Genomic DNA, 121,423 nt, shown 5'->3' on the forward strand with positions numbered 1-121,423 from the left:
ATTTGATGTAAGATCAGAGTCGGCCTGACCCGTGCTGACACGAGAATGGATTATTTTAAAATTATCGTCATTATTGTCAAATTTTCGATATTGATACGATCCTCGAAAAAGGGTTACCGGTCAAAATAACATTTTCATTGTCAAATTCACTTGATTCTAGTTGAGCAATCCTAGTGAAATTGATTGTTGATCATAGTGATTCATGGATATTGCCAAATTAATATGATGAACTTTAATAGTCGAATTAGACTATCCTCACCAAATTGACGCGATCCTAGTCAAACTGACAATATTGTAGTCATATATTGACCAGATTCTAGTCAAACAACGTGACGAGGAAACTGAGACCATCGGGACAAACAAGTCACACCGCTTAAAATTGACACAGTTTCAGAGAAATAAAAATCTTCCACATGGTATATGTATGCATAATTTTTATCTTTGATCCGGTATATATTATGCAGTATTAGCTTAATTTCATTTGACTAAAGAATCGAGTCAAGTTAGAATTTCGAATGTATTGGTCAATGACTCGTGACTATATAGGTTTTATATTGTGAGTGAGGGGGCGGTTATTTCAATGTGTATTAATGTAGTAAAGATAGTAGTAGTAGTAGTAGTAGTAGTAGTAGTAGTAGAAGTAGCAGCAGCAGCAGCAGCAGAAGTAGTAGTAGTAGTAGTAGTAGTAGTAATAGTAGTAGTAAAAGTAGTAGTAGTAGTATTAGTAGTAGTAGTAGTAGTATAGAAGTGATAGTATTAGTAGTCGTGGTCGCTCTTCAATCTCTCCAGATTATACGAGCAAGTTTCTTTCGTAAGTAGGACTTATGCAAAGGAACGCGCATGTGACGTCAAATCATCCGGCGACGATTATGTGAATGAAATTATCTAAAAAAGGGTAACTAAAGAGGGAGCCAACAGAAATTTAAGATGCGACACCATAGAGGCTTTTACCCACCTCTATAGGGCCGACACACGAACAGCCCATCCGAAATTCTAATGGAACTCTCTAACAGCAGGGACAGTGCTATACGGGGGGGGGGGGGGGCGCAGGGGAATACCGCCCCATATTATTTTTCAGTAAGTGAAAAGGTAGAAGGAAAAGGAAGGAAATGAAAAAAAAAATAAGAGAAGAGTAAAGGAAAGAGTATATCGAGTTAGAGAGGTATAGGTAGTGTCACTCCAGTAATTAAATTGAGAGAGAGAGAGAGAGAGAAAGAAAAAAACACCTAGGCGGTCACCTGGCCCCATCCACAATAAAGCCCTGAAATATATGTGAAAAAAATCACTATTTTGTAAATTTTTCAACTACTAGGATTTTTTTTACGGTAAACTTTTCATGATACGCACTGTAAGAGATCCTCGAGTACTCTTTCATATCCCAACGATGGATTAATAAAAACCCCACTAATATAATAAACACACATTCAAGAACACACTTGTCGAATCGTCGAGTTTGGGTGGTCCTTTTCAGGACCAACACTTGTCCCAGAAAGATACATGGTGTATCGTGAAACCTACTACACCATGTATACTGTTCTTCTTCGCCATGGAAACCTTCAGAAGTTATAATAAACACATATTAAAAGTTAAATACAACTACGATTCGCTTAAAAAATTGTTTAAGTTTTTATCAACATTTGGTTAATTCACTTTCTTTCAACCCAAACCAGAGGAATACGGTAGTAATGTTCAAGCACGATGAGGGAAGAGGAAGATGAATACATAAATCAAAGACGATATGCCGGGGAAACCAAAACTAATACGCCTATTTTCTGTTCTGTTTCGAATCTGATCGTGGAGTTCCATGAGATAGATGGGCAAACAGAAAACATCTACACGTTCATATCAAGGTAAGAACATAATTTGCAACAAGTCTGTCGCTACCAACGGTTATCTAATCAAGTAAATAGTTAATCTTTGATTGAGGGATTATCTAACATTAATCGACAGAGTACTTGAGATGTTTGACTTTGAACCTTGAGATCACCAAGGAGTTTCTTGATCTAATACGATGGTAAGGTAAAGTATGTTTCAGTCAAGAAACTCAGTGGCTTTCTATCCTTAACGGCTGCTGTAGGAATCCGGAAGATCAGGAATAGCTTCGTGCATGTAAGTGGCATCTCTATTTTACACGGTTCCTCGGATTGGATTAAAAGTCATTGGTTGGTCGCACGTATACGGCGGGCTTGTACTGAAATATTTAATACTGTATACGCGGTGTGATAGATCTCGATTTAGATTTTGATGCAATTCGTGTTAACTAGATCAATCAAAGAGCAAAGTTTTTATGTCAATGTATTTTTCGAGGCGATTTATAAGAAAAATAATTCTTATACGGAAAGATGGTTTATCAGTATTAGTCATAAAGAAAGACACAGGGCCTGAAAGATCATAAACGGGGAGGCTCAGAATTTTGTCAATTTCTTTTAAAGACGTTAAATTGTAACATGTATTGTTTTTCCATTGGATCATATTTTTAACTTATTACTCTCAACGGGATGCTTTCCTGAGCTATTGAAAATAGCCAAAGTAATCCCGATTTATTAAAAAAGATGATCCTACTCAAGTTACAAATTATCGGCCTATTTCCCTCTTACCATGCATATCAAAAATGTTAGAAAGATTTGTTTACAAAAGATTGGATTCCTTTTTGTCATTTAATAAGATTATTACACCAGCCCAGTTTGGATTCAGAAAAAAATTCTCTACCGATTTCGCAATAACCAAATTGCTGGACAAAGTTGTAAACTCACTTTCAAAAAAGAATCACACCATTGCTTTATTTATGGACCTAAGTAAAGCTTTCGATACCATTGACCATGGTATTTTACTTCATAAGTTGTATAATTACGGGATAAGGGGCATTGCTTGGTCATGGATTAAGAGTTATCTTTCCAATAGGCAACAATACGTTTTTATCAATGATGTTAAATCTCCTGTATCGTTTATCAATTGCGGCGTCCCGCCGGGTTCTATTCTGGGACCTTTGTTATTTTTAATATACATTAATGATATAGTAAATACATCTTCCATTCTTTCTTTCATCTTATTCGCCGATGATACTAATATTTTGTTATCTCACAAGAACTTACCAGAATTAATAAATATAATGAATTTAGAATTAAATAAAGTTTCATCATGGTTTAAATGTAATAAGTTATCTCTTAACATAAGTAAAACTCATATAATGCATTTTCAAATCATCTCATAGAAATGAAAATTTTACACAAGATATAAAAATTGATAATGTGCCTTTATAAAAAAGAATACGTAAAATTCCTTGGTATCACAATAGACAAGCATGTATCATGGACTCCGCACATAAGCAACGTGTCTTCCTCTGTAGCTAAAGGAATTGGAATACTATGTAGACAAAAAAAAATCTTACCAGAGAAATCTCTTGTTATGATATATAATATATTGATTTTACCATATATTCACTACTGTAACCTCATTTGGGGGAATAGCTGCAAGACAAGGCTTTATCATATACTTTTATTGCAAAAGAAAGCGGTTAGAATTTGTTCAAAATCTGCATATCTTTCACATACAGACCCTCTTTTTTATCGTCTGAAAATATTTAAGATGATATTAATACTTTACAAATAGCACTGTTTATGTATATATATAATTGCGACATGCTTCCTCCAGTATTCACGGATTTATTTTCATATAATAACAATTTACACTCATATCCAACAAGAACATGCAATAATATTCACTTAAACAATCCCAGGACACTATTTGCACATAAAACACTAAGATATCATGGACCTGATAATTGGAAATGCATTGCCAGATTCACTCTAGCTGACAAGATCATTTTATTCCTTTAAACGAACTATAAAAGAAATGCAATTAAACCAATACCTAACAAATTAAAAAAAGATAATCATTACCATTGTTATCATTATTTTAATTAGACATTGACTTTTATCTAGAACAAGGATAAATTAAAATCAAACAACAAAACGTGTTATTTTCTAAAATTCCATGCTAAGGACCAAGCATCTCCCTCCCCCCCCCAGTCCCTCATGCACCTGCACGTTTAATGACAATAGATATTAATTATTTTGGCTATATTCCAGGGTTGTTACGTTTTCAAGCTTTGCTTTTGTGACGACCCTTGCAACCATCCTATTTATTGTGTAACAGAAAATACCACTTAATGATTTTCATTTATGTAAGATATGTTTGAGGATTTATATACAAAACTATTGTTCATTATCTTGATGTCAAGTTTCAGATATGTATTTTCTTGTCCAGAATTTTGTTATGAAAAATGTTGCAAAAACCAATAAATGAAATGAAATGAAATGAAATGAAAGCACAACAAAGTTTTCACTTGGGAGGGGTCGGGGATATTATCACTTTAAAAGGGAAGTATTTCACACAAAACACGTTAGACACAATGCAAATTTAGGGCAGGGATATAGGCATGTGCCCCCCATGCAACCTTTCAGGTAGTATATATCCACATCTGCAGAGGGTTTACGTGCGTATCGATTAACTTGATATTTTTGCATTTACGCAGTTCTTTAGTAAAATCATAAAAACGTGTTAAACCTCCAATTTATCGCGATGCCTCAACATTTCTTAAACTCTCCCAATATTCAAGCATAGACCTAACTGATACACTGAATTTTTTTCTAATGAGGATGATAACTTAATTCATCAACATCTTCTAATAAATGCAAAAACGGGGACAATCTTGTGAGATATTTTTTGTTAATTCTATGGGCTGTTACAGATATTAATACTTAGTAATAGTAGTGTAAGTAGAAGTAGTTGCTGCAGCAGTAGAAGTAGTATAAGTAGGAGTAGAAGTAGTAGTGGTAGTAGTAGTAGTAGTAGTAGTAGTAGTAGTAGTAGCAGCAGCAGCAGTAGTAGAAGTAGAAGTAGTAGTGGTATTAGTAGAAGTAGTAGTAGTAGTAGTAGTAATAGTAGTAGTAGTAGTAGAAGTAGTAGTAGTAGTAGTAGTAGTAGTAGAAGTAGTACTACTACTACTACTACTACTATTACTACTACTACTACTACTACTACTACTACTACTACTACTACTACTACTACTACTACTACTGCTTACACTACTACTAAGTAGTAATAGTAGTGTAAGTAGAAGTAGTTGCAGCAGCAGTAGAAGTAGTAGCAGCAGCAGCAGTAGTAGTAGTAGAAGAAGAAGAAGTAGTAGTAGTAGTAGTAGTAGTAGTAGTAGTAATAGTAGTAGTAGTAGTAGTAGTAGTAGTAGTAGTAGTAGTAGTAGCAGCAGCAACAGTAGTAGTAGTAGAAGTAGTAGTAGTAGTAGTTGTAGTAGCAGTAGTAGCAGTAGTAGTAGTAGTAGTAGTAGTAGTAGTAGTAGTAGTAGTAGTAGAAGTAGTAGTAGTAGTAGTTGTAGTAGCAGTAGTAGTAGTAGTAGTAGTAGTAGTAGTAGTAGTAGTAGTAGTAGTAGTAGTAGTAGTAGTTAGTACTAGTAGTAGTAGTAGTAGTAGTAGTAGTAGTAGTAGTAGTAGTAGTAGTAGTAGTAGTAGTAGTAGTAGTAGTGTTAGTAGTAGTAGTAGTAAAAGGAGGAGCAGTAGGAGTAGTAGTAGTAGTAGTAGTAGTAGTAGTAGTAGTAGTAGTAGTAGTAGTAGTAGTAGTAGTAGTAGTAGTAGTAATAGAAGTATAAGTTATAAGTAGTAGTATTTTTCAAGTGAGTTGGAAGAATTTGCGTTTTCTTTCTTTGGTTAAAGTTCTCAAACTGATAAGATTACATGTTTTTATCAAACGCAAACATGATTATTAAGTACTTGAATTAATAAATGCTCGTCATCTCCTCGCTTGTGAAAGATTACAGCACAACCTACCTAGACTGGTTATGTCTGGTCGACACTTAGATTGTGAATCCATCTATTAACCTATTTGTCGATTGAAGGTCACTCAAGAAAATTTCGTAAAATCATCGATTGGGTATGTAATGATAGTGGGCTCCCGTTCAGAAATATTCCAACGAAGTATGAATGAACAGATAAGTTACAGTAGTTAATATCTATATATATATATATATATAATTGTGATGAGCAAGGACCTTAACATTGCGTGGGTGCTTCAGTGAGTAATATATTGGCGAAGAAGCTCAAAAAGCATTGAAGCTAGAGACGTAGCCTGGATTTCTTCAAGTTTTATTAGTACAAGCTTTACATTTAGTAGGGCCTTCTTCAGGTACCTGAAGATGTAAAAGACATAATGGCTTTACAATTACCATGCATATATTTGGATTAATTTACTAAATATAGGTATATCTTAAAAGAAAATGTTTTACATCGGTAATGTTTAATTAGGATTATCCATATATATATATATATGTGTGTGTGTGTGTGTGCGAGGGTGTGTATATAAACCTATATATGTATACATATATAGGTTTATATTTACCCCCATATATATATATATATATATATATATATATATGTATACATATAAGAAGAGACTCATGAGGTAAAAAGCCGAAAGAAGGGAAAGGGGGGAGCCGGGGGGGGGGGGGGGGGGGAGAGTGATGGAGAGAAACGAGAGAGAAACTATTTCCTCATGCATTATTAATCAATATAAAAAAGGAATATTCCATGTTTATTTATACTGATTGTGCAGTGTGCAAAGTGAAAGCAAGTGATTTATGTTCGATTTAACCTTTGTTTTGGTTTTGCACTGACAAATATCGGAAACATTAATTATACACCATGCATGTGATATTATGGTACACACAAATACGCAGCCAACAGACATGATTACACATAGTTCGTCATTTGCGCGTGATATGAACACAAGTTTATCTGCACTTCACAAATTAGGAAAATAGTGGATCATATAAGTCATATAAATCGGGTAAAATAAATTATACTGTAAGTTGTAGAGATAGTAGAAGTCATATATGTGGTGTTAAATCATGCTTTAATAAAGTCTGACGAGACCCCCTAAAATGTATTATCATACCACTTCATAAAAGAGCACCCGCGTCTTTTAACTATGCCTTGATTTCGATTGTTCATTAATTTCCAGAGGCAAGCGAATTGAGAGAAAGGAATTAAACTACGCCCAGCTTCACTTTCGGACCAGTATTCATGACAACTCGGCACCATGGATGATATAGGAACCTACGCCATCGAGTGTTACAACCTGAGCAAGCATTATGGGAGAGGAAAGGGCAAATTGCAAGTATTGCAGAACCTGGAGATGAAAGTACCAAAAGGAAAGATGTAAGCATTTCGAAAGTCTTATGATTTTATTGTAGTGTGACATAAAGGTATATACAGTGGCGTACCGTGGGTCACGGCATGGGGGGGGGGGGGGGGAGGGCACCAGCAAAATTTTTGAGTCATTAAGTGGGTGCACGAAGCGCGCTCAAATGCCAGGTATACTGACCTAATAGAAACATTTTCAGGACTGTGCCATTGAACGGATATGTATATCACTGATCAAATAATGCGAGCGCGAAGCGCGAGCTGAAAATTTTTGATATTCAGTCCTAAAAAGGGACATTATAAGCAAAGTTTCGTAATCATGATACGTACCTGTCTCACAAAACAAACAATGCAAGCACGAAGCGCGAGCTGAAATTTTTTGTACAAATTGACCCTAAAAAGGGAAATTTTAAGGACTATCTTTTGGAATTCATGAAGTGCGTACGTATCTCATCATAGTCATCTAATGCGAGCGCCAAGCACTTGCTGATTTTGTTAGAATTACACCTAAACACATGAAGCACTTTTTGTAGTCATTGTAATCATGAACATGATACGTATCTCACCAATGAAATATTGCGGGCGAGAAGCGCGAGCTGACAATTTTTGAAATTCAGACCTGAAGAGGGGCATTCTATGGCTTGTTTGTAGGAATTTACTATTTCACTAACCAAGTGATGCGATCGCGAAGCGCGAGCTGAAAATTTGTTATATTCAGACCAGAAAAGGGGACATTTAACATTGTTTAAAGGACTGTCTTTAGGAATTCGTGCACTGCAAAAACGCCGGTGTTGATTTAATACTAGCCCGGTATCTATATCGGTCCACACCAGAGAAGCGTTGAAACAACGCCAGTTAAGAATCAAACCGATGTTGGTTTAACACTAATTGGTGTTGCTTAAATTCCAAAGTGGTGTTAGCCTAACGCCAAACCGGTGTTGTTCCAACACCTCTCTGGTATGGACCAATATAGATACCAGGCTGTTGTTAAATTAACACCGGCATTTTTGCAGTGTGAAGAGCAGACATATCTCACAGTCTACTAATGCGAACGTAAGCACAGACTGGAAATGTCTTATGTTAGGGCCTTAAAAGAGGGCAATCACTTCAAGTATATAGTCATGAAAAGAGCATATGTCACTATATCAAACAATGATAACTTGAAGTGCGAGGAGATATATTTGGTGCATAATTTATATGGACTTAAAATACAACAGGACTATATATCTCATTAGTCAGACAATGCGAGCACCAGGTATGATGAACACATAAGCCCAATATAGGTCCTGAGCAAATTATGTTTCATTAAGTTACGGAAAAAAATATTTCTTACGTAATATAATATATAATATAACATACAATAATTTCCTCTTCCCCACTACGTTTCTCTTTTTTTTCTCCCTCTTTTTCTCCCTTTCCTCGTTTTTTTAGCCAGCCGATGGGGGGGGGGGGGGGGGGGGGGGCACGTGCCCCTCATGCCCCCCGTAGTTACGCCACTGGGTAAATATCATTATTAAAATAAACCAACATTACTATATAACCATGTTCACAACGACAATACAATTTCCTTATAGTTTCTAATACGGTTTAGATTAGCATTATCGACAACGAAGGAGGAGAAGAAGAAGAAGAAGAAGAAGAAGTAGAAGAAAAGAGGAATTATGATGAGAATGGTAATATTCATGAGGACGACGATGATGACGGTGATGACGATGATGATTCATGATGATGATGACGAAGATGATAATAATGACGACGATGATGATGATGATCCGGTGGTGATAACGATAATGACCAAGTTGACAGTGACGACGACGACAGAAATCATGTTGATAATTATCTTTGGTCTAGTCATAATCACAGCAGCTTTTGAGATTTAATACAATCCTCTCACGCGAAACATTCCAAGTGGCTATCTGACTTCGCTTTTAACATCCTTTTGTTGCCATAGTTACGGTCTCCTCGGACCTAGCGGATGCGGGAAGACCACACTCCTCCGATGTTGCTTGGGCCAATTGAGCAAAGACAGCGGTTTGGTACTGACCCTTGGTCGACCACCACTTACTCGAGGACACGGCATCCCAGGCAGTCGTGTTGGCTACATGCCCCAGGCAGGTCAAAGTTCAAAGTTCAAAGATAGAAGTTCAATTTATTTTGTTTTCAGGTCACTAATTAACATATTAGGTAATGCATGTTAATGAAGGGGCGGGGGGGGGGGGGGCTGAGCCAAATGACGGCTACAGTGAGCATCCACAGGTCCCAGGCGCGGATCCAAGATTTCGTGGGGAGGGGGGCCCAAATTTGACCTGATTTTTGGCGCCCATGTGTACTTTTCGAAAAATGGCGCCCCCTCCCTCCCGGTCAGGCTAACTTAAATGCCTGAAATGTATTTTGAATTATCTTATTACATAATCACATTAAAAAAAAGGCAATTAAAGACCAATTTTTTAATGTGTTCTTGAAAAAAAAAATCCATGAATATATAATGTAATATCAATGGGATCGCGAAGCGCGAGCGATTTTTGGGGGTCTCAATTTGGTTTAACTTCTCACCAGAGTAGGCCCTACTAGAATATTGTGTGAACGGGAGCTGTAGTTTCTTTACTAGTTGTTTAGAATAGCCTTCAATAATATCAATGATAACCTCTTGGGAATAATGCAATCTCGAAGCAATCGACTCAATCTCCTCATCAGTGGCGAAGCTGTGATTTAGTCAGCAGGGTTGCACGGAGGGGGGGGGGGGCTTGTTGAACTTTTGTAGAGGGCACCAAGATAAAAAAAATAAAATAAAATGGGGGGGGGGGGGTTGAAGTTAAAGAAATTCCGAAATTTTATTCTTAAAAACACATTGAGGTATCTCATAAGGCCTAAATAAATAATGATAACGCGAAGCGCGATATATTTGACATAATATTTGGAAAATAATATTATATTTTACCATAATCCCTTTCCTTTTCTCTCTTTTTTTTCTTGGTCGTGATTTTTTTTTTTTTGAGGTGGCAAACCGCCCATGTCCTAACAGTCATTTCCTAGCTTTACTTTATAAACAACATTAATGTTTAATAATCTCATAAGCCCTATGCGAGATAAAAAATAAATTTCATGTATTTTGACCTGAAAATTGAACATTCTGGGCAATGTTTGTGAACCTGAACAAGATGCGTATGTAACTAGATAATTACTACGAGCGCGAAGCGCGAGCAGAAATTTTTAATGTGCGTTCTGGCCTGGTCGAAAATGGACCTGTTAAGGAAGTTTTGCAGTTAGCCATAAAGACGATACATATTTCAACGATTAAATAATGCGAGCGCGAAGCGCGAGCTGAACATTTTGATATTCCAACCTAAGAAATTAGATTTCAAACCCCAACGGGACACTCGATTCATGTTTTGTCACTCATGAAAAATGATGGGTAGTTTTTGGTATCTTCCTACATTAATAATGCGAGCGCAAAGCGCGAGCAGAAAATTTTTGATATTCTGATCTGAAACTGGATAATTTTAGCAAAGTACTGTGTATATAGGGGATTGTGAAGTGGATGTGGAAAGCACATGATGCGAGCGCGAAGCGCGAGCTGATATTTTATTATTATTTTAAACTAGGATAAAAACATTTTAGGCCTAAGGACATTTTGTCATTATATAAAAATGATGCCTATCTTCTATTCCTCTTCCTAAAACTTGTCGATATTTTTTTCTGAAAAAGGGACAATTTAGTAGAATTTATAAACAAATTTATTTCATATTTATTAATCTAATAAGCCTAATGATTGCATGAAATTTGTTGACAGTGCATGAGGCCTGAAAAACTTAATATTTTATATTTTTTGTAATCATGAACAGGATTCATGGGTTGATACATTTATAGCAAATAATGCGAACGCAAATCGCGATCCGAAATTTTTAAATGGAGGGAATTCAAGTAGTTTGTTATAGAATATATAGGTACAGTGGCGTACCATGGGTCACGGCATTGGGGGGGGGGGGCACCACCACAAATTTGGTGTCACTTAGGGAGCGCGCTCAGTAGCCAGGTATACTGACTTAATAGAGACATTTTAAGGACATGCAATGCCATTAAACGGATAAGTATCTCACTGATTAAATAATGCGAGCGCGAAGCGCGAGCTGAAAATTTTTGATATTCAGACCTTAAAGGGACATTATAGGCAATTTTTTTGTAATCGTGATACGTACCTGTCTCGCTAAACAAACAGTGCGAGCGCGAAGCGCGAGCTGAAATTTTTTCTATATATTGACCCCAAACAGGGACATTTTAAGGACTAATTTATTTTGGGTATCCATTAAGAGTATAAATATCTCAGCATAGTCATCTAATGATAGTGCCATCCTTTGCTGATTTTGTTAGAATTACATCTAAACATATGAAGCACTTTTTGTAGTCATTGTAATCATGATTATCATACGCATCTCACTAATCAAATACTGCGAGCGCGAAGCGCGAGCTGAAAATTTATAAAATTCAGACCTGAAGAGGGGCATTCTAAGGCTTGTTTGTAGGAATTCACTAAGTCCTTACGTATTTCACTAACCAAATGATGCGAGCGCGAAGCGCGAGCTGAAAATTTTTGATATTCAGATCAGAAAAATTCAGAAAAATCTCACCAATCAACTAATGCGAACGTTAGCACGGACAGGAAATGTTTTATATTAAGACCTTAAAATTGGGCAATCACTTTAAGTAGTCATGAAAAAGAAGCAAATGTCACTACATAAAACAATAATATCTCGAATTGCGAGGAAATATATTTGGTGTATATTGATTTGAAAACGGGATGTTTTAGTACAACAGGATTATACATCTCGTTAAACAGTCTATGCGAGCACCAGGAACAATGAAGACATAGGCCCTGAGCAAACTGTTTCATAAAGTCATGAAAAAAAATGTTTCTTATGTAACATGATTATGATATAATATAACATTATAATAAACAATCATTTCTTTTTACCCCATTACGTTTCTCTTCCTTTCTCCCTCTTTTTCTCCTTTTCCCCGTTTTTTTTTTTTTTTTTTTTTTTTTTTTGGGGGGGGGGCACGTGCCCCCCATGCCCCCGTAGTTACGCCACTGTATAGGTATACAGAACTCACCAATCAAAATGCGAGCGCACAGCGCTAGCTCATAGGCCTTCATTTTTTACAATCGAGACACCTGAAAAGGAATATTTTGAGAATCTTATATGAATTACACAAAGATAATAGGGTAGGCCTACAACATTTTAAAGTTTCGCTTAATTTCACAAACCAGTTTTATTCACATCCTTGTCGGTATGCAAATGAGGAGACTGATGACATCACTCACTCACTACTTTTGTATTTTAGTATATGAAATATTCAATTTTTCTCCGTTGTCGTGTGAAACAACGATTAATTCCTCCCTGAACATGAGCAATTAGCAATGTTTAATACTAAATGGTTCAATCAAGTTGGTCCATATTGTAAAATCTGTAAAAAATGAAATATTGCATAATTCTAACAAGAAAAAACAAAGGAATTAGTGAGTGAGGGACATCATCGACTGTCTCATTTGCATGTCACTGAGTTGTGCATATCACTGTTTTGTGAAAAATAAGCAAATTTTTAAAATGTCATAATTTGCTTATTTTACATCCGATTTTGATGAAATTTTCAGCATAATGCTTGTTTGACTTTTTCTCTATTTATTCAAATCAACATTTTTGGGGGGTGGACTTGTTTTTTAAGAAATGAATGCGAGCGCGAAGCGCTAGCTGAAAACTTTTTAAATGATGAAATGAAAAGGACATTTTCAGTTGTTAGATTAGAATTTAAAATATTTTCAGATTGTGCTTCTCGTTCGCATAAAAAAAACCTGTGAGGTCGGGATGCGTATATGTATTTATTTATTTCAAATCTTTTTCCAGAGTAGCCTGTTCAGCTTTATACAAACAAATATGTAAAATTACACAATATATACAATTAAAACGTTCATTGAAAAATCGCTGGTCTTCCACAGGGCTCTGCATTAATACCTAAAAACATATCGTATGTAACTATACAGTGATGCGAGCGCGAAGAGCGAGCTCAATTTTTTTTATATACTGACTTAAGAAGGACTCTTTTAAGGTATAATTCCTATTCTAAAAGTTTTTCCTTTTTCTCTTCGTCTTTTTTTTCTTTTTCTTTCCTTTTTTTGCGCCACCATGGGGGGGGGGGGGAGGGGCAAAAACTTTGCCCCCTGGATCGGCCTATGTATATTGACTTGAAAAACACTAACATTTTAAGGACTTATGTACGTGTGATCGATGGAGAGGATACACACCTCACTAATCAAATATTGCGAGCGCGTAGCGCCAACTGAATTTGATATTAACCCCTTTTCTGACCCTGAACAGGATACCTATCTCGCCAAACTAACTTCAAACTCGAGCACATTGATTTTTGTCTTTTATCGTAAAAACGGGATATTTTAATTCAGCCGCATTAATTTAACCTTTTTGGGCAGGAAATAAATTTCACTATGAACAGGCAATACGAGCAATGTTGCGCCCCCGGTTGAACATGAATTTGCATGGAGCCCCCTAAGTTCAAGGTCAATTTGGCGCCCTCGGTTGAACATAAATTTGGCGCCATGTGAAACATCACTTTGCCCTCCCCCTTCTGAAATATGTATTTGTCGCCTTATGGTCAAACATCAAATTAGCGCTCCCCTAGTTCGAACATCAATTCGGCGCCCCGCTAGTTTGAACATCAATTCGGCGCTCCCCTAGTTTGAACATCAATTTGGCGCCCCTCCCAGTTCAAACATCAATTTGGCGCCCCCATCTAGTTCGAAAATTAATTCGCCCCCTCCCCCTTGTTCAAACATCAATTCGGCGCCCCATAGTTCGAACGCCATTTTGGCGCCGCCTAGTTCTAACATCAATTTTGCGCCCCCCTCGTTCGAACATCATTTTGGCACCCCAAGTTCGAATAGCAATTCGGCGCCCCCTAGTTCGAACATCAAATTGGCGCCCCTAGTTCGAACATTCAATCGGCGCCCCCGATGTCGAACATACATTTTGCGCCCCTATGTCGAACATAAATTCGGCGCCCCCCCTAGTTCGAGTATCAATTCGGCGTCCCTACATGTAGGTCAATTTTAATTCGGTCCCCCCCCCCGGTCGAACATCAATTCGACACCCAGTTCGAACATCATTTTGGCATCCCTTCGAACTCAATTTGGCTTCCCTAGTTCGAATATCATTTCGCCCCCCTAGCTCGAGTATCATTTTGGCGCCCCCCTAGTTCGAACATCAATTCGGCGCCCCCCTAGTTTGAGTATCAGTTTGGCGCCCCCTAGCTCGAACATCGATTCACCCTCCCCCCTAGTTCGAGTATCAATTTGGCGCCCCCAGTTCGAACATCATTTTAACATCCCTTCGAACATCATTTTGGCGCCCTCCTAGATCGAATATCAATTCGGCGCCCCTACATGTAGGTCCAACATCAATTTGGCGCCCCATAGTTCGAGTATCAATTTGGCGCCCCCTAGTTCCAACATCAATTCTGAGCCCCCCTAGTTCGAGTATCAATTTGGCACCCCCCTAGTTCGAACATCGATTCGGCCCCCTCCCCCCTAGTTCGAGTATCAATCTGGCGCCCCCAGTTCGAACATCATTTTAACATCCCTTCGAACATCATTTCGGCGCCCACTCTAGTTCGAATATCAATTCGGCGCCCCTACATGTAGGTCCAACATCAATTTGGCGCCCCTAGTTCGAATATCATTTCGCCCCCCCCTAGCTCGAGTATCAATTTGGCGCCCCCTAGTTCCAACATCAATTTGGCGCCCCCTAGTTCCAACATCAATTTGGCGCCCCTACGTCGAACATCAACTCGCCCCCCCCTGTTCGAACATCAATTCGGCCCCCAGTTCGAACATCATTTTCTTTCCTCCTCTTCCTCTTTTTTTCTTCTCGTCCTTCCCCCTCTTCCTCTCCCCTTTTCTTCTTTTCTTCCCCCCGTTCTCTCTTTTTTCTTCTCTTCTTTCTTCCCTCTTCCTCTTTCTCCTTTTCCTTTTCCCCTCTTCCTCTCTCTTTTCCCCCCTCTTCTTTCCCCTCTTCCTCTTTTTTCTCCGCCTCCCTTTTCTTCTCTTCCTTCCCCCTCTTCCTCTTTTTTCTCTTTCTTTCCCCTCTTCTTTTTTCTTCTTTTCTTCCCCTCTTCTTTTTTCTTCTTTTCTTTCCCCTCTTCTTTTCTTTCCCCTCTCTTTTTTCTTCCCTTCTTTCCTCCCTCTTTCTCTCTCTCCTTTTTCTCCTTTTCTTTTCCCTTCTTCCGCTTTTTTTCCCCCTCTCCCTCCCTCTCCCTTTTCTTCTCTTCCTCTTTTTTCTCCTTTTCTTTCCTCTTTTTCCTCTCTCTCTTTTTCTTCTCTTCCTTTCCCCTCTCTCTCTTTTTTTCTCCTTTTCCTTTCCCTCTCTTTTTCCTTCTCTTTCTTTCCCCTTTTCCTCTCCCTTTTCCTTCCCTTCCTTCCCCCTCTTCCCTTTTTCTTCTTTTCTTTCCCCCTTTCCTCTCTCTTTTTTTCCTCTCTCTTTTTTTCCTCCTTTTCCTTTCCCCCTCTCCCTCTCTCCTTTCCTCTTTTCTTTCCCCCTTTTCCTCTTTCTTTTTTCTTCCCTTTTTCCCCTTCTTCCTTTCTTCTTTTTTTTCTTTTCTTTCCCCTCTTCCCCTCTTTTTTCTCTTTCTTTCCCTCTCTTCTTTTTTTTTTTAGCCGAAGGGGGGGGGGGGGGGCCGGGGGGCCAAGGCCCCCTCGGCCCCCCCATGGATCCGCGCCTGACAGGTCCCACCCCCAGAAGATGACGTCACTGTCATCTCGCGAAAGAATAATATCTCGACATGATTTTTTTCAACTTGATATTTCTTCCAAATGCATACAGGCAGGATCTTGTCATGAACACTGAATTCAAACTCAAAATATTTTTGCTCCATTTAGGCAGCTCCTTTGAACTACCAAAATGGATCAAAATTACTTTCAGCGTGAATTCAGTGTTCATGACAAGAACCTTTATGGATGCATTTGGTAAAAAATAATTCGAATTCTAATTAGAATTAACTTTATTCTAAGATTGTTAAAATGCCTTATTTATAATTTACGTAATGTCACAGGTATTTTGCGTAAAGAATAGGCTTTTCTCATTATATGAATTATATTATATTAATTGTATTAATGTAATTTTGCATAACGTGATATTTCTTCCAAATGCGTCGTTACAGGAACGCAACACTTACGGTGAACGCAAAGCCAAAGTAATGATGATGTAAATTTTGAGACTGTTTAAGTAACTTCCTTGACATAATGTAACTGGCATATCCTGATAATCGATATCATTTTCTATCTTGACATTAAAAAAAAATACACTCACACAGGATCTTGCCCTGTATGGTGAATTCACAATCAAAGAAATGTTGATCTACTTCGCCACCTTACACAAGATGAGCCGGAAGGATGCCAATGCCAGGATCGATTTCTTATTGGATCTTCTTAACCTGCCCTTTAGGAACAGAATGGTAGCATATCTCAGGTAAACTATAACATATTTTCTTTCTTTCGCCTGCCAATACACACACATTACTGACATATATGATGGTGGTGGTCGTGGAGGGGGGGGGGGGGGGGGATGGGAGGTGAGCATCGAGGAGCAGCCCCACTGATCTCTGACCTATATACTATAGTATACAGTTCAGTGGGCACCCCCTGGTTTACAACCGAGATCAAATTAAAGATTAAAATGATACGAAATGAAAGGGTGCAATATCAAACATTTTCTGGATGTTGTAATAAAATCTGTCACAAACATAGATTTTAATTATAAACAAAGTCAATATCTACTCGCTTGGATTGATTTCTCGCAACTTTTTAGATTTTTTCCTGTACACCACTGCATGTCTTCCCGTCAAATTCTTTGACCCATAATGCCACTGCCGGACACGTCAGTACGCCAGCAGGGGATCCAGGGGGAGGGGTGGCCCCATCATTTTTGGCGGGTTAGAGTGACGTAATTTCTCTTTCAAAGGCACCCCGTAAAATGTCAAACAAAATAAAAATTGTTATTACTATCGTTATAATAATTATTATGGTAGTTTGATTTTATATCATTATCCTTTTTTTATTACCACTATTTTATTGTCTATGTCAAGAATATCTTTTCCTTTTCCATTTTAGTGGGGGTCAGAAGAGGAGAGTGTCCTTTGCTGTAGCCTTGATCCAGTCGCCTGAACTTCTTATTCTAGATGAACCAACTGTCGGGGTTGACCCACTTCTTCGACAGAAGTAAGTTGATGATAAAGCCAGAATTGAGCGTGTGTGATGGTGTGTGTTTGTGTGTGTATGTGTGTGTTAGAGAGAGAGAGAGGGGGGAGAAAGGGTGTGTGTGTGGGGGGAGGGGTGGGGGAATGCAGTAATATAACTTTTTTTGGGAGGGGGGTGGCAAGGATAAGACAAATTTCGCTTGTACTGTAAACTCGTTATTCAGGAGCCGAAAGCAGACGGGGGGGGGGGGGCAAATGAAAACACAGCAATGATTATAATGATGATGATGTTGAACGATAGTCTACCGATGTTTCCTCCGTGCCCCCTGACTACGCTGTAATAATGGTGATGATTCAACAATTAATGATTACAAGTCTGTTTTGTATGATCAGCCTATATAAGTGTTGTAAACAATTGAACAAAATACATACATTTTGTTTGCAGGATTTGGGAGTATCTACTACAATTTGCACAGACTGGACAAACGACCATCATTCTCACTACACATTACATCGAGGAGGCCAGAAATGCTGACGTGGTATGATAAAATTCTCTTTCCATAGTGATTTTTTTGTTTTTGTTTATAGATTCTAAGTTTCCAGATAATTTGTTTCGAAATAAAAAAAAAAGCATACAAAATATTGAAAGCGTCGAGCATAATGTAAACAGGATATGGCGCCATTGTCAATTATGTCTACGTTCTTGACGGTCTAAATGACATGAATATTTACTTAAAGGCCCTTATTTTGAAGTCAGGTATAACTTGGGCCATGGTTTAGCTTTGTGATGAAATTATGGGAAGCCGAATAAATTAAAAATACATTGTATGTTTCTATTGTTTACCATGTAATTTTTCACGCTTTAATGGCGAAGAAAACTGGTTTAATTATCATTCCCTAACAGCTGTGGATAAATTGGCCGCCAAATGTGCTGAAAATCGATCCTTTACGGTTTAAAGAGACGCATGTCACATAATTGCAATGGTTTTCTATAGTTAAGCCACAATTTTATATTAGGGTTTAAATTGAACCCGAGTCCAAAATATGGACCAGAGACGTAAAAGACAATTTGGATGAATTCAAAGTCGGTATTGACATTATGGTGTTGGTCTTAATTCATTATTTTACTGCAGCATAGCACCAAATTAACTAAAATAAGGAAGTTTGTCTGGGGAAAAATCTCAGTAGGTACGGAGCTGTCAATTCAATGACTTTATAAACCCATATTGGGTTTTAGAGCCAGGAAAGGTTATTTTATCTGTGCTTCCAATTAACGCCAACACCATCACCTCCAACACCAAATTTGAAATCACCCATTGTAAGGTAAATTCCTAGCTATAACAAGCCCATCTCCGCCTTCTATTCCGCCTTATGCTTTTGCTACCAAATTATATCAGTTATGATATTTTGTTATTTGTAGTCTCTTATTTGTGTTTCAATTTTATTTGCTAGGCTTTACTGAAAAACAAATTCATGTAATATAGTAAAAAAAAAAAATGACTGCATTACTGATAAAGTTAAACACTTAAAGTATCTGATGTTTTACTCCTCAACAAACCATACTGAAGTTGAAAACGTCCTTTTTTTTCTGTTTTACCGCAGGTTGGGCTGATGAGGAACGGGAAACTCCTGGCCGAGGAAGATCCCCAAGTCCTGATAAGCACTTACAACTTCCCGGTACTGCTCCGTCATGAATGTACCGTTCAAAATTCTAATAGTACAAACAATGATAAAAGCCCATTTATAGCACAACTACTACATGTAATATTGATACACTCTTCTGCGCTTAATGCTTGGTATTATTTTCAGTCCGGCTGGAGGTGATCGGATCTGTCCATGATCGGATATAGGTACTATAGCATAAAGGCGTCTTCGAAATTTCTAAAAAGGTGTAACAAATTAAAAGAAATAAAGGACGCGATTGCTCCCCGGGTTGCTTCCACCCATTCATAAATGTAAAACAATAATGGTAATACGGTCCTCCTACCCAAGCGGACAAGCCATCCAGCAAAAAATTAAGTATAAGTGTAAGTGTCCGATTCGCCCCCTCCATGACTGCCAATATAGTAAGTTTCACGCAGGAGGACGTCTAGTCGTGTCTGATTTTTTTTAAATAGTTCTTAAATCAGGCAGGCAAAATGTTTAAATAGTCTGCCGAATCTATAGTCATTTTACAATGGAAATTATAATTCTAACAACTTTTGTTTGCCCCCATTCCCTAGACGCTCGAGGAAGTCTTCTTGAAGCTGTGTATGGCGGATATAGAAGGGGATGATGATGAGGTAAGTTAATACAAATATAGTAAGGTATACTTGTGGTATCAATGATTAATGTATTAATAAGAAATTATAAAATTTTAGCAATAACAATGATGGTGATATTGACGGTGATGATGATAATAATACTTAATGAAATGATGAAATATAATAATGATGATAATAATAATAATAATACTAATAATGATAATAACGATAATAATATTAATGACAATGAAAACAATACTAATAAAAATGATAACTATAAAAGTTGCGATAATAATGACCCAAAAATAGAAATTTAGATAAACTTAAACCTTTATATAAACTTGCTTGCAGGTACTGATAATGCAAGACATTTTCAATATTATAGTTTATTGGAAAACAACGAATCCCCTGTCATAAACTCTCTTAATAGCTCCATGCTTTCATCATATTATTTTCATTTTAACTTTGTATGAACTTTACCAAAGCACGACATTCCGAGCAGCGTGCGCGCAGCGAGCATCTCCGAAGTCAACGAGAGGACACGCCTACTTTCAAATGGTCAGGTGACACAATACACCAATCAGGTTTACGAAGACACACCCGCCGTGGTTGAACTGCCCAATGGCAAATCCAATCAACATGGAAGTGGTGACGATGACGTGTTCGTTGATGAGGAGGCAGTCAAGCCACGCCCTAAAGTGGGCGTGGTCCGGTCATTGTCTGTCATGACAACAAAGAGTGAAACTCCAGAATATCACTACGGTTAGTATAATCTTATAACTTAAAGGATATTAGGTGAGAATAGCAAGACAGAGTCCTATAATGTATAATCCTTTAATATAAAAATGAGTAAAGGTGTCCACAGTGTGAGATTCCCTTTATACCGTCAGTCATCAGATTAGATCATTGTAACATTGTGAACAACTTCTTCGCATAGTCCACTATTATAAACACACTTTGAACACACTGTGTAACAGTAGGCCCTATATCTTCCATTTACTGTGGCATGATTACTATCATTCTGTCATTAATCTAGACAAGCCCCCGTTGAAATACACCGATATTTTCCCAAGCCTCCTCAACATGTGGGCGCTACTTGTCAAGGATCTACTGAAGCTGGTGAGAAATCCAGGGTAAGTATTCCCAAATCATTCATTAGGATGTTACGATTTTCTACCGTAGCAGGGAAGACGGTTAATGCTCAGCGACGTTGGATGGATTCAAGAACAGAGTCAATATATTTGAGCGTGGAGCGTTGTGGCCCAGTGGATTAGTCTTCGGACTTTGAAACAGAGGGTCGTGGGTTCGAATCCCAGCCATGGCGTAATTTCCTTCAGCAAGAAATTTATCCGCGTTGTGCTGCACTCAACCCAGGTGAGGTGAATGGGTATCCGGCAGGATTATTTCCTTGAATGCATGAGCGCTGAAAGGCAGCTCGAGCTAAGGCTGGGGTAATAATAATAATAACAACGCGCCCACTGGCGGCGGAAGCCCAAAAATTTAGGGGGGGGGGTCCACCTGAAATTTTGTGATGGACACAGGTAAAAAAAAAATTTGACAAGCAAAAAAAAAAAAAAAAGGTTATCAACCTAAATTTTAGGGGGGGGGGACCAGAAACAAAATTGACAAGCAAAAAAAAAAAAAAAAAAAAAAGGTTATCAACAAAAAATTTAGGGGGGACCGTCCCCCCCGCTTCCGCCGCCTATGAACGCGCCTCGGAATATAATATTTCTAGATAGATGGCGCTATATAAATGCCTATTATTATTATTATTAATATATTGAAGACATCCGTCATATGACAAAGAACAGCAGATTCGTGACCTCAGTTCCAGAGCTGACGAAGACTTGCAAATGTGTCGTATGTCCAGATTAAAGGACTGCACTCTCAAAAAAATATGAGGTAAAATGCTCCATGAGGGTAATTATGTGTCCAACCAACATTGGGCATTTCTTTTTGGCATTTTTATTTATCCAGTGTGATGAAAGTTTTGCCCATTCTAAAGTAATTGCTGCTTTTTTTTTTATAACCTTACTGGACAATATGCTTCCCGCATTGGGTAAACTACTACCCCAAATTGGTTGGACACATAATTACCCTCGTTCTGGTTAAACTTTTACCCAATATTTTTTTACAGTGTAAACCGTTGCTTTGATTCACCATTGTCGACATAGAACTTTTTGTTGTTCATGGTCATGATTGGCATTTGAACAAATATATTTTCTCTGTTCTTGAATTATCCGTACATCGCTGAGCAAAAACCTCCTGATATATGAAAATCCGCTCGAGCATTTTTAAAGGTCAAGTCCACCCCAGAAAAATGTTGATTTAAATCCATATAGAAAAATCAAACAAGCATAACGCTAAAAATTCCATCGAAATTGGTTATAAAATAAGAAAGTTATGACATATTAAAGTTTCGCTTTCAGTTTGTTTTTTTATAATCCTGATCATGTTTCCTTTTTTTCCTATCCAGTCTAACCCTTTTCCAGTTCATCCTCCCCGTGGTTGAAGTATGCCTCTTCTATCTAGCCATCGGCGGTAAACCTCAGAACCTTGATGTAGCCGTCATCAACAACGATCCCGACGGCCCATTCAATCTCAGTCAAAAGTTCCTTGCCCAAATAGACGATTCGATGATCAACCAGGTCAGTTGTACTGTTTCATTATGAATAGCGATGGTGTTGGTGTACTGATGCTGACGAGGACGACAAAGGAAGATTACGACGACGACGACGAAGGCGATGATGATAACGATGATGATGATGATGCTGATAATGTGACGTTGATGAGAATGATGACTTCCCAATGATGACGATTGTGACGATGAAGAAGATGATAGTGATGATGACATTTGTGATGATGATGATGATGATTATGATGACATATGTGATGATGATGAGGATGATGATGAATGACGGAGATGACGACGGTGATGCCAGTGAAGTTGATGCTCCTGCTGCTGCTGATGGTGACGATGATGACGATAATGATAATGATGATAAAGTTCGTCATGATGGTGATGATAGTGATGATGATAATTTCGATGATGATGATGGTGGTATTATGAATACGATGGTTTAAATATTAAATTATTAGTATGACTAAGTTGGCGTTAATTTTCACAAACTTAATCCTATCATATCGAAACTTGATTGCAGAAACCAGTTGACTCCTTGGATGAAGCTATATCAGATCTCCGGAACGGCAAATACTGGGGCGTTATCGATATACCAGAGAATTATTCTTATTACCTTATTCAACGGTATGACATGATTTACCTCGTTTCTTGGTCGTCAATCATTCGTTAATATGTAATTTTTTATCATCATGACCCTGCTACAATCACAGTGTGCCACAAAGTGCGATCACAGAGTTTTCACAGCCATTTACAGTGTGGACTATCTAAAATATCATTCCTATTGTTAAGATGCTCAAATTCAACTGTGTGAAGATATTTTTGTGGACACCTCGACAGTGTGACTGTTCACAGTGTGTTCACATAGTCGACTATGTGAATATGTAATTCACACTGTTGAATTGCTCAAATTTAGCAGTGTCAATGTGATTTCACATCATGTTCCACACTGTGAACACACTGTGGGACATACTGTGAGACAATGTGTTCTTTACAGTAGGGAAGTTACTACATAATAGATGTATGTCGTCACGTCACTGCTTTCGTCTATCGATACTGTTGATTTTGTAATCATCTGGAACATGATAATTAATTCCTTAATAATTTTTAAGAAAGTCTCTTTATAATGTTCGTAAGACCTTTTGCTTACATCCTCAAATGGCAACCATGTAACAGTGTGTACATCAAACGTTTTTATATTTGATAAAAGATCCACATTAAAGTGTAAAGAACTGAATATATATTTTCAGGCAAGTTGAGGGTATTTCAGCTGATAATGCAACTCTATGGGGAAGCACAGTGAGGGTCACATTGGATGCCACAAGTAAGCAATCGTCATTGTGATCATTGTTATTGATATTACTATCATTATTATTCTTTTTATCATTATAATTAATAACAATGTTATTATCATGATCACCATCATCATCAGTACACATGCATGTTGTTGTATTAGGTGCACACTAAAAATATTGGGTAAAAATGCTCCATGAGGGTAATTATGTGCTCAACCAACATTGGGCATTTCTTTTAGGCAGTTTTATTTATCCAGTGTGATGAAAATTTTGCCCATTCTAAGTAATTACTACTTATTTTTTTAACCTTACTGGACAATATGCATTGGGTAAAATACTACCCAAAATTGGTTGGACACATAATTACCCTCGTGGTGGTAAAACATTTTACCCTATATTTTTTACAGTGTGTAAAAAACGAATGATTCCGTTTGTCAATGTGCCTTCTGTTTTGCTTGTGAAATTGAGCGGTTTTAGAAATGTACACTTTTGACATTACTAAAGTAGAATAGGGGGGGGGGGGGGCCTATACTGAAAAGTACTATGAATAACAAAAATAAGAATAGTTTGACGTTTTTTTTTATAAATAATATCTATTGCATATGCATTCTGAATACACGTCATAATATGTGAACCCACGAATTGTTATTTTAAATTTGTTTCAATCTATTATTTTATTTTGATACTATACCTTATTACAGTAGTTCTCTGCGTTTTCTTGTCATCAAAATATCCTTCTCCCATGTCAATCTTCTAAATTTATTCCACTTTAGATCAGCAGATTGCAATATCTATTCAGACTGGTTTATTAGCTGCTTACGAGGTGGGTCATAGAGTTATATCACTGTTAATGTTAACCCCTAACCCCTAGACAATGTTAAAATAATAGTCCCGTACGTACAGTATTTAATCTTTATTAAAATTCTAAGTCATGCTATAATAAACGAACGTTACTCTCGTGTGCAGAGTTCAAGTAATTGCGAGTTCTCGCAATTTGCAACGGGGACGGATTCTACAACACAGTAAATCTGTTAATTCAGATTCAGATTCATTTTGGTATTTTACAAAATAAATTCCTCGTTAAAATAGTCGGGAGACTGATACAAACAAGGGTTACAAAGCAAACAAATTCATAATTTGATAAGTGAAGCGAAATAGTGAAATGATAATAATAATAATAATAATATTTATGTAGTAATAGAAATAGTAATAATGATAATAATAGTAGTAGTAGTAGTAGTAGTAGTAGTAGTGGTAGTAGTGAATTGTTCAATATACATGATATAGGCTTATTGCACATACACAGTATTAGTAAAGTATATATAACATATATATATATTAGGAAACCCGTTACAAAACAGGTAACAACTAAATTAATAGAAAAGTGTTCTATATGGTCATGATAAACGTAAAACAATCATTGCGATTCAATAAACAAATATGTAAGTTGTGGAGAAATTTTAGACAATGATATAAAAATACAAACAAAAATCACAAAGACAAAGGTTCTATTGAAAAATAGAAGAAGTGGTTATACTGCAAGATAAAGTTGTATAGGTAAATTATGATATCAGAAATGCTTTTGACTTTTATCGAAAAGCTAAATTATCAATGATGTATTTTTTTCTGACAGTTCCGGGGAAAGATTTTCTTTTGACCGATTGAGACGGGACTTTTTGAAAAAGCTGCTCACTTGAACCATGCTAGTGATAAAGAAACACATATTAATGTCTGATCGATAATAATCATTAAGACAAATAAACATAACATTTTTAACATTCCAGCATTGCTACGCACATCATGTTATCTTGTTGACCGAGTCGCGAGTATTATAGGCTGGTCATTAACACGCTGAATCATGTTTATCATCATTTGTTCATCAATTTTCAAACAATTCTGTTTCTTAAATGATGTTAATATTTATTTTTCGGTTTTCCTGATTCCTCATTTATTGTCAGCGATTTTGTTTTTGCTTTTGTTGACAGAGAAAATTCAATTTCAAATAAGAGTACAGAGCAGAAGAATAGATCAATTATGATAAAATGATAATGAAATTGGTTGACTAACGAATGATATCATTAAAAAATTACTACTACTACTTAAACTACTTCTATTACTACCACTACTTACTCATACTCATGTCCGAATAATAAAGAATAGGAAAAAAACAACGCTTCCGTTGTTGATAATCTTGTCCTATTTTTTTTTTTTTGCTTTCCATATTTACTTTGAGTGAATTTTTGAATGTTTTTTTTAAGTTTTTCCTTCGGCTTATCAGAGTTTCAAGAGGGCAAATGTTCACCCATTCCACATACACTATCTTCGCGGTCGACCGTTTTAGCCGATGACGGAGAACTAAACATTTTGGCAAAGTCAACACCCTCAGAAATTTGTATGGGCTTGCTACAACCTCTAATGCTGATGGTATTGATGACTATGCTGATGTTTAGACATGTATATATCTGGATTTAATGTTCACATATCTTTATATATTACAGTCATTCATCGAGGTTGTTTTGACCAGCCTAGCATTAAACCCTGCTCTTGGCCAGATACCGCTTGTAGTAAGTCTTTGACAAACACACTCTAAAACAAGAATGTAGTGCTAAATTAGCACTTTTGGGAGTTTGTATCATGACTGCACTTCAAGTGTTGATTTGTCGTACTTGAAGCGATAGAATCGGCACCTGGCGTGTTGCATAAAGCACCCCATGTGCTGCAAATAACCACCTGACGTGTTGTCACCATACGAACTCCGAAAAGTGCTAATTTAGCACTTGATTTTTGTAGAGTGTAGATTCCTTATTATTGAAGTAATGAATTTATTTGGCTTTATCCAAATACCCAGCTGAAATTCGTATCACAATGGCAGTAAACTAGTTTTAACTAGAGAACGTAATTTTTCTGATTGAGACTTTCATAAATACTCTACAAGTATCGGCTCTTGTATTATAAAAGAAAGTTTGTTTTATACCTGGAATAGAAATTTACTGAAAATTCTACATTCATGTTTTCATGAAAAAATAACTATTTCATGATCAAATTTGTATATATTTACTCCATGGAATCAGGCTCAATCAAGATAATCTAACGTTTAAGGGTATTTTTTTCAAAGCAAATCAAAGACTGAATAATGCCAACAAATTCTGTTTCTCTTGCCTGCAATATACATTGATTTGAAATACTGAAATATAGCAACTTGAAATCAAAATCAAAATTTAGGCAAAGAATTATTGTATAACTGAACGTAAAGTAACACGAAAGATTCTGAGTAAAAACTGAAATATACTCTGACTAAAATGTGTTTACCAACAAATATAAACGATATATCAATTTTTTTAAAACAGTTTTTGGACAACTATGCTCTTGAAATTTCTATCATAATTATGTATAGTGTTTGCTTATAATGTATAATCGACACACATTTCAGGAGAGAATTTAATTCTTGATAAAACCTCCTATTTTGAGTTAGTAAAAATTTTGAATTTTTTAAATATTTTTTTTCAGTTTCTTGATCCAGTCTATGGCGAACTTGATGGACCATTCACCTACTTCATGGCGGCTGGAGTTATTATTACGTAAGATTATGAGGATGAGAGTGTGCGTTTTGGGGTACGTAGGTTTGTGTGGGTGTGTGATTTTTGGTGTGTGTGTGGTATGTGGATGTGTAAGTTTAAGGGTAGGTGATGGTATATAGGCCTATGTGTGTGAGCGGGTGAGGGTGTGTATGTTTATTTGGGTGTGTGATGGTTGGTGTGTGCGCGTGATATATGGATGTGTAAGTTTAAGAGTAGGCAAGGTGTGCATGAGGGTGAGCGGATGAGGGTGTGTAGGTTTAGGTGGGTGTGTGATGGTTGGTGTGTGCCGCGGCATGTGGATGTGTAAGTATAAGGATAGGTGATGGTAAGGATGTGTGTGTGTGGGTGTGAGAGGGGCCTGCGTGTTGTGTTTCGTGGGTTATGAGGATGTGTTATGGTTTGTGTATGTTGACTGGGTGCTAAGTGGAAGGTGAAGTGTATAGGTGCGCGGCTAATGGTATTAGGTTTTTGAGAGAGTGAGGGTGTGCGTTTTTGGATTTGTGAGTTTATGTGGGTGCGAATTGATTTGTGGTAATTGGATGTGTAAGTGTAATAGTGGAATATGATGCGTGTGAGGGAGATCGGGATGGAAGGTAGGAAGGGAGGGAGTGATGGAATGGCAGGGGAGAGTGTGTGTCTCTGAATGCAAGTCAGTGCTTAGCTACACATTGCTCATTTATAATTTTTTTATTTTTCATAAATATCTGAAATATTATCTTCTGAAAATTCTTTCATCTCTACTTGATTTTCAATGTAAACTCTCATTGAAAATCAACACTAAAGTAGTCTATATCCCTGCACTAGCGTATCCAGCATCAACTGTGACAAAGAAATGTGTGGGCCTATTCACAAGCATAATAGAGTCACTATTGTCCCCAGACAATTATTATTGGACCCGTGAAACGCTTTGTAGGATCTGATGCTGGATACGCGCCTGGTCTATCTAAAACGAAATATTTAACAATCCGTATTATCATTTCTCGATAGATGTAACAAGGAGAAGAGATGATATCTCCTTGGATATAATAAGAGTCAGGTAATGAGATTGTTTGATAATGTAACATATATATTTATAATGATAAATTCCATCGTTTCGTCCTATGAATAATGAATACATGTTATGTATATATTATTGTTATCAGTATTATTATTATTATTATATTTTACAGAATTATATTCTTCCACGCGGTTGCTTTGACCTCGATGACCTTTGTTGTTGAGCGGAAAGAAGGTCTTCTCGACAGGATCTGGGTCTCAGGTTAGCGATCTATCGTCACAGCCATACCGGTGTAACCGACCCCAAACTGACCGATCGCATGTCATTGAAAAATAACGTAATAGATTTTGTTCTGTCTGGGGTCGGTTTCCTTGGTGTGACGGTAGCCTAAGCTGCTTTATGAAAACACATGGGTCCGTATTCTGAAGTCGGGTTTAATTTAAACTCTGGTTTTAAAGCAGATACGAACCAATAGCGTCATCTCGAGTCCTCAACTACTCATGCCTGGCCAGTGGTCCCACGAGCCTAATTACATCAGGAGGGCTAAAGATATTCGTTCGACCCAACCCATTCGAATTTTTGTCAATTTGATATTGCTGATTGACAAAAATGTATGAATGTGATTCAAAATCTAACACTGATTCTAGAAATGGTAACTACTGAACTTACTTCGCCCAAATTGGGAAGATAAATAAGTGACTTGGAACTATTTTTTGACTGGCGGAATAATTAGGGCTATTTTACTGTTTCAGTTGATGAATTCGATCGATTCATAGTTATCTTCATAAATGGCGATTTATTTTTAAAATGAGCTGGCTACGGTACCCTTTCCTGGTCAGATTTGGAATGTCAGATATATATCCTATCCATTGGTAGTAAACATTCCACCCTCTAATTTCACATTTATTTTTTATGAATTTTTCAAAAGTGCCATTTTAACACACAAGTCTATGGGGAATGTTTTACGCGCGTGACACCTTTAAGTAACATGGGAAATCTCTAGTAGTGGATGGAATACCTGGCCAAACTCTTCAGTATCAAACAATTTCTCACTGATATCAATATGTTTAGTCATCAAGTGGTGCAAAAAAATGGATTTAATGGCTAGCAGGGCTACATCAGGTAAAGTTAGTAAGTAGGTCTGTGTAGCCTAGGAATGTATGTAGATTGGTCAATGTATAGAGTCAAGGCCTCTTTATGTTCTGATTTATCATTGTTTTGTGTTAGTGTACATCACCTACTTAGCATTAGAAAGACCTTTAGAAATTGCTCATGTTGAAATTGTTCTTAGGAAGGGGGTAGGTAGAGAGGAGATAGAACTTTGAGAACTTTACTGAAGAGAACTAGAGTGGTACCTTCAAGAAGGTATATAGAAAAGGGCACAGAGTAAGGTAAGGTATCTAATAGTGCTCAACTAAGGAGGGAGGGGGGGGGGGTGGCTGTGTGCTGCAATCTTAGTATAGCCCCCCCCTTATTAAGCCATGCAATCTATAAAATTATCTCTCTCTCTCTCTCTATCTATTTATGTATCTCTTCCTTCTTACATCTGAGAGGCAACAGCCCTAGCAAGATTTTGAATAGGTCAAATGCAAATATACTAAAGTAGTATCTCATTCTTTTATTGTTTCCTCATCCAATCTCATGTATATTTGGTAATTATGTTTGGGGCAATTCTGTTATCCTGATATCTACACATAATTTACATACACCTTTATATTACAATTAATAGGGACCTATATTGTCATGGCATTCACTGTTGGGCTATATGCAGGTAGGATTTGTATACATCCATATACAGTGAAAATAACATGTATGGGTAACACATTAAAATGGGTGATTGCATAGAAAATAGGCATTTTCAATGCATTTCTTTGTACTAGTGTAAGTGTACAGATATAAAAGAATAGCAAAGTAGCTATTCAAAAAAATAAAATACATAGGTCATATAATATAGGTCCCACGAGCCTAATTACATCAGGAGGGCTAAAGATATTCGTTCGACCCAACCCATTCGAATTTTTGTCAATTTGATATTGCTGATTGACAAAAATGTATGAATGTGATTCAAAATCTAACACTGATTCTAGAAATGGTAACTACTGAACTTACTTCGCCCAAATTGGGAAGATAAATAAGTGACTTGGAACTATTTTTTGACTGGCGGAATAATTAGGGCTATTTTACTGTTTCAGTTGATGAATTCGATCGATTCATAGTTATCTTCATAAATGGCGATTTATTTTTAAAATGAGCTGGCTACGGTACCCTTTCCTGGTCAGATTTGGAATGTCAGATATATATCCTATCCATTGGTAGTAAACATTCCACCCTCTAATTTCACATTTATTTTTTATGAATTTTTCAAAAGTGCCATTTTAACACACAAGTCTATGGGGAATGTTTTACGCGCGTGACACCCAGTATCCTGACCCATAATGCTAGTGTAGTCTATCAATATACACCCTTTTGAATGATAACATGCTAATTAACTACTCACTACATTTATACCGCAGTAATTATGTTACCAAGTAGCAAAAAAATTACCCTTCCTCTCAAAACAAGTTAGTTTCTCTATACAAATACAATTATAGGTCAAATTATTCTCTGTAGTATTAGTAAATATCTGTAAACGTATATTTTAAGACTATGCATCTATAACACACAGTCACCGAGAGACCACACACAGTACACTGCCCCTTTAAGTTGTGGTTTAACAATGGAAAGCCAGTTGTTACATAAATCAGTAAAACAGTAGAGGTTCAATGTGTCAACTCATTTGACTCCCAAAACATTATTAACAGCCTGGGAAGGATAAGTATGACAACTGTCTTCACCATTAAATAATTAGTGAACAGCACAGTTAACATGAGAAGCATTCACTGAAAACAAAATTTTGAAACGTTTGGCTTCCCATAATTTTAGCACAGAATTAGACCATGACTTCAGAATACGGGCCATTATCTTCAACTGGCTTTTTAAGGTTCATTCTTAAAAGGGTGAACATAATCATAGACAACTAAATTTTACCAGGATAAAAATTGAAAAGAAAGTAGGGAGATAAAATTGCATTTTGCTTATATCGGGGATCTTCCCTAGTTTTAACGTGGAAGAATAGTCAAACCATCTGTTTTCGTAAAAAGTGTCGTTCTTTTACAATCCCATTACTTTCACTAGAATTAATATGGACAAAGTGCATGAAAATTACTACAAAAATGAATTTGAATCTTTTACTGAAAAAAAAATTGATTTCCAGATATAACAACAACAGAACATAATTTTATTGATTTAATGTTTTCTAATGTTTTCAATGGGTCAAATTATTGTTATTGGTAATTTGGTTGATGTTTATATACTTAATTGAAATTTATCATCTTAATTCAAAAGAGTTTACGGAACTGTATTGGTTAGTCAGTTTTGGTAGATGTTTTTGGTAGTAGGTGGTTAACAAATAATTGGTAAATGGGATTTCATGACGTTGAATTTTATGATTTTCTATAATTACTATACAGGTGTGGGATCAGGCGAAGTAAGCATAGCTCATGTGATGACTCAGTTCCTCATCATATCTGTCCAGATAGCACTCGTACTTGTCTTCACATTCGCTGTCTTTGAGGTAAGTTCATTGGTTAAGTGGTGAGAAATAAAACTTATACCCTATAAGAAGTATATGTACTTCAATATGTCGTAACATCGTAAGCATATATCAAGTGATGACCTAGTTCTAAGACATTATGTCCAGATATGACATCCGTACTTGTCTTCACAGTCACCGTTCTCGATGCAGTTTATTTATTAAGTGGTGAGAAATAAAACTTATGCCGTATAAGATCTTAGGATCAACAATATAAGTACTCACCATTACGCGTTGATTTGGGTCCAATATCGTGTAGGCCAAAGAACAGTAGGTCCGGTATCGTATAAGAACTAATGGATAGTTATATGAATGAAGAGATCTTGAGGTCACTATTTATGTCCGGAGCACCCTTCCACCTTCACATTGGTGTTCATTGATGCAATGTTAGTAGGCAATGAATTATTAAGTGTATTCTTTATTGTTTCAAATGAATTATCTATTTATCTTTTTTATGTATTTTTCGGAATTTGCAAGAAAATTCTAATTTAAATGAATTGATTGCTGAATAGTAATTAAGATGCATTTATTTTTATTTTTTCTTCAGCTTCCAAACGAGGGCAGTTTATTCCTGGTTATCCTCATGATGATGTTACAAGGGTTATGTGGAATGGCTCTTGGTCTACTCATCTCGGCCTTCTGTGACTCGGAATCCACAGCTATTCAACTCGCCCTCGGATCTTTCTACCCCCTTCTTCTCCTCAGCGGTAAGAGTTTGGGAAATATAGGACCGCATTGAGTTGAATTAGCCATGTTAGCTAAATCAATCAGTTGCCATTTTTAAAAGTAAGACAGTGCCAATTAAACCATGTGTTAACAGTGTGTTCACATAATACACTATATGCGAAGATACGACTCCCGCTGTTAATATTCTCCAATTTAAAACAGTGTGAAGATCATGTCATATTGTGGACACTTCTACAGTGTGGGTTTCTTGCACAGTGTGTTTCCATGATGGAGTATGCGAAGATGTGATTTTCGTTGCTAAGATGCCCATATTATACAGTGAGGAGATAATTTCAAATTGTGTTCCACAATGCGAACACACAGTGAACACACTATAAACACACTTTGGAAACACTGCGAACACATTATGGACACACTGAAGACACTGTGAACACACTCTAAACACACTCTAAGCATACTGTGGACATACTATGAACACACCGTCAACACATTATAGACACACTGTGAACACACTGGGCATACTGTGGACACACCGTGAATACACTATGAACACACTGTCAACACACTATGGACACACTGGGCATACGGTGGACACACTATGAACACATCATCAACACACTATGGACTCACTGTGAAGACACTGTGAACACATTGTGAACATACTATGAACACACCGTCAACACACTATAGACACACTGTAAACACACTGGATATACTGTGGATACACTATGAACACACCGTCAACACACTCTTGACACACTGTGAACACACTGGAGATACTGTGGATACACTATGAACACACCGTCAACACACTCTTGACACACTGTGAACACACTGGACATACTGTGGACACACTGTGAAAACACTATGAACACACTCTCAACAAACTATGATGGACACACTATAGACACATTGTGAACACACTGGGGATACTGTGGATACACTGTGAACACACTATGAACGCACCTTCAAAATCCCATGGACACACTGAGAACACACTGTGAACGTTTTATGAAACAAACTGTTCGTTTCAGCCGGGTCTCTGATGTCTCTGAATTATGACACTCATCTAGTACCTATCGTTTTCATCATCTACTTTTTGATAATAAATACTTTCTCAGACGTTTAATTATTTCCCCATATTCCTGTTCTCTGTACAGGTGTTGTGTGGCCAATTCAAGCAATGCCTGAGCCATTGTATTACATCGCACTGGTATTGCCGCAAACTTTATCAGCAGAGGGAATACGAGCAATACTCGGAAGAGGTATGTTTTTGCCACTCTCCACCCAGGTGTAGTAAACGGGTATTACCGGTCTGACTAATATCCATACTGATTGATAACAAAAGGAACTGGTATAATGATTGGAACACAAGGGGCTAATATAAGGATTGGAACGTAAGGGATTAACATTCATATAAGAATTGAAGACATGAAGAATTATTTTTCATAAGGATTGAAAATAAGGGACTTCTGTTCACAATGATCAAATAAATTAAATAAACACGAATTGAGCAAATTACAGACTAATCCTCTGAAAAGGTGAGAGCATACTGGACAACTATTCAAATGAGGCCCGCTGGCAAAGGTCTTTCTCACATACATTCTGAGTTTTTTTCTGAAATAACATAATTTATAAGTGACTGTCATATTAAGGACAAAAAACATATAGCTGTATGTGGTAATGCTATTCATAAAGATGCCAATCTTTATATTATATAGAAAAATTGCAATTGCATGTATAGCATGTATATCAATAATTCTCTTTTTGCAATTATATTTGATTTGATGTATTTTTAATAAATACTTCATTATTGAAAAAGATATATTCCATAATGGACTATACTCATGTGAAAATTTTCAAAATACTTTCTCACATATTTTTTTAAGGTGCACCCCTTGAATAAAAAAAAGTTCACCATTCATTTCTTTCTTTTCTATCAGGTTGGGACATGAGTTACTTTGAGGTGTGGATCGGGTTTGTAGCCACTACGGCTTGGTGGCTGGTTCTCCTCACGTTAGCTACCATCGTACTCCGAGTCAGAAGATAAATCTATGTCATCTGAAGCACGTTGCAGAGAGAGAGAGAGGGAGAGAGAGAGAGAGAGAGAGAGAGAGAGAGAGAGAGAGAGGGAGAGTTGGTTTACAAGGCAGCTCAGCAGGTTCCCGTTTTACATAGAGTTACGATTGATCCAATCGATCGTAACTCTATGGAAATCCATCAGTGTCATATTTTATTTCTACAGGGAATTCTCCTTAAAGCTAAGAGAATCGCACTGAATCTTCAAGAGAACGATATATGTATGAATGAACATCATATCTAGAAAATATTTTGAGCAAGTTTGCATTTTTAGATGTTGACGTTGCTGGCCGTCCATAAAGTTGTGATTGATCGGATCGATTGTAGCTCTTTGTAAGACGGGGCCCAGAAATCAAGCACAAGTCACTAATATACGCGTATTTCATTGCTTGAAATTCAAGTTGCGTGTGATATTTAGATTTGGATTTGATCACAACTCTTTGTGCAACATGCCCCTGCCCAAACCCTATATTCCATTCGGCATGTTCAACCCCAACATGCCAGAGAATATTGTGTCTCTTCCTTGTAAATAGGTCTGGGTGTAATGTAACCCTGGGGGACTCCAACACGAGGTTACGTGGTTGACCTATGGGACTCACGCTTGTCATTAATTTTATCACTATTATATGGATGCATCTGAATCTGTTAGTCCTAATTGTAGGTCTAATCAAATAGGGTATTTGTATAGCGCACATATCCAACTTTTGGGATGCTCAAGAATATCCTTTATTTTCTTAATGAGATTCTGAAATATATTTGTATTGTTGTCATTTCGAATTTATATAGTCAAGAGTATTTATTGAAATAAACAAAAATTCAATTGCTTATCTGTTTATCTTTAATAAAATGTGCAATCAATCAATAAAATGTGCTAATCACTCAGGTTTTATGACTTTTACGACTGTAAATTGCGACATTGTTTTACCTTTAATTTTGTAAATTTAAATGCGAGCAGATGTGGCATATCTAGGTATGGCTATCAAATCAAATTTCAATTTATCTCTTGTATTTTAATTATTATTTACATTATAGGAACTGCAGTAATTCTCACAAGTGGCATTTCTTATCCATTCCCGTATGCACTCTCTGTAAATAGCTAATTATATTCTAATATTTCTATTTTTAACAATTTAAGTCTATAATGGCGATAGACTTCCTAACATTCCATTTGTACGTTTGTAGAAAATTGTTACGTAATATTAATTCAAATACAGTGCACTGATAAATTGTTCAGTGATAAAATACAAATGTTTTCTGATTATTTGTTGGGTTAAGCCATGTAAATCCTTGTCTTATACAATTTGATCTGATCTTCACACTTTTTTTATTCGCAGATTGTCGTATGGATTGAGAGCTATTTAATGGAGATAACAGAATTGGAAGAAGTATGGTTAGATCAAGTGACAACTCCTCGTATAACGCAGTTCTTAGTGATCGTGGAATTAATTTTTAAAAAATCGTTTGGGCTTAAAAAAAAAAACATTTTTTAATCATTTGCACGTACTATTGCAAGCTAATTGAAATATGCAATCTGGTTAGTCCAGAATATACATACCATGGAATGCATGCATTGGTTATTGGTTTTATGAAACAAGAACTGTCTTTTCGAGGTTTCTGGATTCGAAATCGCCTTGGAAATGTTGGAAACCTTGTCCATGGACTACGCTGTCTGTAAAAGCTTGTCACTATTTTCATATTGATTAATGAACGTGAATAAAGATTAATAAAACATAACGTATCCGGCTGTGTTTTTTTTTATCCAGGCAAGCGCACAAATGTTAACATCTAGATTTTTTTTTCGTTCTGTCCTTTTGAAGATCCTCGATCCATCGAAATATTCTGTCTCGCCACAAATGTGTGTCTATTCCCCCCTTTGTCGAGTTCCCGACATCTTCTTTCTTTGCCCCCACTCCATAAAACGCTTTACCAGTGGGCCGTTTCATAAAGCGGTTCGTAAGTTGAGGAGCGACTTTGAGAACGACAGGTGAGCCTTTCATTACGCGCTAAACCATCGCCAATGAATATACCATTTACAAAAAAAGGATCATCACGTTCTTGATTTATTAACAGCTTTATGAAACATCCACCAGCTCTAACCTATTCCCTCTTTTTGTTATTTTTTTCCTCTTTAGTTTCTCCTTTCTCTGTTTATCTTCTCGTGCTAGGACCCGCCTTTTTCATTCTTTCTCTCTTTCCCTCTCCCTTTCACACACAAACACGGACACCCTTCCACTTTTCTTATTTTTGTCTCCCAACTGCCCTTCCTCTGTTCCTTTATTCTCTCCTACCACTGATCCCTTTTTACCCCCCCCCCCCGCCGCATCTTACTGATCATTTCTCAAACATTTTATCTGTTTACCCCCTATCCATTCCTCCTCTCCTCTCTCCCTTTTTCTTACAATCTTTTTCTCTTTTCACCATCCTCCCAGCTCATTGTCACAATTTCTGCCCTCTCTCTCTTTCATTGTCTCCTCCCCCTCCCTCTCTGTATACACCGTTTCTTCTGCTTCACTCTCCCCTCTTTCTTTCTTCCCTACTTTCTTTCTTCCTTCCTTCCTCTCTACTCCTGGCTAACTATAACACTACCTACCACAGTACTTATTCACTGTCACTTCTCTTCAGTTATCTTTGCCAGTCAGGCAGAAGTACAAACTTTTAAATCTCGCTTCTACAATGTACAACCACCGCCCTACATACATTACACAATCCAGTCACTTGTTCAAATAGTACAAGTCGTCTTTAATATTTTAGGATAGAAAATACATTATATGCAATATAAGCACATCATATAATTTACCATAGAAATGGGTGGAAAGTATGCATATACATATGAAAATGAAACAAGGAACAGCATTGCAAAAATACCATGGGACACAAGGTCTCCTACATGTACAATGTAGATCCATGCACATCTAGATCCCCCCCCCCTTCTTCCAGCTCTGTAGACATGTAAAATTAAGTACATATTATTGTGCAACGATTTATCAGTTTATCTATATTCCTTGCTTATTCCAAAGTATATCAAATAACTTATTAGACTGATAATGGCCAAATCTGGTCACATTCTGTGTTAAAAAAAACACACTCCCATTCAATTATCTACATGTAATGCCAAAATAATAATTGTAATAGCAGCATCACCTAATAGTAACAGGGAAGTAGTGTCAAATAACATGAACCTCATGTATGATTGGAATATGAAATGCCAAAATGTGACTCAATAGGTATGTGAAACTTCTCATAATGTAATTCTAAATTTTAATTGTGTCGAAATATAAACCTTGCACTAGCATAGTGTGCTGAGTAATATTCATGCATATACATTTATATTTTAACTGACATCAGCATTAAATAATTAAATTTGTTGAAATTATTCAAAAACTCACTTAGCTTGCCATACTCCAGTCTCTATGACAAATTTAAAAGCTTAAATTTAAAAGAGATTTGGATGGAGGTTTGAAAAAAAATCTGAGCTGTGGGGCACAACATGTACATGCTCATAGTGCTACAATAATGTTGAAGAGGAAACCCCAAAAATATTATTTTTCATTTGCATAATATACATGTACATGCATTGCAATAAGTAAAAAAAGAGTGATTATTTTTTCCTTTATAGCCTACAGTGTTGATGTAACCATCCATATGGATGCTTATGATTGTGCATGTATTCAACAAAATGGCAAACAGGTGACCGAAAACTCGGGTGATTACTGTCTGGCCTGTTTGATATTAGGATAACAGCATTAGCTCCTGGAAAAAAAAAAGATCCTGAACGACATTAAACCATCCCTTTAAATCACTTGGTCACTCACAGGTCTGAATAATTATAAAGGATCTTGCTGGAAATTCACAAGAATTATCCTATGTACTAGTATTAAACATCTGAAAAGCGACATTCATTTGCAAAAGGAGAGCATACTTAGATTAATTAATATTGCCCAACATAAGGTGCATGTATATTGGAAAGCCTAGCAATAAAGAGAACATGATAAGACAAGATGTGTATGTGCACTCGAAGGTCAAAGATCAGGCTATTTTATCTTTCCATGTCGCGACTAAAGTGGTCTGCTCTTTATAAGTTAGCATGGACCATCGCTATCAACAGGTGGATACAGCTACAATGCGCTCTTTTGAAGCCCAAAAACGTACTCAAAAAGGTCACAAGGTCAAAGTTCCACACTCTTTTCTACTGCATGTGCGCATTGTTTACTACACGTTGGTACAGCCCCATATACTGTTAATTGTGCACAGTACTATTCCTTTGCTTCAACGTCAGGCATGCGCAGCACAGCGAGCTCCATCCAACTTATGGATATCAGTGGCATGGACTTGCCTTGAAAAATATGACATGTAGCCCTTATAGGATTTACACTACCCTCATCTACAGCTCAGGCCCTGAAAAATACAATATCTCAATGATATGTAGCCCTTACCACATACATGTACACATTACCCTCATCTACAGCTCAGGCCCTGAAAATACGAACTTGATGATATGTAGCCCTTATAACATGTACATTACCCTCATCTTCAGCTCAGGCCCTGAAAAATACAATGACTTGATGATATGTCACCCATATAAGGGACCGTATTTTTATTATCGATGGCGTTCTCCTCCATCCGCCTGCAGGATCCTGCGTCGGAACGGTGGACGATTTTAGCCCCACCTCCTTGGCAGAGTCGAAAAGTGGGAGGAGCCAAAAATCGGCGGAACGATGGAGAACTAATTTTGTCCGCTTCGTTCCGGCGATCTGCACGCACAGCATGCACTGAGCAGGTATCAGCGGGAGGCCAGCCCTGCTGCACTAGCGCCGCAGTAGCGATGGATTCCACGCTAGATAGCTAGCTCGTAGTACGCTACTGCACTAATTTTTTCCGCTTCGTTCCGGCCGCCGATCTGCTCTGCATGCACTGCACTGAGCAGATATCAGCGGGAGGCCAGGCCTGCTGCACTAGCTAGCGCTGCAGTACCGATGGATTCGACGCTAGCTAGTTCGTAGTACTGCACTGTTATGTAGTCGCTCCCCAATCCATATCAATTCAAAGGCGATGACAATCGCTTGGCTCGAATACCAATAATAAAGCAATTGTAAGAAACTTGCCTACCATTCCCTGACTTTGTTAGCTCAGGCCAAGATGCAATCACTCCTCTATTAATTTCCGACTCTAAAATACCGGTATATCCTCGTTGGAATTTGGGATTTTATCTTTGAATTTTGAATATTACTCTTTTGCAGTCTACGTATCGTAATCACTAGCGTACCTACGGGGGGTGGGGGGGGGGGCAGGGGGGCACTCTGACGAGCCACAAGTTTCGGCCTGGGACGAATGTCAATTTTACTATTCGATTTATAGTTCCTGAAAAAACAATCGAACCATTCGATTGTTCGTCGGAAATCACGTTTTCTAAGCCAATAGTTAGTTGACCTACTTGTGAAGACCTCCCGAATAGGGTTTTTCAATTATTGAACATCTGATGTAGGGTAGAGTACATCTATTCCTTATAAATTAAAGTAAGCCAAGTATTCCCCTTCTCTTTGATTTCTATTTCAAAAGAAACTATATGGAATTAGATTAAAACTTTCACTTTATTGTTCCAATGAAAATCTATCCCAAATCAATCCTTGTATTATGCATCCCTCCAAGTGCAACACCCCTGCATATGAATGAATCAGCCTATAGTCTTGGGTCCAATTTACATCTCTGTAAACAACTCATTCATGAAGTATTCTTTGAGACAGACACGCATGTGGTGCTTTTTACTTATTGTAAAATTTCATTCATTGCCCATACCTCGCCCCAACCCTCACATGTGGTACTCTGCCCATGATGTTCAAAATATTTTGCAAAATATTTTTCAATTGAAATACCTCTCAGAATTACAATTTCTGATCATTTAAACCTATAACTGGGTCTGTTTTGGGAAACTAGTCGACATCTAAAATTAGGTGATGGCGCGTGTTGGAATGTTATTTTGATTGTGTGAGGGAGAGGCTAAAAGAGATTGCATTGTTTTGAAACGTGAAAGAATTCCCACCGCTATCCTTTCTCTCTCTCACTCACACCATGCTCACCCATACACAGAGATGGGGAGGGGTCAATTTTTTCTGGAGTCACGACCTCGATCCCAGAAGTTTCATTGGCCATTGAATGTCCAATCACATATTGGCTCAAGTCAGCTCCTTGTGTGTGTGTACTTTCTGTTTTAAGCACATAGACATGCAACCATAGAGTTATTATACACCTATGCATACAACATACATTGTGTATCGAGGGCATGGAAGGCCAGGTGGGATTAAATTCGATTACATTCGATTCGTGTAAATTTTGCTAATCGATTAGCGATTGGCGGCAAGCCATTCGAACCATTCGATCAATCGATGTTTACTCCCAGGCCTATCACTAGTACCTCACATTTTTTGCCATTATTACGATTAATATCTCGGTCACATTTTTTTGGAATAGCTACATATGTGGTATGAATAAAAATGCCGTTCTCGACGGCCGCCGTGGAGCAAATGTGACCGAGGTATAAGATAGAATAAACTAAATGCCACGCTTCCATCAATTTTGCAAATGACGTCCTCTATTTACAATTTAGGCCTTCGTGATTGAAGGGATGCTCCAGGCTGGACATATTTCACTAAAAAGAATAAAATTCAAATAGCTAAATGCTGAAAATTTGATCAAAATCAGATAACAATTAAAGATTTGCATTATTCTGGTGAAACAGCTCTAGGCTCGTCTTCATGAATATTCATTAGCCTTGGGCTGATGATGCCATATCCCCACTGTCTTGCTCTTTTGTATTTTATTATATGAAAATTAGGTGTACTATAAATTCAAAAGTTTCCTACCAAGGACTTAAACAATTGGACTGATAACTGATTACGTGCATTATGTATTTCTTACTGCAACGTATTTCATAATAATTGAGACACATCATTTACATAATGAAAAATGAAACAATTATGATTTCATGTAATGACATAAGAAAAAGGAAAGTATGTGACATAATCAGCCCACCGAATGAATATTCATGAAGACATGCCAAGAATTGTTTCACCAGAGTACCCGGGGGATGCAAATCGTTGAAGTTCAATAACTTATCCGATTCTAATGAACTTTTCAGCATTTGGCCCTGAATTTTATTCTATTCATCTAGATCTAAATATTTTCAGCCCGGGGCTGTTTTCTCGTTCTTTGTGTTTTGGCTGAATTCGTGCACCCGCCTAACAACGATAAACAGCTATAAGCCTTGTTCATGATTTTTTTTTTCTCGCGGATGTTGTCCACTATCCAATTAATGGTAGTGACATCCGCCAAGTATACTTTTAAGGTAATTTAACAGAACTCTACTTGGCTTGAACTCAGGCCCTACGATGGATCATTAATTTACATGTAACCGGGGACATGAGACCAGGGACTAACAGACGTCCCTGGTTCGACGACGGGGAAGGAACAGATTCCACTGGACATTCTAAGGTAAGAAACAACATGAAACAACATGAAGGCTTGTCATTTTCCTGTTCGGAATCATCAGCTGACAGGAACACTTTTTATTATTTCAACATCTTTTTGCCCTAGATGACAAATTCCATTGCAGGCACGGATCAAAGGAGGGGGAGGGGGGGAGGCACACCCCGTAAATTTGAAGGAAAAAAATATACACCCATTCCCGGGCCCCCATTCGAGTGCGAAACTGCGATCACTTGGGACGGAAGACGTTGCCCCTCCCTTCTCTCTCTGATGAGCTTGACATTTTTAAAGGGAATTTTTCGGGAGACGAAATTAATAATGATCTTTATTCAAAGGAGAAGTCCACCACAACAAAAGTTGGTTTGAATAAAAAGAGAAAATTCAAACAAGCATAGCACTGAAAATTTCCTCGAAATCGGATGTAAAAAAAAAGTTGTGGCATTTTATAGTTACACTTAATTTTACGAAAAAAATATCCTGGTCGATATGCAAATGAGAAGACTGATGACGTCATCCACTCACTATTTTGTATTTCATTATATGAACTATTTTCCTCATTGTCAACTGAAACAGCAATCAATTCCTCTCTGAACATGTGGAGTTAGCATTGATTAATACTATATGGTTGGTCCTTATTGCCAAATCTGTTTAAAAAATAAATATTGTATAATTCAAACAATAAAAAAACAGTGATGGACATCATCGTCTGTCTCATTTGCATGTCACTTAATTGTGCATATCATCACTATATTTTGTGAAAATAAGCGAAACCTTAATATGTCATTACTTTCTTATTTAACATCTGATTTTGATGAAATTTCAGCGTTGTGCTCGTTCGATTTTTCTCTATTTATTCAAATCAACATTTTCTGGGGTGGACTTGACCTTTAATAATAATCAATGAAGAGGGTCACTGCTCATTATACTAAGAGGGGCGCTAAGTAGCTTTAGTCAAAAAAAAATTTCATTAAGTCAAATACTAGTTCGTCAAATTACCAACTCGTATAATAGAAGTTTGTCTACCATCAGTTGTCAAAATATACGCATGGTATAATTGCCATTTCGTCTAATAACCAGTTAGTCCAAAAGTCATTTCTTTATACAATTGGTCTAAAATGTTTATTCGGCAAAACGAATGGAAATCAACGAGTATTAATCCAACTGGTTAGACGAAATGGTCATAGACTAACTGGTGATTAGACTAAATGTTGATAGCACATTATGGTCATTGACCTATAATGATTGTTAGACGTAATGTTGATGGACGTGAGAAGATGTGTTGGCAATGGACGAATCGGCAATTTACCTTTTCTTTACCTCCTTTGAAAACTCGATTTCATGACCGGACATTCTAAACACTTAGTTTTGTAACCATGATCTAATATGAGCGGAAAGTGTGTGCTATTTTTTAAGGTTTAGACCCCCAAACAGGACATTCTATGTACTTTTTGTAATGAAAAGGATTGATATCTTGATGCAAGTGATGGGAAGCCTATAAGACGATTTTTATGTGATATGAAAATTTGAGATTTTAAGCGCCTTTACATAAGGAACACACTGAGTAACCCCCTCCCCCCGAAATACTAGGCTCAAATAAATGAATAATGCGAGCGCGAAGCACGAGCAGTTTTTGCCCCTTTCATATGATTTATCAGTGGACCAATTTTTTTTTTACTCTGATGGCGAGTCAAGATTTTTTTTGCTCATTTAACAAGTTTTGTTTTTTAACTTCCAGCCCCCCTGGATATCTAATGGTGCATCCCTAATTATTCTTCATGCTCATATCAATGGCCAAGTTATTCTCTTCATAATGTCTTTAAGTCTATGAATAAGAATTTACGGCCAATTGCGTTGTTTCAAATTTTCAGGTCTGAAAAATGAAGTATCCAAAAAGAGCTCGCGCTTTGACCTTGCATTTGTAATTAACTTAGACCTTTTGAGATGTCTTATTGGGGAAAATATAGTTTAAGTCACCCCCATAAATATTGTGACTGGTGACCTCTGGCATTACTAATACTATTAATGACCTGCGATCCCCTTCTGCTTTAATGACTTGCGACCCTCTTCTGTTATGACTATATATTACGAGTCTATCGTGTCTATGTTTTACTACTGGCGACCCTTATGAATATTAAACCTAGCTAAGCTTTTCCATGTTATAACTGTTTGCTAGCGATCCTCTTCTTTGATTATGAATAGCGACCCCCTTTAACATGATGATGACTATGTAACAGTCTTCTCGTACTTTATAGCGACACTCTTATGACCGGCGACCCTCTACTATTTGTTTAGCGACACTCCTTTCCTTATAATTGAAGGTGAAGTCCACCCCAGCAAAATGTTGATTTTAATAAATAGAGAAAAATCAAACTAGCCTAACACTGAAAATTTCATCAAAATTGGATGTAAAATAAGAAAGTTGTGGTATTTTAAAATTTCGCTTATTTTTCACAAAACGGTGATGTGCACAACTCGGTGACATGCAAATGGGTCAGTCCATGATGTCCATCACTCACTAAATGGTTTGAATAATTATACAATAATTATTTTTTTTTTTACAGATTTGACCGACTTGACCGAACCATATTGTAATTCCACATGGGAGGAATTGATCACTGTTTCACTTGACAATGAGGAGAAATTTAGAATATTTCATATTTCGTATAATAAAATACAAAGAAATAGTGAGTGGATGACGTCATCAGTCTCGTCGTTTGCATACCGACCAGGATGTGCATACAAGTGTTATGTGAAATTAAGCGAAACTTTGAAATTTCATAACTATTTTATATCCGATTTTGATGTCATTTTCAATGTTATGCTTTTAGATTTTTCTCTTTTTTCAAATATTTTTTAGTTGGGGTAGGCTTGTCCTTAAACGAACGATACGACCCTCTACTTTTACGACTAACGACCCTCCGATCTTATAGGGGCCGGGGAAAGGCCTGCGCTATCATACCCCCCCCCCCCCAATTATAATTTACTGTCGATCGTGAATCTCCATTTTGATGATGTTCATGATCGCGCGCTCCAAGCTTCCAGATCTTGCCCTTTATATGCCATCTTGCCCCCTAAAACGTACGTGAATTCTTATTACACAAATGTCACCCCCATCCCCCCACCCTTTGGTACATGTACTTACTTTATCAATGGCAATCTGATCCTTCGTCAGGCCTTATAAAAGACCAATGATCCTTCGTCGGGCCTTTAGTTCATGATCCATCGACGGGCCTTAGTTAAGACCAATGATCCATCGTGTAATAATGGCAACAATGATAATGGTATGAAATGAGATCTCACAAGAATCGAAAATGAATTAAATCAATAAGAACAAGTATGCAAATAAAGATAGGGCCTAAGGCCCTGGGTTGTCCTTAATTTTAGTTTTACATCTTTTAAAATGACAACTGAACCATTTGACATATTTTCCAATTATACAGGAGTGACGATGAATGAAGGTTGAAATGTAGATGGACTGTTCGTGCAACATTCCTGATTAATGAAATATAAATTCTAAATCATTTTTATTCACATGCATTGAAAAACGGTAAACATGAATACGTTTGTGCATACAGTGCATTAATTAAAGAAAGTCTAAGAAAGTAAATTAATGATCAAGTGGGAAGCATATAAGGCTTTTTGTTATGTCTTATGAAAATTTGAGATTTTAACTGCCCTCCCAAAAAATATAGCCTCAAATAAATAATGCGAGAGCGAAGCAAGAGCAGAATGCATAAATTAATGATCATGTTACATGAACATTATTTAGTGTCAGTTTGTAGGGGTAATAAAACTTGCATTAAGCTAATTAATTCAATGAATGAATAAAGGGAAAATATACAAAGGTCTTATTTAGTGAAATGGCACGTCTTGGTTATTGCAAAACTAGGAAATGTAGTGTATGAGGGTAACACAAAATATAATAGATGATTAAATTTAGGGCGAATACATGCAGGCCATGCCCATATATACATGGGCACTAAAATCAAACCCCTGGCCGGGGCCCTAGCTCCATAGAATATCTACGTGTATGCATTTCTGTATGCAATCTAGCATGCACGTATACGGTGTACGCGCAGCATACGATTTCACCTAATTAGTATTCATATTTTCTATTTATAGATAGAGCGCGTATACACAGCTTTGCATGCTGTATGCACACACACACGATACGTGTAATGCATACTATTAGTAATGCATGTGGAGCACACTCGCAGGGGTTAATTTCTCGTTGATACTCGATCTCACGTACCCCCCCCCCCCCCCCCCACCTCTTCACGTACCTCTCATTGTGATCACTCGGGTTTTGTCGCGTTTTGAATATATTATCTCGAAGTTTTAGATTCATTTGACAGAATATGATCAATTCTATAACTGACTTTTCGACGAATTTCGGACACAGCAGAATGGGTACCCCCCCCCCGGCTGCTGCTGTCATAATAATTGAGTGACGCTTTGTCAATTTTTTTTTTCATTTGCATGCATTTCTTGAATATGATTTAGTATTGTTAAATGTATGTTGCTATGCTTATCTATGGTCTGACCGATCGGCCGAATAATGTTTATTTTTGTTTTGTTCATTCGACACAAACCTGTATCATTGATTCTCTTTTTCATGACGGAGTGTGGAAGAGTTTTTGCGTCAATACACACCCCCAGCCGTACTCCAAGGGGCGAGCTGAAGATGTATTAAAGAGAGGGAGAGAGAGGGGGCCGGGGTGGAAATTCCCACTCGAGATGTCTTCATAAAACTACTTTTACTCCATGGTTATGCTGGAACTACTAGAAACGTTAAATTTGCTATCAAGGAATAAATAATTTTGTTTAATATCACGAAGGAATCTTTTCTTAAAGCTCCGTTCCCCTATTCTCGTTGGATTACATTCTGGCGATGTAAATTGATTTCTACATGTAAGACAAAATAAGCCTATGAACCCCAGCCCCCCCCCCCCCCCCCAGGTTGACAAAATTCTAGTCAACCTCCGATATCCCAGAGTAGTCTTTTGTGCAAATTCTAAGTCCCACTGGAGCGTAAGTTAGTAATGCAAAGGTGATTACAAGAGCCTCTCGATCTCCAAACCATGGAGGGATGGGAGAGAGAAAGAGAGTGGGGATGAGCAGATTATACTGGAAAATGGCTTGATATATGATATGCCGTCTTCATGCCTCGTTCATGGGTTGTGAGCGACATGTTCAACAGTTGAAAAAAATAAACACATTGTCATTTGATGGGATAATGTATGCTATCAGGAAATTAATAAATCTGTCAAATTGCCATTAAACCTTCTGTGAAATTACTTATTCTTTGGTGTTTTTTTCATTGTCGAGTTATACGTAGATAGCCTTTTTTTGCCTGCAGTTGTGTTGGACTACGTTTTAACGAAAATAGTACAAGGGTCTAATACTCGTTGGTCAACCTCAGTCACCCCCCCCCCCAACACACACACACAAAATATAATAAATCAGAAAAGTTCACTTTTTAATCAATAAATCACACCACTTCTAGTCGATTCCACCCGTCTCCCTCTTCTAATCTCTCTCCCTCCGTCAGGTCGCCCTGCATGACCTTGCCTCCTGCCGAACGGTTTGTTTGTTTGTTTTGGGTTTTTTTTTAATTAAAGGCTATTCTATTATGAGGTTGCTTAAAACATATAGGTGGACTTCAAAATAATTAACACCTTATGAAAATGACTTTATGACAGTTTACCAACTGGCACTCATTTGGAAGACGCATGATGTGGCCCATTTCTAGGCATTGGAAGCCAGATATTCTTAGTACCGGTATGTTGGGTCAAATCTTTATGGAATTTCGCTATATTCCAATTCGTATTTGGGCCATTCCGGTTAAGACTTGGACAAAGGGGTCGAAAAATAAAGTACTCGCTAGGCTTGGTTTTTCATGTGTTTTAGATAGGCCAACACATCGGTAAACTGGTTCAGATAAGGAAAAGATAAGCTGGCATGTCTATTTCACAATATCACCTGATTTCTAAAAATGTTGGGACGTTACTCTTCCCGAGTGGACATGCATAAAAATGAATAAATAAGGAAAATTTTCGTTGTTTTTACGCATAAAGTCGATCATAGAAGAAACTCGGAGGTGATCGAAGCACTAGTTTGCGCTGCCAAGCTCAGTAGCAAGCGCAATCTTCGATACGCCGGTATGTTGGGACGTTACTCTAAGCGATATCGAAATAAATTGCATAATTCCAAAATATGACTTGAAAGTGCCTTTAAATGACAAACATCTCTGATATTTGATGAAATACCAGTAAATAAAAGACAGAAACATCGAGTTTTGTGCAGCAATTCTTCGCTGTGGCGAAGACAATTCGCGTGTCCCCAGTTGAGACGTTACGGTGCTAATGAAGGAACAAATTTTCAAAAAAAAAAGAAAAGGAAATTTTCTCGGCTTTACAAACGATGTGACTGTTTCAACGCAAATTAATGACACGGTAACATTACGGGGGGGGGGGGGAGAATTGATAATCATAAAATTGAAATAGATAAATTCTAACGAAAGAACTAAAAGTAACTAATGAAATATAATGTATAGAATAAACAAATAAATTTGATTGAAAATAGGAACAATATCAAAATAACGTGGTTACATCCATGCAATCAATTTGTTTTTAATGGCTGATGTATAGCACTTTTCAACTTTTGGAAAAGCGCCTGATAAGAATTATTTTTATTTTTTTACCATTTAGGTTGTGAATGTTTTGATTGATTGATGCTGTGATGAAATTATGGAAAAGAGAATAATAAAAGGAAAAAAGTCTCGCGTGATGTGTCTTTTTTTTAAATAACAATTTCGTGATGAAATCCTTGAATGAAATTGGAAAAGAAAATAATAAAAGGTAAAAAGTCTCGCGTGATGTGTCTTTAAAAAAATAATTTTGTGTCTTGTATCGTTTATAAATGCATCCTTTGACAGAATTTCTGCCCTCAATGAACCATCTTTTTTATTGCGTAGGCCTATAATGCCGATTATTCATGCTACAATGAGTTGTCAATATCAATTCAGCATTTATTTCAAATTCATTAAAAGTACTGGGTGATAAAATAATCATCAGACAAAGATCGAGAATATAACAATGAGAATAAAAATCTAATAAATTTAAACAAAAGTGATATTATTTGTTGGCACATATTTCATACAAATTGAAAGATAATTGATATAGGAAATCGGGGATGCAATAAAAAGGCAGAAAGCTTGTTAAAATGATTTCACATCATTCTTGTCATTACGACCATTAATCGGATCTCCATTGTGCAAAATTGTTACCTTCATTGTCATTATCATCATCATCACCATCAATCATCATTATCATCACCATCATCATCTCATCGAACTTCCGAAAGTTTTTTTAATGTTTTTTTGGGGGGAGGGGGTTATTTTGACGTTTAAAAAAAGGTGTTAAAACGTCTAAAACCTACCACATGTTGACGTCCATAAAATGTTTACACAAAACGTCCAAAAACCAACTTGAATAGTTTTAGAACATTAAAAAATATCAATTTTGTTGGGAAGTCATCAGTTTGAGCCCCTTGTCATATCCGGATCCGCCGCATGGTACATTCAGGAACAAATGAAACCGTATAAAATATCTTTTTAGGTAGCGAACCATTAAAATATGTTTATTCAATACATTTGTTTCAGAATCCAAAATAAAATAAAATAAAATACATTTGATTAAAGCAAGATTATAATTTTATTGTCAAAAGAGAAGAAAATGGAATTCTGTCACAATTCGAATTACAACATTGGCCACACAACATTGACATAATTTGGGCACCTAAATCCAAACCGCCGCTGATACCAGGGGTCCCAGAACGGGGGGGGGGGGGGGGCGCTGGGATGGCTTTATCCCATCAGAAAAAAACATCTGATTTTGATTTTTTTTTGCATGGTCGACCACCCCCCCGACTTTCATCCCGTTTCGCAGCCCTCGATGTCAAAAAATTTAGCCGCCACTTTCCAAAAATCCTGAATTTTATATGAGACATTGTGGAATATTAAAAAGAATAAATAACGTCTTAAAAGGACACTTGTCACATCGTGCATCGCTTGATACTGTATGCCTAAATTAACATTTTTTTTCAACTCTTGAATACTAGTTTATTGCGAGGTAAAACAAATGAAAATAAAGACAATTTCAAGCATTATTAAAATTATATATGCGACACATTTTTGGCAATGTCCATCGTCAAAGTCGTAACGTCTAATTTGTAGTTTTTATATCTTTCGATTGTTTTTTTTAATTCTAGAACAGAAAATCAAAGTTGCTTGAAAGCACTATTTCATGAATTCATGTGAATAAAACAACCACCTAAATCTAAAGAATCACCAGCAACAAATTATGGTGTAAAAGTCGTGCGACGTTACGGAAGACATTGTCGTTTAAAATCATAACGTCTGAAGTAAAGAGAGCAGCCATAAACATCACATACGGTGATCACTTTATAAACGTAAAGCCTGATTGTGATTTAAACGTTTTTTCTGAGAACGATTAGAAGATTTTGATATGTTTTTGAAATAAATATAAAACTAAATATGGTAAAATACATAATTGTTACGAGGACGTTATTGCGGACATTTAATTCTACAGTGTCCTCATGGAGATCATAACGTCTAGTCTGTTCTAGTGCCTTTTACATCATTTTGTTTACATGTAAAATTTATAAAACCTTTTTAAGTGTCTCGGAAGGTATGGGCAGTCGTAAGATTTATTATGGAAATACACATTTTATCTATAAAAGAGTAGATAATGTACGATGTGCCGTTTTTACAATTTGGACGTCATTGGATAAAATATTGGACATGTCTTTGTGATTCAGAATAACGTCCTAGCGAAGGTGAAGCATGGCAAAAAGGTAAGAAAACTTCTTGCTTTATTTTGCAGCATTATGAAGAATAAGAATTCGATAATCTTGCCAACTAGATATGATTGTAGATCAGAATTAAATAAAAGTATCGATTATGCATGTAAGTAAACTTTTTTAGTTTGAGACGCGACGGTGGACACCCTCAAATCATGTCCACATCAAATGAGTAACGTCGTCATGATATCTATATAATTGTCCGGATTATCTCCTTACCTATATATATTTTTTTTATTTGTTTGTTCAGAATGAAACTCCCAACAAGACTACATCTCTTGATTACTACATTCCCGGCCATTTTTAGAATTACGTAGATTTTTCCTTAATATTTGTAATAATCATCAATATTTAGGTCGTCGTAATTTGATAACATATATTCAAGTAAATGCAAATTATATTCTAATAAAGAAAGAAAATCATTGGATATCTTTACAAATACGTTTAGAAATGAGGGTAGTACGGAAAAATATCACTAATCAATCAACACACCGCGACAAAATACGAGAAATCAACACCAAAACATAACAATCACCCAAGACAAAGCACGAAAGTTTAGACGTTACGGCAAACATATTGAAGGGACGGACATGCTTTTTTTCTCCCTGGGACTACGTGACTGAAAACACACATGGAAAATTTTGTATGTGTATGAACAGGGTTGACCGGCGCACGTGCTCAAGAACTTTTGAGATGAATCTCGTATCGTGTGTGTGGTATAGAAACTTGAAAGTTGGGACGTTACGAAGGGGACGGACAAAAATATCAGATTTTTGAAAGTACATTTTCATATCTCTCGTACATGGAATATCTGATCATACCATATGGGATTGAAAGAGTCCTCATGAGTGTATAATATGATAAGGTTAAGAAAGACAAGATGATTTACAGGTTCGATATAATAAGAGATTAATGAATCTATTATCAGGGGACGGACATGGTAACGTCTCAATACTAGTTTTTCAAACGGCAATATTTCTGAAACGTAAAACATGTCAACAATTTAGTTGGAATTATCAACAAACATACACATCAGACTTCTTTATGGTAATCCAACTCCATCACGTTTGTCTTTAATTTTGTTTTATTCCAGTTTGTTTAAGTATATATTCTGTTTGTCCAAATTTTCAGTACATTTTTGGGGAGAAATTCATACTTAAATCGTAAAATTCTCAACAATGAAAAAACCGTTTTCCGTCTTGAAGTTATCACTGCTATCTCTACAGGACTGGTGAATAATAATTCACTCACTACAAATTTCTTATGTTGATATATATTTTTGGGGGAGGGGCTCGATTTTGACCTTGCCGTTTTCTCTCCTTAACCGGAATGGCCCATTTTCATCTTACGGTAATTAATTCAATTCATACCCGTTGGAGTACAGTAAATCTAGAATTCATGAATTCATGTCAAAATAATAATTGAAGAAAGGCATACAATGATTCATCAAATACAGAAAATAATTTTAACAAAATCATTTCATATCACAATGTAGGCAATGGGAGAAAAAATTTAATGACCCCCCCCCCCCCCCCTCTGCAAAAAATACTATCAATCAACCAACCAAAATCACGTCCGACGCGACACAACTAGTTACTTTGAACCATGGAGGTTGGATGTTCGAACACACTTCGCCTCCATACTAGTACTCGAATCCAAAACAAAATACGGGCCTCAGTCAAGTGTCACACATATCACATGCACGAGAAAGGGAATAAGGGAAGAAAGGATATTGATAATGGTGGTAAAGCATCAACTGATAATTTACTTCTAGATTAAATTAAAGCAAGCGCACTTGTACTCATGCCGCTGTTTTCTTGAGAGCTAAGCTGAGCGAGCATTCTATACCGGCCGGCGCCGAGATCCTCGATTCTCACATCTCTGACGCCAGGATGTGACTGGGTACCATTCTCCTGCATTCCGCCGATCACCATTCCGCTTCGTTCCGCCCGATAAGTTCATTGCCACACCCACAAGTTCATTGCCACGCCCACAAATCGTCGGAACCCGTTCTTGAAACTGTCCAGCGTTCTCCTGCATGCGAACGGACCTCAATAATAAAAATACGGTCCCTAAGATTCACATTACCCTCATCTACAGCTCAGGCATAATGATCCAATCTTGGCAATAGACATGTACATGAAGTGACATCTTCACCAAGACGAGTCCGTATTATTTAAATACAACATAATTCTGGGGAGCATTTCATGGAATGAATTGCCGGACATTTTATCCAACAAATAATGTTTTATCTGACAGTAAAGGTAACAGTGACTCCAAGCCAATCATTATCAAGGAAAGTTGTCAGACCTGACAACTTGTCGAAAATGTTGATGAAACGCTCCCAAGAGCTCTGGTTAAACTTAGACCACAGACTATTAAATTCCGGGCTGGCATTATGTGCAGCCATATGATACAAAAATATGGCTACACTCTCTGCTTCTTACATTTACTTGGACCTATCCAGACACTTGGTAATTAGTTTGATCCCCAATAATGTTGATGACATGATCAACTACGTCTGTGTCGTTTGGCTACCCATATTGAAATCGTGGACATTTAGACCATTGTTAAAATTAAAAGTAGAGATCAGAATACCGACTAATGTATTTGTAAATGTGTATAGGTTTCACGATACACCATGTATTCTTTCATGGGCATGTGTTGGTCTTGAAAGGACCACCAGAACATGTCTCTCAAGACGACAAGAACACACTTATTGAAACGTCGAGTTTGGGTGGTCCTCTTCAGGACCACCATACGCCAACGAAAGACACACGGTGTACTGTGACACCTCTACACCATTTATTCTTCACAATAAAATCCTTCAAAAGTTCAAATGTGTTCGAAACTTCGAAAAAAGATATTTCTTTATCCAAAGATATTTGATAAACAGAGCTGCCAACTTAAAGAAGAACATTTCAGTATTTTAACAGCTGAAAAGCAGTATTTTGGTGATCAATGAAAAAAAAACATTACTTTCAAAAGAAATACCACAGGAAAACACATAAAACTGAAACTTCAGAAATCAGTATTTTGCATGAAACCATCAGTATTCTCATTTCCAGTATCAATATTGAAAATCAGTACTAGTCGGCAGCTTCGATAAAGATATTTGGATAAAGAAATATCTTCATCCAAAGACGTTTCTTTTTCACCTCACTTACATGTCTCTTCTCCTAGTCATTGAAGGTTCCTACTTAAGTTTTATCATTTCTATCCAATAAGTTCTCTATTCTCTGACTCTCCGATACTGCAGTCACACACTGAGTACAGGACCACACGGTTCCACAATTTCCAGTCCAGACTATTATGACTCAAAGTTCAATGAAATACGACACCTCAAAGACTCCCTCTCATGACGACGTTTGAGCAACGGCGGTTCGTAGAGTCTTCTGAAGTACGTGTGCGTCGGCGGGTTCAATGCGTTTGTAGTAATGCTCTTTCGTCTCGATGATCTCAAATTCAAACTTTTTGTAGAAGTCAATGGCAGAATCGTTATTGACCTGGACATGTCTAGATGAAGGAGAGAGGACAGAAAACATTATCAATCAACAGTAAATTGTGTAATTTATTCAAATTAATGATAAAAATAATAATTACTGTACAGTGACTAATTTTATTGCCCATAGGAAAAAAATCTTTTCGTGCTTCATGTTGCTTGCGGGCCACTGCAAAAAGAAAACAAAAGAAAACAAGATCCAGAGTTTGTGGTTCAACGAGGCATAAGATACGCAATTCTGCGCAATTTCAGTGAAAATATGAAGCATTCCGGGAAAAATGGTGTCAAGAAACTCTATAATCTTGTCTTATCTTAAAAGGAAAAAGAAAGTACATGTACTTGCAGCAAACAATTATTTCCCGAGATGGTCTTATAAATCAAGATTAATTGTCACCAAATTATCATATATCCAGATCTGGTATATTAATGTAACCTTATCTTTATGAAATCATGAAATCTTTGCTCAAAACTGATAATTCGGAGGAAAACTAACACATAAAAGCATATGTGGAACAGTGTATTAGTATAGCTTCGAAAAATACCCGAAATTCTATGGTATTGCATGCTTATTATGCTCATTTCTCAGCAATGACACATTTTCTTTGAAAGCCATTTGGCACATATTTTTTATTTGTCTTTTATTTATTTGATTAATTTAGACTTTTTCACATGATTTTTTTTCTGTAACGTACCCAAATGCCATGAAAAGAACTAGAAAATCAACAATGCCAAATCTTCATATTTCAAACAACCCAAGTTCTGCTCTTACATGTAAATCAATAGTATGGTTAGAGTGAATTTCAAAATAACTTACAAGTATATATTATCAATGCGTCCATCCTTCTCGCAGAAATCTAGAACATGTTTGAGCATCATGGTGCCTGTAAAAAAAAAGAAAAAAAAAAGAAAAGAGATTGGTATTGGAATTACATAATCACAGGACTACTACTCTCTCGACTGAATTACAGTGAAGTGAGTTCATGCACTATTAGTGGAACTTAAGTTCCAAGCATTTCTTTTGATTGAAAGTCTCTAAACATAATGAAATTGATATTACGTGTTGACATTTTTAGATCTGCACAAAAGTCAGTCTCACCTATAGCCTACAGCAGGAATTATGCAAGTGTCTTTTCATTACAAATCATCAGTCACCATAGACAGGGACTCAGTTTTATAATCATGAGGGGAGCAATAAAAAGCTCTCCTAAAACTTTCAAGGGGAGCATTAGCGGAGCACTACAAAAAGCTCTTCTTTGACATACAAGGGGAGCTCTCTTGTCCGATTGCAAAATGGATGGAGGAACGTACGCTAAGTTACAACCCACAACCAAAGGAGACAAACAATCAGATATACATGTAGATCTATGCAATATTTATCTCATTGAACTTTTTAATGTCATTCTTGCAAGTGTGTTTCATTGCTTACAATATAATTGTGTAGTATTCACACAACCTTGACAGCGAATGAAGTTTTCAAGGATGACTTGAACAGCTTGATCACTGACTAACACTCTTGTTAAGCAATAGCTGAGGCGAGAGATAAATCGCTCTACCAAAAATGGATTAAGGAGAGCGGTAGCGAGTGATCACTCTCACTCCCTTTAAAACTGAGTCCCTGCATAGACATAACAATCGGGACTGCAGAAAAGCTGCTATGAAAAGATGCATCAGCATCCTTAGAATAAGCCAGTTCACGGTTAGCTCATGATCAACTTTTCTCAAATGACCTTTGTGATTTTTCATTAGGATAAGCACTATCATTTTCAAATGTAGATGATGCGTAAGCTTTACCGGTAGAGTATTCAAATTCTAAGAACAAAAGGCATTGTATAGACCAGGTGACTAGAAAAGTACATCAGAGATAAAGTTTGGAAATCTGTTTTATTGTCTGCCTTTGGCACATTTGACTATTGTTTAGGCTACTGTCGAATACCAGTGATTATGAAGGCTCTATTTATTACTCTTCAGCTTGGATGTGATAAAATGAAATGTGCTGGGTATGTGCTGATTTTTCTCATCTTCTGCACTTTAACTGCAGATCCGATGCGTTATTTCATGAAGCTAAAAAATGGAATTATTCCATGGACCATTCAAAAAAAGATTCTCTACAATTTCAAAATACTTTACTCTGCAATGCTGCCAAGAATCACGAATATTACCCCGAGTTTGAATAAATGGTAGAGTGGTTTTGATTTTTTCTTCACATAGATACAAAGCATTCGGCGCATTTTTGGTGTTTTAAAAAGCACATTTGCTCTAATAAAAATACAGATAGTTTAAAAACAAGCACATGAACCCCTATTTTTGAATGTTTGTTCCTCTTAGGTATATCTTCCTCTACAACTCTACAAATTTTGGTGAAAATGACATGGATTTTGAATAAAGTGCAGCATTTATTGTACTTTTGTAGTTTGTTACTGAAATTTCACATTTTTTAGATTGGGATTTTGTTATCTTTTACGCCATTTTTAAGAACTGACAGTGCTGTTAAACTTAAAATTGCAAAAAAATAGCACTATAAATATATTCTCCATTCTAACGATACAATTATTAACTCTCTTGCGAAATTTGATAACTTTTTCATGTATTTTGACTGAGTAGTACAGGTTTAAACTCATTGTAGTAATCTTGGGCGGTCTAAAAATGCCAAATTCTTTTGAATGCGCAATTCTTAAGAACATCAATTTGGGTGAACTTTGAAGTTCTATAGCAAAAAATCAAGCACATGAATCTATGTTAATTTTTGCATATTTCGAATATTAAGGTTCTAAAGTATCTATGTGCAAAGTTTGGTGAAAATGACATGGATTTCACTTTAACTGTGGAACGTCCTTAAGCGAAACTTTAAAATGTCGTAACTTTCTTATTTTACATCCGATATTGATGAAATTTTCAGTGTTACGTTTGTTGGATTTTTTCTCTTTTTATTCAAATCAACTTTTTGTTGGAGTGGACTTGTCCTTTAAGTTTTTGGTAACAGTGAATTTCGTACAAATTTCTTAATTTCACCAGTGCCCCCCCCCCCCCCCACGGTCTAAAGCGAAAATCACAGGCGCATGCTGTTTAAAGAAAGAAAATATACTTTGACTCAGGCCTAATTACAATTGCTTGGAAAAAGACTCGTCTTTGAACAAATTACAATACTTACTCTAATAATAACTGAGCATCATACTCAATTTATACCAGAATAATTTGGCAATCTACATTAACTCACCTATCCCAAGTCTCCTGTATGGTGCAAGACATCCCAAGGTCATTATATACAGACGTCTTGCTCCCTGTTCTGTTGTATCTATCCTACAGCACACTGCTCCGACAACAATGTCATTGTAATATGCTACCGGGGGGGGGGGGGGGGAAATAAAATTTGTTAGAAATACAATAAAACTAATTTCAATAACTTAACATTGTAATAATTTTCTGCAAGTTAGATTTCTCTATGAACAATCTTTGTATAATTCACTAGTACTTCTCAAAGGGTGCTTTTCATCTGATGGCTTTGTTTGAATCTAAAGCTATACACAGTTCAAGTCAGCATTCTCTGATCACTGATGCCACTTAGAATTGAATTTTTTTTAAAGTCTGAAAATCATCTAAGATGAGCCATTTTGTACATAAACTTTATTTAATTTCTATGGCTGAAAATGAGTTTAAGAAGTCTGAATTCATAGTTTTTATTCTGAAACATGGCATCCCTGTTTGATGTAAAAGCTGACACCCCTGGGCCCTGTCTTACAAAGAGCTGCGAATGATCTGATCAATAACAACTATGGACGGCCAGCAATGTCAGCATCTAAAATACACGTTTGTCCAACACATTTTTAGATATGACGTATACCGGTATTCATACGGTCATCATTCTCTTGAAGATTCAGTGTGATTCTCTTTGTTTAGATTGTGCAAATTTCCTGTAGAACAAAAATTATGGTATGGATGGAATTCCATACAGTTGAGATTGATTGGATCAATCTTAACTCTATGTAAGAATTTGAGACTAAACTGCTGACATGGTTTATAGGTTCTAAAATCATCTTTCACTGAATTGGGTTATTGGGTCGACCAAAAGAGATCTTGATATCAGCCAAATTCATTGGCCCAAATTCACAAAGGTAGTTTATAAAACCATCGGTTGAACCCTTGGTTTATGCAGATTTCCTGTATAAATTACGCTTATTTACCGCGTATATTAAAAATATGTCCATTGTTGATGCAAGCTTTTGTCAGTGTACAGAACTGACGCCTCATGCCATGGTTAAGTACGCTATTTTATTCATGAAGAGTAGACTCATTAATTCAAAACAGTGGACTCGTGAATAACCATGGCAACAGGCGTCAATTAGGCGCACTGTGACAAAAGCGCGCATCAAGACTTGGACATTTTTTAATATACGGTATGCAATAAATAAACATAATTTATACAGGAAATCTGCATAAACCATGGGTTCAACCGATAGTTTTAAAAACCACCTTTGTGAATTTGGGCTATAGAGTTGATCGTTGAAAAAAAGGCATCCCTTTCTTCACTTGAAAATTTCTTTCCAGAATATGGCAGGCCAGCTATATGTGAATACCAAACTTACTAAAACTACGAAGGATGCCCAATAAAAACTTAAAGGAAACCAAAACCCAAGAAGAGCAGTAATCTTGTTGGAAAGATTAAAATAAGAGGAACAATTTAAAACAAGTTTAATCAAAATCGGGTATGAAATATCAAAGCAAGTTATGGACGTTTAAAAAGTCTTAGTCTTGTTGTACTTTCTATGGGGATCCTCAAATTGGCAATCAAGCTTCAAAATGGCTGATTTTGTGGCAACTTTCCATTTGTTTTGTACACAAATTTTCAGATTTTCCCATTTATTTTACAAATTTCACATTATCTCCTCCTGACCTTGGCATATGTGGCGTGAATTATGTTTTCCCATGACATATGTTATGTTCAGGAGGCAAGATGCAATTTGAAAGATAAATGGGAAAAATCTGAAAATTTGTGTACAAAACAAATGGACAAAATCAGCCATTTTGAAGCATGTTTGCCAATTTGAGGATCCCCATAGAAAGTACAACAAGAGTTTTCAAACTTCCATAACTCGCTTATTTTATAACCGATTTTGATTAAACAAGTTTAAGATTGCTCCCCTCATTTTTTATTATTTCTGATAGGATGGATTTTCTCCTTGTATTTTGGTTTCTTTGAAAAGAAAAAAAAATTACCAAGTTTAGCCAGTTCTCCTACTTCTAGGACATCTTTGTAGAATTTATCATTGTAAGATACAGGGAAGACAACAGAGTTGAGTTTCTTCAGCTGCTTTATATTGTGGGAGGTAATGTCCCCTAGATCTTTTCTTCCTCTGTGAAAGAAATGAAACAGTCAAAAATAATTAATCCATTCGTACATGAACAATAATAACCAACAAGTGCTTGTTTTGCCGTCCCATGACAATTTTTTTTAAAAAACAAGTGCACACCCAGTTACCAATATTTCATATAGCATTGCAGATTACATGCCTTGCTCACAGGCATAGGTGGCGCGGCCGGGATTGAACTCCGGGCTTTTCATGTATAGACAGGCGCCTTAGAGTAGACCACTCGGCCACGCCCACGGTAGTCTTGAGGACTCCATGATGATGTCTTTAAAAAAAAATTTGACATATACTTCTTCATCATTGGAGTCTTGAATCCCCTCCCATATATGCATAAGGGCATTTTCACCACAGATGGACACAGAGGCAAAAAAAATCAAGTTTATATTCATGTCAAATGCTTTATGGTTTTTAATAAAACAAGACCTGAAGTTTCTGAGACAAAAATGTTTCCGACTCTGGCAGCCATTTTTTATTTCAAAATGGCTGCCAAAGTATGGATACAAATTAGTGTTGAAAATAGTATATCGATACATATTTTGTTTTGACAGATTTTGAAAGAACAGGTTTGATCATGATGTTTTCGCCTGAGATTTAGCTTGCTATTATAACACTTTTTAAAATCCCACAGAAAGAAACACCAGTAATTCATTCATCTGATAAAAAAACATTGATGAAGTATGTGATATGGTATGTAATGTCAGTTACCGAAAACATGAACTTTTTTTTCTCATTTCCTGGAAAAGAGGATATATTATATAAAACTTGGTAGATTTCCTCTCTAGGTAACACCCCTCCCTTCTGCACCAAAATTAAAGATTAACAATTAACAATGAAGCCATAGGGTACCATTAAATATACATGTATGTAATGTCAGTTACCAAGTGGAAAATGTAATGTCAGTTACCGAGATGTAATGTCAGTTACCATGATAAAACGTTGGTTACCAATATTGAAATGCAAATATGTGGTCAATTTTAGGGTGAAGAAATATTGTATACTTGTTATTAAGTCTTTCACTTTAAAAGTCTCACCAGAAGGAGCTTGCTATTGACTTTTAAAAGGTATATTTCACAAGGAATACTATATGAAATTATGAAGGAAGTTGCATTCCCATCGTGCAAAAAAAAATTACTATGAAATTGTTTTGTACATGCACTTACCAAGTACCTAATTGTTTGTATCAGACAATTTTTTGTTTGGTTTTCGGGGGGGGGGGGGGGGGGGGGGTAGGGGGTACTTTTCCCAACCTATTGCCTAAATATGCAAAAAAAATTAAGCTTAACATTGTGATGAAGGGGATTTCCAGGGTCCCTTTTTTAGTTTCCAGGATTCTTTTGAGCATTGCCTCGCTAAAAGTAAATTCCTGGTTTTTATACAGGTGTGTGTGATACAATTTTGTTTTTGGTTTACAAGTATAGATGAAAAGTGAAATTTGACAGTTCAGATCAATGTTGCATGGATCTACTAAAACTGTTTTTTTCTTTAAATTTACAAATAGTTCAGTATCAGCTTAGAAGCTGGAGTTTATTTTTTGTTGACAGGTTAAAAAAGAAATTAGCAAAGAAAATGATTAAACAAATTATGAAGAGAATTGAAATCCGACAGATATGAACAAGCATTGCTTGCACTGACCAGAATAGAAATCAATAAAATTACATGGCTGCATGAGATTCGGGGGAGGGGTACGTGTAGCCTAGGGGAGGAGACCCTTATTCATTTTGCCTTTTTTGAGGGGAGGGGGAGGTTGGAGAAGGAAAAGGTTTAAAAAGTCAATATAAACTGATGAATATATATTATGGGTGTATAGTCAGAAAAATCCATGTGTACAGTCAATGCAATATTAAATTACTATAGGAAAACATGTAGCTGCTATGACCCCCCCCCCCCGAGTAAGTAAAACATACATTTACAATTAAAAATGTGAAATATTATGAAACTATTATTTTTTTTAAAAGCCTTACATATATTAAGTACCAAGAAAATTATGCCCCTGAAAATCATATAGCACTGGTAAATGTTAATATGTATTGTCAGTTACCGACAAGTAATGATAACAATTTTCAAGAAAGGAATTAAGAAAAATAATTTTTTTTTCATTGAAATGTTCCTAGAAACTCGGGTATACTTCCACATCAAGCTCACTTTCATGTGAAGCCCTGCACAGAAGATACAATGCAATGATTCCACACATTTGACTTCCATGTGTTATCTCTATGGCAAATTAAGTGTAGGCCTAATGTCAGTTACCAGCATGGTTGTGGAAAAATTATCATAGCTCCCAAAAGACAAAAACGAATTGTTTAATATTTTGACACATCTTAACCTAGTAACGGAGGTATATTTACATATTCAAATTATTACTCTATCTACTCAGGGACATGAGATACTTCAATTTTAATGAACACCCTGAAATTGCATGTCTTTTTGCGTAATGTCAGTTACCGACACATTTTTGCTTGCTGATGCGTAAAAAAATGTGGTTACTTAGGAAAACTTAGTATCAGAGTATACAGCAAGGTTCCCTTTATTAACTCTATCAAAAGCAAACTCCCATCATTTGTTGTTTTAGAGGTACACACAATGAAAGGTGTGAAAACATTGTGCCGTGTAATGTCAGTTACCGTGAAAATGCCCATAAGAGAAACATTACGTAAACACAGATGGATTTCCCTAGGAAATCCATCTTTTTTATTAAAAATCACGTAAATGATCATGATTTTATTATTCTCTATGCCTAATGCATAAGGTTAAAAAAAAAAATTCAATTAAAATGTGAAAAAATAAAGGTTTCTTACCAGACCGATGTCGTGTAGATCCCTCGATCCAAATGTACACAACGCAAATACAATAGGGTCGTCTCTTGAACCGCTTACGTATGACGTACATCCGGTTAGCGATGCCGTTTTGAAGAACAATTTATAGATAAACTTATTATTTTACAAATAATAAAATTTATTACGTGATTATAAATAATTAGCAGTATTATACTAATTATTTATAATCACGTAATGAATTTTATTATTTGTGAAATAATAATTTTTATCTATAAATTGTTCTTCAAAACGGCATCGCTAACTGGATGTACGTCATACGTAAGCGGTTCAAGGCGTAGGAAGGTGTAGAGAATAATAAAATCACGATCATTTACATGATTTTTAATAAAAAAGATGGATTTCCTAGGGAAATCCATCTGTGTTTACATGTCTCTCTTATGCATATATGGGAGGGGATTCAAGACTCCAATGATAAAGAAGTATATGTCAATTTTTTTTAAAAGACATCATCATGGAGTCCTCAAGACTACGCGACGCCCACGGCTAGACCAAAAGCTTCAGTCTCTGTATTTTGGTTGTTCCGCTGAACTACGTTGGCTCCACTCCCCAATACATAGACTGAAGAGCTTGGAGGCCCGTACGTACAGCCGACGTATAAGTGAACTAACGTTTTATAGGTCGCGATTTAAATCTGTTTTTTAAGCGAAATTTACAGTTTCATGGTTTCTATTATCATGGAAATATAAGTAATTGCGTACCTTGGACCCGAGTTATTGATAAAAATCCTCTGGATGACGGTATTTCTTGCAAGTCATTATTCGATATATCGAATGTCGTCTGCTACCTGTGATCGTAGCGGTTTAGCTCGCATGTGGAGCAGATCGCATAATAATTAATATTGAAAGCAATATCGATATCACATTTGTAAATTGTTGATGCACTCTCTGTTCGTTTGTAATTTTGGCTGCTATTTTGGGAGTGATTCTGGTGTCCAAGTCGCAAGAAAACATCGGTAAAGTACCACTTTTATACCTTTTGATATATTTCTTTGACATTTATTCATTGATTATAAATTATAAATTGATATCTTGTAGTTGATAAATCCTTAGAATGTAAATTCGATGTAAAAAAGCACATCAAAGTCTGGACAGTTAATCGACAAAAGGGAGGATGTGATCATGGTGATAACACATGCGAGCTCACACTAACACACTACCGTCGGTGAATGGGGATGATAGTAAAATGTCAGAAATTGTTGAATAAATCCCCAGAAACGACGGTTATTCCTGTCTAGCCCATGGGCATGGCATGCCATGGAATTGGCTGATAGCAATTGCGGTTGTCAAGATTCACCACTTCTGAACGTGTTAGCATTCCCCAGTCTGCGGCCGCCCTGTCTCCCGTGCGCGGTAAAAAAACTACAATGTACGCGAAGTGGGCCGTAGCTTCCTGGGTTAATAACAAGCCAGTCTTTCAACAAAAAAAGGCAAGCATGAAAAACTTTTGTCAAAAGTCTTTCTTCTGTTCAGTTCTATTTTTTCTTTCAAAAAGTCAGTGATTTTCTTTATTCTCCAACTTTTCTACATAAAACACACAGGGGTACCGTCTTTGTAGATTGAATTCATGAAAAGTTTTCGGTAAATGCCAACACGAGTCAATGTCTTAACGTTAAACTTATGCTTTCTTAAAGGAGAATGAAACTCTTGGAGCAAGTTAGCTTTTGTGAAAGCAGAAAAATCAAAGAATAAGATCAACAAAACTTTGAGAAAAATAGGACTAGCAATAAAAGAGTTATATGAGCATTTGAATGTCGAGAACACTAATGCTATGGAGATCCTCCCATTGGCAATGCGACCAAGATCTGTGATGTCACACACGTACAACTCTCCCATTTGGACACTGAAAATATACCCCAAAACATCTCTTTTTGCTCATTCTAATCATATGACAAACGATTCATCAATGATATAATGTTGTGAAACCTCTGTACTTGTCATCTCATAGATAAAGAGAACACCTCACCTTGTGATAGACTCTATAAAAGTGAGAATATAAGTGAAATAAGTAGGCCCCCTACTAGTAAAGTAATGAGGGAGTTGTACGTGTGTGATATCACAGATCTTGGTCGCATTGCCGTTAGGAGGATCTAGGCCTACATGGCACTAGTGATCTCAATATTTGAATGCTCATAACTTTCTTATTATTCATTCAATCTTCCTCAAACTTTCAACAATATGTTTCTTTGATTTTTCTCTTTGATATGGATTCAGATGGTTTCAAGGGTTTCATTCTCCTTTAATGTTATGCCAATGAATGGGGCCGTATGACGCAGACCATAAGGCCCAGAACTGCAGGCCGCTGGAGCGGGCATTGACTTCAACATTTTACCGCTGGCTCGGAGAAAATCCCCGCACTCAAGTCGGGACGATAGACAAGTGAAACAAGTTTGGATTTCAGATTATTGGACAGAAAATTTATATTGTATTTAATTGGCTAGGAATCCAAACGTATCATTAAACAAATTAAGTTGAAATAATCGATTGACTTACTTCGTCATGTTGCTGAAATACAATTTTCACCTTGCTCAACTGTCTCTATCTTCGGGAAATGGTGAAACGTGATGAGCTGAGCTAGCTCTGAATTAGGATTGAACCAGTCGGACGAATTTATAAAATTACGCAGTGGAAAAGAGTTCGTTTTATAGCAACTATATTAACTTTTAAATTTGATGATTTTCAAATAATCATTAAATCAATGTATTTTCACTCTTTGTTTTACGTTACAACACGGATTTCAAAAGGAAAAATATTAATGTAAAACTATAATTTCTCTGCGAGTAAGACTAGGATCTAAATGACGCGCGCTTCCAATTTGCGCGCGCAACACAGCGGCCACAATTTGCATATAAAAAGGTTGGGGCAGTCGCCCGGGGGCAGTCGGGGGCCTTAATATTGACCCCCCCCCCATCCCCGAAAAAGGGAGAAAGGGAAGGGGAAGAAAATGAAGGAAAAAGTGGAGAAAGAGGAAAAGGAAAGGAAAGGGATCGTGAAAAAAGGAAAGAGAAAGTGAGAGAGAAAAGAGAAGGAAAACAGGGGCCGCGGAACGGTTTTCAAAGTGGGGGGGGGGGGGGGGCTGAGCCAAAAGTGGGGGGGCTGACTATGCTAAAAATCACAATCATATGGTCATTTTAAAGTTTTTTGTACACGGTTTAGGAAAAAAGTGGGGGGGGGGGCTGACCCCCCCCCCCCCCCCCCGGTTCCGCGGCCCCTGGAAAAGATAGGATCGAGGGAAATAGAAGGAAAACTAGGAAGGTTGAGAGAGAACAAAAGAGAAAAAAGGAGAGAGAAGGGGGAAGGAAGGAAAAACAGAGAGAAAATAAAAAAGGAAGGAAAAGGGGGAGAGAGAGAGAGGAAAGAAAGGAAGGAAAGATGGGGAGAGAGAGAGTAGGAAAGGGAGCGAGAAAAATATCGAGGGAAAAGGGGTGAGAGATATTCAATAGACCGGTTTACTAACATATCATTCAAGTTTTATGCATACCAGTTTAACAAAGGTTGCCTCTAACAACCGGAAAGCTTGCCCGAGGTTTGCCCGACATAGCAACAACTAATGTATGCAAAGTGGATTCCAAGTATTGAAATACCATTGTTAGGTATACAGGTTAATGGAATAACTCGTTACTAGGCCCCGAGGGAATAAACATCCATAAATTTGACTACATTAGTAAACCGGTCTATTGGAAAATAGAAAGAGTATAAAGCAAAGCAGGGAAATGGGAGAACAATTAATGAGAGGGAGAGAGGGAGGGGTAAGAGGAGAGGGAGAGAAAGGGAGTTAGGTGACGAAGAGAGAGAAAGGAGAAGGATCGAGGAAAATGAATTGGTCTGAGAAAACAAAGGGAGGGAAAAGTTCGAAAAAGAAATTAAAAGAAGAAAAATAAAGAAAAGGAATCGAGAGACGAAAGTAGGCCTACAGAATGACAAACAGAGAAAAGGAGAAAAAACGAGTGAAAGTGAGAAAGGATCAAAGGGAGAAATATTGAAAAAAAAACGAGTGAAAGTGAGAAAGGATCAAGAGGGAGAAATATTGAAATAAAAACTGAAAGTGAAATAAAAAGGAAATTTGGAAAAAAGGGGAAACGGGTGGCAGTGGCGTAGCTAGGATTGTTTTTCCTGGGGGGCACTGGGGGGGTCCTTGCTTTTTCAGGGGGGCAACATTTTTTTTTCTGTGTGTGTATATACTATGTCACAAAGGCAGATCCGACTTTCGCCAATGGGGGGTGGGGCCCGAAATTATCTTCACCTATATATTTTCCCCTATCAGTCACCTTTTAGCTTTATTCTTTATAAAACAACATAAATATGAAATAATCTTATAAGCCCTATATAAAAATTGCGAGCGCGAAGCGCGAGCGATTTTTTTTATTTTTATATTTCATGCATTTTGTCCTGAAAATTGAACATTCTTGGCACTGTTTGTGATCCTGAACAAGATGCGTATGTAACTTATAAAGTTATAATTACTGCAAACGCGAAGCGCGAGCAGAATTTGTTAATAAATGTTCTAGCATGATCGGAAACGGACCTGTTAAGGTCTGTCTACAGCTACCCACGAATACGGTACATATTTCAATAATGGGAGCGCGAAGCGCGGGCTAAAACTTTTTGACATTTCGACCTAAAAAATGGACATTCTCAGCACTTTTTGTAATCATAAATGGGATAGGTATGTATAACTAAACAATTGATGCGAGCGCGAAGCGTAAGCGGAAGAAAATTGAGATTTTAGACCTAAAAGCGGGACACTCTATTCATATTTTGTTAATTATGAATATTTTAAATAAAATGTAATGAAAAGGTTTGGGGTTTTTGTTCGCTTATATAGAATCGATAGAGTACTCACCAATCAAATGCGGGCGCGCAGCGCTAACTTATAGGCCTACGTTTTGACAGTCACATCTGAAAATGGATATTTTGATAACTTTATGGAATTCATGAAGACAATAGAAACAATAGGAATGCGACCACGCAGCGTGAGCTTATAAAATGTTGATATGGAGACCATATTAACGGACATTTTACAGAGTGCATTAACTTTATAAATGGAAAAAAATAATGAAAGCTTGATGTCCGAGATGAAATATGTTTTGTATATTGACTTCAAAACTTGATATTTTAAGCTCCATATTCGAGCGCGAAGCGCGAGCGAAAATTTCATTTAGTAACATGAAAGATTTTTTTTTGCAAGTCTTCCAATAACATTATTTTATTCATTTGTCTTCCTTCTTTTTTTCCTTCTGTCTTTCACCTTCTTTTTTTTTTTCTTTTCTTCTTTTTCTTTTTTTTGCTCCGCCAATTTTTTCCAGGGGGGGCACACCAAATCTCGGGGGGGGGGGGGGGGCACGTGCCCCTCCAGGCCCCCCCTCCCCCGTAGCTACGCCACTGAACGGCGGGAAGAAATATCAGATAATTTTTGTTTCAACAATATATTGTGACACCCATTCCCAGTTTTTTCATGTACGTCGGAATATCAAATAAATTTTAAGCTCGCCATTTGCGATCCCATCAAAATGTTTAGTTTTAAACCTACCCTGCATGTGATCATGGAGTCAAACTGTAGGCCCAATTGGAATGAAATTTTTTTTCAGGACGGCATACCATCATGATTTTCAGCTCGCGCTTCGCGCACTTTAACTGTTTAGGTTGATACCCATGACCCAGTTCATATAGTTTACGAATATTGCTTAGAATGTCCAGTTTTTACGTCGAAATATGCTAGTAAAGATTTTTTAGCTCGCCCTTCGCGCTCGCATAAATAGAGTACCGATGTGTGACGTCATCAATTTTTTTTTTTTTTACTACTTTGATACCATATTTCGGTTGAGCTGACCTGAGCATGGTGAGATACATCGATCTGCAACCCAAATTTGGTGGGAATCGGTCCTTGGGGGCCTTATATATTCCCTCACGCATAGGCGGATCCAGGGGGCCGAGGGGCCACCCCCCCCCCCATTGGCGGAGCAAAAAAATAAAAACGGGGGGGGGGGGAAGGATTGAAAAGAGAGGAGAAAAAAGAGGAGGAAGAATTAAAAGTGAATAAAATAAGATGAGGGGAAGACTTGGAAAATTGAAACAATCTTTCATGTAACTTTATAAACCACATATGCTTCTCCCACTCTTTGTATCTTTTATCCTCTACCTTCTTCTTCTCCTTCTCTCTCCCTCTCTCTTTCACCCACACACTAATCCACTGACGTACACCCACACCACACGCTGCCATACACACTGATGTTCACATCTTTTATCAAGCTCTCGCTCTTCATGCTCTCTCATACACATGCCCGCGCACCCTCTTACACACACACACACACACACACACCCGCCCATATACGTCAAACGATAGTACCCCTTACTGTCTATCTCCCATATCCTCCAGGAACTATTCTCCTTGAATTGTTTTTCCACACACTCAATACACGTGCATAAAATTATACCAATATTCCATTTACATTTAGGACACAATTTAAGAACTTCATACGCCTATACAATTTGTTTTGATAGCTCATTTAATATGGATTTTGCTTTATTTTGTTCATATTTTTACAATTCTAACAAAATTCGAGTAACACACGCTATCACTTTGAAATCATTTGAGCATTTATGCCTAATATGAATCGAATCCTACACCCGTGACACCCCCCTCATTGTTTCAGCCTATCAACTATTGCTATGCATGTTCACTATAAAATCCAATTAGCGCCTATAATTTTGTATCCAATTGGCCCATATTCCGAACTGCAGGCTAATGGTCAAGTCAATTCCCGCAAAGATTGAATTGAATCAAAGAAAACAATCAAACGCATAACGCTTAAAAAATCATTAAATTCGATGTAAGATAAGAAATTAATATAACATATCAAAATTTCACTTATTCGTCACAAAATAGTTATAACCACAACTTAGTGACATACAAATAAGAGAGCGGGTGGGTGTTTCATGAAAGTTGTCAGCACTGACTAAATTGTCAATGCTGACAAGTTTAGTGAAATCCTTGGTTTCGATTGGCTGAGAGGCACTGGCCTCTGACTGTTACCATAGTAACTGTCGGAGAATGGCAACTTGTCAGTGCTGACAACTTTCATGAAACGGTCCCCAGATGATGTCACTCACTCACTCACTATTTCTTCTTTTTCTAAAATTATACAAAAAAAATCATTTTTACAGATTTGACAATAAGGATCCTCTGGATACAACGACAGAATGTTAAAAAATGAATACTTCACATGTTCAGGAAGGAATAGATTTTATAAAATTTAATATTGGATAGAAAGGGAACATGCATGTTTGCTGGGTATTTGTTCCCTAAATATTGGGCAAAATGCATGTTTTAAGGGTAAATTTCAACGCACCCTTGCGTAAAAATAAAAAAAATATTTGGTATCTTCTAACCCAATAAACATGCATGTCCCCATTTTACCCAATATTGGGTAAAATCTTTGTTAGAATGTATATAGAAATACACCTAAAAATTGAAGATTCTATTTTAAAAATGTAGGATTTTACTTGCTAGACGAGATAGCCCATAGCATTGGAAATGTATGAATTTAGAATTCTTCTTCACCTTCTTCTTCACCCTCTGCTTCGACGGAATCAACTCCGACCTCTTCATAATCTTTCTCAAGAGCAGCTAAATCTTCACGGGCCTCGGAGAACTCTCCTTCCTCCATACCCTCTCCGACGTACCAATGGACGAAAGCACGCTTGGCGTACATCAGATCGAACTTGTGGTCAAGGCGGGCCCATGCTTCGGCGATTGCTGTTGTGTTGCTCAACATGCAGACGGCACGTTGGACCTTGGCAAGGTCACCACCGGGAACGACAGTGGGCGGTTGGTAGTTGATACCGACCTTGAAGCCAGTTGGACACCAGTCAACGAACTGGACTGTACGCTTGCTCTTGATGGTTGCAATGGCAGCATTGACATCCTTTGGGACGACATCACCTCGGTACAGCATGCAACATGACATGTATTTACCATGACGAGGATCGCACTTCACCATCTGGTTGGCAGGCTCGAAGCAAGCGTTGGTGATCTCAGCAACAGTGAGCTGCTCGTGGTATGCCTTCTCGGCAGAAATAACTGGAGCATAGGTAGCCAGTGGGAAATGGATGCGAGGATAGGGTACCAAGTTGGTCTGAAACTCTGTCAGATCGACGTTGAGGGCGCCATCGAATCGCAGAGAAGCAGTGATTGAGGAGACGATCTGACCAATGAGGCGGTTCAGGTTGGTGTAGGTGGGACGCTCGATGTCGAGGTTACGACGGCAGATATCGTAGATTGCCTCGTTGTCGACCATGAAGGCACAATCGGAATGTTCCAAGGTCGTATGGGTGGTAAGGATGGAGTTGTAGGGCTCTACAACGGCTGTGGAGATCTGTGGAGCTGGATAGACGGCGAACTCAAGCTTGGACTTCTTTCCGTAATCAACAGAAAGACGCTCCATTAGCAGGGAGGTAAAGCCAGAGCCGGTACCACCACCAAAGCTATGGAAGATAAGGAATCCTTGAAGACCTGTGCACTGGTCAGCCAGCTTCCTGATCCTATCGAGGACAATATCAATAAGCTCCTTTCCGACGGTGTAATGCCCACGGGCATAGTTGTTGGCAGCATCCTCTTTTCCAGTGATCAGTTGCTCTGGGTGGAAAAGCTGGCGATAGGTTCCGGTGCGTACCTCATCTGAAAATGATTGAGATATAATGTTGACAGATGAATACCACAATTTTACTTCATAGTACAGAAAGAAGATGGAAAAGGGAATGTTTGAAGTATCGATTGATCCCGTGTGCCTGAACTATTAACATTATCCTAATGTAAATATAAAAATAATTCAGTTTGGAGAGGTTCCTCATCAAACAGAATGGTCTGTGATTTAGCTATATCAGGTAAGTTAGCCCAATGTGGACATTAAGAACAAAGTGCAAATTTGCACCTTTAAATGCAGCAATGGTTGTTTGCACGCGGAAATTCTAGTTTGCATCCTAAAAATAATGTGTGAATAGCTTTCGTGTACAACTGAAAAGGAAATTTGACTTTTTCTAAATCGTATGTAGCTGTCTCACCTCACTGCACCCTTACATATGCAAAAGTTGGTACTCAAAGAATCAATATTGAATTCAACTTTTCAAAATTAAGGAGAATGGATGGATCAAGATTTGAAAAAGTAAAGTACATTATCATTAATTCAGCAAAAAGGCATAGATCATCACAAGGCATATATTTAACACAAGTTTATATTAAGTTAATTGAATTCAATAAGCTGCATAATCATAAAAGAGATATTCTCACATGAAACGAATTTCCACCCCCCCCCCAAAAAAAAAAATAGTAAGAAAAGACATGACAGAAATTTGTGTAATCTTACCGACAACAGTTGGTTCGAGATCGACAAAGACGGCCCGAGGAACGTGCTTTCCAGCCCCAGTCTCACTGAAGAATGTGTTGAAGGAGTCATCACCACCTCCGATGGTCTTGTCTGAGGGCATCTGACCATCAGGCTGGATGCCGTGTTCAAGGCAGTACAACTCCCAGCAGGCATTACCGATCTGGACTCCGGCTTGACCGACATGGATAGAGATACATTCACGCTGTAAAGAATATTAAATACCCGTTATAAATATTTGTTTTTTTAGATTGATTTTAAAATCATGAATGATGATGAATATGAAAAATGGCAACCTATACTCTTTTCCGAGCTATGAGTAAATGATTATGTTCCATTTCCTATTATTACACCAACGTTGAAACAAATCAAACCCGGATCTTAATCGTTTCCAGTATTTATGGAAATACAAATGGTCATCTTCAATAGGGGAGGTTATGGCTTTCAGTTATTAATTTCAAAGTTTCTTTATTTACCCTTACGAAGAATATCTAAATGAACATTTTCGCCCTTCACATTCCGCTAATATAATCGTATCAAATCGGGAATTGACTTTTTAGCCTGTCTTATCCCCTTATATAAAATCAGCTATCTCTGGTTAAAGGAAACAATATCAATATACAAAATGCAATTTACAACCATGACAAATAATTTGATATCATAATGGAATATAAAAAAGCATAAACCCCCAAAAGTCAAGGATTGATACATGTTTACTTCTATTTTATTTCACAGGCATAGCAATCATTATAAAACCCGACCACTATCCGATCAAACTAGGTTTGCTTGTTTTTATTTTGTTAAAATGTAAAGAAAAGTAAAAAAAAAAGTCCCGTAAATATATTCATTTTACATTCTTAGCAAAAGTAATATACGGACATTATTTTAGCAATTTTAGAAACCAAGAAAGAAACATATTAACATAGTATCTGTAGTGCTATGATTTTTTCCAAAATGCTTTAGCAATCATGTTGATAATTTCGTACATTATTTTATTCCACCTGGATGGTATAAGATGATTAGCAAGGCTATAAACAATGTATGCAAAATTGTCGGCTGAATGATTTATTGATCTCATAAGGAATGTTTCCGTTGATAGGCACGCCACGGCGCGCCGTGGGGTGCCTTTCAACGGAAACAACGCCACGCCGTTCCGGCATCATCACCATGTTTGGTTACTATGGCAGCGCCATAAGATATTTTACCTTCTACGGATGTTGATTTATAACTGTGTATTATGTACATTGTTAGAAATGCAAAATTCAATTTATCAGGCTATTAAAGGGGAATCCAACCCAAATAAAAACTTGTTTTTATAAGGAAAAGAAAAATCAGACAAGTTGATAGGTGAAAGTTTGAACAATATTGGACAAACAACAAGAAAGTTATGAATTTTTAAAAGTTGTAAATATTGGTAATCACTATACCCATGGAGACTTAAAATTGGCCGCATATGGGATGTCAAAGTGATGTAAGGCAAGGACTACTCTTCCATGTACTCCAATACATAATATGGCTAAAATGTCATTTTTCCCAAAAGTTTTATTTCAAATTATATTTTTCTTTCATGAGGACATAAAACAATATACTACCAGGCTTATATTGAGATTACTGCCCCAGGGGAATGGGTATTTAGGAGAAAACCACAAATCCCTGATAATAAAGTACATGGCCTATGAAAAAGTTGTCCTTGCCCCTTGTCATAATTTACTTACCCAGTTGCCAATTTGAAATCTACATAGTATTAGTGATCTCAATTTCAAAGCAGCTGTAACTTTCTTATTGCTTGTCCGATTTCTTTCAAACTTTCACCGTTCCGTTTAATTTATTTTTCTCCTTCCCAACACAACATTTAATGGCCAAGGCTGGATTCCCCTTTAAGTTTAGAGAAAAGCCAGAGAGAGAGAGAAATGAATAGATAGAGAGAGGGAGAGACAGAGAGAGTAAGAACGAGAGGGGGAGAAAGAGAAATGGAGGGAGGTGGAGAGAGAGTGTGTGTGCGTGTGTATATGTTCATTTCATAATATATATTATTTCATTCTCACACCCCGTTCTCACACTGATCCGCTTTTCCTTGATTATAAAATTTTAAAGATTCAAGACTTATACCAATTTCAGCTTGGACAGTTGATGTACATGTTTAAAAACAGTATGGTTCCTTTTGCATTTCATGTGTTTTCTCAAAATAACAATTTTCATAGGTATCCTACCAGACAAGCCGATAACTTTCATCTACCTATCCTAAGAACTCGTTTTGCTCAAAATACTTTTATTTTCACCGCCCCCAAATTTTGGAATTCCCTCCATAAAGATGTTCAACAGGCCCCCTCCATCCACTCCTTTAAGAGAAAACTAAAAATATTTATGTTACTGTCTTACCAAAGTAATTAATTGGTTTGTATATTTTTAGTATTGTCTAAGCACGCTATTAAGTCACACTCTCTTTGATCCACGTTTGCACTCTCGTTCTTGCCCCCCCCTCTCTCCCCCTCTCTTTCTGACCCTTTCTCTCTACATATATATATGTGTGTGTGTGTGCCTCCCTCTCTGTCTGTCTCTCCCCACTTATCTTTGCCCTCTCCCTCTCTCGCTCCCCTTTCAGTACTTTATTCCTTCTCTCTCCCCTCTATTCTTCGTCATGCTAGGGTGGGTGTGCGTGGATTAAAAATAGAGGGGCAAAGAGAAATAGTGAGGTGCGGAAAAGCCGAGAGAGAAAGGAACAAATGAGATGAATTAGGCGAAAAGGGAGTAAAAATTGAAGAAAATGTGTTCGCGCGTTTATATTAGGTAGCCACAAAATGCATAACGTCATTGTCTATGGTGTGTGTGTATGTTCATAAGGGTGTGCGTGGGGAAGAGGCAAAGAGAGATAGTGATATACGGAAACGCGGAGAGAGAGGGAAAAAGGAGAGGCGAAAATGGTGTAAAAATGAAGGATGGAGTGAAAGAGCAAGGAGCTTGGAAGCTCCTTGGAAAGAGTGAGAGAGAGAGAGAATATGTATGTGTGTGTGTGTGTTATTAGTTAGCCACAAAAGGTGTACATTATATCGTTTTTAAGACTATGGTGTGTGTGCATGTATATTAGTCTGTTTGTTTGTTAGAGTGTGCGTGGTGGAGAGATAGAGAGAGTGAGATAAGGAAATCAAAATACTATATCCTAAAATACATATCTTTTTATCTGGTTTTGAAAAATACACATTTTCCCTTTAAACACAATGATGATATCGTAAGAAACTGTTTTTTTTTTCTATTCCAATTATCAACTCGCTTAAAAAGGCAAATCATCTAAATTAGATTTTTAACAGAAGTAAATTAAATTTACTTCTGTTAAAAATGTCAATCCGCTGTAAAGCAAGCATTAAAGGAACATTAATTAAAATCGTAAAAATAAAACAAACTTACCATGTTTAAAGATTTATCGTTAAAGGCGACAAAAATGCTAAGAAAATATATCAAACAGATGTATTGCTCTGAGGACGTCTGATGCGTAGCGGTAGCAATTCCAAAATGTGACGGTTTATCACATCAGCCGTGTATTCATAATTCATGTTTTGTTTACTAATATTAAGCAGTCAGCGAATGATGAATGTGTTACTAGCTAGCCACAAAGGGTGCATAACGTTTCTATGGTAGCTATTATGATCTGCAACAATGGTTGCTTAATGTAACTTACCAACAGAGAGAATCATTTCAGGCTTCGATGAACCCTCGAGTAAGGGTGGATTCAGGATTTACCAGAGGGTCACCCCCCGAAAATACCAAGGGGTCATGGCCCACTTGACACCCCACCCCTGATCTGCAGCTTCTGCCGTCTATAAAGGGATGGTCCATGCTGAAAATATTTATATCCAAAAAAATAGAGTAAAATTCACAAAAGACAATGCCGAAAATTTCAACAAAATCGGATAACAAATAACGAAGTTATTGAATTTTAAAGTTTATCAATATTTTGTGAAAACAGCTCATATGCACATCGTCATGAATATTTATAAGGTGGGCTGATGATGTCACATCCCCACTTTCCTTTATCTTATGTTATTACATGAAATCATAATTCTTTTACTTTTGCATACAGGTGTAAATGATGTGTCTCCATTATTATGAAATAAGTTATGGCAATGAATAACTAATGCAATTAATCAGTTGTCAATCCAATTGTTTTAGTTCTTGGTAGAATTTTTTTTAAACCAACCTAATTTTATATAATAAAATACAACAGAACAAGTGGGGTTATGGCATCATCAGCCCACCTGATGAATATTCATGAATAAATGCCTAGAATTGTTTCACCGGAATAATGCAAATCTTAAAAATTCAATAACTTCGTTATTTGTTATCCGATTTTGATGAAATTTTCAGCAATTTGCTGTGTGAATTTTACTCTATTTATTTAGATATAAATATTTTCAGCCCGGATCATCCCTTTAATGAAGATAGGGTTTCGGGGAACACGGACTTAGATAAACATATAGTGCTGTGGAATAATGATTATGGTCAGGGGCACCAGGGCACTTTGATTAGGGGCAAAGACGGCTTAGAAACGTCATCATATTTTTTCTCAATAGAATCATTACTAGGTAATGATGCATAGAACTCTCCTTTTTACTCAATTTCTTATTTTTCCCCTCTTTCTCCTCAATTTATCGCTACAGGAAAAGACATAGAAGAATAATTACCTCTGCCCCTGCGTGACACTTACTCTGATAATAGTGATGGTAACCATCCTAAATCCTGTAATTGCATCATCAACGTGGTAAGTTTTTTTTTAAAGGATAAGTCCACCCCAACAAAAACTTGATTTGAATAAAAAGAGATAAATCCAACGAGCATAACACTGAAAAGTTCATCCAAATCGGATGTAAAATAAAAAAGTATTATGACATTTTTAAGTTTCGCTTAATTTCACAAAACAATAATATTCACATCCTGGTCGGTAAGCAAATGAGGGGACCGATGACATCACTCACTCACTATTTCTTTTGTATTTGATTATACGAAATATTCACATTTTCTCCCCGTTTACCTGTGAAACGAAGTTGTTCCTCCCTCAACATGTGGTATTGCCATTGTTTAACATGTTATGATTCAGTCAAGTTGGTCCGTATTTTCAAATTTGTAAAAATTGAAATATTGTATAATTCAAACAATGAAAAACAAAAGAAATAGTGAGTGACATCACCGACTCTCTCATTTGCATGTCACTGAGTTGTGCTTATAACCATTTTGTGAAAAATAAGCGAAACTTTAAATTGTCATAACTTTCTTATTTTACATCCGATTTTGATGAATTTTTCTGCGTTATGCTTGTTTGATTTTTCTCTATTCATTTAAATCAACATTTTTCTGGGGGTGGTCTTGACCTTTAATTGAGGGGTATGTATGAGCAACGTACAAATATACTTCTTATTTCCCCATCTTCTCCTCTTTGAAGACGCACTACCAGTTCATGTGGCGACATGGGCGTGATAATTATTATTAATATTCTGCTTTTGTCATTTTTATACAGGGATATCGAAGGAACAACATTTATAAGCGCTAAACGAATGTTTTATTTCCACTTGTGTATGATTCTGGCATGCCAACACACATTACAAGCACATTATCTACTCCCTGTGGAGTGTTTCTCTAACAATTTCCAACTCAATGGCTCGGCATAGGAGAGTTTTTCTCATCCTTATCAATTGGGTAGGTCTACCCATTTATAAGCTGGGTAGGGAGTGGCGAAGTTGATACCTTGACAGGGATGCTCGGCCACCGTGGGATTCGAACATACGACCCTCTGATTGCAAGGTGAGAGTGGAAACCGCTGTACCAAGACGATTTGCATCTATTTCACAATATGCAATAGTTATGTCCTTAACATGAAATCATAGAATTTTAAGCAGTATTCTACCTAAACAAATTAACTTTCCGCTGTTATTGACGTGACTCTGGAATTTAAACTTTTTCCAATGGTTTAATCCTGCTGTGTATGATCTTTCCGAGGTAACTCACTTTTTGGTAAACTTCATTTTGCGTGCTGAAAATAATAATAAAAAACACATTAAATAGTCATCATCCCAACCTTTCCTCCTATCACACAATAATATTAAAGTATGAATCATACGATGTTACCATGGCTGCAGTCACATTGATAAAACAGGACCCAGAACGACAAAAGCTATAACGTTATTGCCATTGACTTATCATCGGTCGGTCTGTCCGTGTATCAATGGTGTGACTGTAACACATCCCTTGCTTGTTATAAACCAACCCATCAATTCTCACGCGTCGTTGATTCCTTTCATGAAGCAAAAAGATTAATATCTATAGAGAGAAGGTTTATGAATTTCAACTTATTGCCTGGGTCATGCAGTTTGTATGCAGTTGCATGGTTACTTTTGAAGCTCCTTGGTTACGAGTAGAGTTGTTTATTCTCTCACACGAGGTCCCAGTGGCGCTTTGAGCCAGAAATTTGGAGGGGGCTAGACTACATGGCATATCTGGCGAAATTTCTTACAAGCTACGGGCGAACGAAGCGCGCGATCATTTTTTTACCTTTAAATATAAAGATCTAATTTCGTAAAAGATTTTGACATTATATTCAGAAAATGATATGTTTATTTCCTTTTGCTTTCCTATATCTTTATCTCTCTCTCTCTTTTTTCTTAGTCTTGAAAATATGTACGCCAGTGCGAGGTCATGTAACAAAGTTTCAGTCTGATCAGTGTTCATTATTATATGCCTAATACTATATGATCTCTGGTGGGGTTGGGGGCTTTCAATACAAGCCAGACCCGAAACAAATAATCATCCTTCAATTTCAGAATACCCCTAAATACTTGTATTTTGCCATGTTCTCTCTTACCTGAGTAATGTCCAAATATTTGAATTTCATGAGAGGGATGAGAGGTAGGCCCTTCTATCCTGATTTTTTTTTTTTCATTTTGAAAGTTGAAACCCTTTTCACTGTACTCGTGGACATAGCCTGGTCATCAGGGGCGTCGATCCATTTTTCAGATTGGGGGGGGGGGGGCGAAATCATTAACGTTCCAAAGGCGCTCGATCGTACAAAACACCCACACACACACACACACACACACACACACACCCACACACACACACACACACACACACACACACACACACACACACATACATATATATATATATATTATATATACACACACACACACACACATATATATATATATATATATATATATATATATATATATATGTATATATCTATATATATGTATGACTCATGAGACACAGACACGTATCTCACTACACAGATAGTACGAGTGCCGAGAGTGAGCTCAAATTTCTTTATATTCTGAGCTGAAAACTTGATATTCTAAGCATTTTTGGTACCAATGATTAAGATTTGTATCTAAAAGAGAATAGATGCGAGCGCGAAGCGCGAGCTGAAAATTTTGATATTTCGATCTGAAAAAATGACAGTTTACTGGACGTTTTTGATAAAGAACAAGCTATATATCCAAGAAAAGATGATTGCAAATTGAAGCAGTTCTTTTGAGGCTTAGAACTGAAAATGGGACATTTACATTCACCAATTTAATCATGAAAAGTATGGGTTTTTGCTACAGAAATGATGCGAGCGCGAAGCGCGAGCTGAAATTTTTTATATTCCAATCTGAAAAGCGGACATTTTGAGCACGATTTTAAATAAAGAACGAGTTGTGTATCTCAATCTCGCTTGCTGAACATTACAATCTTGTTTTTTTTAATGCATATCCGGAATTATTGGGGGGGCAAAATGATATGTTTGCCCCCCCAATATTTTCATTGGTGGGGCGATCGCCCCCCTGCCCCCCCAGGATCGACGCCTCTGCTGGTCATGAATATTGACAATTAAGCCAGTCTATAAGCCAGTGCCCTTCATAAATCTAGTATCCCATCATATGTTCTCTTTTCTATATTCGTTTACTGATCATGAATTGGACGGTGTGGAAAATTATTATTTAAAAAAAGTCACCCCGGCTTTTTCCCACACTGTAAAAAAATGATGTGCCAATTTAGCACTTACAGTGCTTGTATAGTGACTGCACTACGAGTGCTGATATTCTAGTTTAAATTTGAAGTAGAAAATCAGCACTCGTAGTGCAGTCACTATACAAGCACTGTAAGTGCTAAATTAGCACTTCATTTTTTACAGTGCATTTTCTTCCGTTTGAATCAGTCCCTTTGTACGTAACTCAGATCTATTAAATTCTTTGTTACATAACTAGTTCCATTTTCCGCCAAAAATTAGATCCAACACACACTCACACATAAGCATTATCCAACTGACATATGTGACAGTCATTAACACACACACACACACACACACCCTACCCACCCACAAAAGCAAACACGCTCTCTCACACACTGTCTCTTCGGCCTACACACGTCCCACCTACATATCGTCCCACCCTTACACACCTTAACATCAATCTGCATCCACAACAACACACACCCCCAAACTATATAACTTCCTCTCCCACATCCTCCCACCCACTTTCTCATCCTATCAAACCATGAAATCTTCACACTCTTTCGAATTATGCTGGAATTTCATTGTTTAACTTAAGTTAAAATCAGTCAACCTCCCCCGTCTCTTAATAATTAACCACCGACGTACACCCCACACCACACACACTGTCATACACACACATCTTCACTTCTATTTTCACGCTCTCTCTGTCCTCTTTCATTCCCGAGCACACGGATAAAATTACACATTATTTAGCATTCATTTCAGACACACATATCGAGGCTCCCCCCACCTCTGTCTCTATCTCACTCGCTCTCTCTCCCTCTCTACACATGTATATTTATCTTTTTATCTCCATCCCACTCTTTACATTAAAAAGGTAATTGAACTTGCAAATCATGTGATCAGGTTGAAATAAAATTATTTTATTGCATTTGATACCTGGAAAATTCATATAAATTCTTTTATTCAGCCCTTCTGGATCTTATTGAACTTAACCCTTCTCATATTTTTTAAACTTACTTACGCAATATACTTTACTGACTTTTTTTCTTTTTTGAGGGGGGTGATAAATTTGGGCTCACATTTAATTGTTTGTAAAGCGATAGGGAAGGCCACTGCTTTACTGAATCACTGACATAAGAAATATTGATTTTGATTATTGAGTTTGCAAACAATTCTGTATCAAAGTATCTGTAATGTAATTAAATTTCATCATAAACACGAAAAATTACCAAGTCGGAGTACTTTTGTTTGTAACGAGGTCTGTAAACAAACGTGAGCCGCAAATTGGAGTTGTACTAAATGAAGAAACAGGTTTATAACGATGTTGTGTTAAAAAAACCAAAAATATTAATCAAACTAAGAATAGATGATGAGATCTCTAGCTATCTAGTACTCATCCCCTTCCTCTTGCTCGCCCTCTGCATCGACGGAATCAACTCCAACCTCTTCATAATCTTTCTCAAGAGCAGCTAAATCTTCACGGGCCTCGGAGAACTCTCCTTCCTCCATACCCTCTCCGACGTACCAATGGACGAAAGCACGCTTGGCGTACATCAGATCGAACTTGTGGTCAAGACGGGCCCAGGCTTCGGCGATTGCTGTTGTGTTGCTCAACATGCAGACAGCACGTTGGACCTTGGCAAGGTCACCACCGGGAACGACAGTGGGTGGTTGGTAGTTGATACCGACCTTGAAGCCAGTTGGACACCAGTCAACGAACTGGATTGTACGCTTGGTCTTGATGGTTGCAATGGCAGCATTGACATCCTTTGGGACGACATCACCTCGGTACAGCATGCAACATGACATGTATTTACCATGACGAGGATCGCACTTCACCATCTGGTTGGCGGGCTCGAAGCAAGCGTTGGTGATCTCAGCAACAGAGAGCTGCTCGTGGTATGCCTTCTCGGCAGAAATAACTGGAGCATAGGTAGCCAGTGGAAAATGGATACGAGGATAGGGTACCAAGTTAGTTTGAAACTCTGTTAGATCGACGTTGAGGGCGCCATCGAATCGAAGAGAAGCAGTGATGGAGGAGACGATCTGACCGATGAGGCGGTTCAGGTTGGTGTAGGTGGGACGCTCGATGTCGAGGTTACGACGGCAGATATCGTAAATGGCCTCGTTGTCGACCATGAAGGCACAGTCGGAATGTTCCAAGGTCGTGTGGGTGGTAAGGATGGAGTTGTAGGGCTCGACAACGGCTGTAGAGATCTGGGGAGCTGGGTAGACGGCGAACTCTAGCTTGGACTTCTTTCCGTAGTCAACAGAGAGACGCTCCATTAGCAGGGAGGTAAAGCCAGAGCCGGTGCCACCACCGAAGCTATGGAAGATAAGGAATCCTTGAAGACCAGTGCACTGGTCAGCCAGCTTCCTGGTCCTATCAAGGACGATATCAATAAGCTCCTTTCCGACGGTGTAATGCCCACGGGCATAGTTGTTGGCAGCATCCTCTTTTCCGGTGATCAGTTGCTCTGGGTGGAAAAGCTGGCGATAGGTGCCGGTGCGTACCTCATCTGAAATGGTAGAGATGTGGTATTTGATGGATAGATTCGATCTTATACTTGCTCATAACTAACATGTTTCTAGAACACCAACGAAGTCAAATAAATATATTTAAAGTACGAATTGAACTTGTGTGCTTCAATTATTTAAATTATCCTTAAGTAAACCAAAACAATTCAGTTGGGAATGATTCGTCATCAAATGGAATGGTCTTTGATGTGATTTAGCTTTGTCAGGAATGTGAGCCCTGATGTATGCATTATTCATAAAGTTCAAAATTACACCATTAATGCAACAATATAGTTATTATTTTAATTATTGGCGCTATCTTTCATATAGGGTGCAAAAAGCTTTTTTTTTCTTGTTTCCACTAAGAAATTCTAGTTTGCATCCTAGAAGATGCAAACAGTTTTCAAAAAGGAATTTTTTGTATTAATACTTTCAATTAATATGTATAATTGCACTGTCAAATATCACGGTTCTTCAAACCTAAGGAGAAAGGATGGTTCAAGATTCGAAAACAGTATAGTATCATTAATTTAGCTGCACGGCATAAGAAATTAATATAAACATATGTTTAACATAAATTCATATTAGGTTGATTGGTTTGAACATGCCAGATATAAAATAATTATTCTAACATCTGAAATAAAACCCTACTCCATAAAATGAATTAAAAAGGGCAAGAAATGAACGAAAAAGTGTTCAATCTTACCGACAACAGTTGGTTCGAGATCGACAAATACGGCCCGAGGAACGTGTTTTCCAGCCCCAGTCTCACTGAAGAAGGTGTTGAAGGAGTCATCACCACCTCCGATGGTCTTGTCTGATGGCATCTGACCATCAGGCTGGATGCCGTGCTCAAGGCAGTACAACTCCCAGCAGGCATTACCGATCTGGACTCCGGCTTGACCGACATGGATAGAGATACATTCACGCTGTAAAGAATATTAAATATCCGTTGTAAATATTTGTCTTTTTATATTGATTTTAAAATCATGAATGATGATGAATATAACAAGTGGAATGCCTCTGGCCGTCTCACCTGCATCACGCGATTCAATATAGCAGCAGTGCTGATTTTGAAAACTACTATAACTCGCACAAGATGTTCAGTGATACTTGGTTACTCTTATTTCCACGTTTTATGAACTAGACCAATACACTTATAGAGATATGATGGCAATTCAACAAATACCCCCAACGTGGCCAAAGTTCTTTGACCTTACATGACCTTTGATCTTGATCATGTGACCTGAAACTCGCACAGGATGTTCAGTGATACTTGATTACTATTATGTCCAAGTTTTATGAACTAGACCAACACACTTTCAAATTTATGGCTGTAATTCAACAAATACCCCAATTTGGCCAAAGTTCATTGAACCTAAATGACCTTTGACCTTGATCATGTGACCTGAAACTCATGCAGGATGTTCAGTGATACTTGATTAACCTTATGTATAAGTTTCATGAACTAGGTCCATATATTTTCTAAGTTATGATGACATTTCAAAAACTTAACCTTAGGTTAAGATTTTGATGTTGATTCCCCCAACATGGTCTAAGTTCATTGACCCTAAATGACCTTTGACCTTGGTCATGTGACATGAAACTCAGGCAGGATGTTTAGTAATACTTGATTAACCTTATGGCCAAGTTTCATGAACTAGGTCCATATACTTTCTAAGTTATGCTGTCATTTCAAAAACTTAACCTCAGGTTAAGATTTGGTGTTGACGCCGCCGCCGCCGCCGCCGCCGTCGCCGTCGGAAAAGCGGCGCCTATAGTCTCACTCTGCTATGCAGGTGAGACAAAAATGGCAACCTATACTCTTTTCCGAGCTATGAGTAAATAATTATGTTCCATTTCCTATTATTTTACCAACGTTGAAACAAATCAAATCTGGATCTTAATCGTTTCCATATTCATGGAAATACAAATGGTCATCTTCAATAGGGGAGTTTATGGCTTTCAGTTATTAATTTCAAAGTTTCTTTATTTACCCTTACGAAGAATATATAAATGAACATTTTCGCCCCGCTAATATAATCGTATCAAATCGGGAATTGACTTTTTAGCCTGTCTTATCCACTTATATAGAATTATCTGTCTCTGGTTAAAGAAAACAATATTAATATACAAAATGCAATTTACAACCATGACAAATAATTTGATATCATAATGGAATATAAAAAAGCATAAACCCCCAAAAGTCAAGGATTAACACATGTTTACTTCTATTTTGTTTCCCAGGCATAGCAATCATCAACCCCGACCACTTTCCGATCAAACTAGGTTTGTTGTTTTTATCTTGTTAAAATGTAAAGAAAAGTAAAGAAAATTCGCGTAAATATATTCATTTTACATTCTCAGCAAAAGTAGTATATACGGACATTATTTTAGCAATTTTAGAAACCAAGAAAGAAACATAATTAACATAGTATCTGTAGTGCTATGACCTTTTCCAAAATGCTTTAGCAATCATGTTGATAATTTCGTACATTATTTTATTCCATCTGGATGATATAAGCTGATTAGTAAGGTTATGAACAATAAATGCAAAATTGTCGGCTGTATGATTTATTGATCTCAAGGAATGTTTCCGTTGATAGGCACGCCACGGCGCGCCTTGTCGTGGCTATCAACGGAAACAACGCCGCGGCGTTCGGGCATCATCACCATGTTTGGTAACTATGGCAACGCCATAAGATATCACACGTTCTACGGATGTTGATTGATAACTGTGAATTGTGTACATTGTTAGCAATGCAAAATTCAGTATCAGGCTATTAAGTTTAGAGAAAAAGCCAGAGAGAGATAGAGAGAGAGAAATGGATATATAGAGAGAGGGAGAGAGAGAGAGAGTAAGAACGAGAGGAGGAAAAAGAGAAATGGAGAGTGTGTGTGTGTGTGTATGTTATTCTGTTTGTTAGGGTGGGTGTGCGTGGGTTAAAAATAGAGGGGCAAAAAGAGATAGTGAGATGCGGAAAAGCCGAGAGAGATTGCTACAAATGAGATAAATTAGGCGAAAAGGGAGTAAAAATGTAAGATAAAATGAAAATGTGTGCGCGCGTTATTAAGTAGCCACAAAATGCATTACTTCATTGTCTATGGTGTGTGTGTGTGTATGTTAGTAAGGGTGTGTGTGGGGGAGAGGGGCAAATAGAGATAGTGATATACGGAAAAGCGGAGAGAGAGGGACAAAGGAGATAAAGGAGAGGCAAAAATGGTGTAAAAATGAAGGATGGAGTGAAAGAGAGAGAGAGGATCTGTATGTGTGTGTGTGTGTGTGTGTGTGTTATTAGTTTGCCACAAAAGCTGTATATCGTTTCTATGGTGTGTGTATATGCATATAAGTGTGTTTGCTTGTTAGGGTGTGCGTGGGGGAGAGATAGAGAGAGTGAGATAAGGAAAAGCAAAAGACTATATTCTAACAAACGTATTTTTTTTTCTGGTTACGAAAAATACGCATTTTCCCCTCTTTTACGTGTTAACGCAATGATGTTATCGTAAGAAACTGTTTTTTTTCTATTCCAATTATCAACTCGATTAAAAACTTTAATCATCTAATCTATTTCTGTTCAAATCATCATTCCACAATCATGACAATCGGGTAATTAAAAACGGAATTTTATTTTAAATTATAGAAATAAAACACACTTACCATGTTTGAAGATTTATTGTTGAAGGTGACAAAAATGCTAAGAAAATAGATTAAACAGGTTTATTGCTCTGAGGACGTCCGATGAGTAGCGCTAGCAATTCCCAAATGTGACGGTTTATCACATCAGCCGTGTATTCATAATTCATGTTTTGTTTACTAATATTCAGCAGTCAGCGAATGATGAATGTGTTACTAGCTAGCCACAAAGGATGCATAACGTTTCTATGGTAGCTATTATGATCTGCAACAATGGTTGCTTAATGTAACTTACCAACAGAGAGAATCATTTCAGGCGTCGATGAACCCTCGAGTAAGGGTGGATTCAGGATTTACCAGAGGGTCACCCCCCGAAAATACCTAGGGGTCATGGCCAACTTGACACCCACCCCTGATCTGCAGCTTCTGCCGTCTATAAAGGGATGGTCCATGCTGAAAATATTTATATCTAAATAAATAGAGTAAAATTCACAAAAGACAATGCCGAAAATTTCATCTAAATCGGATAACAAATAACGAAGTTATTGAATTTTAAAATTTATCAATATTTTGTGAAAACAGCTCATATTATATGCACATCGTCATGAATATTTATAAGGTGGGCTGATGATGTCACATCCCCACTTTCCTTTATCTTATGTTATTACATGAAATCATAATTCTTTCACTTTTGCATACATGTGTAAATGATGTGTCTCCATTATTATGAAATAACTTATGGCAATGAATAACTAATGCAATTAATCAGTTGTCAATCCCATTGTTTTAGTTCTTGGTAGATTTTTTTTAAATCAACCTAATTTTATATAATAAAATACAACAGAACAAGTGGGGTTATGGCATCATCAGCCCACCTGATGAATATTCATGAATAAATGCCTAGAATTGTTTCACCGGAATAATGCAAATCTTAAAAATTCAATAACTTCGTTATTTGTTATCCGATTTTGATGAAATTTTCAGCAATTTGCTTTGTGGTCAGGGGCACCAGGGCACTTTGATTAGGGGCAAAGACGGCTTAGAAACGTCATCATATTTTTTCTCAATATAATTATTACTAGGTAACGATGCATATATCTCTCCTTTTTACTCAATTTCTTTTTTTTTTCCCTCTTTCTCATCACTTTATCACTACAGGAAAAGGCATAGAAGAATAATCACCCTCTGCCCCCTGCGTGGCCCTAATTACCCTGATAATTGTGATGGTAATAACGTAAATCCTGTAATTGCATCATCAACGTGGTCAGTTTTTTATTTATTTGAGAGGTATGTATGAGTAACGTATGAGCAACGTACAAATATACTTCTTATTCCCCCCATCTTCTCCTCTTTGAAGATGCACTACCAGTTCATGTGGCGACATGGGCGTGATAATTATTATAAATATTCTGCTTTTGTCATTTTTATACAGGGATATCGGAGGAACAACATTTATAAGCACTTATCGAATGATTAATTTCCACGTGACTGTGTATGATTCTGTCATGCCATCACACATTATAAGCACATTATCCACTCCCTGTGGAGTGTTTCACTTACAGTTTCCAACTCAATAGCTCGGCATAGGAGAGTTTTTTCGCATCTTTATCCACTGGGTAGGTCTACCCATTTATAAGCTGGGTAGGGAGTGGCAAAGTTGATACCTTGACAGGGATGCTCGGCCACCGTGGGATTCGAACATACGACCCTATGATTGTAAGGTGAGAGTGGAAACCGCTGTACCAAGACGATTCTCACTTTTTATCTTTATTTTGCATCTATTTCACAATATGCAATAGTTATGTCCATAGGGTTAGGGCTATGAAATCATAGAATTTTAAGCAGTATTATACCTAGACAAATTAAATTTCCGCTGTTATTGACGTGACTCTGGAATTTAAACTTTTTCCAATGGTTTAATCCTGCTGTGTATGATCTTTCCGAGGTAACTCACTTTTTGGTCAACTTCATTTTGCGTGCTGAAAATAATAATAAAAAAAAACATTAAATAGTCATCATCCCAACCATTACTCCTATCACACAATAATATTACAGTATGAATCATACGATGCTACCATGGCTGCATTCACATTGATAAAACAGGACCCAGACCGACAAAAGCTATAACGTTATTGCTATTGACTTATCATCGGTCGGTCTGTCCGTGTCTCAATGGTGTGACTGTAACACATCCCTTGCTTGTTATAAACCAACCCATCAATTCTCACGCGTCGTTGATTCCTTTCATGAGCCAAAAAGATTAATATATATAGAGAGAAGGTTCATGAATTTCAACTTATTGCCTGGGTCATGCAGTTTGTATGCAGTTGCATGGTTACTTTTGAAGCTCCTTGGTTACGTGATAGTTGTTTCATTCTCTCACACGAGGTCCCACATGCAGTGGCGTGTTAAGCCAGAAAAACGGAGGGGACTAGACATGGCATATCTGGCAACATTTCTAACAAGCTGTTGCGAACGAAGCGCGCGATCATTTTTTTTTACCTTTTAAATATAAAGATCTAATTTCGTAAAAGATTTTGACATAATATTCAGAAAATAATATGTTTAATTCCTTTTGCTTTCCTATTTCTTTATCTCTCTCTTATTTTTCTTAGTCTTGAAAATATGTACGCCAGTGCGAGATCATGTAACAAAGTTTCAGTTTGATCAGTGTTCATTATTATATGTCTAATACTATATGATCTCTGGTGGGGTTGGGGGCTGTCAATACAAGCCAGACCCGAAACAAATAATCATCCTTCGATTTAATACCCCCAAATACTTGTATTTTGCCATGTTCTCTCTTACCTGAGTAATGTCCAAATATTTGAATTTCATGAGAGGGATGAGAGGTAGGCCCTTCTATCCTGATTTTTTTTTTACATTTTGAAAGTTGAAACCCTTTTCACTGTACTCGTGGACATCGCCTGGTCATGAATATTGACAATTAGATATCAAGACTACTGTCAATGTTACATGCTTTTGATCGAGAGGAGTTATTCTAATTTCACAATTTGTTCATGCTTCCAAAACAGGCTTTCGTTGTTTAAGTTTTAACCCCATAATAGCATGCATGTATATAAGTGTTTCCTTAGTATTTTCTAAGTATTTCCTCTTCTTCGTTGAAAGTTTGATTGCACCATTTAATTAAATCTACATTTTTAAAATTATACTCCACAACATTGGCCTACAAAAATTATATTGCAAGTTTCAAGCGGGCAAAGAGTTGAACCTTTTTTTTAATGAAAGTCTAATTTTGTAGCGTATTTTGTCATTTTGTTTTATGTTTACTCTTTTACCTTATATCCCCCCCTTTTTTCTCGGTTGTCGATTTTTTTTTTTTTTTTTTGGGGGGGGGGAGATACACAAGCGCCGAAATCAATAAGCCAGTGCCCTTCATAAATTTAGTATCCCATGATATGTTCTCTTTTTTAAATTCGTTTACTGATCATGAATTGGACAGTGTGGAAAATTATTATTAAAAAAGAGCCATCCCGGCTTTGTCCCATTTTCTTCCGTTTGAATTAGTTCCTTTGTTCGTAACTCAGATCTAGACTAGTAAATTCATTGTTACATAAATAGTTCAATTTTCCGCCAAAAATTAAATCCCACACACACTCACAAGCATCGTCCAACTGACACATTTTGCAGTCATTAACATACACCCACCCCAGCCACAAAAGCAAACACGCTCTCTCACACACTGTCTCTTCGCCCTACACACGTCCCACAACACATATCGTCCCACCCCCACACACCTTAACATTTTTTTTTTTTAATAAGTGCACATCTAGTTTCCAATAATGCATATAGCATTTCCATTTATTTGAAAGCAGGATAAAAGAGCATTGTAGATTAAATGCCTTGCTCACGGGCATAGGTGCCGCGGCCGGGGATCGAACCCCGGACTTTCCATGTATAGCCAGGCGCCTTAGACCACTCGGCCACGGCACCTAAACATCAATCTGCACCCACAACAACACCCCCCACATTATATAACTTCCTCTCCCACATCCTCCCACCCACTTTCTCTTCCTCATCCTATTGAAACCATGAAATCTTCACACTCTTTCGAATTATGCTGTAAATTCATTGTTTAACTTGAAGTGAAAATCAGTCAATCTCCCCCGTCTCTTTCTCCTATACTTAACCACTGACGTACACCCACACCACACACACTGCCATACACACACATCTTCACTTCTATTTTTACGCCCTCTCTCTCTCTCCTCCCCCCCCCCTCTTTCATTCCTGAGCACACAGACAAAATTTCACATTAGTATCCATTTCAGACACACATATCGAGGCTTCCCCCACCTCTCTCTCTATCTCACTCGCTCTCTCTCTCTCTCACATGTATATCTATCTTTTTATCTCCATCTCACTCTTTACATTAAACAGGTAATTGAACTTGCAAATCATGTGATCAGGTTGAAATAAAATTATTTTATTGCATTTGATACCTGGAAATATTCATATAAATTCTTTTATTCAGTCCTTCTGGATCTTATTTAACTTAACCCTTCTCATATTTTTTAAACTTATTTTACCCAAAATACTTTTTTTTTCGTTTTTGAGGGGGGGGGGGTTAATTTGGGCTCACATTTAATTGTTTGTAAAGCGATAGGGAAGGCCTCTGCTTTACTAAATCACTGACATAAAAAATATTGATTTTGATTGTTGAGTTTGCAAACAATTCTGTATTAAAGTATTTGTAATGTAATTAAATTTCATCATAAACACGAAAATTACCAAGTCGGAGTACTTTTGTTTGTAACGAGGTCTGTAGACAAACATGACCCGCAAATTGGAGTTGTACTAAATAAATAAACAGGTTCTAACGATGTTGTGTTAAAAAAAACCAAAATATTAATCAAACTAAGAATAGATGATGAGATCTCTATCTAGTACTCATCCCCTTCCTCTTCCTCGCCCTCTGCATCGACGGAATCAACTCCAACCTCTTCATAATCCTTCTCAAGAGCAGCTAAATCTTCACGGGCCTCGGAGAACTCTCCTTCCTCCATACCCTCTCCGACGTACCAATGGACGAAAGCACGCTTGGCGTACATCAGATCGAACTTGTGGTCAAGACGGGCCCAGGCTTCGGCGATTGCTGTTGTGTTGCTCAACATGCAGACGGCACGTTGGACCTTGGCAAGGTCACCACCGGGAACGACAGTGGGTGGTTGGTAGTTGATACCGACCTTGAAGCCAGTTGGACACCAGTCAACGAACTGGACTGTACGCTTGGTCTTGATGGTTGCAATGGCAGCATTGACATCCTTTGGGACGACATCACCTCGGTACAGCATGCAACATGACATGTATTTACCATGACGAGGATCGCACTTCACCATCTGGTTGGCGGGCTCGAAGCAAGCGTTGGTGATCTCAGAAACAGTGAGCTTCTCGTGGTATGCCTTCTCGGCAGAAATAACTGGAGCATAGGTAGCCAGTGGGAAATGGATGCGAGGATAGGGTACCAAGTTGGTCTGAAACTCTGTCAGATCGACGTTGAGGGCGCCATCGAATCGAAGAGAAGCAGTGATGGAGGAGACGATCTGACCGATGAGGCGGTTCAGGTTGGTGTAGGTGGGACGCTCGATGTCGAGGTTACGACGGCAGATATCGTAGATTGCCTCGTTGTCGACCATGAAGGCACAATCGGAATGTTCCAAGGTCGTGTGGGTGGTAAGGATGGAGTTGTAGGGCTCTACAACGGCTGTGGAGATCTGTGGAGCTGGATAGACGGCGAACTCAAGCTTGGACTTCTTTCCGTAATCAACGGAAAGACGCTCCATTAGCAGGGAGGTAAAGCCAGAGCCGGTGCCACCACCAAAGCTATGGAAGATAAGGAATCCTTGAAGACCTGTGCACTGGTCAGCCAGCTTCCTGATCCTATCGAGGACAATATCAATAAGCTCCTTTCCGACGGTGTAATGCCCACGGGCATAGTTGTTGGCAGCATCCTCTTTTCCGGTGATCAGTTGCTCTGGGTGGAAAAGCTGGCGATAGGTTCCGGTGCGTACCTCATCTGAAAATGATTGAGATATAATGTTGACAGATGAATACCACAATTTTACTTCATAGTACAGAAAGAAGATGGAAAAGGGAATGTTTGAAGTATCGATTGATCCCGTGTGCCTGAACTATTAACATTATCCTAATGTAAACATAAAAATAATTCAGTTTGGAGAGGTTCCTCATCAAACAGAATTGTCTGTGATTTAGCTATATCGGGTAAGTGAGCCCAATGTGGACATTAAGAACAAAGTGCAAATTTGCACCTTTAAATGCAGCAATGGTTGTTTGCACGCGGAAATTCTAGTTTGCATCCTAAAAATAATGTGTGAATAACTTTCGTGTACAAAAAGGAAATTTGACTTTTTCTAAATCGTATGTAGCTGACTCACCTCACTGCCCCCTCACATATGCAAAAGTTGGTACTCAAATACCCTTTTTACACAGGATTTTCTTAGCCCCGGACTATCGCTAACCCCGTACTATCCTTAACCCCGTACTATTTTTTTTCCCTTTTTACACATGCCAAATTGTTATTGCTAACCCCGGATAAGGAATGCTTGCTTTTCACACACGAAACTCGCTAACCCCGGACTAGTGGTAGCTCATTCACTCGTACCCTTTTTACACACGCTAAAATTTCCTTAACCCCGTACTATAGGTGGGCTAAATTGCCATTTAGCCCCACCTATAGTACGGGGTTAAGCTTAGCCCACTTTCGTTTTACACGAGCGATCTTAACCCCGTACTATCGCTCTTAGCACCGCAATAGCTGGGATAACCCTGCTTTTTGCAGGGCCAAATAATCCCGTACTAAAGGTGGGGTTAGCCCACTTTGCAAAAATGCTGTGTAAAAAGAAAGTGGGCTAAGCTTAACCCCGTACTATAGGTGGGGCTAAATGGCAATTTAGCCCCACCTATAGTACGGGGTTAAGGGAATTTTAGCGTGTGTAAACTGAATTCAACTTTTCAAAATTAAGGAGAATGGATGGATCAAGATTTGAAAAAAGTAAAGTACATTATCATTAATTCAGCAAAAAGGCATAGATCATCACAAGGCATATATTTAACACAAGTTTATATTAAGTTAATTGAATTCAATAAGCTGCATACTTACAAAAGAGATATTCTCACATATGAAACGAATTTTCACCCGCCCCCCCCCCAAAAAAAAAAGTAAGAAAAGACATGACAGAAATTTGTGTAATCTTACCGACAACAGTTGGTTCGAGATCGACAAAGACGGCCCGAGGAACGTGCTTTCCAGCCCCAGTCTCACTGAAGAAGGTGTTGAAGGAGTCATCACCACCTCCGATGGTCTTGTCTGAGGGCATCTGACCATCAGGCTGGATGCCGTGTTCAAGGCAGTACAACTCCCAGCAGGCGTTACCGATCTGGACTCCGGCTTGACCGACATGGATAGAGATACATTCACGCTGTAAAGAATATTGAATATCCGTAGTCCGTAAATATTCGTAAATATTTGTCTTTTTAGATTGATTTTAAAATCATGAATGATGATGAATATCAAAATGGCAACCTATACTCTTTTCCGAGCTATGAGTAAATAATTATGTTCCATTTCCTATTATTACACCAACGTTGAAACAAATCAAATCCGGATCTTAATCGTTTCCATTATTAATGGAAATACAAATGGTCATCTTCAATAGGGGAGTTTATCGCTTTCAGTTATAAATTTCAAAGTTTCTTTATTTACCCTTACGAAGAATATCTAAACGAACATTTTCGCCCTTCACATTCCGCTAATATAATCGTATCAAATCGGGAATTAACTTTTTAGCCTGTCTTATCCCCTTGTATAAAATCATCTGTCTCTGGTAAAAGAAAACAATGTTAATATACAAAATGCAATTTACAACCATGGCAAATAATTTAATATCACAATGGAATATAAAAAAGCATAAACCCCCAAAAGTCAAGGATTAATACATATTTACTTATATTTTGTTTCCCAGGCATAGCAATCATTATAAAACCCGATCACTATCCGATCAAACTAGGTTTGCTTGTTTTTATTTTGTTAAAATGTAAAGAAAAGTAAAGAAAATTCGCGTAAAACATTCTTAGCCAGTAAAGCAGTACGGACATTTAGCATTTTAGATACCAAGAAAGAAACACAATTAACATAGTATCTGTAGTGCTATGACCTTTTCCAAAATGCTTTAGCAATCAGGTTGATAATTTCGTACATTATTTTATTCCACCTGGATGATATAAGCTGATTAGTAAGGCTATAAACAATAAATGCAAAATTGTCGGCTGAATGATTTATTGATCTCATAAGGAATGTTTCCGTTGATAGGCACGCCACGGCGCGCCTTGTCGTGCCTATCAACGGAAACAACACCGAGGCTATTAAGTTTAGAGAAAAGCCAAAGAGAGATAGAGAGAGAGAGAGTAAGAACGAGAGGGGGAGAAAGAGAAATGGAGAGAAAGAGAAATGGAGAGAGAGAGAGTGTGTGTGTGTATATTTTATTCTGTTTGTTAGGGTTGGTGTGCGTGGATTAAAAATAGAGGGGCAAAAAGAAATAGGTGCGGAAAAGCCGAGAGAGAAATGAATTGAATTAGGCGAAAAGGGAGTAAAAATGGTAGCCACAAAATGCATAACGTCATTGTCTATGGTGTGTGTGTGTATGTTAGTAAGAGTGTGCGTGGGGAAGAGAGGCAAAGAGAGATAGTTATATACGGAAAAGCGGAGAGAGAGGGACAAAGGAGAGGCGAAAATGGTGTAAAAATGAAGGATGGAGTGAAAGAGTGAGAGAGAGAGAGAGAGAATAATTATGTATGTGTGTGTGTGTGTGTTATTAGTTAGCCACAAAAGGTGTACATTATATCGTTTCTAAGACTATGGTGTGTGTACATGTATATTAGTCTGTTTGTTTGTTAGAGTGTGCGTGGTGGAGAGATAGAGAGAGTGAGATAAGGAAATCAAAATACTATATCCTAAAATACATATCTTTTTATCTGGTTACGAAAAATACACATTTTCCCTTGAAAAGTAATGATGATATCGTAAGAAGCTGTTTCTTTTTCTATTCCAATTATCAACTCGCTTAAAAAGGCAAATCATCTAATTTATTTCTGTTAAAAATGTCAATCCGCTGTAAAGCAAGCATTAAAGGAACATTGATTAAAATCATAAAAATAAAACAAACTTACCATGTTTGAAGATTTAGCGTTAAAGGCGACAAAAATGCTAAGAAAATATATTAAACAGATGTATTGCTCTGAGGACGTCTGATGCGTAGCGCTAGCAATTCCCAAATGTGACGGTTTATCACATCAGCCGTGTATTCATAATTCATGTTTTGTTTACTAATATTCAGCAGTCAGCGAATGATGAATGTGTTACTAGCTAGCCACAAAGGGTGCATAACATTTCTATGGTAGCTATTATGATCTGCAACAATGGTTGCTTACAGTCACTTACCAACAGAGAGAATCATTTCAGGCATCGATGAACCCTCGAGTAAGGGTGGATTCAGGATTTCCCAGAGGGTCACCTCCCCCCCGAAAATGCCTAGGGGTCATGGCCCACTTGACACCCCACCCTTGATCTGCTTCTGCCGTCATTAAAGGTCAAGAACACCTCAGAAAAATGTTGATTTTAATCAATAGAGAAAGATCAGACAAGCAATATGCTGAAAATTTCATCAAAATCGGATGTAAAATTGAAAAAGTTATGTCATTTTAAAGGTTCGCTTATTTTTCACAAAATAGTTATATACACAATTTAGTCACATGTAAATGCGAGAATAGATGATGTCCCTCACTCCCTATTTCTTTTGTTTTTTATTTTTTGAATTATACATTATTTCAATTTTTACAATAAGGACAAACTTGACTGATCCATAGAATGTTAAACAATGGTAATTCCTCATGTTCATGGAGAAATAAAACATTGATTCACATGACAATGGGGAGAAAATTAGAATATTTCATATTTCCTATAATAAAATACAAAATAAATAGTGAGTGAGTGATGTTATCAGTTCCTTCATTTGCATACCGACTGGGATGTGCATAGAACTGTTTTGCGAAAGTTAAGAATGTCATAACTTTCTTATTTTACATCCGATTTTGATGAAATTTTCAGCATTATGCTTGTTGGATTTTTCTCTTTTTATTCAAATCAACTTTTTGTTGGGGGTGGACTTGTCCTTTAATGAAGATAAGGTTTCGGGGGACAAGGCTTTAGAGAAATATATAGTGCTGTGGAATAATGATTATGGTCAGGGGGCACCAGGGCACTTTGATTAGGGGCAAAGACGGCTTAGTTCTAAACGTCATCTCATTTTTGTCTCAATAGATTATTACTATATAGGTAACGATGCACAAATCTCTCCTTTTACTCAATTCTTAATCCCCCCCCCTCTTTCTCCTCATTTTATCACTACTGAAAAAGACATAGACGAGTCATCACCCCCTGCCCCCTGCGTGGCCCTTACCCTCATAATTGTGATGGTAATATCCTAAATCCAGTAATTGCATCATCAACGTGGTCAGTTTTTATTTGAAGGGTATGTATGAGCAACGTACAATTATGTTAATATACATGTACTTCTTATTTCCCCATCTTCTCCCTTAGAAGATGCACTCCCAGTTCATGTGGCGACATGGTCGTGATAATTATTATAAAAATTCTGCTTTTGTCATTTTTATACAGGGATATTGAGGGAGCCATATTTCTAAGCGCCTAACGAATGTTTTATTTCCACGTCTTTATGATTCTGGCATGCCCACACACATTGTAAGCACATTATCCACTCCCTGTGGAGTGTTTCACTTACAGTTTCCAACTCAATGGCTCGGCATAGGAGAGTTTTTCGCATCTTTATCCACTGGGTAGGTCTACCCATTTATAAGCTGGGTGGGGAATGGCATAGTTAGAATTGATACCTTGACAGGGATGCTCGGCCACCGTGGGATTCGAACATACGACCCTCTGATTACAAGGCGAGAGTCGAAACCGCTGTACCAAGACGATTCTCCCTTTTATTTTTAATTTGCATCTATTTCACAATATGCGATAGTTATGTACTTAACATGAAATCATAGAATTTTAAGCAGTATTCTACCTAAACAAATTAACTTTCTGCTGTTATTGACGTGACTCTGGAATTTAAACTTTTTCCAGTGGTTTAATCCTGCTGTGTTTGATCTTTCCGAGGTAACTCACTTTTTGGTAAACTTCATTTTGCGTGCTGAAAATAATAATGAATAAAAATCCATTAAATAGTCATCATCCCAACCTTTCCTCCTATCACACAATAATATTACAGTATGAATCATACGATGCTACCATGGCCGCAGTCACATTGATAAAACGGGACCCAGACCGACAAAAGCTATAACGTTATTGCCATTTACTTATCATCGGTCGGTCTGTCCGTGTATCAATGGTGTGACTGTAACACATCCCTTGCTTGTTATAAACCAACCCATCAGTTATCACGCGTCGTTGATTCCTTTCATGAAGCAAAAAGTTTAATACAAGATTCTATAGAGTGAAGGTTCATGAATTTCAACGTATTGCCTGGGTCATGCAGTTTGTATGCAGTTGCATGGTTACTTTTGAAGCTCCTTGGTTACGTGATAGTTGTTTCATTCTCTCACACGAGGTCCCCGAGGCAGTGGCGTGTTGAGCCAGAAAAACGGAGGGGACTAGACATGGCATATCTGGCAAAATTTCTTACAAGCTGTGGCGAACGAAGCGCGCGATCATTTTTTACCTTTAAATATAAAGATCTAATTTCGTAAAAGATTTTGACATTATGTTCAGAAAATAATATGTTTAATTCCTTTTGCTTTCCTATTTCTTTATCTCTCTCTTTTTTTTCTTAGTCCTGAAAATATATACGCCAGTGCGAGATCCTGTAACAAAGTTTCAGTTTGATCAGTGTTCATTATTATATGCCTAATACTATATGATCTCTGGTGGGGTTGGGGGCTGTCAATACAAGCCAGACCCGAAACAAATAATCATCGTTCGATTTCAGAATACCCCCAAATACTTTTGCCATGTTCTCTCTTACCTGAGTAATGTCCAAATATTTGAATTTCATGAGAGGGATGAGAGGTAGGCCCTTCTCCCGGGCCCTTCTATCCTGAATTTTTTTTTACATTTTGAAAGTTGAAACCCTTTTCACTGTACTCATGGACATAGCCTGGTCATGAATATTGACAATTAGATATCAAGACTACCGTCAATGTTACATGCTTTTGATCGAGAGGAGTTATTCTAATTTCACAATTTGTTCATGCTTCCAAAACAGGCTTTCGTTGTTTAAGTTTTAACCCCATAATAGCATACATGTATATAAGTGTTTCCTTAGTATTTTTTAAGTATTTCCTCTTCTTCGTTGAAAGGTTGATTGCACCATTTAATTAAATCTACATTTTAAAAATTATACTCCACAACATTGGCCTACAAAAATTATATTGCAAGTATCAAGCGAGCAAAAAGTTTAACTTTTTTTTTAAATGAAAGTCTAATTTTGTAGCGTATTTTGTCATTTTGTTTCATGTTTAATATTTTACCTTATATCCCCCCTTTTTCTCGGTTTACGTTTTTTTTTCTTTTGGGGGGGGGGGGGGTACACAAGCGCCGCAGTCTATAAGCCAGTGCCCTTCATAAATCTAGTATCCCATGATATGTTCTCTTTTTTATATTCGTTTACTGATCATGAATTGGACAGTGTGGAAAATTATTATTTAAAAAAAGTCACCCCGGCTTTTTCCCACACTGTAAAAAAATGATGTGCCAATTTAGCACTTACAGTGCTTGTATAGTGACTGCACTACGAGTGCTGATATTCTAGTTTAAATTTGAACTAGAAAATCAGCACTCGTAGTGCAGTCACTATACAAGCACTGTAAGTGCTAAATTAGCACTTCATTTTTTACAGTGCATTTTCTTCCGTTTGAATCAGTCCCTTTGTACGTAAGTCAGATCTATTAAATTCGTTGTTACATAACTAGTTCCATTTTCCGCCAAAAATTAGATCCAACACACACTCACACATAAGCATTATCCAACTGACATATGTGACAGTCATTAACACACACACACACACACACACCCTACCCACCCACAAAAGCAAACACGCTCTCTCACACACTGTCTCTTCGGCCTACACACGTCCCACCCACATATCGTCCCACCCTTACACACCTTATCATCAATCTGCATCCACAACAACACACACCCCCAAACTATATAACTTCCTCTCCCAGATCTTCCCACCCACTTTCTCATCCTATCAAACCATGAAATCTTCACACTCTTTCGAATTATGCTGAAATTTCATTGTTTAACTTGAAGTTAAAATCAGTCAACCTCCCCCGTCTCTTAATAATTAACCACTGACGTACACCCCACACCACACACACTGTCATACACACACATCTTCACTTCTATTTTCACGCTCTCTCTGTCCTCTTTCATTCCCGAGCACACGGATAAAATTACACATTATTTAGCATTCATTTCAGACACACATATCGAGGCTCCCCCCACCTCTGTCTCTATCTCACTCGCTCTCTCTCCCTCTCTACACATGTATATCTATCTTTTTATCTCCATCCCACTCTTTACATTAAAAAGGTAATTGAACTTGCAAATCATGTGATCAGGTTGAAATAAAATTATTTTATTGCATTTGATACCTGGAAAATTCATATAAATTCTTTTATTCAGCCCTTCTGGATCTTATTTAACTTAACCCTTCTCATATTTTTTAAACTTACTTACACAATATACTTAACTGACTTTTTTCCTTTTTTGAGGGGGGGGGGGGATAAATTTGGGCTCACATTTAATTGTTTGTAAAGCGATAAGGAAGGCCACTGCTTTACTGAATCACTGACATAAGAAATATTGATTTTGATTATTGAGTTTGCAAACAATTCTGTATTAAAGTATCTGTAATGTAATTAAATTTCATCATAAACACGAAAAATTACCAAGTCGGAGTACTTTTGTCTGTAACGAGGTCTGTAAACAAACGTGAGCCGCAAATTGGAGTTGTACTAAATGAAGAAACAGGTTTTAACGATGTTTTGTTAAAAAAAAAAAATATTAATCAAACTGATGAGATCTCTAGCTATCTAGTACTCATCCCCTTCCTCTTGCTCGCCCTCTGCATCGACGGAATCAACTCCGACCTCTTCATAATCTTTCTCAAGAGCAGCTAAATCTTCACGGGCCTCGGAGAACTCTCCTTCCTCCATACCCTCTCCGACGTACCAATGAACGAAAGCACGCTTGGCGTACATCAGATCGAACTTGTGGTCAAGACGGGCCCAGGCTTCGGCGATTGCTGTTGTGTTGCTCAACATGCAGACAGCACGTTGGACCTTGGCAAGGTCACCACCGGGAACGACAGTGGGTGGTTGGTAGTTGATACCGACCTTGAAGCCAGTTGGACACCAGTCAACGAACTGGATTGTACGCTTGGTCTTGATGGTTGCAATGGCAGCATTGACATCCTTTGGGACGACATCACCTCGGTACAGCATGCAACATGACATGTATTTACCATGACGAGGATCGCACTTCACCATCTGGTTGGCGGGCTCGAAGCAAGCGTTGGTGATCTCAGAAACAGTGAGCTGCTCGTGGTATGCCTTCTCGGCAGAAATAACTGGAGCATAGGTAGCCAGTGGGAAATGGATGCGAGGATAGGGTACCAAGTTGGTCTGAAACTCTGTTAGATCGACGTTGAGGGCGCCATCGAATCGAAGAGAAGCAGTGATGGAGGAGACGATCTGACCGATGAGGCGGTTCAGGTTGGTGTAGGTGGGACGCTCGATGTCGAGGTTACGACGGCAGATATCGTAAATGGCCTCGTTGTCGACCATGAAGGCACAATCTGAATGTTCCAAGGTCGTGTGGGTGGTAAGGATGGAGTTGTAGGGTTCGACAACGGCAGTAGAGATCTGGGGAGCTGGGTAGACGGCGAACTCAAGCTTGGACTTCTTTCCGTAGTCAACGGAGAGACGCTCCATTAGCAGGGAGGTAAAGCCAGAGCCGGTGCCACCACCAAAACTATGGAAGATAAGGAATCCTTGAAGACCTGTGCACTGGTCAGCCAGTTTTCTGATCCTATCAAGGACAATATCAATAAGCTCCTTTCCTACGGTGTAATGCCCACGGGCATAGTTGTTGGCAGCATCCTCTTTTCCGGTGATCAGTTGCTCTGGGTGGAAAAGCTGGCGATAGGTGCCGGTGCGTACCTCATCTGAAATGGTAGAGATGTGGTATTTAATGGATATATAGATTCGATCATCTTGTACTTGCTCATAACTTACATGTTTCTAGAACACCAACGAAGTCAAATGAATATGCAGCGTACGAATTGACCCCGTGTGCTTCAATTACGTGTATTTAAATTATCCTTAAGTAAACCAAAATAATTCAGTTGGGAATGATTCGTCACCAAATGGAATGGTCTTTGATGTGATTTAGCTTTGTCAGGAATGTGAGCCCTGATGTATGCATTATTAAGTTCAAAATGTACTATTAGTGCAACAATATAGATATTATTTGAATTATTGGTGTAATCTTGCACCATATATGAATGAATAAGAGGGTGCAAATTTTTGTTTCTTGTTTGCACTAGAAAATTCTCGTTTCCATCGTACAAGATGCAAATAGTTTTCAAAAATGCATTTTTTGTATTGATATTTTCAAGTGGTATGTAGTTAATTGCATTGTCAAATATCATGGTTCTTCAAGGAGAATGGATGATTCAAGATTCATTTCATTCAAGATTAATTCATTTGCACGGCATATGAAATTAATTTAAACATATATTTAACATAAATTCATATTAGGTTGATTGGTTTTTTAACATGCCGGATATAAAATAGATTAATTAAAAAATTAAAAAGGGAAAAATAATGAACGAAAATTCGTTTAATCTTACCGACAACAGTTGGTTCGAGATCGACAAATACGGCCCGAGGAACGTGCTTTCCAGCCCCAGTCTCACTGAAGAAGGTGTTGAAGGAGTCATCACCACCTCCGATGGTCTTGTCTGATGGCATCTGACCATCAGGCTGGATGCCGTGCTCAAGGCAGTACAACTCCCAGCAGGCATTACCGATCTGGACTCCGGCTTGACCGACGTGGATAGAGATACATTCACGCTGTAATAAATATGAAATAATATCTGCAGTAGATTTTTTTTTTTCGATTGATCTCAAAATCATAAAAGATGCGTAAAAAAATGACGGCCTTCAAGTTTTGAAGCCATGAGCAAATATATTGAACTTCCTATTGTTACTTAAAAAAAAAACCTTGGACCTTAGTCTGTTTGCACAAATGGATTGGTGTATGATCTTCAACGACATAACCAGGGCCGTGGGAACGGGTGTTGATGTAAATTTCAAAAGCAAATATATATATATATATATATATATATATATAGGTCATTTTGGTAACATTTTTTTCCATTTTTCACACATCTTTCAGAATACCCGGAGGTGCTGCCTTTGGCAAGGATTTTTTTTTTTTTTTTGGGGGGGGGGGGGGGGGTGCTTCACCCCGGTACCCCCGCTTCAAAGGGCCATGGACATAACGTTGCACGTTTTTAGTATTCCAGCAATTTTTTTCAAATTTTCTTTGTTTACCCTTGAAAAAATATCTAATTAACATTATGCCTCCCGCAACCCGTTGATATAATCAAATTTAGAATTTGGAATTAAGCATTTGATATCTTCTAATAGTCACCAGTGAAGTATATATAAAATGGAATTTAAAAGAATGAAAAATAAGTTTAACAAAACAGTGGAATTTTAAACAAAAAAAAGAAAATAAACAAGGCTTAAGGACTAATTCTATAATGTCTGTTTTTTGTTGTTGTTCTCAGATGTACTAGTAGTCATGTCAAAAGTCGATTACTTTGAGATCAAGCTGATTCGCTCTTTTCTTGGGAGATATATACGTCAATTAGTTTGAAGAAAATCGACGGTTGCGTTAATATATTCATTATAATTTCTATAGACTAATAAAAAGTACATTTAGCAAATTTGGATACAAATTTAAAAGACTCGCAATCTGTTATGTGTACCATAATTCGTAAATTATACAAATAGTATGAAGTACAATTAGAATTCCATTAGTAATAATGAAGTATAAGTCGAGGAGGATAGCATTTCCCCAGGTGTAAGGCAGTGAAATTCACACAACGCAATTCAAAGCAATCAAAATTCCACACACGGCCAGTTCTCTATAAAAGGCCCTAACCAATGAATAGGAACAATCTTTTCAAAGACGGCTAAGGTCATACAAAACACAAAGATCTTGTATGTAAAGAACTAAAAACAGGATTGCTTTCCAATCCACTTAAGTAGTTTTTCAAGATGTACACACCAAATAATCATTTGGTTCGTATAAATTTGTTGTATGTGTTTAATGGGGCGCCGTGGTCGAGTGGTTACGACTCTCGTCTTTCAATCAGACGGACGTGGGTTCGATGTATGATGTGTTTTCCTTCTGCAATAAATATACCCACCATGTGCTGCACTCGACCCAGTTGAGGTGAATGGGTACCCGACAGGATCAACTCCTTGATTGCACTGAGCGCTACAAGGCAGCTCGTGCTTAAGTCGGGGATAATAATAACAATGTGCATCGGAATAGATTATTTCTAGATAGATTTCGCTATATTCCCACAAAATAAGGTCTGCATCTCAAAATTGACTTATGTATAATCGGGAGGGAATAACATTTTTTGATGCAGGGAGGGATCCTCCTCGACTTATACTTCATTATTACTAATAGAATTCTAATTATACTTCATACTATTTGTATAATTTACGAATTCTATTACGTAACATTCGTATAAGTCTTCAGAGGATAGCATGTTCAAAGCCACATATCAGAAGTCAATTTCAAACAATTTGAAAGTTATCTCCCATAATGATCTCATGAAGATCATATTATCTCAACGTGGGACATACGATGTTGCCACTTGCCAAATTACAAAGTTTTATAACACTTCAGAATGAATTGACATTATGAAAATGTAATGAAGGAACACTGAATCAGCCAATGATTATATATATAATTATTAATCAATTGTATCTCAATGAACAATCCGAGGAAATTAATCATTGAAATATTCCTCATCGATTCATCTTGCAAATTATCTCCAATCAATTACATATCATACTTCTATATAATCCATTGATATAAATGTGAAATATTTTCAAATAATTTTATATCATTTTAAGGCTTTCAACATCAGCAGTAGAGGCGAAAATGGTCTCACTGGAAGAGCCATATATAATAATCGACGTTAAGATAAGAATAACTAATGTTGGAAGATTCATCGTAGGATGAAAATAATAATATCTTGCTTCAGATATCAATATTTCTCTATGATCAAATCAAAAGGTTGATTGAGTGGTGTAGGAGGTCAGTAATTAATGATGAAACGAGGTACAATTACTGAGGCATCATGGTCGGATGGTATAAAGTGTAAAAAGTGTAATTCAGTTTTTAATCTGAGACAAGGTTACTCAATGTTTTAGGGGGTTCCAATTGGTGAATACAGTACTAGAAAGTACTCTTTGTGCACCTTTAACCTGCGAAGAGTAGTTTAGAAAAAGCAATCAACAAAAATGAATTCATACTTGAAGGGAACAAAGTAGTGATGTTCAAATACTTTTCTCATCATACAAAATAACTTTCATGACAACTCTTGAAAGTGAAATTTGGATGGTTCATTCAGCGTTTGAGCACGCTGGACGTAATTGCTGTCAGCAGAGAAGAGCAGAATTATTGACGTCAAAATAAGAAGATATAATTTATGATTGTCCAAAAAAAGATTAACATTCAACAATGGTACAATGAATTTGAATCGAACTTCCTTGTAATTTGGTGTGCCAAGTAAAAGGATATTCTCCCGAATTGGAAGTCCATAAAAAGGCTGTAATGAATTCAGATGTAAGCATACTTGAAAAGAAAAGCTTCCTGAAAGATTTATAAACTTGATAACCATGGTTTAGATTAAATGAAATTTCATGTTTTCAAATTTTGTTCGATTAATAAATTTTATCATTACAATTGATAAAGAGTTCTATTGCTGTCAAACACTAACTGAGTCAAGGAGCTCAACAAGGATTTGTAGGCAGTAAATTGCCTTAATTCAATAATACTTGATTATCAGCATAGTGGTGGTCGAGGTCGGGGATGTAGTTTACAGCACAGCTTGCAAAGATACATTGGAGTTTATTCTTCTAATCAAACTTACGTATCAATTTGAATAGTTAATGATATTAGTATTCATTTGTTTGTGAAAAACAAACATGTTTTAAAAATTTATTGTTCTATGGCATAGATGCCGTGCAAGAAATCGATTCCTAAACATTTATGTTGGTAGTTGGCAGGTCAGATACCTTACAAAACATGATCGCGACACCTATTAACATGCTAACGATATTAGCAGTGATTGAGATCAATCATATGTTGTGGAGTATCCGGTTGGAGTATATGCATAGTTGACTGGCAAAATAAGTAATGAATCTTAATGTTGATAATTGTCAGAAATCAATTTGAGATACGAGTCCAAAATAATGACACTTCGATCTCAAATTTTTGATACATGACATAACATTGTCGTCTGATTGAATAATAAAATGTAAACAATAAAAGAACCAACCAGGTTAGGTCCTAGATGTGTCAAGTCAGGTATTTTTAACTTTCCCCTGTAAAACAGACCTCGAGAGCTCGCTTCCAGAAATCCCAGTTTTATTGTTATTCATTTTTATATTTCAAACTATTTATCACCACAAGTTTAATTTTTTTTTTGTATTTACCTCGTGATCGAGGAGTTAGTAATGAAAAAACTCAATTTCAGCGATACAAAATGTACAAAGCAAAGCAGCATCCTCTAGGGATCATAATGGCTTATACAATATTTTTTATATCAGATGACTGATTGTTGTTAACATTCAGTAATAAGTTCTCTTGAGAATCCATGTATTATATAAAGTTACTTATAGTATATAAATATAGTTAAGCCTTCTTGGTAGCATATTGTATAACTTTTGCATGACACAAGGATGATGGTTAATGGTTGATAGACTTGTACAAGATGAGTACAGGGTGGAAGAAATTTCAACTTTGATTAGACTAACAATGGATTTCTGTCCAGTGTTTTTACCAAATACCAAACATGTCGGAATGCATGTCTGCATACATTCTAAACTTTCGAAAGGTTAAAGGGTTACTTAATCCAACTTGTTGTACACTTCGGGAATTAGGAATACTCTAAGTATCAACGGCTCGCGTTGGAAAGGATAATTAGGTGCTTTGTCAATCTAGAAAATCCAATCAGTTTAAATTGTGTTTCTTCTTGTTCAATGAATATATAACAAGAATACATGTACATGTATATAGGTCCATGGTCTGACAAATTTTCAATGTAGGTTGTCAAGGACAACGTGAATGAATGGGAAGGTCTATCAGCAAAATAATGTTCATGCTTGGGCATGTAGCCTATTTACAAAGTCTAGTGAAAATATACTAGCTACCTCTTTTAATGTAAGAATAGTAATGAGTTATTCATTTAAGCGCCTTGCACGGATGAACTACTCATTGGAACAAATTTGCGTGTATTATCTATTGTTGCCTGGTAAACCTCAGACAAGATTTACATCTTGGCAATTAGAATTTTCCATTTCAACATGAAGTTCCTTCCAGATCCATAATCATTTAACATGTTTTAATTAAGCATGCATTTTTTATCAGGCTTTTTTTCCTTTTGAGGAATGTAAAGCTTAAAGGGATGGTCCGGGCTGAAAATATTAATATATTAATACATAGAGTAGAATTCACTGAGCAAAATGCCGAAAATTTCATCAAAATCGGATAACAAATAATAAAGTCATTGAAGTTTAAAGTTTAGCAATATTTTGTAAAAACAGTTGTCATGAATATTCATTAGGTGGGCTGATGATGTCACATCTCCACTTTCTGTTTTATTATGTTATTACATAAAATCATAATTTTTTTCATTATTTCATACTTGTGTCAATAATATGTCTCCCTTATAATGAAATAAGATGCAGCAATAAATATCTAATGCACTAAATCAGTTGTCAATCCAATTTTTCTAGTTCTTGGAGGAAAAAATTTGAATAAACCTAATTCCATATAATAAAATACAAAAGAACAAGTGGAGATGTGACATCATCAGCCCACCTAATGAAAAATATTCATGACGACTGTTTTAAAAAAATATTGCTAAACTTTAAAATTCAATAACTTTTATTTGTTATCCGATTTTGATGAAATTTTCGGCATTTTGCTTAGTGAATTCTCCTCTATTTATTAAGCTATTCATACTTTCAGCCCGGACCATCCCTTTAATATTACAAGCAACAAATTGATGATAGTTGAATTTCGTCTCAAAACTTGGCTTTTCCAAAATTAACAGCAAACTATATCCACGCGAGCTGTGAGATATCTAGCGATAATATCGCTGTTGTGAAGCTCCTGGTACAACTGTTTAATACCTTGGTCACATTTGTTCTACGGCGGCCGTACGGCGAGTCGAAAACAGTCGTTTTATTCATTTTATACAAACCACCTCTATGTAGCTGGTACAAAAAAATGTTAAAACGGCTGTTTTCGACTCGCCGTACGGCCGCCGTAGAACAAATGTGACCAAGGTATAACTTGTTTAAAATTTAACACAGGAGCATATCGATCATCGTTTTTATAAGCAGTGAAGAAGATTCCCTGCGTTGTGCAAAATGCCTTTTGTGTACAATGTACCCTAGGTTATAAAGAGAGGCCTGCGCAAGTCCATGTTATAGCGATGTCAGTACTCCAAATCGATGCTTTTTAAACATGTTTTAACGAAAATGGTTCTTGTAAAAGATTCCCTATGAGGGATAATTCAAAATGTAGGCATAACAATTTTTATACATAGATACACATGTTCATAATATATCCGGGAATGTCACCCAATATTATATGGCAAAAGATTCATGCCATTCTATGGCAAAGGAATGGTAGCATCTATAGAGTAAAAAACAAGAAGGAGACCGTAGGCTCACGTCTCCTCAATACTCACCATGAAGATAGATGTGTAGTCACTGCCGTCACACTTGAAAAAGATGGTTCCTATTCTTTGGTTAGGGCCTTTTATAGAGAACTGGCCCTGTGTGGAATTTTGATTGCTTTGAATTGCATTGTGTGAATTTCACTGCCTAACACCTGGGAAATGCTATCCTCTGAAGACTTATACGAATGTTACGTAATAGAATTATGATCGATCTTAATACAAAGATGTTATCAATCCGGTTGGTAGAATGTACAAATAACCATAATGGTATTCATGATATTGGTTCGTGGATCATTTCATATCTATCTTCGTGTCTAACAACGCTATAAATAACGGGTGCACAATTGTCGTCTGAATGATTTATCGATCTCATTATAAATGTTTCCGCTGATAGGTATGCTATAAGCCAGTTCACGGTTAGCTCATGATCAACTTTTCTCAAATGACCTTAATTTGTGACTTTTCATTAGGATAAGCACTATCATTTTCAAATGTAGATGTTGCGTAAGCTTTAATACCGGTAGAGTATTCAAATTCTAAGAACAAAAGGCATTGTATAGACCAGGTGACTAGAATAGTACATCAGGGATAAAGTTTGGAAATCTGTTTTATTGTCTGCCTTTGGCACATTTGACTATTGTTTAGGCTACTGTCAAATACCAGTGATTATGAAGACTCTATTTATTACTCTTCAGCTTGGATGTGATAAATATTTTGAAAGGAATACATGAATAATCATCAAATCACAAATGCCTACGTCAGTGAATTTGAAAGCCACCTTCATGGTTGTCTCCAATGACCTTTGTCTGCTCGTGTGCAGTTTACAGCCGTGAACAGGCTTATTGCGTTGGGTAGCGTCGCCATGTTTGGTTACTATGGCAACGGTAATAAACATCGCACCTTCTTCGGACGCTGATAGGTTACTGTGTAATGTATACATTGTTGGAAATACACAAACCACTTTATGACGCTATTAAGTTAAGAGATAAGCCAGAGGGGGAGGGGGTTATGAGAGAGGGTGAGAGGGGGAAAGAGAGAGAGAGAGAGGGTGAGAAAGAGAGAGTGGGGGAGATAGAATGTAAGAAAAGAGGGGGGAGAATGAGATGTGATGGGAGTGTGATCGATGGAAGTGAGGAGTTGGTAGGGCTGCGTTCGTGTGTGTTTGTGTGCAAGAGCGTAAGAGAGGGAGAGAGAATAGAGAGAGAGAGAGGGGGGGGTGGAGAGAGGGGAAGGGGGAGAGAAGGGGGAGGTGGGGAGAGAGAAGAAAGGAAGAAATTGAGAATATGAGAGAGGGATGACATGAAGGGAGAAAGGACGAGAGAAGAGGGGAAAAGGAGGGTGAGATATGAAGAAGAAGGAAGATGAAATGGAAGGAGGGAGAGAGAGAGTGTGAGGGTGTGAGTGTGTGTGTGCTTAAGGGTGTGGGTGAGAGTGGGAGAGAATGAAAAAGAAAGAAAGGAGAGTGGCAGAGACTGTAGGATCAAATGCATTTTTTTCTTCTAAAATATCATTTTATATTTAATTTCCAGAGATGTCTCCCGAATGTAAAAATTAATATCATTATTTTGCTGTAAAAAGACAACCTCGGCATGAAAGAAATATCAATTCAGATTATAGAAATGTAATAAACTTACCATGATTGAAGATTTGTTGTTGAAGGTGATACAAGTACTTAAAAACGGTAGGTTTCTTGCTCCGAGGACGTCTGATGCGTAGCGCGAGCAATTCCCAAATGTGACGGTTTATCATATCGGCCGTGTATTCATAATTCATATCTTGTTTACTGATATTCAGCAGTCAGTAACTGGTGAGTAGGTTGCTAGCTAGCCACAAAGGGTGCATAACGTTTCCATGGTAGATATTATGATCTGCAATAATGGACGCTCATTGCCGCTTACCAACAGATCGAGAGAATCATTTCAGGCGTAGAACCCTAACGTAGCATGCGGTGTAGGGATTGGTCTGGGTTTTGTCAGAGGGCATGCAAGGGGGGGGGGGATAAATGGGGGGAATTTCTAGGGACTAGCTAGGCCCATTCGCCCCTCCCCCTTGATCCACAACTACAGTCAATAAATTAATAATTGTTATGATGGGAATGGGGGCTGCCAAGGTGTAAGTTTTGGAATGATGAAGATGGAGTTGTATATTGGGGTCGAACATTTTGAATGGCCACTTTTATGTTTTCTTTTTGTCAAACGGAAGTTCACAATATATTTCTGATTAATCTATTTATTTATTTTTTTTGTTTATTATTTATTAAAACATCATTTTACAGGATAACACGCTCAGATTGACTGTTTTCTAGCATTGTCCTGTTAACATAAAATAAGAATAAGAACAATAGGTACATAAAAGAGTACTTAGGTTCTACAAATATCATGAATTCAGTACAAGAAAATCAGACAAATCACCAATACAAAGTCGTTAAACATAACACACCAAAAAAAACACGAGACATCGGGTAAATGAGAAAAGTTATCATAGACAAAAACAATATAACAGGGTGACACGGTGTATGCGTCAATTCTATCCTAATTTGGGCATGTGGTAGGAGAATCAGTGGTTACTAGATCTAGAGCCAAGCCCATCCCCCACCCATTATTGGTCCTCAAGATTTGATTCTGTTTAAATGTTTAAGGTTGAGCCACGACAACTTCACAATTATGATCATCATTATGAAACACGATGTTCTGGCAGTCGACCATCAATGCAATCGTGATTAATACAACACTTACTGGTAACCTATACTGACCCCCCCCCCCCCCCCCCGCTGACATGCCCTACTTGGGGCATGCTCCCTCCCCCTTGCACTGGTTATACGTGCGTGTTTTGAAGTGCTATGTTGCTAAGCGATGCATTGCCATACGTCGCTGAATCCTTTCACAAATCATAATGGGTGACATTTCTAAAGAATATTAATTTCAAGTTATCTCTGGGACCAAAAGTTTATACGACATGCGTTAGATAGTTGGTATTAAAAACACCAATGTTGCGAAATATGACTAGACACAACAGTTGCACCCAACTTAACACTTATCTATTAATTTTTATAGTAGTTTTTAGAATGTATCAGTGGTTCACATGATATTGGAGTGGAGGGCATAGCATTCAATTCAATTCAATTCAATTCAATTTATTTTCATTCTTCAACATAATACAAATAATTACATGATAAATCAATTCAATTCAAATAAAAGCATGAACAAAATTCAACATTAAATAAATAATATACATATTCAATAAGTGATTCAAATATAAATTAACATGCATGTCAAATTTAAATCAATATAATCAATATAATTAATTAAATATAATTTAATCAATATAATCATATATCATGAGAAGAATGGAGGGGTCCACTGAAAAGCAAAGCTTGTAAAATGTGAACCCCTCAAAAAGTTAGGATAGAAAAAATATTAAAATATACGTAAAGGAATACATGAAGATAACGAAAGGGGCAAAAAAAATCTTATATACAGGATTGTGAAATTCAGAGACAAAAGACAATACACGACACAACACAACACAGGACGGTACATGAGGGTGGACAATAGTACGATGACAACTGCCTAGAATATAGAAAGAAAAATAGAGATAGGGAGAGGGATGCAAAGCTAATCTGCTGCATATATATTATGTCTACACATACATACACATCATGTACATATATATACATATATATATATATATATATACATACAAATACACACATACACACGCACCCTTACACACACACATACATACGGACATACACACATACACATATACAATATAAAAAGTAGAATATAATGTATAGACAAGCTATAACTTTTGTATGTCTAATTGGAAAAAATATGTCATGTTCTGTATAAACATAGATAATAGACTAGCAATAAGGCAAAATTTTAGTTTAGAATAATAAACATAATTCATTAAGACTTTAGGAGCATAAGTTTTAGTTTGTTTTTAAAGGACAGTAAAGAACGGGCGTCTTTAATCTCATCGTCAAGGGAATTCCAAAATCTTGGACCTGTATATAAGTAAGTATTTTGTGCTAGAAGCGTTCTAAGAAGGGGCAAGTGATATTCATTTGACTGCCTGGTGGGATAGTTATGGAGGGATTGGTTTCGGGGAAACATGGAATCAAATATGCGTGGCAACGAATTATTTTTATATTTAAACATGAATTGACCTAATTGAAACAAATATAAATTTTTTATTTTCATGATTTTATGTTTCAGAAACAATGGATCTGTATGAGAACGAAATGGTGCATTACATATAATTCGGAGTGTTTTCTTTTGTAAAATTAATATTTTGTCCAATAAAGAATTGTGGGTATTACCCCAAGCTAATATTCCATAATTAAGGTAAGGTAAAATCAAAGAGGAGTATAACATGAGTAATGTGACGGAAGGAAAAGAGTGTTTTAACTTATTAATTACACCAATATTACGAGATAATATTTTGCTCACATTAAGAACGTGGGGTTTCCAAGAAAGTTTATCATCAACTATAATTCCTAAAAATTTAATTTGGGAAACACATTGTAAAGGTGTATCATCAAAGATGATGTCAGAAGGTAAAGATTCAATAGAATTACTAAATATCATATATTTGGTTTTGTTTAAATTAAGAGATAGTTTATTGGCACGTATCCATTGAGTCAAATTTAGCAATTCCAAATTCATAATCTGAACTAGGGTGTGAGGGTTTTTGTGAGCAAAAAATACATTGGAATCATCTGCAAAAAGAATAAACGAAAGAATGTCAGATGATCTGTGAAAATCGTTAATGTAAATTATGAATAAAAGAGGCCCTAATATACTACCTTGTGGGACACCACAATTAATGTCATGTTGATCAGAAATGTGATTATTTAAATAAACATATTGTTTTCTTTCTTTAAGGTAATTCCTGAACCACTCCAAGGCAATTCCACGTATTCCATAATGATAAAGTTTGTAAAGTAAAATGTCATGGTTAATAGTGTCGAATGCCTTGGAGAAGTCCAGGAATATACCAATTAGATGCGAATGATCATCCAAAGAATGGGCTACTTTATGCACAAAATTTAAAAGAGCGTGGATAGTGCTATGTTTTTGTCTAAAACCAAATTGAAAGTTAGTAAATATATCATTGACTTTAAAAAATTTAGTTGTTCTAATAAAAATTAATCTTTCTAAAATCTTAGAAAGAGAAGAGAGTAAAGATATAGGACGGTAATTACCAGCATCAAGCTCGTCTCCCTTTTTAAATAAGGGAATAACTTTCGCAATTTTCATTTGCTTAGGAAAAATACCACTTAAAATAGATTTATTTAATATATGTGTCAAGGGCTCAACAATAGACGAAATGGTACCTTTTAATATAAAATTACTTATGTCATCATGACCAGCACTGTGTTTATTATTTAAGGAGGAAACAATATCGGTAACTTCATAAATAGTAGTCGGATAGAAGAAAATGGAATTGGCATTAGGTTGTCCCAAGAATTTAGAAAAATGCTTGTTAGATTGTGGAATTTTTTGTGCCAGATTTTCCCCTATGGTAGAAAAGTATGAATTTAAAACATTGGCGATTTCTGTGGGATCTTCAATATTCCGATTATTAAATCTTATTTTAGTAATATTTGATTTCTTTTTTGAAATATTCAGGGCTTGCTTAATAACTTTCCATGTGTTTTTCATGTCATGTTTATATTGTTCTAATTGAATTGAGTAATATTTCTTTTTTTCTGCACGCAAGATTTTTATTAATGTATTTTTATAAGAAGTATACTTAATTTTTGAATGTTCATTCTTTTTTATTTTGAATTTATAGTACAGTCGGTTTTTTTTATTAATTGAGCGCAAGAGGGAGTTAGAAATCCATGGAAGTCTGGGTGATGTTTTATAATTAACTCGATTATCATTCTTTTTAGGAATATGATCATCTAGATGTTTTTTAAATATACTTAAAAAATTGCCTAAGGATAGATCGACATCGTCAGTGTTATAAACACTAGACCAATCAACTCTATCTAAACTGACACCAAGACTAGCTAAGTTTTCTGGGGTGGCCCTACGTCTTGCTGGTAAGGGATATACTTTATTTAAGGAACAATTAAGATTAAAAAATGACATAATTGGATAATGATCAGTAATATCAGAAAGGACTATTAAGGATTCTGGGGGTGGTAATGAGTTACACAGTATATTGTCAAGGAGAGTGGCTGAGTGATTGCTAACACGCGTAGGTTTAGAAATTAATGGCAAGAACGAGGCTGAGTAAAGTGTTTCAAGAATGTCATGTGATAAATTGTTACTAGCATGTTTTAATAGATCGATATTAAAATCGCCCATTACAAATACATCTTTGTTAATAAAATTAACGTTACTCAGAATAGATGTTATAAATTGAAAGAAATCATTATTATTTGAGTTTGGGGGTCTATAAATAATTCCAACTATTATATTTTTGCTATGAGGAATAGAAATTTCAACAAATAATGACTCAATAAATTCATTCATAAAATTAAGTTCGTTTAGGGCAGTGAATTCAAAATTATTGGAAAGATAAAGTGCTACGCCCCCACCCGACTTTTTTGATCTGTTATTAACAATAAAATCATATCCATTTAATGCATAAGGTAAATTTGTGTCAGTTGTAAGCATCTACAGATGCGGGACATAACATTTTGATTTTAGACTCTGTTCCCGGCATTACTGGCGTATGGATTCATTCATCGCAGCCATGCCTTATTTTGGCGCAAATCGAACTTTACATCACAAATAATTCATATCATTCATGGATCAGCACCACAATACAGTCTTTCATTTATCAATTACTACAGACCAAGTACGTCTTTATCCGCTCATCCACTTCTGGCTCCCTTGTTATTCCAAAAGTCTCTAAAAATGCATGCCCCACTTTGTGGAAGAGCCTTCCTGAAGACATCAAAAATGTACCTCTGTCAAGACTTTAGAAAATCTTCTCAAAACTATTTTATTTAACTAATAGCTCTTTGTTCGGCTTGAACACTCTACAGAGTGGCTTTGGCACTTTATAAGTCATATTATTATTATTTATTTTTTAATCATTATTATTATTATTATCATTACTATTATAAAATACATCCTGATTATCCAAGCGTTAACATGCACGTACCACATAAATATGGTATCAAGTTATTAGGGAGAAAATACCTCTTTCAGGCAATATATAAGAATTATGTGTTCATGACACATTTTTTTCCTTTAAATTTGGGATTAGTGAGGTGTAATTTTTTATCACTCACACGCAGAGGCGTCGATCCTGGGGGGGGGGGGGGGGGGGGCAGGGGAAGGTGGCGATCGCCCCACCAATGAAAATATTGGGGGGGGGGGCAAACATATCATTTTGCCCCCCCCCCCAATAATTCCGGATATGCATTAAAAAAAACAAGATTGTAATGTTCAGCAAGCGAGATTGAGATACACAACTCGTTCTTTATTTAAAATCGTGCTCAAAATGTCCGCTTTTCAGATTGGAATATACAAATTTTCAGCTCGCGCTTCGCGCTCGCATCATTTTTGTAGCAAAAACCCATACTTTTCATGATTAGATTGGTGAATGTAAATGTCCCGTTTTCAGTTCTAAGCCTCAAAAGAACTGCTTCAATTTGCAATCATCTTTTTTTGGATATATAGCTTGTTTTTTATCAAAAACGTCCAGTAAACTGTCATTTTTTCAGATCGAAATATCAAAATTTTCAGCTCGCGCTTCGCGCTCGCATCTATTCTTCTTTTAGATACTCGTACTATCTGTGTAGTGAGATACGTGTCTGTGTCTCATGAGTCATATATATATATATATATATATATATATATATATATATATATGTGTGTGTGTGTGTGTGTGTATATTTGTATATTCCAATCTGAAAAGCGGACATTTTGAGCACGATTTTAAATAAAGAACGAGTTGTGTATCTCAATCTCGCTTGCTGAACATTACAATCTTGTTTTTTTTAATGCATATCCGGAATTATTGGGGGGGGGGCAAAATGATATTACTGTCCACGGAGTTTTTATACTTTTCTTTGTTTGAACCTATTTATAATCTCCGAGCAGATCATTTGACTATATATATATATATATATATATATATATATATATATATATATATGTGTGTGTGTGTGTGTGTGTGCGTGTGTGAGGGTGTGTGTGTGTGTGTGTTTTGTACGATCGAGCGCCTTTGGAACGTTAATGATTTTGCCCCCCCCCCCCCCAATCTGAAAAATGGATCGACGCCCCTGCTCACACGGTATGCGATGTTGGGAAAGTTCCAACCAGCCGGCATCATATAGTGTTCATGGTGTGTTCACAGTCTTTCCACATGCATAGTAGAATATGTGAAGGCACACTGCAAAAACTCCGGTGTTGATTTAACACCAGCCCGGAATCTATTTATGTCCACACCAGAGAAGTGTTAAACAATTTCGTTTTGGTCTAACACGAGAAAGGTGTTTATACAACACCAATTAGCATTAAAACAGCATCGGTTTGATTCCGAACTGGTGTTGTTTTAATACTTCTCTGGTGTGGACTTATATAGATTCCGGGCTGGTGTTAAATCAACACCGGAGTTTTTAATTCACACCGTTATAATGTTAAAATCCGTCCGTGTAAAGATAATTTTACACTATCTGTGGACACCTCTATAGTGTGAAAAGTCACTGTGTGTTCATTTTATGGACTATATAAGGGCGTCGTGGTCTAGTGGTTTAATGACTCTCGTATTTCAATATGAGGGACATGGGTTCGATTCCATACTATGCATGGCGTATTTTCCTTCAGCAAGACCTTTTTCCACATTGTGATGCACTCAACACAGGCAGGCAAGGTGAATTATGCGAACATGTGATTCACGCATATATTCTTTAAAACTGTTAAGCCGACACCGAACGCTATAATGTTACACCAGGGAGTTTGGAGTTAGACCCTGGTTACACTAACAAAACCATATCTAACCCGCCCAACGGAATGTCATTGGTAATATATGGTAAAGGCTTTGGTGGAACTGTATCAGTTACGACACTGTGATTGTGTCATTGCTGATGATGACAATCCTTCTCTTGCAAGTTGTGTTTGCTATAAATTAGAAGTACATAATATTTGTTCAGAATTATATCATGCTATCATTTTTTTTCTCTATGATTCATGCTCAAAACAGATTTTTGGAATATATTGTATTTTTTATGTTATGGAAAAAACTTATTATTCGAATGATATGAATGCAGAAGAAAACAATAAAATCAAATCATAACCCTGACCAGTGGCGTACCTAGGATTTTCCACAGGGGGGCAAACCCGTCCGCCAAAAAATTTGACATGCAAAAAAAAAAAAGGGTCTTCAATCACAAAAAAAGGATTTTGTAACAAAAAAAAATTGACAAGCAAAAAAAAAAAAAAAAGGTCTTCAATCACAAATAAAGGATTTCGTACCATAAAACAAATTGACAAGCAAAAAAAAAAAAAAAAGGTATTCAAGTCAGGGGGGCAATAAAGGTCTTCAAGCTCGTTAGGGGGGGCAAAAAAGGTCTTTCAAGCTCCTCAGGGGGGCAGGGATACGTCCTTTGCATGGGTTGTGGCTCGTCAGGGGGGCAGACTGCCCCCCTGCCCCCCCGTAGGTACGCTAGTGACCCTGACCTTCAGTTATTAAAAATGTGTGTTAATGAGGGCAGCTGGGGCCCGTAACACAAAGCTACGCAATCATCATAGAACATGTTAACGTTTGATTGCATTGGTTACAATGTTCAATCAATCGTGAAAATCAGGCTTACGATTCATCGCCAACCTTTGAGTTACTGGACCCTGATGTTACAGTGAATCTGAATTGAAAAGGCGCCCTCTTATACAACCTTCTCCAACAATATAAGATAGTAGTATGGGGGGGGGGGGCTTGGAGATCATGGACTCCGACATTTTTTTTACAACTAAGAAAAAAGGGAGGAGAAGGGGAAAATTAATTGAAAATTAATTAAATGTACTATAGTTTTTTAATAAAATGTCAAAATCTAGGTCACAAAATTAGACCTTTGCTAGAAAGGTAAAAATTGTTGCTCCCTCTTTTCGTTCTTTCGCAGCTTTAATGAATTTTGCCCATACGTCGTGTCTGCCCCTTTAAATTGTTAGATCATTACGCCGATGGTGTCAGCTCTAGCTAAACTTTAACATGGATATTACATTGCAGCTGATCATGGTCAAATCCCGAAAGACGTGACCAGGGCTCGATCCTCGAACCTCTGCATTCATCATTGTAACTTCCCCACATAGGCTCACGCCACAACGTCCATGGGTGCGTCGTGGCTTAGTGGTACTTTCAAACAGAGGATCAAGGGTTGGACTCTCAATCATGGCGTGTTTTCCTTCAGCAAGAAACCCATCCACATTGTGCTACACTCAACCCAGGTGAGGTGAATGGGTAACTGACATGGTTAATTCATTGTTTGAGCGCTGCTGAAGAAGCTATGTACAGCTAAATAAGGTATATAGCTGCGTTGGCAATAGTTGCGATGTTCATCCTCTAGAAAGATCACTATACAAATATAGCTATAATCAATATAAGCTAATAATATTGAAATCCTAAATTAAGTAAGGGAACGGTAATACACGATCATGGTGAAAAATAGAGATCTCAATAAAAGCATCACTCGTAAAAGAAAAGTCCTTGATGACATTTATAGGTTATAGTTCGTGAACGCTGAGGCATTCTTGGTTTTGCAACAAATATAGATACATGTACAAACATGATTATGAAACCTAAAGAATAATTAAATGTTGGGAGAACAGACTATGCACGAAAGGTGGCAAAAGCGTGACAGATATACGGAGAAGAGTAGAAAGAATAACCTTATGATCATGATAATTAAAATGATCAATGAGAGATCGAAAGTCCTTTATTGTTTTCGTATAATGAATGTGGGTTTGTATTTTGTCTGCCCCTTTGTAAAATCAACATGAAACAGTCGCTCTTCGGTATGCAAATGAACCTTCATATTCGGTACATAATAGACAGTCTCTGACTATTGGGTCAAAAGATTTCAAGGAGTTTTATGATATGATATTTGTCATCCCATTGTTCCCATTTTCTCATTGTTGTGAACGTTGATTCAAAAACCGGGAGCAAATATTGTTTCTGCGCCGTTCTCTCTGTTTTTCCGACTCCTTCTTCTGTTTCGTTCGAAGGCCATATTGGACAATCGGACCGACTGTACTTGGTGCCCTCTTTGTACCGGACCAGTGAAGCAGTGAATACGCCCACCGTGACCCAATTGTCCTCTGAAATCACGTAATTGTCGAATGGCGATGGGCACAACACTTATCTCAGGCCTATACTCAGCAGGTCAGGGTATCCGAGAATAACCAAAGGCTTCGGATTGCATGCAGTAAGGGATATATTCAGGATCTTACTTTATCCCACGTTGTAACTGTATGTCATTACTGTGAATATACACATCAACAAGTGGGAGGATTTTCATAGTAATTTTGATGTCGGATGGGCATCTAAACCTGGATATCTATTAAGAAAGTCATCTGAAATCTGGGAGTCTGAACATGGCGGATGAGGTGAGTCTGAAGTTTTATTTATTATCATAAGCTAAGTTGATATATCTTTCATGCATTATTTTTATCTTTCCCTCCCCCTCAATCCCCTCCGTCCCTCCCCACCCCCCTCTCTCTCTCTGTCAGTACGTCCATCTAATTCTTCAAGTGCCTAGTACTCGTCTGAACAGGGGATAGAGCCTTTTCGTCAATTGCTCCTCGTCTTTAAAATTCTCTGCCAATCCATGAAACTTTGTGATTGCAACAACATCGATCGATCGAGACCTCCGAATAAATAATAAAAAAATGCCAGGTGGGTGGATATACACATTGGTGTTAAGCATGCTAATATAGGGAAAGAACAGATAATTAATCACATTATTCTTTTAATAAAATATATGATCTTTGTTTACAGCAGGACAAAAAAAGACCACCAATTCCCAACGAAATTAGAGAGAAGATATTAGAAAATGAACGTGAAGAGAAAATTTTAGCAGTAACGCGGGGCAAATAATTAAACCATATAAGGAAATGGGAACATTTCTACCTACAAGAGTATAGAGGCGACAGAGCTCACGAGATTAAGTTCGTTCATTATGGTGTTTTTCTTGTTTCAAACGGGACGCGGGCATCGTATGCAAGGGCGTATGAAGTGTGTAATTGTTTGAGGGTGTGAAGTGTAGGGTTTGCGGAGGGAAGGGGTGGGGGTGGGTAAGGAGGGGGCAGGTACAACGCATATACTTTTATAAGTCTTTTTCTCTGATATTTGTTTGTTAAACTCATCTTGTAGTGGTACGATGCAGTGTCTTAGAATATTTTTTCATGATGTGCATAATGTATACGAGTTTAAAAGATTATTTTGTTCGAATTATTATTTACAATTATTACTTTGTAAACTGCATTGTATATGAAATTTGATTTGAGAGAAAAACAATAAAACATCTTTTAAAAAAAAAGAATCTGAACTAAAGGCCCATCTTTTCCAGCGACTTTGTGGATAATGTGTGACATATTGGGGGGGCGCCTTTGAATGTTTTTTTTATTATTTTTTTAGATATGTTTTTTACAGATGAATGGCGCTATACAAATCATCATCATCATTATCATCATCATCATCACATCATCACCGACCCCATCATATCATCATCGTCCCCATCATCATCATCATCGTCATCCATTTATCTGTCCCTCTTTCTCTCCTCTCTCCCTCCATCTCTCTCCCTCTCTCCCACCCACCCCCATACACTCTCTTTTCTCTGGTCATTTGCCCCTTTTCACGCTTGTTCTTTTAAATCATAGGCGAGAGGCTTTATCTTTGACGAAACAAAAGATTATTACGATATGATTATTATGAAAGAAATCTTGAAAGTAGAGCTCGAAAGGTAATAGTCGGAGGGATAAATAGTCTGACACATTGTTATCTTATTCAAATTCCAGGGCACGAGTTTCTGAATTTTTAAAATCTAAATATTTTTCATTATGAATAAATATATGACTTTTCAAATTGCAAATCTGACAAAAACAACGTAATATAAACATTATTAAAGTATAAACAA

At 37.1% G+C, this 121,423-nt stretch overlaps 6 protein-coding genes across 7 annotated transcripts; 1 reads left to right on the forward strand and 5 right to left on the reverse strand.

The window, feature by feature from the left end:
* The first annotated feature begins 2,005 nt into the window (after positions 1-2,005).
* LOC129266210 (ABC transporter G family member 20-like) lies at positions 2,006-36,353 on the forward strand. Its single transcript, XM_064103787.1, has 21 exons — positions 2,006-2,109; positions 7,033-7,229; positions 9,166-9,325; positions 16,590-16,744; positions 17,386-17,493; positions 17,917-18,010; positions 19,074-19,148; positions 19,694-19,753; positions 20,200-20,476; positions 20,751-20,847; positions 22,191-22,362; positions 22,876-22,979; positions 23,603-23,676; positions 24,421-24,470; positions 26,146-26,211; positions 27,155-27,225; positions 28,395-28,483; positions 31,732-31,835; positions 32,401-32,560; positions 33,701-33,805; positions 34,484-36,353. The coding sequence occupies exons 2-21, from the start codon at positions 7,111-7,113 to the stop codon at positions 34,588-34,590; spliced, it is 2,247 nt and encodes a 748-aa protein (XP_063959857.1). The 5' UTR covers positions 2,006-2,109; positions 7,033-7,110; the 3' UTR covers positions 34,591-36,353.
* A 13,350-nt stretch (positions 36,354-49,703) lies between these two features.
* LOC135155106 (N-alpha-acetyltransferase 50-like) lies at positions 49,704-65,493 on the reverse strand. Its single transcript, XM_064103789.1, has 5 exons — positions 65,170-65,493; positions 59,695-59,831; positions 57,698-57,820; positions 55,298-55,364; positions 49,704-54,497 (listed from the first exon to the last, which is right to left on the reverse strand). The coding sequence occupies exons 1-5, from the start codon at positions 65,175-65,177 to the stop codon at positions 54,338-54,340; spliced, it is 495 nt and encodes a 164-aa protein (XP_063959859.1). The 5' UTR covers positions 65,178-65,493; the 3' UTR covers positions 49,704-54,337.
* A 3,671-nt stretch (positions 65,494-69,164) lies between these two features.
* Positions 69,165-75,637, reverse strand: LOC129266207 (tubulin alpha-2/alpha-4 chain). The gene is made up of 3 exons (XM_064103790.1): positions 75,459-75,637; positions 72,039-72,261; positions 69,165-71,353 (listed from the first exon to the last, which is right to left on the reverse strand). Exons 1-3 carry the CDS (start codon positions 75,459-75,461, stop codon positions 70,221-70,223), a joined length of 1,359 nt encoding a protein of 452 aa, XP_063959860.1. The 5' UTR covers positions 75,462-75,637; the 3' UTR covers positions 69,165-70,220.
* A 5,302-nt stretch (positions 75,638-80,939) lies between these two features.
* On the reverse strand, positions 80,940-86,466 carry LOC135153090 (tubulin alpha-1 chain-like). The gene is made up of 3 exons (XM_064103791.1): positions 86,216-86,466; positions 83,264-83,486; positions 80,940-82,559 (listed from the first exon to the last, which is right to left on the reverse strand). The coding sequence occupies exons 1-3, from the start codon at positions 86,216-86,218 to the stop codon at positions 81,427-81,429; spliced, it is 1,359 nt and encodes a 452-aa protein (XP_063959861.1). The 5' UTR covers positions 86,219-86,466; the 3' UTR covers positions 80,940-81,426.
* A 4,151-nt stretch (positions 86,467-90,617) lies between these two features.
* On the reverse strand, positions 90,618-95,649 carry LOC129266198 (tubulin alpha-1 chain-like). Its single transcript, XM_064103792.1, has 3 exons — positions 95,399-95,649; positions 93,429-93,651; positions 90,618-92,228 (listed from the first exon to the last, which is right to left on the reverse strand). Exons 1-3 carry the CDS (start codon positions 95,399-95,401, stop codon positions 91,096-91,098), a joined length of 1,359 nt encoding a protein of 452 aa, XP_063959862.1. The 5' UTR covers positions 95,402-95,649; the 3' UTR covers positions 90,618-91,095.
* Positions 95,650-99,870: 4,221 nt separating this feature from the next.
* On the reverse strand, positions 99,871-110,447 carry LOC135155107 (tubulin alpha-1 chain-like). Of its 2 annotated transcripts, none has more exons than XM_064103793.1 (3): positions 109,956-110,447; positions 102,169-102,391; positions 99,871-101,481 (listed from the first exon to the last, which is right to left on the reverse strand). In XM_064103793.1, the coding sequence occupies exons 1-3, from the start codon at positions 109,956-109,958 to the stop codon at positions 100,349-100,351; spliced, it is 1,359 nt and encodes a 452-aa protein (XP_063959863.1). In that variant the 5' UTR covers positions 109,959-110,447; the 3' UTR covers positions 99,871-100,348. The 2 variants fall into 2 exon arrangements, with proteins under 2 accessions (XP_063959863.1, XP_063959864.1); XM_064103794.1 differs by lacking the exon at positions 109,956-110,447 and adding an exon at positions 108,331-108,674.
* Positions 110,448-121,423: the final 10,976 nt, after the last annotated feature.

Source organism: Lytechinus pictus, chromosome 8 (assembly GCF_037042905.1).
Source record: "Lytechinus pictus isolate F3 Inbred chromosome 8, Lp3.0, whole genome shotgun sequence".
In the NCBI taxonomy this organism is placed as follows: Eukaryota; Metazoa; Echinodermata; class Echinoidea; order Temnopleuroida; family Toxopneustidae; genus Lytechinus; species Lytechinus pictus.

What these genes read in the sequence shown, in the direction of transcription:
- LOC135155106 (XM_064103789.1), bottom strand. An exon ending in ATACAGGAGACTTGGGATAG is followed by an intron (nt 55,365 to 57,697) that starts GTGAGTTAATGT and finishes TTTTTTTTACAG; the next exon opens with GCACCATGATGCTCAAACAT. An exon ending in CGCATTGATAATATATACTT is followed by an intron (nt 54,498 to 55,297) that starts GTAAGTTATTTT and finishes TCCTTCATCTAG; the next exon opens with ACATGTCCAGGTCAATAACG.
- LOC135155107 (XM_064103793.1), bottom strand. An exon ending in TCTCGAACCAACTGTTGTCG is followed by an intron (nt 101,482 to 102,168) that starts GTAAGATTAAAC and finishes CTACCATTTCAG; the next exon opens with ATGAGGTACGCACCGGCACC.
- LOC129266207 (XM_064103790.1), bottom strand. An exon ending in TCTCGAACCAACTGTTGTCG is followed by an intron (nt 71,354 to 72,038) that starts GTAAGATTACAC and finishes AATCATTTTCAG; the next exon opens with ATGAGGTACGCACCGGAACC.
- LOC135153090 (XM_064103791.1), bottom strand. An exon ending in TCTCGAACCAACTGTTGTCG is followed by an intron (nt 82,560 to 83,263) that starts GTAAGATTGAAC and finishes CTACCATTTCAG; the next exon opens with ATGAGGTACGCACCGGCACC.
- LOC129266198 (XM_064103792.1), bottom strand. An exon ending in TCTCGAACCAACTGTTGTCG is followed by an intron (nt 92,229 to 93,428) that starts GTAAGATTACAC and finishes AATCATTTTCAG; the next exon opens with ATGAGGTACGCACCGGAACC.
- LOC129266210 (XM_064103787.1), top strand. Translation starts at nt 7,111, where the DNA reads ATGGATGATATAGGAACCTACGCCATCGAGTGTTACAACCTGAGCAAG. An exon ending in GTGTTGGCTACATGCCCCAG is followed by an intron (nt 9,326 to 16,589) that starts GCAGGTCAAAGT and finishes ACACTCACACAG; the next exon opens with GATCTTGCCCTGTATGGTGA. An exon ending in TCACATTCGCTGTCTTTGAG is followed by an intron (nt 31,836 to 32,400) that starts GTAAGTTCATTG and finishes TTTTTTCTTCAG; the next exon opens with CTTCCAAACGAGGGCAGTTT.